General features: G+C 38.8%; 1 protein-coding gene across 1 annotated transcript; it reads left to right on the plus strand.

Moving 5' to 3' along the window:
* Positions 1–6400: 6400 nt before the first annotated feature.
* OLA1 (Obg like ATPase 1) lies at positions 6401–100659 on the plus strand. Its single transcript, XM_063400493.1, has 11 exons — positions 6401–6498; positions 6718–6818; positions 8511–8654; positions 17533–17660; positions 50397–50572; positions 62639–62719; positions 62982–63079; positions 93153–93293; positions 93985–94081; positions 96148–96270; positions 100137–100659. The coding sequence occupies exons 2-11, from the start codon at positions 6718–6720 to the stop codon at positions 100236–100238; spliced, it is 1191 nt and encodes a 396-aa protein (XP_063256563.1). The 5' UTR covers positions 6401–6498; the 3' UTR covers positions 100239–100659.
* Positions 100660–130724: the final 30065 nt, after the last annotated feature.

Raw genomic sequence — 130724 nt, forward strand, 5'->3', positions numbered from 1 at the left:
ATGATGTAGATTAGGTTTGGCAGAAAAACAGTTATTTGTGTTAGGCCATACTCTTGTGTTTCTTCATTGGGGCAGAAATAACATAGTGGCAGCCAGTAGTTCAACTCTGGGTGAAAATCCCTCTGCAGAATTTAATTGGGTTCTGAAATCCCTAGTGAAATCTCTGTCCAAGCAGTCATGCTGTTAAGTCAAACTTTGCACCCACAAAAATATTACAATTGTGAGGCAACAGAATTTCTATCATCACATGTTATTTCTTAACATGGTGATAGTAATCTTTACCACTTGAAAAATAATTTCTTAGTGTTTGGTAATAGGGTTTCATTGTCTTTCCAGAACTCCTCTGCAGAGGTGTTCTCAAGCTTTGGCTGCTCAGCAAGCACTTCTGGCATGCCCAGGCCTGTCCTGCTGTGTGAATGCTCCAGACCAGCAACTGGCAGGGCAGGACAGTGATTTCATCCTGATACAGACGTGAATGCAACTCCCCTTTAGGACAACAGGACTTGGGGTACGCTGGGAAGCTGATGGCTGAACAGGTTTGTACCAGGTGCACTGGCACCTGGACAGTTATTGCAGGATGATGGTGAATGCAAGGCAACTGTGACAAGGCACCTTTAGAGATGAGGACTGCCAGGCTCTCTGCAATTGCTGTGGACTCTGGGTTTATGCTGGCACCCCCAACAGTGAGCACATACAGGTTGTTTCCTCAGTTAAAATATGGCAAATCCCACATTTACAGATGAGAGTACTGCACAGTTGAGAACAGAAAGTTAGGAACAACTTTGTAAGTAAATTATGGGGAAAACATTGGTGTTGAGTGAAGCTTTGCTGAGCTTCTAAGCTTTTCCAAATAGAGAATTACAAAATTACAAAGTAGCTAAGAGATCCTCTCCTGAACGCACAAGTGAGGCATAATTGCATTGTGACTTTTTCTTATAAATAAGAACACTACCATGAAATTAAAGAAAAATTATATATATGTGATCTGAGTTTAAAATTGATTTTATTGGATTTTTGTAGTATAGTAGCTGTGTTATGAGGAAGAAATGATTGGATTCTTATTCTAACCACAAGAATGCAGTATCAGCAGTATGTTATTAGTATTTACATGTAAACTGAAGCATTGTATAGAATAAATCTCCATTGTGTTTACAGAGGTCACTGCAATGCTAATGCAGAACAGAAACTGTCACCTCACTTTCTCTAGGGGTCCAGTGCTGCCTATGACAGTGTTTCTGAATTGGACTGAGGTATACACTCCTCTGTTTATGCTAAACAATATAGCTTCATGAGGCAAACCTAGCTGACTGCAGCTGTAAACTCCTGAAATGTTCCTCTGCAATCCTGTCTTGAAGGTGCAGTCTGTCTCCCTGTTACCATCTCTCTAGGGCTGATGCACTCTGGGGTTTAATGAATAAGCCAGAGGAACAGGTCCCACCCCCTTTTTGTGCACCAGGCTCCATATCCAGCCATACATGCAATTTTTGTGAGCACTCTGGATGACCTGGTAAAGGTTGCAGATTTTCCAGAGCCTAAAGAATTCTTTGCTACTTTGCAAACATTTCCCACAAGTAACTCCTTTTCTAGGCCTCTAGAAAGGTAGATGACTATTATTAATCCCTTTTATCTGAACTTTGCAGGTTATAAAATACCATCTGAAGTTAAGAGGTAAAATAAATATAATATGGAAAAAACTTAAAAGACTTCGAGAATTGCTGCATGATGCCCTTCAATAATTTGTTTGGTTTTCATTTTACAGTCATTTTGCAAATATGTAGTGCATAAAATGTATCATTATCACCTAACTAACATACTTTATTAGGTATCTCATTTTGTTCTTCCATCAAAATAGAATGTATCTTATCAGGCTAGAATATAACTGCTCAGTCTGCATTAGATCCAGAATGAGGTTTGTGCCTTTTTTCCTGAGATCATGTTTTGAAGTTCAGCTATCAAGATCTCTATACCTTTTTTCTGCTGTGTTCAATAAATGAAGTCCTTCTATCTATCCTAAGAAGTTACATCACAAACATTTTTGTGCCCTAGAAGAGAAATGTCTTTGAAAGCTAGCAAGAGTCTATTATTCTTGTATAAACATTTAATTGCACACAGTTAAAAATCTACATTAAATGCCAAAACTTACATTATTTTAGTTTTTGATGTTGTGACTTTAAACTTGTACCTCACACAAAATGTGGAGTTTAGAGACATTTATAGAAAAGTAATTTTATTTTCCCTAAGGTTTCTTTCTTGCTGGTGTTTCCCAGACTGCTGAATATTGCTCAAAGACTGCAAACAACTGATTCAAGAATAAGAATCAATTCAAGAATCAACTGAGTCCTTCTGTGGGTTTACTCCTAGTCAGCATTCTTGCAGGGTGGGCTGGTTTTGAAGATTTGTTTGCTTTCTTTTTTTGAAGTACAGATGTATAGTCCAAATTCAGAGACAGAAGTCTCCCTACTTATAAATTAGAGGAGCTTCTTTCATGTTCAATAATACCCTTCGAGGCATGAGAAATATTTAATACTTATGGTCCTTTTTCATACTTTGTTGTTCAACTATCAAGCAACTTGATTAATACATGATTTAGTGCTACCATCTACAACACTAAATAAAGTGAACTCTACCTCTTTTCATTAGCCCATTACCATTCATTTTCTTGTAACAGTTCTTTCATGTCATATGGTTTATTTGTTAAAAAAAAAAGGTCATGCTAGAATGGTCCTAGCCTCTTGGAGGCCTAGAAAAACCCTAGTATTGCTCACCTCATGATCAGTCCCAATTTAATTTTTTTGTCTGTTTTTATTAGTATAATTCATAAAAATATTTTTATTTTATAATGGTACACTCATTTGGCTAAGGTACTGAAATGTTTAAAGTAGACCTGACATTCTTGAACTGACATTTTATTAATTCACTGGTAATTTGTCCTACTATGAAACCTCTCTCTTCTTGGCTTTCTCTCTTCTTATGAGCAGATCTCTTTCACTATTCTCACTATGAACATCTCAGTATGCATTATGCCTGTTAGTGACATTGTCCATGTTAAAGTTATGAAATTCAGCTGATATTTCCAGAGTTATGATCTAGAAATATTAATATATGTGGCAGATCAGACTGCTCTGCACTAGCAGTAGATGCTTCTGCACTGATGAAGTCTGGGATGCCACAGAAAGGGGTGAGGGATGCTTTATGCCACCATAGCAGTCCTGACCATCTTTGGAGCTGCACTAACACCATTAGCAATCTGTTACCATTAAAACAAGGACAGTTATCACATACAAAAGAATGAAAATGCGTAAATATAAAATGCAAAGGATAGTATGAATGTAAGTGTATAAAGAATGGAGTAAGTTTGGATTCTCTATGAAATCAGCCGAATCCACAGCTAGAACAAACACTAGTGAACCCTACCAAATACAACGTTTAAAAATATTGCATTCAAGCACAGTTCAGCTGTGTGATGACTACCTTTAAACTTCCCAGAACTCAATGAACACCATTTAGTTTAGACCATGCCCTTGAGTAGTGTTTCCTTTGGGTACTGAGTGTATTTATTACTGGGGGTCATCTGGCTCCCTTCAAGTGGCAGGGACCTGGGTAATTCCAAGCTGGGGTGTACAAAAGCAGCTGTGTTCTTCTCACCCCCTGGGCTGCACTGAATATTACCTGGTCACAGCAAGGATCAGGGGCTCTGTCTTTATTTTTTCAGTTCTACACAACCGCTTATTTTTGCAGTTAACGGTGACTTTGCTGTAAATATATGTTCTGGGCAGCGGAAGGCAAGGACTGTTGGTGGCAGAAACAACAAACGGTTTTATTACTGTCCCTTAAACATTGCTTTTAATCAGGTAGGGTTGCTCCAGGGCTGTTTGGTTTTTGCACATGATCCAGCTGTACAATAAGCTGTATTTGTGCAGTACTTCAGTGTTAGAGAGTTGACATTGAGATGATTGCTTTCTAAATGTTTGTGGGTTTTTTTCGTTTAACTTATAAAACACATTTTGTATGTAATATGGTCAAGATTATTATGGTTTAAACTATGTATGCCAGTTTAAAATGAGGTTTTCAGCATTATGACAGATTTGGATAGAAAATTCAGCCAAATAAGGCAAAGCTTGACTTTAAAAGCAACTTGAAATCAAAAGCATGTAAGATGAAGTGTTACATGGCCATGAGTCAATTTCTAGCTGAAGGAATCAAATGCTTTGAAGTCCTTTACCTGCATTTAGTGAAGTGGCCATGCTTACAGTAAGTTAGATCTAGGAACTATGGAGGGGGAGAGGGGGAGGGAAGGGGACACCATTCTCCCATTATTACAGTATGCTAAGTGAAGAGCATAAATTAAAACCTTATATTCAAACTTGCACATTCTTGTACACACATCACTTACTTTACCATATGTAGTCACATTGAAGTACAACAAAAAAAGTAGGCAGGATTTTAATTTCATTTTCTCTTCCAGTTCAGCTGTTTTCCCCAACAGCTAAAATCAAAATTATACACATAGTAGGCTTTATTATTTGTATATGTATTTACACACACACACACACTCCTTTACTTCATGTATCAAACTGCTTATGCCTTATGCCTGTTTTGTGCTTGCAAACTGGTAAGTTAAATATTTTTATTTTAAGAAGACAAAATGTTCATCTACTGAGAACTATTGTGCCTAGATTGGAGAACAAAATTGTCTGACAAAATGTTTGGATTGTGGGAAAATTTAATAAGCAGAAAAGCTCTCCAAAAGTAGTCTCTCAGAAAGTTTGTGGCCTTATTAATAGAGCTAGGCAAATCCATCCTGTACTATTGCTGTGAGATAGTCTTTCAAAACACTACTTTCAGGACAAGTAAAATATCTTGAACTTTAGAAGGGAGGAAAACTATGACCTTTTTATTTTGTTCCTGAAAAGGAAACTAAATTTGGTTACTGAAGATTGTAGTTTATGAATGTGAAGGATGCAGGGGCTGTGCTGAATTTATTAATAAATAATTTCTGTTAATTTCAATTTTACTGAATGGTGTAGTAATACATTAGCTTTAGTCAACAACTAAGTAACTGTATCTGAAAATGAACTAGATATGCTTTTTTCCCTCTTAAGTATATAGTGATAGATTTTAAGACAGTAGGAAGACCACATAAATATATTACCAGCAAGAACTGTTATATCACTATAAGAATAAAAAAACTCTGAATAGATACAGTATTCTTTTCCTCAATATTATTGTTGCAAAAATCTCGTGTCACTGAAACATAAAGGTTATAACATTCTTATGTATAATTTCAAATTAGGCTTAGTAAAAGTGTCCTTTCTTAAAAAAATAAAATATGTTCAATGTTATTTTCCTTTTACTGTGATTGAGATGATATATATCTGATGATATTCTCACCTTGACTCCTTCACTCTGGTGTTTTTCAACTTTTGAGAATTTTATCTTATGGACTTAAAATAGGGCATGCTATAAGAATAGTTTTTACTGCCTTCTCTCCTTCAATTTTCTTAGCAGGCAACACTTGATGGTGCCTGCCTTTAATGGTTCAGAGAAGCAGAGCCTAAGTTAAAGAAAATGTCTGTTTTTTTGAAGAGTCCTGATCTGAGTTCTGTAACATTTTCTGCAATTAATTTTTCATAGATTCTAAATGTTTCATCCACTCTTCATAATCTATTTTATTCCCAGATGATTTTATTAATTTGCTATGTAAATTGTTATAAATCATTGTGATCAATGTATTTACAAGGATCTCCTCCTGACCATACACCTTTTTATCTAGATAAGCATGCACAAAAATCTAGTGGTGTGCCTAAGCACCAGCGCTGCTTTGAACCCAAAGAGCCCATGGCACTTCTCTGGGCGTTGGGTATTTCACCTTTAAGTGCCCCCTGCCCTGGTGCAGGGTTGATGAGCTGGCAAACAGAAGAACGGGCCTTAGCCTGGAGGAGGCTCAGGGGCGACCCTGGCACTCTCTACAGCTCCTGGAAGGAGGCCAGAGGGGAGTCAGCCTCTTCTCCCAGACACCCAGGGACAGGATTACAGGGCATGGTCTTCTTCAGATGTGCCAGGGGAGGTTTAGGCTGGACACTGGGAGGAATTTCTTCACAGAAAGGATGATTAGATATTGGAATGGGCTGCCCAGGGAGGTGGTGGAGTCACTGTCCCTGGAGGTGTTTAAGGAAAGGCTGGATGTGGCACTCAATGCCGTGGTCTAGGTGACAAGGTGGTGTTCACTGACAGGTTGGACTCGAAGACCTCAGAGGCCTTTGCCAACCTCATCGATTCAGTGATTTTCGGCGGCCTTTGCGAGCGGCGTTCGGCGGTGGCCGCTGCCGTCACCCGGTGCCGGTGCGGGGCCCGGGCCGTGCTGTCACTGCCGGGGCGGGGCCCTCGCCCCTCCCGCCCGCGCGACCTTTCCCCCGCGCCCCCGCGCCGCCCCTTCCGCCGGCGCGTCCGCGTGCGAGGCCCGCTGGCGCTGCTGCTCCGGGCCGGCTCCGCGCCGAGGTGAGCCGGCACCTCGGCACCTCGGCACCTCGGCACCTCGGCCCGCCCGGCCCGGGGGGCCCCTCACGGCCCCGGCCGCCGCCGCGCGGGTGCCTCTCCGCGGCTTCCGGGGGGCGGAGGCCCCGGCTGGGCCGCTGCGCCGTGCCGGGAGGGGACGGGGTGTGGAGGGTGCGCGGGGTCGTCGCGGGGAGCTCAGTGTGCCTTGCTCTGTGCTTGCAGATGCCCCCGAAGAAGGGAGGCGACGGGGTTAAGGCGCACCCGATTATCGGAAGGTTCGGGACGTCCCTGAAGATCGGGATCGTCGGGCTGCCGAACGTGGGGTAGGTGCTGGGGGCGGGCGGGAGGCTCCCCGCTCTCCCCGCGGGTGCCCCTGCGGCGGGCAGGACCTGAGGCTCTGTGTGGGTCGGAGCGGGGCGGATAGAGCTGAGGGACACGAGTCTTACTGCTCGGTGACGGACTTCCATCTTTAGATGGAAATGCTTGCAGGTGGAGCGACAGAAACCTGGCAGCGATAGGCAGGTGTGTACGAGTCTGGACAAGATCATAGTGAAGGGTTCAAAAGAAGGAAAGGTCTTACCTGTTGCTGAGTTTTATAAAACACTGTGTCCTTCGCACTTCCTTACTTCCACTGTTGTGTATGTGTAATGCATGTTTTCATGCAAATACTTCGGCATACTTGTATACAGCAAGTTCCTTTTATATTTTGGGATGATGTGCACGGGAAGGGGTTAATTATTCCGTGGCATTAGCAGTGAAGAGGACTTTCTTTCTTGAAACTTTTTCAGAGTTTGTAGTGAGACAAGCCTAAGTGACAGTGTGGAAGAGATGATGGAATGTTAATGATTGACTTCTGTCATGCTTCTCCTCCGTAGTTGTTACTGCTCCTCTCAGGAGCTGTACCTGAAAAGGAGGATGAATTGATTACCTGGAGGATATACATGTGAAACTTCTTGGTATCAGTTTGTGTATCCTGTTTACTAAAAGAAGGTCTCAGCATTCTCAATCTTTTAATACCTAACAAATTAGAGGACAAACTTTTGTGCATGTCTTAAAGCTGGAAGCATTGGTTTGTTATGTTTTCATTATAATTTACTTTATTTTTCGAGGTGTAGCTAAGATGTACTCAAAGGAAATAATTAGCTGTAGCATTCTTCTGCATGTCAGTGGGGATAAACAGCATTTTCAGTTATGTTATGATGTAACTTTCAAAGAGAATTGTTAATTACTTTTGAGCATGTTGACTGTATGCAGAGCAGCTCTGAAAAACACAACCACCTGAATATTTATTGTAGAACATTTGGGAGTTAATAAATCAAAAATTGCTCTTTTGGTTTAATAAATGCCAGCTAACAAAGTAATCTGTTACTTTGTTTAAGGGAAAGTGTTCTCTTTTTTTCTCCCTGGTAGAATACTTTTAGGCTTGTTTCCACTGCTATTTAACAAGGATGAAACTAGTTTGAAAGGTATAACTGTATCTTTGTATGCACGAAAGATTATTTGTAATTGATTAACTGATGTGGTTTGCTTTCTGTGCCACTTTTTTCTCTTTTCATTGTTGACTTTTATTGCTTAGATACTGAAATTGTGTTACAGTGTAAATAAATCCGAAGGAACAGTATACTTATGGAAAGGGTGAGTCATGGCAAAACTAGCTAAAACAAAAGTTTCAAGGATCCTTACAGGTGTCTCACTGTACTTGAATAAAATGAGAAATAGCCAGTAGGATTGTACATTGCTTTTGATTTAATTTTTTTTTTTTGCTAATGTGTGTACAGTATACTTACATAGGGGAATTTTATAGAGTGGGGAAGAGAGGTAAACATCACTGGGGTATTTCAGTGGGGCATTCCAGAAGCATGTGTCTTCCGCTAGAATCAGGGGAATGGTCACTGCTGTTGAAGTAAATGGAAAGCTCAGTATTGCTTTGGGTTAGAATAAGATGTGGTTTAATCCAGTACTTTTAAATGCTTCTAAATTGAACTGCTTTAAGAATGTTTGTGTGTCATTTATAGGAAATCAACGTTTTTCAATGTGTTAACAAAGAGCCAGGCGGCAGCGGAAAACTTTCCTTTCTGCACTATTGATCCAAACGAGAGTCGAGTACCTGTGCCAGATGACAGATTTGACTTTCTATGCCAGTATCACAAACCTCCAAGGTAATTCTTAATATTTTGCTTCAGTTAGCAGCTGAAGTAGTCCTACTGAACCAAAACTTTCATAAGAGTTTAATGCAACTGTAATGTCTAGAAGTTTGTTACTGACATCTCTTTTAGAATGTGAAATTATGTGTGTATCTGGATTATACCTTTCCCATGCCCCCGATGTGACCTTTACTGCATGAGAATGATAAAGGTGGGAGCTCTCAGTCATTGCTCAGCACCATTTGGTGCTTAGTGTTCCTGACTGTGAAGGTGGTTGCTCCCAGGTGACGGAGGATCTTCTGAAGAGATTTGGAAAATGAACAGTACTGGACATACTTAACTTATCGTAAGGTCGCTTGTTTGAAAGATTTCCACCCTATACTTTGAAATATTCGGAATATTGTATGTGCTATAGGCAGCTAACAAATATCTGTCCTTATCCCTGCATCCCCAGTTGTTTGGCAATAAGTTTTATGGGCAGTCTTTTTTGTCCCCTATTTTCTCTCTTTAATAGGCTCTACTTCTTGTTCTGTGGTGTATCCAAGGATATTGCTACACTACATCTCTTCTGATTCTTTCATTATTCTAGGAGTGTATTCATTTTGTCACATCATTTTTTTTGCTATTGACTGTAACCTGCTGTGTATGTTCAATGTGGGAACTTTCTTTTTACTTGAACAGCAAAATTTAAGGTGCTTTTAGAAAACAGAAGCTTAACAGGGACTTGTGACTCATTTTTCGTTTGCAGTTACTTGCAGGGGTATCTGGAATCAAGTGAGTGTACATAAATCATAGGGCAAGCTAGCATGCACGAGTGTGCTTTTTTTCCAACTCTCAGGCCTCAGTTTTAGAGCCAGATCTCACCCACAGTTAAAAAAGATTGATTAGTTGCTAATCAAAAATCCATTTTTCTACATAATTTGCAGGTCTAAGCAAGCTGTTTCCTTCTGTAACTATTGTGCAGTTTTAAAATAACTGCATTAATATGAAGCTGTTTGTTTAGGTGGGTTGTTATAATATGTTATCTTGTTTTTCCTGCTCAAGTCAATGTTTAGCATGATGGTTACTGCATGGATCTTAGAAACAAAAGTGCTGAATTAGACAGAGCTTTCAGGCTGTTTGTGCAGAGATAATGGTGTGGCTTTTAAGTTTTGTTGACAGTTTTCTTCTAACTTGTACTATTAGTGCTGCTTTGGCCATGTCAGTAATCCCTTTTTCTTCTCATTTAGCTATGAACAGCTACTCCCAAATTAATAGTTGAAGTGACAAAGAGATAATTACCTCTCTCCTCACCCTGCCTTTGACCATCTATCATTACAGGGAGTGCTAATATTGTAAATATTTGTATGTGTGTCTTCTGACTAGCAGATTCTCCTTCCCTCCCTCCCCATCACTCTAAAATATTAGTGAAAATAGTATATTTTTGAATCTGTATTCAGTAAATATACTGAGTTTGATAATAAGCTGGATAATCAGCTTTTATTTGAATGGTCTTTTGACTTTCTACAGACATTTGTTACTTAAAGTTAATGGATGTGGGCATTAGTGGATAGTTACAGCTCCGAGTTCACTTATGCTGCATATATGATTTCTGTATTTCACCAGAACAGTAATAAAGCAGAGATAATTAGTGATAGTCCAGTAGGACACTTGACTGAGGTAACTTTAAATATAAACTGGGCTGTGTATGCTTGTCTGCCTGAGACTAACTCAGGAAAAGAAGGCTGTAGTCACAAAGACAGGCTACTGAATTGTAATTTAAATGTCTTAATTTCTCTGTATAGTCTTGATTTTGTTCTTCATCTTTATGTAATAGGTTCTGTGGTAATTTTCTACTTGTTTGGATTAGTAGATGTAATCCATCTGTGCATACAGCATGTTTATAAACAGTGAATTCTCTTTAAATTGGACTCTTGTCTAGCCTCAAGATTTTGTCTTTCAAAATCGAAAGCATTCGGATTTTTATTTCCCATATGTTACACTTAGTTTTCACAGAACTGCAGTCATTGTTGGGAGATGGGGAAAAAAGGGGTGACTTTGTCTTAGCTGAAACAATGTGTGACAGGACAAGGTGGTCTTGCCTTGGTGCCTGCTGTGAGCCAGGCGAGGGGACAGGGACAGGCCTGGGCTGTCAGGGGCTGTCTCCCCACTGAGCCGGGATTGCACCGCTGCAGCGAGACTGACTCTGCTGCCAGGGGCATTGCTGGGATCAGTTAGTGCCTGTTCTGCCTTTGGAGGAAGAGTTGGGATCTTCAAGTGCTGTTTGTTGCTTGGAGAACCATTTCTCTGTCCAAAACAGGAGAGCCTCAGCTTGGTTGGAACTGGTGTGCTGTTACTTGTCAGCCCATGGCAAAAGCTGATTGGTATTAATTGGAAATGTAAATGTTTGTAAATGAAATCACATAGGCAAAATTTAGAGACTATTATCTTCAGGTAAATCTGTACTGAATAGAATAAGCTACAGTGGCAGAACTTGTAACCTGTGCTTTTTTTTCTTTCTGCAGCAGTGGGATGTATGTGACTGTTGACAGTAAATAAGTTGAATGATATAGACTGTACACAGAAGGTGGGCTCTAAGAACTTACAGTAAAAGCTGCAGTGTTGTTGCCAAATGATATAGATGATTTCTTTGTGCTTTAGTGTCACTACTGCTTGCTTGGTGTGAATGAAACTGTGGATACTAAAAACCAAAGAAATCTTAATATATTAAACACAATTCTGAATGCTTGTTATCTTAAGTTACTTGTTTATATTATGTTACTAACTTGATTATGTATTTAAATTACTTATTTGTTTGTTATAAATTTCATACAATATTCAGTGAAAACTCATTTGTTATGTTGTGCCCACGTGTAGCTTTCTCAGAAAGGAGAGGGCTGATTTTGTCTTTTGTTGGCCTCCTACCCCTGTCACCGCAGTACACGTACTTTCAAGCAAGGTTTTACAGACTAATGATTGGATTAGTTCCAGTTTAGTAACTGGAAAGAGAGTATTTTCTGTAGACTGATTCACTTCAGCAGGAACTAAAGCAGAAAGGTGTATTTCCCCCCACCTGTCTATGAATACTAAGTAGGTAGCAGAGGATGAGGTCTGTAATGGAAATTCTGTAATGGAAAAGATATGTTTTTCATCTCAACAAGTAGCTCCTGACATGAAAATGGTGGTGTGGAAGCCAGAAGGAGTTGCTCTGTTAACTGCAATTAATATTTTTATGGGACACCTTGTGTCTAGGAGTGCTGGGTGTCTCACACAAAAAAATAAGACCTGTGTATATAGTGCATCGGAATTTTTAGTAACTTAATAAAAGCTTTAATGAAACTATTTTCTTGCATATTTTTTGTTCTAAATGTAATTAAAATGCTGCTTAATCCCTTTAAAATTAGAACTGTTTTTTTAGTGTAAGTATGTCAAACTCATGTAATTTGAACGGTGATTTGTGTCTTAGCTCACAAATAGCCTGAAAGCCTCTGGGTGTGTGTACCCACCACTCTTAGCCCATAGGTCCCCCAGCTTGTTGCCACTGTTGTAAATGTGCTGTGCCTGACCAGGAGATGTGCCTCAGGTGACACTGGAGTCCTGCCTCAAAATGATTTTCACTAAGGTGGTAGAGGAAACTGCTGTTTCCTCTTTATTTCATTTGTTTTGTGCCCCAGTAGTCTCCTCACTGCAATTATTTGCATTTTTTTCTGCTTTAAGCTACATGACTAAAAGAAGTACTCAGGAAGAAGCACTGTAAGCCTAAGGTAATTAAGCTACAGCCTAACTGTAAGTAACTACACCCAATGGCTGCATTGGCCGATAGGAATCAGCCTGTCTGAAAATATTAATAAAAATGTGATTTTAAAGTCTTATGTTTCTGCTTCTTCCCTTGCTTAAAATCAAACGAGATTATAAGCAGGAGTGTGTCAAGAGAAGGGATGAATCAAACTACTTAAGAAGTTGTGTTGGTTTCATTCCTTGTTTGCACCTGTGAGTTGCCTTGCACACAAGTTCACAAACACAAAGCTCATTGCAACCACAAACGTTTCCGTTCCACCTACACTGTTTTTAATCTATCTTGGATGTCCTTTTCAAACTTAAAGTTATTTTGGTTATCTCAAAGGAGGATAATATCTAAATTGCAACTACCCCTCTTCAACTCTAGCACTGTCCATTATACTTCAGGATCTCTGTCTTTTTTGTCAGCAGATTGCTTTGATTTATTTTGTTGCATTGCAGATTGGTAAAATTCATTCATTTAGATCTTTAGTGCTGAAGTGATGGTTACTGAACTGAGTCTGAGTAAATCCTATTGCTGTATAGATCATGAAAGTCCTCTGCAATATTAAATTGAAGTTCCCTTAAACTCATTGTAGGGATAGCATACTCAGATAGATGATAAAGTTCTAAAGTCAGAATTATGTAATTGGTTGCTGGAAAGCATTTTGTAGAAACCAGATCAGCAGTGGGGCTTTCTGAGGGACATCATGTGGGGCTTAGTCTGTGTTTAAGAAGAGTGGTTATGTAAATGGAAACCACCTGTAGTTTCAAAGTGAGAGATCAATAACTTAGCAGGCAGGAACTCTTAAAATATCAGCATCTGTAAAAGAATCCCATTTTTTTACAGAAAATTACTGGAAATTGGTAACTATATCCTGTTGTAATGTTCTTTTTGCTTAGGTGTTACTGAGTTTGCCTGCTCTTCAGTTTGTTCTGAGCCTGTGTAAATCACCTGGGCTATGATGTGCGTTCTAGCATTGCTTATTTGCCAGCAGTGAATTAAAAATCTTAAGTAATGGTGACTTGAGCCATCTTTTCTGCCTGATGGGAGAAGGCAAAAGTTATTAGTTGTATTTTGTTGGTGTGATAACTTACTGAATAGTTTGAGGATGCTGGTGTTTGGTATGTAAAGGACACAGAGTATGTGTTGTAATCCACATCGAATCTCTTGTTATAACTCATATAAGCACAATTTAATTAGCAGATTTTTCACTTCTGGGTCATGTGCCGTTAGGTTCAAGTCTTGTTTGTCAGTACCATGGCTAAAATGCTATTAATGAAACCACTCTTGCATAAAAATGACCATGGTTCATCTGCAGGACCTAGTTCTTTGGAAGCAGATTCCTTTGGCTGCCCAGTGAGGGATTTTGCTTACATTGGTCAAAACTGCTTGCAAGGTTGATTGTGGGAGCTGTAATGCGGAGTACAGTCTCCTGTAAGAGGGAGTCCCAAACTGTTCTCTTTGGAAATGAGCCAAAAATAACAGTGAGGACAGACTGAGAGTTAAATGACTCTCAAAGGGATTGTCACAATATACACGTTCTCTTTCTGTGTTGCTGCTTTTACTTCAGGTCATTTGTGAATGGTTACAGATGACTGTTACTTAAGTTGTGTGAATTTTCAGAAAGGAAGAAGAATTCATCTTTTCTGCAAAATATGTAACCCTATGGATGCATAAGTCTTTTATTCCTGAAAATGCCCTAATTACTGGACTGCAAAACTGTACTTTGTCTGGCCCAGTAAGTCTTGTGCTCTTTACTGCATGGTTGCTCTTACAGTGAAGGTGGTACACTAACACAAACTCAGGGCTACTGTTTTTCAAAGTGAGGTTAAAAATCCCTGCTCAAGCATTATACCTGTGGTTAAAATACAGAGATACTTCTGGATGTGGTGTTCTGTTTCATATTATAAATCCTTGTGACATGTTTTATGGTAGATTGGTGTTGCACTGATTTGTACAAATGATCAGTTGATGCCACCTGTTCCTGATGATCATTTGAGGCTCAGTGACATTATGCTAATGCTGACTAACGAATCTTAAGAAATGGAAATTAATTTGTTTAGAGGAGGAGAAAAAAAAGCAAAATGCAATTAAATCTTCAATAAACCATATTCAAGATATACGGTACTTTCCCCCCATTCTGTGCAGTGTTCTCTGTTTATTTAGTTTCATTATGTTTACTCTTTGTCCTTCAGAGTACAGGCAAGTGTGACTAGCTTGTGCTTTTCTGTGTATTCACCTTTCTACCATGAAAGAGAGATTTAGACCCGGGAAGGTGTCTGCCAGTGGAGATAGTTTTAATTTGCTTGGAGTGTGAGTTTTGTGGTACCCGAAGTGAAGGTGAGAAAGTGCCCTGGAAACCCACACACTTCAAAGGTCTCCTGCTTGCATTACTTAACTGTGAAAGAAATGTACGGGGTTTTCTTTCCATTGTGTAGCAAATGAGGTTGATTCTGGTGATAGAGTGGCCATCTGCATATGAAGGTATCTGTCTTGCTCTAATGTGGCATCTTTGTAGTGAAAGTGTGAATTGTTCTGATGGCTGGCCGGGAGGCTAATCCTACCAGAAAGGTGAGAGGGGAGCATAGACCATTTCTTACACCACCTTTGTTTTCCTTAAAATACAGTTTAAAATGACAATTGAGAAGTGTTTAAAGAGTGGCTTTTTTCTGTCTTGCTAATGAGTAGTTAAGCATCAAAAAGCAAGAACTAGGAAGTTGCCCAAAGTTTCTTCTGAAGTATTTTAGTTCTGTTTGTATCAGGCAAAAGGAGTTACTGGGTTAATGCATTAATATTTACTGGCTTCTATTTTCAGAATATGAGTTACTCTTGGTAGTGTCTTAAATAAGGATTTGTTGAGTTTGTATACTGGTAGTTCAAAAAATATAGTGGGACAAAAATGTGAAATTTGCAAAATTGGTTTACGTCACAGTGTACTTCCATTCATGTTCTTTTGACTGCATTCCACAGCCTTAACTTGCAGCACACAATATCTGTCCTTCCCAGGGATGGGCCCTTCTTTTCACGGGCCTAGTGAAGTTTAAAGTCACTATTGTATTACCTGCATTTAAGTTAACATACTCTATTGTGTTACATAATTGCTTCTAAGTATATCCCAAATATATTAATTACATAAAACATGTTATTGTGTTCCTAATTTTTTATACCTGATAGGTTTAGTGACACTTTGATCTTTACCTTGGTAAACAAAAAGGTTTTGTCCAGATCTTGCATTGTGAAATTATTTTACTTGAAAGAAATAATTTTTCTTTGAAAGTGTTAGAGCAAGATTGAAAACAACACGTTTAGGTCACCACTCTTCCAGAAATAATTGATGTTCCTTACTCAAACAGATTTTAGTGAATCATCTCTCCCCAAATTAGAGAGTTAGTTTGAAGTAAGAAAGCACACCTGCTGATTTATTTGCAGTCAAACGGTAGTGGGGTAGCACCAAAGAAAAAAAGTTGGAATTGTGTTTTGTTCTACCTAAGTCAGTAGCTCAGAGCAGACACAATGATCCAAAGATTTCTGTAACTACATTTTTTATAGCTGCCATGCCAGGCACTGCGATGAGAAGGGTGATTTTCCTGCTGGTGGAGTTTCTTGCTGTTACAGATTTTGACAGCACTCGTGTTGTCAAATATTTCAGTATTTGAAAAAATGTATTTATCATGGAGTTGTTACACTAATAAAAGTAAAGCTTAGTTTGAGCTGTGGATAATAAAGATTTCAGAAGTGTAGTACTGCCTAGAAGATGACTGACTAGGTCGTCCCTAGCCCTCATTCCCACCTTAGTGATTGTTTCTGTCTGTGGGCAGCACTACAAAGGTTGGTCTTTGGAAAAGGCATCTGGAGGTAGACCACAGAATTTTTATCTTTGGATTCGAATCTGTGTTGAAGAACACTCACCACAAAACGGAACACTTGCTTTCCAAATCAGCTCTTTTCACTCGTGCTAGCTTCAGGGCAGTCACACCCCTCTCCTTGGGGGTGTGAAAGCTGTGGGTTTGGGTGTTTGCTGCTGTGCTTACTGCCACTGAAATAGTGAGCTGCTTTATTAGTCTGAGCATAGTGCTAATGAGATATGATGGTGGTGGAGTGTTTGATGGGAATGAACTACTCTTCCAGCTATTTATTTTGGAGCCATCAAGCTGGAGATCTTGAGACTGTGGTGTGCAGTTTCTGGTCCTTTGCAAGTGAGGGATTTGGAGCATTTCATTGTGCTTCTGTCTCTGCCACTGTTCATGAGGATGATGTTATTTGCATAGAACATATGAAGGTGCTTTTAGTCCACACCTTATCACAAAATTCTAGTGGTTTCTTGGGGTTTTTTCCTGACTCAGCTGAATTTTGAGAAGTAATTTGTTTAGAGTGTACCTGAAGAGTTTAATGCTCATTAAGTTATTTGTTCATTTTTTAACAAGTTGAGAGTTTGTGGAGGATAGAGAGTTTGCAGTTTATAAATTTCCCATAACTTTAAAAGCTTTTTTCTGTCAGCTAATTTACTCTTAATGACTATTCTGTGGTTGCTGTATAAAATGTCATGTGAATATGTCTGCTTAACCCTTTGCTGCTCACTATGGTGGAAAACATCAGCTGTTTATATTATAGTATCATCTTATCTGCTTTTTCTCCAAATTGTTTGCATAACCCTGAGCACTGCTAATTTTGATCAGCACTGTATTAAGAAAAGTGCCCTTTTGAGAAAGTTGCATAACCTACTGAACTCAATGATGACCTTAGAGGTGTGCAATAGCAGAGTTCAATGGCCTTTTTTGTCTTATCTATTTGGTTCTGTGAAAATTTGTCTTATCTATTTGGTTCTGTGAAAACTGCATTACACATGGCATATTTATGCCTCAGTCTTCCAGGCCTGCTTGATTATTGTGTAGTTGTCTGTATGATTCCACACTTCAAAACTAGTTTACTTATTTTTACATAAAAATTTACAGAGAGCTTAGAGAATGGATGTTTTATGTGGGATTGGGGGAATTTTGTCTTATGCATTCCTACTGTGGTGTTTAACTTGTTCCAGTAAAGAAGTGTTGGATTTTCATGTTCTGAGTTTATTTCTGTGCCCAAAATTTTGGCCAATATATTTTAGTAATGAAACTTCTAACTTTTATATTTCAGCAAAATTCCAGCATTTCTGAATGTGGTGGATATTGCTGGTCTTGTGAAAGGAGCCCACACTGGACAAGGCTTAGGAAATTCCTTCTTGTCTCACATTAACGCCTGCGATGGGATCTTTCACCTGATGCGTATGTAAACTTACCTGTTTTCTTTGGCTTAAGGACAGCATTGTTGTACTGTAATTAATAACTGTGGAGCAAATACCCATTACAATTAACTTCTACCATTCTATTCAAAGTCATCAGGTCCTGGGTTTTTCCAGCCTCTGCTATCTAACAGGTGCTTTATCTAACAGGCCTTTCTTCATTAGCCTTGTACTGAAGACTTAAAAAGAAACTGGGTTTTTGGAAATCTTTGGTAATGATGTGTAATTTTCTTTTGCCAGCAGTGCATGGCAGTGTATTAGTTTAATTTCATGAAGAAGGAGGAATGGAATGTGTCAATAAAAGACAGAAATGAAAGTAGAAATCTGGTGCTTTTGTAAATCTTTAAACTTTGCAGGTCCTGAGAGGATGAAGTTTCTTTGTTGCCTTTTACCAGCCTTTGGTCCAAGTTCCTGATGAGCTGTGTATCTTTGGGAGGCAGAGCCCTGAAACCAGCCTGGTGGGTGGACACTGAACACTGAATCTCTGCAGTCACAGCAGAAAGTGGCTGAAGAACTCGGGCAGGCTGCCTCTGTTCAAGGGCAATAGGCAGGGGACTGGAGGGTGAGACTTTAGCAAGCTGCAAAAAGGAGGTGTTGTTGAAGATGAGACCATAAGAATGATAAAGTGTTGGTAAGAAGAGCTGTAACAGGAAGTGATCAGGGGATTCTGTGTTTTCAATGCATCAAAAATTTAGCATTTGTTTTCATTTTGATTTGATCTGGAACACATTTTCACCTTTGAACACCGAAAGTGTTGCTCCCTGTCTTTCTGCTGTTGTGATATGCACCACTACTGCCTGTGGTAATGCCAGCATGGGAAGCAGAGTCCTTCAGAGAATTGGTCTTTTTGTTTTTTTATGGATGCCAGGCAGGAAGTCAGAAGCAGGTCATTGTGGATTTGTGCTGTAGACTTCAAGCTCTGCATGCTCAGTATATTGAAGAAAGGCTTGTTAGGTTTGACTTAGCTTGGTTCAGTTGGTAATTTTGCTGAAAGCAGTTTGAAAATTAAACAAGTTGTATTAAGGTAACAATAGGTAAAGAAAGTGGCTTGATAAGAATAGAGTATGATAAGATAAACTTTGGGTAGCTCACCAAATGTATTTTGTAGTTCTAGGCTAAAGGGTTTGAGCCTGTTTTCTTTATTTATCGAGGATGTGTTAAACTGCATTTTCTTTAGGACAGAAGGTTTATTTGTGGGTTTTTTTAGCTGCCATAACAGAATACACTGTTGTTACCTCTTTGTGCTCTGAGAGGTTTTTTGGAGAAGGCTGTGGCCTATCAGTGGATGCACCACAACATACACAGGTGAGCTCTTACATGGCATAAAGCTGAGGACAAATGCTCTGTTTCCACCTGGCTGATTCTCTACTTTCTTTACTTCATTTAGAAAGAGAGAATACCCCCATCTTGAAATGGCTGTGGATTTTCCACTTTCAAATTTACAAATCCTTGTTAGACTGTTACTTTTCCTGAGATATATGGTTTTCATTAAATCAATAAAAACATTGTTTAAGTGTCTAAGGTATATTTTAATATATGCAAAGAAACAAGCAACATATGGTAACCACACATGGTAGGATAACAGGACAAGTAAAAGAAGAGGTAAGTTTGTGTTGAGCACCACTGTATTTTTATACATGACTAGTGACAGTATGAAGAAGATTCTCTTAGCTCAGCAAACAAGGCAATTAAGTTTTCCCCTGAAGAACAGAGCAATCCATTCTTGGGTTTTGATACTTTCTGTAGATTTTTTTTTTCTGTAAAAGTGCACAAACTGAGAATGATTTACTGATACTTATACTAAACCAGTTGGTCTCCATACACTTAAAAAGAAAGCTTTCAGATGTTACCCTGGTTTCTTAGAGCTAGGAGTATAATTTACTTTTGGTCACAGCCAGTTTTGAAAACCTCAGACAGATATACTCGCTTGCTTACTGGCTGAGTGAATGGGGGATTTAATTTTGAAATGGTTGTCTGTCCTGGATAATGGTGTTTGCAGTCCCTTGGTAACCTGACACGTGCTTTGAGGTATTTACAGCTTTGTTCATCTTCCAAGTTTCACAGTTTAATTTGAAACATTGCTGATGGTTCTGTTCTCCATGTTTCAGGTGTACTGCAGTTTTAACTGAGGCAGCAGTGTGTTTTGTGGTGACAGAGGGCAGGCTGTTTGAAGGTTATCATGGTGTTTCTTCCCCAGTTTAATGGCTTTAACCACCTTTCAACTTTTATGGCAGATCGGTCACAAGTACTTGTAGAAAATTACTTTCTTTATATGGTGAACTATAAATGGCAACTTTGTTATAAATGTAAATTTACAAATTACACTTAAACAATGCTTCACTGAGGAAAATGGTAGGTATCAGTATGTAGTCCTTGCTGTATCTCTATGAAGTGTTTGAACATACTGGATGTTAAACAGCCAGAGCTCTTCATGTTTTTGAATTTCTCTTCCCACTGATATTTTGCAGTCCTAGTTTTCTAGCAAATATGTTCCACATTTTTCTCTTATTTTTAGTTTCTTTAATGAAATCCAGTCTCTTCAAAGGTACAGAAATTGGGAGGAAGCTTGTCTGTAAGAGTACTTTGCTATAAAGTGCTCCTTTTCAATTAATAAAAGAACATGTGGGTTGGATGCCCAATATTTTGAGTAGGGCAGGTAACATTGGGTTTTGACCTGTGCCATGCCCCGGTGTGCCAGCCCCGGGAGGATCGTGTGAGCTGCCTGCGGTCACTTGGTGCTGAGGGAGGGCAGACAGGGCTGGGAAACTCCTGCTTTGCTCCTCTGGAACGGCTCTGACTTCACAGCAGAGGAACTCCAGCTGCCTGTTAGCAGCAGGATGGGGAGTTTGGTAACTGATAATCCGTGAAATCTTGTTCTTTGTGATAAGAGTGAAAGAACTACGAAGCTAGGTAAACATCCCCTGCGGTCTTACGGAAGTGACTGGTGTGACCAGTGAGAATGGGTTCCTAGAAAGCTTTAATTGCTTTTACTCCAGTTTTATGTTTGTTAAAACTGGAAATGTTTACTCCACCCCCTGGTTCTGCCTCCTTCAGGGTTTTAGCTAATTTCTAAAGCTATTTGTCATTAGTTAAAGCTTCAATAGCTATGAATCACGTCAATTGAGTGTAGTTTATTATTACTTGAAAAAAGCGCTAATCAAAACTGAGTTTGACAATATTTTTGCTGATTTTTGCTCAGCATTTAAAATCAAGTTGACTTAATTTTTTTACCATCATGAAGGTTAATGGTAACTTTTAGTAATACTGCCAGTGTTTTGATTTGCCCACAAAAATCAGTGTGATAATAAAGTGTGAAAATAAGATACATCCTCTTTTTTCACTTATTTTTTTTTACTTCCTATAAAAACATTCTAATCCTCTGTAGCCTTTATATACATGAGGTGTGATGTGTTTTCTCCCCATATTCTCTAACAAGAAACCATTCCTGCTGATTGCTGCTCCTGGAATCCAAGGAGGCATGTGAGGATATCATTTAGCCACACTCCACTGCACTAACATTTTGGTGAACAAAGTATGACTTACATCTCACCCTTTCAGCATGTGTGTTCTGTGCTTTGGGAATCACAGTGCCTCAGTTTATGCAGCTGTAGCTTGGCTCTGTCACTTCTAATATCTGAAGCTGGTTTTTTCATCTTTATAATGTGTCAAAATTCACCTTGAAATGATATCTGATGTTTTAAGACTTACCTGTCTTAAAAAAAATTGTATTGTCTTTGACATGTTTTGGTTCAATTTTTTTAAGATTTGGTTTTGGTTTATGTTAAGTGTAATTGACACCTGTTAAAAAAGGGTTGCCTTACAAAGGGTTTACAAATACAAACCTTTCACTGCTTAGCTACCAAAGTTTTAAAATTTCTGCACCCATCAAACGTGTTAGTGTTACACGATCAAGATGTCTTGATGTATGCTGTTGAGTAGATGATAGCTTCTACTGATATTTTCTCCTATTTACTGTTAGAGCAACTGAATTAAAGTTTAATAAAGTATTTGCAATGGCTCATAGTTCAGCTAAACTTTCAGTTGGCTTTCAGTAATTTCTCCATTTAAATCCAGAAATTGTGAAGGCTTTCAAAATTAACTGGCAGTTGTGTCTGTGTATTAATCTAATGCTTTTGGGGTTTTTGTTTGTAGATTTGTTTGTTTGGATATTTTTCGGTTAAATATTGTACAGTGTTTTGATTTTGAGAAAAGGCTTTGCATAGGAGATTTTTCTGATCAGAGTTATCAAAATAGCATTCCTCTACTCCTTTTAGCAAAATCATCACCAAAAGTGAAATAATTTGTATTTGCAAGACTGTTTTTGCATTACATGTTGCAATTTCAGAATGCCAGGTCACAGAAAAAAACAAGCTAGGGATCATTGTCTTAGGCCATGTGTTACCTGTCTCTGAATTCTGTCTCCATGTTCTGATACTGTGCCCACTGCCTTGGAAGGGAAGGCTATTAATACTTACAGAGATACATACAAATTTGCTTATCATTAGTTTTTCCTCATTTAAAAAAATGCTTTGGTTGCAGCAGAGGAGGATTTTTCAGAGGTTGCTCAGCTGTGTTTTACTTGGGAGCTTTTATTCATGTGGATCTCCTCCTACAGCAGCAGTTTTGTACCTGCAGGCAGAAACAGAGTGCACATGTAGTGAATGGTCCCTGGCTGCATCTCATCAGGTGTTTGCAAGCCCCTTGGTGCTGTACTGCATTCTGTGGTAATGAGCAAGACTGGGGACAGTCCCTGCTCAAAGCAGGTGAAGTTAAGCTCTGAGGCAAACAGTGTTCTTCTAGAGAGGAATTCTATATGCATACAAATCTTCATTCCCTTTTGGTAGTGTGGAGTAAAAGGAAGCATGTTTGAATAAACTTTTTTTTTCCTCCATTTGAATGCAGTATTCAGTTTGAGGCAAAAAGACCCCACAAAAATACCTGATGAAAAAGGGACTTGAAGAGACAATGAGCCGTGGAAGACTCATTCCTAGGAAGCACTGCCTTGACACAAGATTTCTTGCAGGGAAACACACAGAGTTATCATTAGTGTCATGTACTAGCTTCAAGCCACCTTGGAGACCTAGTGCTGGCTGACTGTTGGGTTTTTCTCACTGGATCCAAGGATGGAAGCACAGCAGACTTTTTGCTCAGAAATAATCTTGGTAGAGAGGAGAAATGTTTGTACAGATATCTGCTCAAAGAAGCCTCTTGAGAAATAACCATGTAGGATTGGAGTGTTTGTGCAGCACCCAGCAGCACAGGCAGTGGATGTAAATGAGCCAGAGAAGGCATCACAGTGGCTGTTGTCTTTTGTATGTGCCTATTCTTCAATATAAGGACATGGAAAGAGATTTGGGATGAAGGCTGATGCTTAAAAGCAGTTGCTTGTACAAGGATATGAAAAGCAGAAAAGAGCCCCGTGTGTGCTTTGGACACTAGTGTATTATTGTCCAAAATGTTGATAGTAGAATTAAAGGACCAGGATGGAATTCTTGTGAACCTTCTCTCATGCAGTTTTACTACTTTGAAACCTACACCTGCAAGAGGGAGGGAGGCATTTTGTACACCAGCATCCTGTTTGATAGATTAGTGCCAGTGCAGGATCAACGAGCTTAATTTGGCCAGCTGTGGAAAACTTTTAACTAACTAGATTTTTCACTTAGGCAGGAAGATAATTACAGGAAGGGCAATACCCTCTTATGCTGCAAAATTGCAGAAGAACGTTGCAAGATCTATCATTGTCCTTGAACATAATGTTAGTGTTTGAGATGCAGGAAATCACATTATAAAATCACTCTAATCTTCTGTTTTATTGCTGGTGTTTCTTTTCTTTTGGTGTGTGTACATGAACAAAATTTGTGGGTTTGGACCTCAAAGCTGTTTGCAGTATTCTGTTTGCAGCTTTGTCTCCAGCAGAGGAGTGAATTTGTTTTCCTGGGCATGTGGGTGCAGCTTGTGGAACAGGTGCTGGAAAATTGTCATCACTGTAGTGAGTTAGCTCTTGTCTTTATTGAACAGTAAATTACATTGCCAGATGCAGTAAAACTGATACCTGAGCTTTAGTCCGTGTTCCTCTAAGGCCAGGTAGTTACAGTTTAAAGCACAAATAAACTCAGATAAGTGTTAAAGTAGGTTTCGTTCTCAAATTTCTCACAAATAGTTGTTCTGAGAGCTGAATAAGCCTCCCCAAATATATGGATATTAGGAGCAAAAATTTATATGTATCACATTAATCCATGAATTAAATAAATGTCTCTCAAGGATATACTTTACTTCTCCAGATAGAGAGTGCTATGAATGCTCAAACGTAATGTTATTAATCAAACAATCCAAAATTTGTTTTATGTTGAGGTTGCCTCTTGATGTCTCAAGTTGAATTTTGATTGTATAGTACCTAGGAGATTTCAGTCTCAAATATTGTAAAGTCTATAATTTTATTTAATTACTTATTCTCATTGAGAAGGAAAATTACTGTTCTTGCATTCTTGTCTAGCCTTTATCATAGTTTGATAATGCTAGATTTGTTAGTATCATGCTAATTGAAGTGACAGTGCATTTTGGAACCCACTTTGTCATTCATTTCTAGCATAATATCCTCTTTATGTCCACTTCCTTTTTTGTATCAGAACAGATGAAAACATAAAATTTCCTGTCTAAAGGCCACCACCCTTGCTAGAGTAGCAGCATCTAATGCTGTTCTATTTATAGATGGAACTTGTTAAGTTTCCTCAGCAGGGACTTAAAGCTATGACCTCGTAGGCCAGAAACAGGAGAGCTACCTACTGAGCTACAAGGGCAATCTCTCAATTCTAAAGAATACATAGAAAATTTCTAATATACTGTACTGTGAGTCATAAAGTACTTGACCAGTAAACCCTCCCTCCCCTGAGAATAAAGACCAGGCAGGCTATCTTTACTGAGTCATTGCTATTATTTGACCTACAACTACTTTTATTATAGTTCTGTGTGTGTGATTTGGCAGTGTGTAATTGCTATTTAGGCAATGTAGATGAGTTTTTCCTCTGTAGTACTTGAAAGAAATCATCCATGTGTGATAGAGTTGGGGTGTTCAGGTGACTGTTTCTGAAATACATGTTTACCTGTTTGAGTGGGTGCCTTTGATGATGTAGAGTATCCTGACTTTTTAAAAACAGTGATAGTTTAATAATTTATTAATAATTTTTATTTGTTGTTTCATGGACTTTCTTGAAAGCTTGAAGGGAAACATACTGCAGATGGGTTTGGTTTGTTATTCTAATACGAAATGTGAAAGCCTGCTTTCTTTCCTTTGGTTAGAGGAAGGTTACCTCAGAAAAGGGAAAGTCAGTTCTTTGCAAAAAGATAAGTACCTGAGTGTTTTCACTTTAATTAGCTGCATGATTATATCAGAAAGGTAAGTAGTCTGTAAACTGAGAATATTATAGCATCCCTTTCAGAAAGCTGTGGAAGTTTTTTGGGGTTTTTTTAATGCAGAGTTTTAAGGAAAACTTTAAACTAGAGAGGTTCCTTGAAGCCCTTCTGTTTCTCGGTTGAATCAGAGATGGCAATGCTCTAGCACAGCCGAGGCCATGGGCTGCCCGGGGTTTGTGAACGGCAGCAGGAGTTCACTGGTGCTGCTCAGGGGCTCTTTGTCACTGTCCCTCATTGCTTTGGAGCTTAGTATGCAGGTGAGTCAATACCAAACGAGCTGAGGTGACAATTCCCAAGGCTTGTGTGACTTCAGTATTAAAACAGACAAGGAGCAGTTTACATATCTGATTGCTGTGTACTGAACAGTGGAGTTACTACTGCAAATGAAGACCAGGAGGAACCTGGCTTTGGGTTTCTTATTCTGGCTGTGAGTTACTTATCTTAGACAAATGAAATAGGCTTCTGGGTTAGTGAAGATATGCTGTTGTAAGACTTAATTAATATATACCTCCTTTTTGTTCTGTATCAAGCAGATTTGTCTGAGATGCTTGGGTTGTCAGTTTAGAGTTCCTTTGTCTTTGCCTATGAGAGTTTATGAGACTTTAATAAACCAACAGAAAAACCTCAGGTTCAGTTTCCTTTCAGGATTGCTATTTATCAGAGCAGCCTGGTTTCTACAACAGCCAGAATGCCACTTTTAGAAAAATAGGTGTCTGTCCTTTCCAAGTCATACATTGTGCCAGACTTGTACACGGGATGGGAAGGTCTTCTGTGAGCTGAAGTGCCACCATACTCCTTTTCTCATGGATATGCTGCCATTTTCTTCTGTGCTATTGGAACTGATTGTGAAACCATGTAGTAAAAGGGGTTTTGAATCTTAAAAATAACCATATTCTTCTTGCTGAGTTACCTTAAAAATAGGTAATTTCTCTAATCAGATTTAATATGTAATACAGCAAACAGTCATGCTGTTCTATCTGAGAGAGCATTAGGCTGAGATTGGTAAGATGAAAGATGTTTGTAAAAAGGTAGCCATAGGAAATACGCCAGTTGCATCCTTTTTTTTTTCCCTCCCTTTTTTCCTCTAAGTTTACAAGACTTAGGGATGTTTTCTTTCAAACCTTGCACATTGTCCACTGGAGTCTGAAGAAATCTGACTGTTATTTATGCTGAGATGTTACTGAGATGCAGGGTTTGATTGCAGATGTGCCTTTGTGTTGTTGTAATGCTGCAGTATTGATGTGGAAATCTTCTGACTTCTTTTGGTGAGCCTTCAGCAAAGATAGTTGGTATGTTTTCAATATGCTTTCCAGACTTTCTCTTCTGTCCTGATGAAGTCCAGCTTCACTTTGGCTGAAGATGAAGTTTTGCTCTTTTACTTGGGTTTACAGGGAGTTATGTATTAGTCAGTTATCAATGGCATCTCAGCAGAAATTCTTATGGCCTGCTTTTTTTTATTGGAACTAGTTTGGAACTTGTCACTCTTGTATTTGCTCCACTCAGCTTCTCCCAGCTATTTTTTAGCGTATTTCAAGATGATTTTTTATCCTGGGATCTTCTGTCGAGAACAGAACTAGCAATGGCTAGATTTAAATTCTGGATGTTTATCAGCAGTAGTTGCAAGAGCTGCTTTGGAAACTGTTGCTTTAGTTTTGATGCCGGGGGTCTCCAGCCTCAAACAACACCCTGGAGCCACTGTGCCTGGAAACAATTAACAAAATATCAAGCCAAACTTTCTTTTTTTTTTTCAATACCTCAGAAGTGCTACTTTTGGTTCTTATTTTACATTTTGTAGTTAAAGTGAAGCTTCATCTGTTGTTGATAAAATAGCAAGAGGATTCTTCAGAACCTCAGTGTTTATCTTTAGATACATAATTAAATTTCCGCGTATTCAAGTAATACATGATTAATTTGTTTTGTTTTAAAGTTAATTTAAAAGACTTACTTTACAAAATCAAACAACATTCTTTCTTCTTTCTCTCTACTACCTTCATCTCCCCACTCCATCATACAGGTTTTTCTCCTGATAGGGATGATGGCAGAAGTTTCTGTACCTCAGACTCACTTTACTAGTTAAACTTTTAAAATAAGTTTGAGCATAGGTTTGTATTTCAGTACTAGCCTAGATAGCTGTTACTGAGATAACAGTTCCTTGACACTTACTGCATATTTTTATGCACCCAGCTTTGGTAATTTGATGTGAAAATTAATGTGTCAAAGCTAAATAGCAGTAGGAATGGGAAGTTGAGTGTGTGAAAGTTTAAGACTCTGGGTTGGGTTCTCTCAAGTGTCAAAAAGCAGAAAAATTAATCCGGTGAATGTCACCATAGAAATTGTGTGTGTGTAGTGTACAAGATAAGAAATATTGATGTCACATTTTTAAATTGTTAGGAATGTCATAGTGAAACTGCCATGCAGAGGAGAAAGTTTAATATGTTGTATGTGAGTTTAATCTATCCAAACCAGCAAACTCTAAAATGTTTTAATCATAAGCAGATGATTATTTCGTAGTTTAATTACAAGGCAGAATATAACGATTATTTTGGTATTTTTATTGCATTTTTGTCTTCTCAACTTACCTTCTAGTTTTTAAAAAATGTAACAAAATCAGTGAATACTGCTCTAGCTCTACTGCTCTATTTTATTTTAGTTTTAGTTTTTCAATCTGAATTATCTCTGTGTTTATGGTGTCTTTTATTTTGAAGTCCTTTGCACTGAAATGCAAAGTAAATGAAGTATGTTCCTCCATTCTGTGCAGCATAGCTGCTTTACTTATTTTTTTAATAACTCTCTGTGTGCGTAAAGAAAAGAAAACTGTTCATTGGACTGTGCAGTGTTTGGAAAAAACCATGCTGTTTTGTAATGCCACTCTTGGCCCAAAACTACTTTAAGCAACAACTGAAATGCTTCACTTTCAGTTGGTCTTGAGACTTAAAAATACACTCACAGAAATTTCCTTCCAATGGTACCACAGTATTCAGTTATTGTTTGAGATGGATATAGAAGAGACAGTCAGCAAGAAAATAAAATTTTTTTTTGTCTTAAACCGATTTTAATTTATATATCACAAGGTTTAAATATTGAGTGCTTTGTGCAGTTACAAAATGTTGTGAGTGTAGGCAGAGCTCAAGTCAGCGGGATCCAGAACCTTACTTCAGTTTCTGCTTTTGAGAAAATAATGGATAATTTCCCCTAAGCCATAGTTCATCTTTGTAGTTAGTATGTTGAGCTTTTATTTGTAGAGATTGTTTAGTTATTATGATGAAACATACTATAAAAATTTTGATTGTGAAGAGTTAAAAAGCTCTTAGTGTTTTCTTTTTATAAGCCACCTGTTGCCTTAGATGCATAAGTGTATGGATTCGAACAAAGTGCTCATCACTTGTCAGCCATCAGTGGCAGCATAAAAATTACTTGTGGTGCTTGCTTTGCAAGAAGTTCTTTTGTGTTTGTGACATCAGCTTTGTTTTATACAATTAAAGTATTACACGCTAGAATAATCTAAATTGCAACCACTAAATGGTGGTGTAGTTCTTTTTTCACAGAGCTGAATTTGTTTACTGGTTGTATACAGCTATTGACTACTGTTTAACATGACATGTCCCTTTTGCCTAGAACAGTCTTTGGAAAAGGTGTTTTTTTGTGTCCTGTTCTTGTCTCCCACCCTCTCCATTCCTCCTCCCCTCTCCATTATGGAAAGCTTTTCCCATACTTTTTTTAACAAGTAGATAAAAATACGTTAGGCTTCAGGGTTTTTTTTTTCCAACTAGCAAATTAGTGGCACATGATGATACTGCAACAGAGAAGAAAGCCTTGCAATGAAGTGATCTGGACTGCAGGAGATGTTTTGTTCCATATGAACACGTTTTGATGTGAACAGAGTAGTTTTTGTTTGCACGGTTTAAAATAAGACCCACAAGCAAACCATGTTTTTCTGATTCTGACCTTACTGTACCAATGACTGTACAGGTAGCTACTGAATGGCTTTCTCTGTTGGAAATACCTAATCTGTGGTGTTCTGTTCCTCTGTTATTGCTGCATTTTTCTTTTATTTTCATGTCTTCCCATTTCAAAGTGAACGGGAAGAATTTGCATGTAACTTGGCTATGATTTTTTAAAGTTGTTCTCCTTGTATTAAAACAGATATTCATTGCTATAGAAATTAGTGCAGAGTCGACTGTCCCCTTCTCAAATGATATTGTATTGAATAAAATGTGATTTTTGTGGAAAATTCAACCAAGTGGTGAAATTAGTATAGTTTTTTGTATGTTGGCTGAGTATGCAGTAGACCTGTCTTGCTCCCTGTAACCTTAGGAAAGGCATAACATCTCTTCAAAATTTCCATATGCTTGAAGTCAGGTGAGGCATCGTTTCCATTTGAAGAAATGAGGCTATAACTAAGCTACCTTATTGCTGATTTTTGTATTCAATTGCTCTGGTTTTGGAAGGAATACATGACTACTGTGTAATTCCATATTAATTTGTGTGCAGGACTTACTGGGTCTACTGAATCTGTGATAAAATCTCTGTGGCTGTATAGTAGTCCTGGAGCATTAAAGGCTCTCTCCTCCTTGGGCCTAAAGCCCTGAGACAGGAGCATATAAATTCAACTTTCCTATTCTTTCACACTGGTCTATTAACTTGCCCTTCTGAGGAGTAATCCAAGTTAGAGATTCAGATAGAAATTAGGTTAAAAGTAACTTAGAGTCAGACAGTGATTACAACACTGTTCCAACAATAATCACGTGAGCATGTGGTATGAAAAGAACATAAATGGAAAGTAAAGACCATGCAAAACAGTATTAAAAAATACAGTTCTCATATAGTCTCTTCCCATACAGTGGCTTTGATAAGAATATGATTATTTTTAAACTGATAAGCCATTAACAACATTCACTTTATTAAGATACTTCAATTTTATTATTCCAGCATAATTCTAAGGTGCTAACTGGCTAATTATTAATTCATGCTCTCATCCTTTCACAGTTTCCTGTTTTCTTTTTTCCTAGAATGAGTATGTAAGCAAGTAGGGGAGAGAGAACAAAAGTGACCTTTTCAAGTACTTCTATATTTTTTCCAAGGGTGCAGTTCTTCTATTTAGTCATACTGTGTGATTCAAATTCCATGAATTGCAGTCAAGTTCTGCTCAGTATGAATAAAGATGGCTTGGTCTGAACCTTCACTAATCAGTATATATTTATAGAAAACAAAAATAAACATCTTCCTCTCTTCTGTATTGATTACTTTTGCAGACTCACGTTAAGGTGACTGTGCCATTTAGAGTGAATAATTTAGCGTATGAGTTAATTGATCATTTACAAATTCACATTCTTCTTGTGAGGAGATAGACTGTTTCCTTCTAGTTGATTTGTCACACACTGAAATAAAATAACAACACTCATATGCTTGTTTAAATTTTATTTTTCCCCCCTCTCTGTGTGGTTTACTATGAATGGGTTTGAGTATTAATGGATGCAGTTGCACTCTTAAATAAATAATTGGGAGAGGTGTAACTGTGTGTAGATATTTTCCTTATGGAGAAGTATTCCAGTGTCCAGTTGACTTGCTTTAGCCATTGTTGGAGCTGGGAAGTGCACTGTGAACAGGCCTAGCAGAGCAAAGGTACTGCCAGCCCAGTTGGCTGCTCAGCTTTTCAGTTGTCTTGCTCACTTAACCTCAGCAGGGTTGCAGTTACTGAGAGAAGATAAAACCATTCAGAATTAAATTTGCTTTTAATGAAGCCCCTTATTTTTTTAAAAAGGTGTTAGATATTATTAAATTTTCATTTTCCTCCTGTATGGTTGGTGTAATGTTTCCATGCTAAGGTATTTTGACTTCCTAGTCTTTTGCTAGTCTTGCTGTAGATAGAGACGTGCAGGTTGCTGGTCAGTGGATGAAGGGAACCAGTTGAGTCCAGGGGAGCAGTGTATCCGAGTGGTGTCTGGGTGTGTGCTGCAGTCATACAAGGAATCCCTTCATCTGGTTCCCATAAGCAACATCCAAATTCCCTCCCTGCTGGAGAGAAATGCTGCTTTTGTCAGCTAAAAACATCAAGTTAGGCTTTTCTCTCATCTCCTTCTGTTTATGGACTTTTTTTTTCCAGAATGCCTCTGCACATTGTTTGCTGATTTGAGGGGATTTTTTCGCTTCCCATTTTGTTTTCTTGCTGTGTAACAGCAGGGTGATGTTGGTTAACAGGATTTTGTGCATCAGTGGTGCTATTTGCTAGAATGTTGTTAATTTACTGTATTAGAGCAGTGAAAATATGAGAATTGATAATTTGTTCACAGTCTCAGAGAACTAAAAGCGTTTTGACTGGAAAGATATCTCTGAGACCACTGCAGCTGTAGGAAAATTATTTTAAGTTGAAATGTTGAATTTGCTGAAATTTGATAAGTTAGTACAAAGCATTTTCAAATCTCACCCATAAAATCACTGTGAAGTTACTTTTTTTTTTCCTGTTTTAAGCTTTGCCTTGGAGAACAAATAGCGTTCTTTGTTTCAGAACATGTGTAGTTATGTGGAAGTGCATTCTGTTTTATACAAGCACCGCCTAGAAATACTTCCACATAACTGGGCTGAAATATTCAGCATTTTTGAGAAGAAAGAACCTTTTGGAAATCTTTGGTAAGGGAAAATACTACTTGCATTTAAATGCAGTTTGAATTCATGAATCAGTATCATATGCCGCCAGTTTTGATGTCTTGATGGTGTGAGTAGACGGGTGAGCTGGGCTTTGGGCTGGCAGTGGGGGAGAAGGGCAGATGGAGCTGCATTTGAGAGCAAGGCTGTGTTCCTGTGGAATGCAGACAGGGTCCAACTGCCTCTCTTACGAGGAAGGGATATTGTAATATTATCAGCAATGTTGTATTGAAAATTGAAGAAAAGTAACTGAAAGCACATTGTAAAGAAACAGATGATTTAAATGATTCAGAGAGCATTTCCAATGTTAGTAATCAGCAAACCACAGAGAAATTTGCTTGTGATCAGAGTTCTGATTTTTCACCAAAACAGAATGTCTAGTCAAGGGTAATCCATCTTCTGTTCACCTAACATGTTTTTTCTTAGCTATACTGCCTACCAATTTATTTAAAGAAAAAGATTTTATATGTGTATGTACTATTAAATAAATGTCAGAATGGAAATTTAACAGCTTTATAGCTTTTTGGAAGTTTCCTTCTTCTATAGTAACATCTCAAAAAATTTAGAAAATTTTTATAGGCACAAATTGTTTGAAAAGTAAGCATTCAGTTAATGTTGGCTAGCTGAAAAACAAAATGCATCCTGTTCTCGCAGCACTGGAGCAGATATGTTTTCTTCAAACTTTTTTCTTTGGTACCAGAAAAGTCTCTTGTTGATTTGTTGTGTGTTTCTTCTAAACTTTTTGAAGTTTAAGCATGATATTTTCAAAAGATCTGAAATATCAAAAGGCAATAGGGATGCTTTCATTCTGTGTTACGTGATATAGTTGGGTTTTTATTTTAATCCCTGATCTAATTTAGGTTAGAACATTACATTACCTAAAAAAGTACGTACAGTGTCCTGTATCAAGGTTGTTACAAAATGAGAAAAATTAAACAGTGAACTGTATTTTTATAATTAACTCCTTTGGAATCGTAAGGTTACTTTAAAATGGGATGTAACTCTTACGGAATCTTCTTTTCTGTCAGATTCTCCTCTTGAGCTAGCAGGGTGTGAGGTCTGCTGGAGCAGTTCTGGCCTTTGCCTTGCTCCTGTCGGCTCTGTGGGCAGAGGGTGGGCAGGCTGTGAGCTGGGTGAAGCTGCATGAGGGGATGGTGCTTCTTGACTTGCTGGGCTGGGGGGCATCTGTAGCAGCACTGTTAGAGGCATCAGTGTAAATGTTTGAATAATGCATTTGCCTTTCACATAGCCTTAGAAATTTGGGGAGTTTTGTCATCTTTCATGTATTGTGAAAAGGTTTAAATATTGTGGCTCAGCATCTTCTGAGAATCTACTAGTTTTAGGAACCCTAAAATAATTCTATCTTTTTTTTATAACAGTGATTGCCTCTTCAGGATAGATGTGGTCCAAGACAAATGCTACATGATAGCTTTTGGGGAAAAATTGCAAGGAACCTTCCTACAGTAATTGGATGAAAGTTTTTTTATAGATTTAAGGGCATCTGATGGACAAGGACGTGCTTCAGAGACTTCAGAAATTGGCAGAAGCATAATGGCCCATATGATCCTTTTCTTTTGAAGAGTTTTGAGATGGAAAGAATCTTCATTCTGTCTAAGAATGATTTTTAGGTTTATTTTATGAGGAAAATAATACTAAGGTAAAACTAAACCTTGAACAAATGATGTTTTGTTCTGGAATTGGTCAGCATTGTCTATTTCAGAGTTTTCTGAAAGTGTCTCACTGTCCATGAGTTTGACAGTATGTATCACAGCCTATTGAAGAAGTTGTGGTAGCAGTGGTATTTTAAAAGGCAAGGGTCAAGTGAACGATAAAAACATTAGTATTTATTTTTCTTTCTGGAATGTTTGAATTTAAAATACTCTTTTTTATCAGAGAGGAAATGTTTCAAGATACATGTTTCCTCATGCAATTTGAAGTGGCCTGCTTGATACAGGCTTTCTTTGCTGTGTGATACAAATGTTCATACTGACATTCACGTGTAGAGAATTTTGAGAATTTGAGTGTACCTTTATTTAAGCACATCTGTTGGATTTCAGAATTTAAAGAAGGGTGTGCATAGAATTGCCAGCTTACGGTGACTAGGGAGCTGAGGCAATACTGCTGAGAAAGGCAGTCTGCCATCACTTTGGTGTTGGGCACGTTTTTGTCTATGCACTGCCCTGTGCCCGTATGTGAGCACAAAATTAGCTGTGGTTGTGTGCCAGAATTTATGGAAGGTCTGAGCTTGTTTTTACTACTAACCAACTACTGCTTTGTAGCTGTAATCCTGGTGTTTGCTCGTCTAGTCATCATGAAACTTGCAGAAAGATGATAAAGCTGTGTTTGGAAAGCTTAGAAAACATGGCAGGTGACACAAAATAATCCCTGACATTGAAAAATTCTGTTGAGTGATAAAAATATATCAGAACAAATAAGAATATATGGAAACTGGTAAATAATGGTGTGATTCAAGTAATGGGAAAAAATATCAGAGTATATTTTCGTGTCAAAGTCTTGGTCTCCACAGAGAATATTTGCTAGAGCTGAGTGTGCACTCAGTTTTACATCATAAGAATTTTCAGATGTTACTCTTAATACAGACAGATATAAAATATAAAATATGATGTAAGAAGTAGAAGGTGGGTTTAGAAGCAGGTAGAGGTAAAATATTGTCACTGTTTTAAAGTGGTAATTTAATAGCAAAGCAGCAAATAACTATCTAACAAAGTCTGCTGCTGTACTGGCATTGCAAACCAGTGTGTTCAGAAGAACTCAGAGCTGTCTGGCAGCCATCCTCTGCCTCCAGCCCAGGGTGCCTGTCACTGTCACAGCCTGAGTTAACCTTTGCTGCTTGTCCCTAGCTGCAGTTTAGGTGCTGTGGTAATGCCAAAATACTTCCTATGGCCATGAAAATAGTGAGACTATTATTTCTTTGACTCTGCATGAATAAGGATAATGTAGAGGTTGGGCATGGTTGTGGATGGTGGGCTGTTCTGAGGGATGCAGGGGTTTATTTGGATGGTCCTTGCCCTACATGAACCGTGTGGTGCAAGGGTAGTCCCTAAATGGCTTACCTACCCATGCAGAACCTGCACTGACATTTTTAATTCATGCAGTAAATGCAGTTTAACTCCAAATGCCTACATAGAAGTTTTCAATGTTTTAGACAAAAAGGTTCATAACTAACTCTTCCTCATGCTACGGTATTTTGTATAATCTTTGTCTTTTTCTAGCATTAAGGAAAGTGTTTCTGTAATGTTAATTAGCTAGTAACTGCTGTTTTCAGTGTGCTTTAATTACTGAATGTTGCTTGATTATATGTTATGAAATAAACTTAAGGTTATTCTAGATTGTTAAACAGTGAGCTAATATGTAACTACTGTGCTTAAGATGAGGTTTTTCAGATATGGTGGTGGGAATATTGGGAAGAGGGAAAACTGGAAGTGCAGCTCTCTTTCTTAGATACATAGGAAGACAACTTTAAGAATTGCCTCCTAGATTTTAAGATTGTTATTTATGAGAAATATCTGGTAAAATACCGTGAAAATACTTTAAAACATATTCATAATCATAGAATAGATTGTAACACTCTAACTCTAAGATGATTTGCATATGTGTTACTAATAAGCATCCTTTGCTGACAGTCTAATTGTACAATGCAAGAATCTTCTAATTTACTGTCACAAAAGAATTTTTTAAAAATGCTCCTGTTCAAATCACATTTAGCAATAGATACATTACAAAATTACATGTATGTAGTTCTGTCTACACATGTAGGTTTTGTTGGAGTGACAGTTGTGCCTTTTAATTAGCAAGACATTTAATTAAGTTGGTGGTCATGGGCAGTTTTATTTTCAATTTCAGCTGCACCAAATGCTAAGTGAAAGGTTGTACATGGTGGTTATATTACATTTGGTAAATAGACAAAAATAAGTAAGCGAAGTGTTATAGGTGACTTAAAACATCTAATAACAAAGGTGTTTGATTGCCTTCCATATTGAAATAAAAAAGTCGAAAACTTTCTTGAGCAAAAATTGTGAGTATTGTAAAACATCCTGTAACTGCTTTGTCTCTTTAAAAAGATATTTGCAGTAGTAACTGATCTAGCTTCAGAAACCACTAAGGGGTTTTTAATATTGTTCATAGATAATTGCTGTAATCTTTGGTCTTTGCAGGAGATGGTACTTAACATACTCAAGGTTTTTTCCCATGGTGTTTCTTTCTCAGATTGCGAGAATAAGGCTGTGTTTATCTCAGTCAATTGTACATAGAAATCAACAGTTTACATTTTTAGTTGATGCATAACATTTTTATTTGCTTTACTCTATCTTAAATTCTAGCTTCATCCTTAGTTAAATTTTCTGGTTGTGTTCACAAATGAACACAACCCTCCCTTGAGGGTCTTCCCCTCACATCTTCAAGTAGTACAGTGTTAACAGCTGTATAGCTCTGATCACGGGCTACTTTGCAAACAGTGAAAAATATATGAAGATAAATCCTGTGTTGTGCCAATTTATTCCCCCAAAGATTTTCATCATCATTTCTTTTACAATAATTTTTTAAAATTACTTCACCAGTATGTTAACTCTCAGTAAGCTACCACTCAATAAATCATATATTCAAGATATTTTAGTTTTATGGGTTATTTTAATAAGTTTCTAAGTTTTAAAGAGGTTTTTTTTTTGAAGTAGTGTGAGAGTATGGCTCAGCAGTGCAAGTACCTAGGAGAATAGGTCAGCAAAGGGGGAAGAGGCTTTTCTTTAGTCTGTAGGCTAATAAAAGGTGGCATTTTAAGTGCTGTAGAGAGGGTCTCAATTGTGGCCACTCTCTCAGTTCAGAAACTACTTAGGGATGCTGAATATGCATTTTTTTCATTCAAAGAAAGTAAAACAATTAAGTGTTCCTTCCTCTACGAATGTTATAAAATATAACCTATATGTTAATTTCCCTTATTTCACTATTCTTAGTGGGTACTGGGGCTTGGGTGCAGGTGGGAGCCTTCTTTTGTCCCTTTTAAGTTTGATGCATTTTACAGCAGTTGTTAAGTATCAGCATCTTACTGCCAAGTCACTAAATGGTGATTCTTTAATTTTTTTTTAATGTAAACTTACTGCTCATTCTGTAAAAATCTATTAGTGGCATTTTGACATACGGGAAGTTAGAAGTCTTCTGGATTCTTTGGTCACCAGATAATGATATTAATAGCATAGTAGTGTATAGTAGTGTATAGGTGAGATTTTAAAACATTTGAATTTAGCTTGTATTTAAGGTTGATAAATAGGAATGAAGAAGCTTTGGGTTTTAGGTGAACATATTTTCAAATTTAAAGCTCTTGTGCCACGATGGGATTATTTCAGTGGTTGACTGAAACATTCAGGAGAAGGGAAACGTTTCTTTAACTCTAAACAGAGGGAATTGAGCTGGGAATCGGGAACAGAAAAAGGAAAAAATCCCCAACTTTAAACATCCCTCTGATTATGATTATCATTAAACTGAGCTTTGCTTCAAGATTTTAGCCTGTGCTGTGTTTTTAGAATTTAATGGGTATTTATTTCCTGAGTAGTAAGTGATTTGTATTTCTTAGAAGATGCCTATAATGAACTGGATCTATCAATAAGTAACTAATTTGCAGCATTATTGTACTCAATCATGAGAAGTTTAATTGCAGTTTGCTTCTATCATTTTTCTTGACAGCTGTTGAAAAAAAATAATGTGGTAGATTTGGATTTATACTGACTTTCAAGGAGGAGATATTTGTTCAAAAGCAGTCAGGGAGTGCAAAGATCCATGCCAATATTCAGAATTCGTATTTCCCTTGAATGGAAGGTTGTGATAAAATGGTACATGGTGTGTTTTCATTGCCTGTTGAAAGACTTTCATGCAGTTAAAATAAGCATTTTGATGGTGGTTGAATTAAGAGTTTTTGTCAGTCTCTTCTCATCATGGATGATTAGACTAAAACGTCTGCTTGTCTTGACTTGAGATCACCACAGCTTCAGATAACATGCTTTGTGATTGAAGGTCGAAATATTTTGAATTCTAATAGGCTGCCAGATGAATTGCTTGAAATAGACTGTAAAATTTCAAGGCTTCCTTTTCCATCTGCTGTGAAAAGAACCATTGGGAATGGTTGAGCTTGATGATCATAGAATTACGGGATGGTGATTCTAAAACCCTCAAAGGGAAGTTGCTATGGAGATCTAGTTCCAAACTGTGAAATGATTCACCTCTGAAAGGCTTCAGGGTCTGAGAAGCTGAACACATCATTGTTCAGGTGGTCATTGGTTAGGAAATTGCTGGTGCCTGTGTAATCAGCACTCCTGTGGTAGTTAACGATCTAAAAAGGTTTGTTCTGAATGATGTGGGACAACAGCAATGTGCATAAGATGGCTTCTCTCAATCATAGTTTGCTCAGCCTGGTGCTTGTAAAAATATAGTGAGCTAAATGGCGGGGAGACAAACTGCTTCATTGAGGAGGTCTTTTAAAAACAAAAATCTTTCCTGTGATGGATTTGACATCTAAAGTAAAAGAAGAACAACTGTTTCAGCTTAAAAAGCTGTGGTTAGATGTTGCAAAAGTATCATATTTATATATTTATTTTGCAAGGAGCAGAACAGCACGGCTGCATATTTGAATTTGCTTGCAGACTAAAGGAGTTATACCGCTGGAAATAAAGATTTCTACCCAGTCACACCTCGGGAAAGTAATGAAGTAGCCTTGATATATTCATATTACCCCTCTTCTATTCCCTCTCCCCAATATTAGGGCCTACAAGGCACTCTGCTCTAGCAGTTGTGGAAAAAACACCCTGTATATCCAGGATTCAGGTTAATCAAAGTGTATGTTTTCTTTCTTAGTTTCTAGTTTATTTGTGTGTTTTGAGGATAGGAAAATGGAATAACTGGCCAGTGTTTGCATACATGCATAAAACAATGCATTTGGTCAACTGTTGTTAAAATGTGCCAGCAGTTTCTTAGTGTACTTGAAGACTCCAGCATACACACAAGTATTTAATGTACTTTTTCAAGGAAGTCAGAAGTCATTTGCACAGTACACAAGTAGTTAGTGGCTGTACCTGTCTAATTCAACGTTTTCTTGACTGTATGATGTTCAAGAAGTCTGAGTTACTATTCCTTGCATACTTTGTATCACCCTTTCACAATCTCTTAACACAGTCTTTTAATGGTGAAGAAGATGCCAGTGGCTACTAGATGGTGCCAGATACTTACAGAACACGATTGATATGTTCCACAGTATAGTTGCCATTTAAGTAAAAGGTTGCTAGGAAAAAAAGTGAATGTCCAAGGGCTAGGGATTACTTTACTGAAATAATGTACAAAATGAGTTCTTTACTTCCCATATGTTGGGCCAGCCAATCTAAAGCAAGCAATTTTTTAATTTTTGGGGGGATTTTTTTTGATCATTATAAAGGAAGAGACTTAACATCCAAAATAAAACTGTAGTATTGAGTTTTACATAGTCAGCTGTTACATGAACATTTGAACATTGAACATTGTTGCAAACTCTCTTTATCAAGTTTAGCATCTCAGACAAGATAGAAATTATATATTACCATGTGTTTTCAGTGTTTCAAATTCTGTTCTAAAAAGATCGTTTGATATTTCTTGTAATTGCAAGCCTGTACTGTGAGGTCCTATGTGACATCTCTTAATTTGTAGAAAAGTAAACATGTGAAAAGTACTATGTGAAAAAGAATAAGCTCTTAACCTAATGATGCAGCTAAAATTAATGGTATATTTAAAAACGATTGTTACTAATTTTTATTACTAGAAACCCATAGGCAGCATTTTTATAAAATATGAATTGACTTGCGAAGGATAAATCTGGATTAATATTATTGCTTCTTTTGCATTACATTTGTTTTATGCTATGAACGTGGGTCAGAATGTTCAGAGGGAAGGCGTTATGATGAAGCACATTTTTATATAGTAAATTGACTGAGAGGCATTTTGCTTTCGTTTTTAAAGCTATTTTATTCACTTAGCAACACTGCACTTCATTACAAACTTACATAGGCATATGCATACCTAGTGGTACTGCTAAAACAATATTTGCTGATCTAAGTCTTTATCAACTCTCATTTTTGTTACGCATCATCTGCTCTTCCCTTAAGTATGTTTACTCCTCCACACCTCTGTTGTGCAACGAAATAGATCCTCAAAGGGGAAACATTGATGTAATGGAGAATAAAGTTCTTTGTTAACTTGTGATGGACTGAGTTTACAACTCCATATAAGTACTCTTGTTCTAAAATTCTCTTATTCTTCTGGTAAACAATGACTGCTCTGTAAACATAGCTTTTTTTTCCCTCCTCAGTCAAATTCTATAATCCATTTTATAGCATTTTTGTAAGGCGCTGCAAGGAGTTTTGACAGTTTTATAGGGCTGTTGTTTTATCGTAACAAAAATGTCATTTAAACTTTTGGAATATTTGCAATCTTGGATAACTAATTTCTTATAGCTGAATACTTCTTACTGAGTTTTTTTTCTTGTTATTTATATATCTTAAGTTATTGCTGTAATGCTTTTGAAGAGAAGTTGCTGTACTGAAACAATTCTGTACTCTTCGTTGTGGGTTTCAGGAGGTAGTTTTGCATTCTGCACTGACCTGAACTGCTCATTCTATGTTCATTATTTTGCAAAGACCAATAACCTTCCACATTGATGAGGAATGTGGAACCAGGAGCTGAGCTATCTCTGCATTGGAGTCAGAGTGGACTCAGCAGAGTTTGGTGCTTTGGACTTTCTTGTAGCATGAGGAATTCAGAGGTTTTTCAGTAAGAATACAGTCATGGTAACCGCTAAGTAGTCTATTCCAGACTCAATAAAAAGTTCAGAGCTCAAGTGGGTTTTTTATATTACTGCATCTTTCACATAATCAATCTGTGACCCAGATAAATAGTCCCTGAATAATTAGGATGTTTACTATATATCTGGTCATTCAAGGCCAGGTAGAACTGCCCTGTGGGTTTCTGTTAATGGCTGCTAGTTGCTATTCATGATCTCTTTGGATATATTGTCTTAAAAATATAGTTATTACTGGCAATTATATTTTGTTAATGGTGACCCCCAGAGATTCCAGATAAGAGCTTGACTCTGAGTATTCCTAAAGAGAAGACCAGGATAACTGACCTCCAGAAAAAAAAGGGATAAAACGCAGCACGGAGATAGGGTGTTTCTGGAAGTAGTACAAATGCAGTTATACATGTAACCATATTTCTACTTTCCAAATGGTTTCTGCTTGGGAACTCTAAGCAGAAATGCTTCAGATTGCAAATATATGAATTTCAGTCTACTTTTGAGTAGGAAAATTGTCTGGATATATGGTACACAGAGACATGTTAGAAGTTATCCACTGATGTTTGTGGCCAGACCTTCCTGTGTGCCGTGTGCTTTATGCAGGCAGTGCTGCTGCAGAGCACTCACCAGGGAGGGGAGTTCTGTGGAGAATCCCCCTTGTTCCTGTTTGCTTCTCTTTTCCTGACTTAAACTCACAAAGGAAGGTTTTTGGTCATTAGAACAGAAAGTAATATAAAATGGAACGGGACTGAGCTCAGGGTGACAAGAGCACTTGTCTTTGAAGCAAGCACATGCCTTCTCCAGGTATTTAGGCTTTTGTCCAGGCTGAGTTCCTAATTTGTCCCTTCTTCCAGTTAACACAGCTGTGGTTTGTAAAAATCTGAACAAAGAGACTAGTTGTCCTTAGGGAATTTTAAACAATTTACGTGGCATGCCAGCCATCTCAAAAAGTTTTGCATCAAGTGCTGCCCTTCCCAAGGTGTCTTCTGATAGTGCATCTGTGAATTTCCCAGCTAATGTGTGTTGCAAGAAAGGAAATTAAGAAGTGTGTCCCACTTGTATCCCAAATATTGTGTGGGCAGTGCACTGATATTATTTAAAATACATAATCAAGGGCAGTCAGAGCAAGCCCTTGGCAAACGGAGAGACAAAGGGCTCAATGATTTGTTACTTCAGCTCTCACGTAATATCCTTTACTCGGTATGAGCAACTTGATAGCAAATCTCAGCAGGTAGAAGGTTTTGCCTGTGGGGTGATGACTGCAGCCCAGTGGTGCCAGTATGAAAGAGCAGTGGCAAGTAAACACATGTTACATCTGAAATAAATCACTAATATTTGTCAGACACACTCAGGAATAGGAGCTCTGGAGCAGGATTTTACAGATAAGCTCATTGGATGACTGTCTTGGTAACAACTTTTCTCTGATAAAGCTGCTTCCATCAGGAACTGGATGGTGCTTTCTTCTGCCAGCTCTCATGTCCTGAAGTGAATTGCTTTGCCTCAGTGTTTCTCGGGGAGATTATAATTTTTATCCCTGACCTTGTGCAGTACTCGCTTGATGAGTACTTTAATGCAAATGTAAATTCTTTGTATGCTTAGGAAGTTGATACTACAGTAGTTTAGAATCCTGTATTGCTTCTCCATGCTCTCATTGTGTGTCTGCTGGTGCAGAAACAGACGTGCCCTTTTTTGTCAAATACTCCCAGTAGATTTGATATTGAAAGGGCTGCCATTCATCTGCAGTTTCAGACTTTTGGGGAGCGGTTTGCTCTCTCCTGACTGGTGGGGTGTTAGGGCTCAGCAGGGTAAATGTAGCTGCTTGTCTTTTATATAGGTAAGTAATGAATTAAGTCCTAATACTGCACTAGTCAAGAAAGCCCAAAGCAGCTGCTTTTAGCATCCTGTGTCTGTATAGCCATATGGTGCACATAAACTGTAATGTTGTGTTCAAAGTCATTTGTGCTGCACCTAATATTCTGAACTGGTTTTTTGTTGCTAAAAATCAGCTAAACTTGAGAATAAAAACAAGTGCTTTTAATGGAAATTAAAACCTTTTCTTATATTTTTACGATGCAGGTAAAACAAAATAATTATTGCCAGAGTGACTGCTTGCATTTAAAATAAATTTATACACATTATTTTAAAAAAATCTAGTTAACTTTAAAATATGTAAGTTTTCTTGTCATTTAGGGTTCTGTGAAGCTGATCATCAAGAGGGTTGCAAATCATTGGCGGTTTCTATTTTCAGAGTTCCACATCCCAGAGTAATTTGCTTTAATTTCATCCAATTTAACCTATACTTCACACCATCACCATTCAGCTTTAATAGCTATGTTCTATGCATAAGAAAAGCAGATAAATGTCCACAATTAGACTGCAAGTGATTACAACTAGTTAGGGCTTTATGAAGACAAAACTTAAGGGGCTGTAGCACAAAACAAAGCCACAAAAGATGTCTGAAAAAATTCTTTTTTCAGAAGTCAAGGTTTACTACAGCGTTTTATTTAATGTTTTTTGTACTTGATTTTGCTTATGTTGAAGATGTAGGCAGGTGCACCTTCTTCAACTGAAAATTACTCTGCTTAAAGAATATTAGGTTTGTGTTACAGGTGATTAATTTCACTTGAAATTAGCTTGCAAGGGAAAACATGCTAAACCTACTTTATTTTTGGTTCTTTGTTAACATGTGCTTTAAGAAGCTGTAAAATCTTGATTCTGATGGTATTATTTTGTCCTTCTATTCATAAATATGCATAGTAAAATTTACTGTCATCAAAGTTTAGTACATTCTGTAATGGTAAAAATACCTGTACCTCAGTCAGAAATAGCAGTATCTTTTACTATTTAAATCTTTGGAATACTGATGATAGCATGTCAAGCCAGACTAAGTATAGATATTATTTATAATTTAAATTTTTTTTGACATTTCTAGTATTGTTTTTTCATAGCTCAAAGAAATACCCTACTTCTAGCCCCCCACTCAAGTTACTGTGTTTCAGTTTGTTTTGTTCTCTCCCCCATTCCCAGCAGTAAGTGGCCAGAGAGATCTCATTGCTCATTTATTTCAAATTTATTTATTTATTGTAGCAGGGCCTGTGTGTGGATCGTGGTGTGGGCGCTCGCCTGCGCCGAGCAGCTCTTTTTGATAGCAGTCATTGAACGTGTGGGAGAGGAAGTGCAAGTACCAATTATTCTCTAGGTCTGGTTTGTGGTGGTGTTATTAAACATTCCCTTATCGTTTATTGACAAAAAATGCTGATTGTTACTGTAAATACCAATGGGAGTTTCAGTGATGCAGTTCAGATTCTGATCAAATTGTAAATATCTCCCTTAATTACAGCATAACGTGTACCAGTACACTGCTTACCTTTTGTAAATGAGTGCAAGATGCCAGAATGCCATTATGTGAAGCTTAGTGTTAGCCAAATATTTGGTTACGTTTTACTTTAAGGGTAAGGATAATTAGAGAAATGAAGCAACTGGTCTATAAAAGGTAAATTAATCTTGAAGATAATAATTAATTTCCATAATTGCAATTAGGAGCAGAATAATATAAGTTTAGAAGTAGTATTTTGATTTGGATTTTAGCATCTCAGTGGCAGCTTGGAGCAGCTAGAAACAATAAGGTTTAGGCTATAGGCAGCTTCTTCATTTTTATGTCGAACTAGTTTTATATGCTATATCATAAAACTTTCAGTCCAATCAGCAACTACATTTAAATACTGCAAATTGTGGCAGCAAAACAATAATTCTGCTGATTAGCCCCTTTCCATTTCTTGTAAGTGAACTGTTTATGCTGTTGAGTACCTTTTGAAAAAAGAAAAAGCCAAAACAGCCTTGATTAGTCAAGGAGTAATTGGATGACTTGATTTTAGCAAGAGAATGAATTGGTTGATGATAGCCTGTAACTAAGTGTAGTGGTTCTGTTCAGATGAATACATAACATACAGTCATCAGATCTTGACAGGTATAACATAAGCAATGCAAAAATTTCTGGAGGCTGAGAGGTAAATTTTGTCAAAGGAATTTTGAAGCTGATTTTTGAAAGAAATGGGAAGAAATGTGCATGCCATTAGATGATACTGTTTAAAAGTGACATTCGTTATGGCTGTCCTGTATACATATTTATGTGCTCTTATTTTTACTTGTCGAGAACAAGTCTAGGCTGTATGTCCTGGCTGCCATCAAGACCTTACAAATTGACAGTTCCTGCACTTCCACAGGAAAAAAACAAGTTGCACGTCTTCTCCATCCATTTCTTCTGTTTTCCGCATTTTTTAAGCCAATACTTTGAAAGAAATGTGCAGAACCAGCTATTGCTGCATTGTATCTTTAATGCCACTTTAAAAATTATTTTTGGCCCACCACACTTGGACCCAAACTGCCCTGATAAAGTGCTCAGCTGAAGAGAAACCCTTCCCCAAAACTGAAGAGTATTTCAAGCTCAAACCTAAGGGCAACAGAAGAGGGAGCTGGGTGTGGCAGTGATAATTTTCAAGCTCCTTACGTCTAGTAATTTCATCGTATATCATTATTCTGGGACTGTTAGCTGGCTAAAATGAATCCTGCTCCTGTATTATGCTTTACCATTTTCCTGTCTAAATACTTGTCTTGTTTTAATAGCAGTATCTGGATACTGATAAAATGTTATGGGAATTTACCACAGCAGATGTTTACTTGCAGTGAGCCTGATGTACCAAAGATAACTCTGTAATCTTTGTTCTTGCACACTGAAGGAAGTGACAGGGTTTTTTAAAGGTAGAGTGCAAATCCATCAGGATGTTATGGGAGATAATTTGAGAAAAGGCATATATATATAGGGTACTTTAAAAACATCGTTTCTGTTCAACTTGCTTTTGGAAAAACTTTTGATAAAATTATAGTTCACCGCTGCTAGAATATGCAAGAGATATGCCAGAGAAGTTACAATGATACTTTTAAATAATGAAATTACTGATTAGAGTTTCCCAGTAGACCTTCCTGTTACTGCTGTGTGATTAGTTTAGCTCTTGACATGCTTCCTTGGGGAGATTCTTGTGTAAGTCTACTTTATGTATCTATTTTTTTTCCCATGTGGCAGATTGATTCCTTTTTCCTCTTACAATAGTATGCCATAGTTTCCTGTAGTAGAAAGAGGGCAGTTCTGGAGCACAGGTGGTATAACTCAAGGAAGTAGTTAAAAGGAAGATGGTGTGGTTTGGGGTAATGTTTGAGAAATGCTCAGGCCTTATGTTTTAAAAGCAGATGCATTGGTGAAGACGTGGGAAGTACAGTGGATTTTCATGATATTCTTTGAGGAATATCATTGTCCATAGGTCATACTATCTTGAGAACACGGCGTGCCTAGTTTTGGAGATGTTGATTGTAAATATACTTTTTAATTAGTATTATTTTAAAATAAAGTGGTTAGACCAATTAGTTGTTTGTTGATATTCTGAAATATCACAACAGCTTTTTTTAAAGATGAATTTTTTAGCACAACTTTGAAAAAATTGATTTCTTAATGATGGCTTTGGATGCTAGACCACAGAGCTCAGCTGCCAGTAGCCTGGCAGGTGTGAGTGGGCCACAGAGGATATTGTGTGAAGAAGTTGCTAACCTTGTAAACATCCCTCCTGTTTTTTACAGAAATTGAGGCCTCATTATGTCAATAAGAAGACGTGGCTTGTTTGAGGTTCACCAAATTTAAACACACCTCACTGTAAATATGGGCTTTACCTCTGACACATGGGTAAATTTGCCATCTCTACTGTTTCACAACTATCCCCTTTGCTTCCTTACCCGGATGCCCTGTTAGTATAATTTTGGGGAACCTTTGCTCCCTCATTTTTCTATCAAGCTCTCCCAAGCTATAATCAGCTTGAGATCAAAACCAGACTACCAAATGTTTTTCCTTCTCCTCATTATTTTTCTCATCGACTTTGTTGTAATGAGAGAGCAGTATCAGACAAGCCAATCTGACGATTCTAAGTGTTTGTTTTTCATTTTTCTTCTTCAGTGTCCATAAACTAACTGGTATTGGGGTTTTTTGCCTGATACCCATGACAGTCTTACCTGTTCCTCCAGAAGAACAAAATTCTTGTTTGTTTGCTGTCATCTTGTATCTCAAGACCCACCTCCCATTTTCCCTCCTTCTTCCAATTCAGCAGGTTTTAGTTTCATCAGGCTGCTTTTCTACACAGTGCACTATGTCAGCTACGAGTCTAGTGCTACTCAGCGTTCATAGCCTGTGTCCACCTTGTGTGTCGTGTTCATTGTACAGCTGTTGCATTATCTTTATCTTTAATTGGACAGTGATGGGATTCTTAGTACCCCATTTGCTGGACTTTATTTTAAAGCCTTTAGGTTTTCTGTTTTGCTGCTATGTATGCTGCAGGGAGGGTGGGGCTATTGTATCATCTCCCCTAACAAAAGAGGGGTAAAGGCCTTGCTTGACAGAGGGATTTCACACAGAGGCAGAAAGGCAAAGTAGAAATACCAATATGCTGCTAACAATCTATTTCAGGTAAGATTTGTAGGTTAAGATTATAATACTTATTTTTGTCATTGAAAGCTGTAAATAATATGCACATTTTCTTGTATGTCTTATTAATAAATTCAGTTTTACAACTTCGTTTTTCTTACTACTTTGCATTTTTATATAGGCAGTCTTTTAAATCAGGTACCGGGTAAAACATTTTTCTAGTAGTTTACCTGCTAGTTTCTCACAGCTGTACTTTTTCCAAGAGATCTTCTTGCCCAAAGCCTAATTCCTAAGGTTACCACCAGTTCTGGCTTGCAATGTCTGCATGCAGCTCTGCAGACTGGAATTGAATTCCCTACAGTATTCAGTGTGTTCTGTACCAAACCATCACTACAAAGCGGGCTGGAGGGTAGCATGATAGTTTGTTCAAGATACATCCCACATGGCTACTGAGACAAAGTCAAAACTAGGGCAGTTTCATCACAGTGGTGTCACTCTGCCTTTCCCTTCCCTTCTTGAGTATCGCCCTGTTGTGTCTCTAGCTAGGCTGTTGGTCAGAGCATGGTCTGGTTTAGGTTGATGACTGAAGTCTGAACAGGAGAGTCACAAAAAATGCTCAATGCCTGTCGGCCTTGAAGAATCTCTCATTTGTATCAAGATGTGGACATTACTGCCAGTTTGGTCTTTTGTTTATAAAAATGTTAAAGCTACTACTTTCTTGTGGACTCTGTCTGTCTAAATGGGAATTCCTCTAAATGTAGAATTGGAAATTTAAACTCAAAATCCATGGCTTTAATGGAATATACAACTAGTGTTCATTCATTCCATGAGAAGAGTCAAGCAACCCCGTAAGGAGGGAAGAAGGCTAAATTGTTGCCATGAGTGGGAAATCATCTGCTCAGTAAGAGGGGCTTTTTGCCCAAGCAAGCAACTGTTTGTGCAAGACACAGATCTCTTGTCTTGTGTTGCCTGAATGAACTGCAGCATCGCTGCTGACACAGGAAGGACGGAAGGAGGAGACTTGAAGAAAACTGGCAGAACATTGAAGAGTCTATGGGTTAATAAAGCCTTCAGTGGGCTGAGATGGGACCAAAGGTGAAGTTATAAATTTTATAGGAGTGGAAGTACACTTACTTAATTGGGTTTGGATGAATAAAGAACATGTTTTTTTGCGAAAAGGAGTGGGAAAATGTGAAGAAATGAAGCTGTTGTTGAAGAAAACATAAAAGTATAACTAATATGTAAGCTGTTCTTTGTTGTTACTAATTTACCTTACACTTGCTTTTTCAGGAAAGCTTCATTCTTCCTTAAGACAAAAACAAACTGTTTACCTTTTTTTTTTTTTTCCCCTAAATGCAAGATCTTCATAGTCATGCAGTTTTTCTCCTGACTTAACAGTATGGGGATTTTTGTTGCTTTTAAACCCATGGACACCAAATGCAGAAGGATGTGAGAATATATTATGTACATGGTAATGGAGGGTTTTTTCCTTAATACAAGGAAGAAAGTTAAACATCTGGTTGAATAAATGCTACGTATCTGTTGAGAGGGCTGAGGCAAGTAGACTTTTTTGTTTATCTATGTGGTGACATCTTCTACTGCTACCCTTTTTATTCTATATTTTCCTTGTAAATTAGAACAGAGCTCTTAAACTCTCTTCTAGTATTTGCTCATCTGAACAGCCTGTATCTCATTCAGTCAGGTGTGCAAGTAAGGATTTATAGAGACAAGGTACGATATCTCTTCCTTGATTGCTTGGCATTGGTATAGATTAGTGTGGAGTGTTTCCGTTTAACAGAGCAGCCTCTTCTCCCATCATGGCCAGCATCAGATTTGGATCTGTTGCTGAGGTAATTTTGCTTGTACCCAGGGAGTTCATTGATCAGCTTTGGAGAGAAACAGTTAATGGGAAAGGAGGGAACTTCTGGTGACCACTATTTGAAAGACTATTCATAAGTTTATGTAAAAATGATTTTAATATTTGATTATGAACAAAATTTTAAACCTGTGTTCCATGTGCGTTGATGTAAGAGCTTTGTTGCTAAAACCTTGGGTTTCAGTAAGTTAAAAGAAAATGAGAAGTTTAAGATGTTCATGAAGTCAAAGAACCCCCACAACTTTCTGTATATCAGCTAAGGAATTGTGTGTTGTTTACCCTGTTTCCCATCTTTTTCAGTACAAGAAATGTCTTGAATTTTTTTTCCTGTGTAAGAAATCAGTTGATTTTAATTTTGGTAATGTTCAGGTAGCATTCGTTTCATGGTTGATTTCTCATGCATATCTTTAATATTACAGGTTAGGCATGCGAATACTCTGAAAATTGATCCAGGAAGAAGTAATAAACTCTTTTTAACTGTTAATATTTTTATTTTTAAAACATGTGTTGATTTTTTTGGGGGGAGCGGGATTTATTTTAAATGATGCTGCTTATCTGATAATTTCAATCCTAGTTGAATTATGTTGCCAGATTGTCATCAGAAGGGCATGAAGTCAGCACACATGCGTCAGTAATATCTGGTTGTTTTAACCTTATGTTTCCAGTTGGCAATTTGAAATTATGGCTTCAACTGCACTTTAAATATGTGATAATAGCATGTGTTTCTAATAAGGGCCAGCACCATTTTGTTCAGATCCTGTGAATGGTTGTCACTCATATATGACAAATGCACCTTCATCTGCTTCTTTGATGGCCCCCTAAAAACCATACCCTCAAATCAGGCCGATGAAATTAGCTGCTGTGTAAATTGTGTGTCTGAGTGGTTCATTATCTAATCACCGTCAGAACCACAGTGATAAAGTAGATTGAAACAGGGACGAGGTCTGCCAGATGATTTCAGGCCTTTTTTTCTAAGCCCTGTTTCCCTTGGAAACACTAAGAGTCATTCAGAACTTCAGAATTCTTTGTCTAGAACTTCTTCATTTCTTAAAGCGTAAAATTGGGCAGCCAGTGAGGTCTGCCAAGGTGATTTGTAAGGTTTTCTCTCTATGATTCTTGTAATCATTACCGTGTGTATTAAACTGTTGTGCAATGTTCAGTTTAGCTGCCGTGTTTGCTACTTCTAGGGTAGATACTATTAAACACACCAGCTATTTTCAGGAAACAGCTCTAGCCGATTCCATTTGTAGGAGAAAGTCTTGAACGTTCTAAGTCCTGTCCTGAAATGACAAAGTGCTGTGCTTTGTGTGTATGGCTTCTGGAGCTGAAGTGTAAATTAACATACTAAACCAGTATGATATAAAACATTGCACAGGACACTTGTACATGGGTGGGATGACCATGTGGCTTTTCAATTTCAAACTTTTTTGCTCATTATAGTATGCTCTAAATACATGTTTTGTGTCTTTTTAGCTTAATAGGTAATTTAAGCGCTCTTTTGTTTTAGGAGCATTTGAAGATGATGATATCACTCATGTGGAAGGAAGCGTAGATCCTGTTCGTGACATCGAAATAATACATGAAGAACTTAGACTTAAGGATGAGGAGCTAATCATGCAGAGCATAGATAAGCTTGAAAAAGTAGCTGTAAGAGGAGGAGACAAGAAATTAAAACCTGAATATGTAAGTACATGACCTATAAAGGTAAATCATTAAGTCCTCTTGGCATTGAATTGAAATATTTGTATTCTTGGGTTGTCTTATTGATCCCACATATGTAATACAAAATGCTTCTACTATTTTTATATGCATTTTAAAGTTATTATTATTATGAGTTGAAAAAATACTAGAATAACTGTCTGTGCTCTCAGTGTAAGATTTCATAGTTGTAGCTAAATGTAACTTTTGAAATTTTTCTGTTTTCTTCCTGGCACAGCTTTGTATGAGAATGGCCAATCCTTTGTCAAACTTACATCAGTGCCTAGTTCTAATTTAAAGTGACTTCTCACTTATTCTTGCTGTTAAGTTCTACTATGAGGCTGATATTAGTATTCCTGTAGCCAGCAAGTGAAAATATTTCTTGTGATTTTAGCTCATGTTAAATAAAGACTGCTAGTTGAAATGAATTTTAGAATGTTGTTGGGGAAAGCTACTTAAATGAGCTCAGTTATCACAGGATAATAGTAGTGTTTCTTTGTAAATGATTAATGTATAATGATTATCAACTTCAAAGTATATTTTTTTGTAAACTGTTATTTTACTGCCACTTGTCTTTTGAGTCTCCTACACTTTGCCAGTAGTCTAGTTATTAATTTTTCTTTGTTATTCTGTAAATATTTCAGGTGGTATATAAAATGCATTCATAAATTATTACAGCAGTTTATCAGTGCGGAAATAGATTATTTATGTCTAGCAAGTAAGCATTAAAAAAATACTGTTTTCTCAGATGGATTTTTCAATAGCAAGTAGTAAGAAAAACATGGTTATATTGATGCTGCTAGGTTAATTTATCAGTATTGAAATGCAGTGAAATTTCTTGGCCCTACCTCGTGTTTGGAAACAGATACGATCTGAAAGTGAACATCCCTCCCCAAAATATTCAGCTCCATGATGCAGTGTTAAAAAGCACTTCTTTGGTAGCCTCTGTTGGTGAAGAACTTGTCTTCATGTGGCATGAAAAGTATTTTATTTCTTGATTCATCTAGGCCAGAAAAAATAGCTATTGTTGCATGATTTAAAGGCTTTCATGTAAGCCCAGAGAGAAAGAGAGAACCTTCATTTAAGAACCTTCATTTAAGGTCTTATCTGTCAAGCAAACCCAGCCCTGGGTACATGTGGGCAGTGATTTTTATCTTTTACAAAAGGTTTCACATGCTTAGAGGAACAGTGCAGTTTACGCCTACAGTTTCAAATAGCATCCACACAGTATTTCACCTTTTAATTCATGTTAAAGAAAGGCGGAAGCAAAAATCCTGTCCATAGCAAATTCAAAGTTCATCCTAAAGCTAAATTTGACATTGGTATGACATGATGAAAATGAGGAGTGCTGTGATGCTGTTCTGCCCCAGCCTTGAGCTCTTCTCACTTTGTTGTGTGGCTGTCTTTGCAAACAGCTTTGCTCAGCTCCTTGTGGTGGAACGTTCCTATCTAGTTTTTAAGTGTACCTCTCTGGATGCTTTGAGGATTTTATATCACAAGCTATATTCTTCCTGTGCGAAGGAAGAAGTTGGCACTTTTGTGATTACAAAGAATCATAACTAAAGTGTGTTTTAAATAGAATTTGTAGTAGTGATCATATAACTTAATGGGTGGTAGGTACAGTTATGATTGTATGACAAGAGCTGCACTTAGTAATTTTTAAACTACAGGAAGTTGGTATGTGTTTGAAAAGAGAAAATGTCAGATTATTCTCAAATTAAGGGAGACACTAAAAAAAATGAAATGCCATTTAAAGTAATTAAAGAAAAATTTCAAATCTTTATTATTAATCTGTCTTTACCTGGCTTCAGTTTCTTATCCATTTCTTTGCCTCTTCGTTCAGTCTCCTTACTATTACTTCACCTGTAGTTCACCTGTCAAAATTACTTTGTGCCCTTGTATTTGTAATGTAGACTTCCTGTCATTTGTTGTGCTTTTTTAATCCTGTTTTTATGAACACATGCACAGAAAACATCAGGTTCTTGAAGTCACGTTGCTCTGCCAGTTCTGTTTCCAATAATAGCTGTTACACATGACCAGTCTCAGCTGAGTTTGTCAACAACAATAGAGGTCTCAAAGGCGTGAAATCCCTTTGTTTCCAGGGAAGGGGTAGCTGAACAGAGTGGGGAGGCACAAATTAATGCTTCTCTTGAAACAAAGGCTGCACATAGTCACTAGGAAATCCCTTCAAGGAAGTGTTGTTGGGCATAATGCCTGTGGATCTCACTATCTTGGACCTTCTTGCTTGTCTTCCCTGTGACCTGTATGCTCGAATTGTAATGTCTATACACTAGACTTCCTAAAATGGGCTTTTTTAATGGTGAAGGCCTGTGAAAGCTCTTTTCATCTCTTGGTAAATCAATCCTTAGGTCCAGTTATGCAGCTTCTAGAAACAGGTTTGTGTAGATGTAAGACTGTAACAGCAGCTCCTGGGCATTTCCAGCCACTGCTGAGCTTTGGATGTTCATCCACTGGGTTGTGAGGTGCTCCTGTACCGTTTGCCTTGCCTCTTTTCCTTTCATGTTTTATGTTGCAGAGAAGGCCTGTGGCTGCATTTGATATACTGTAGTACAGTATAGCGGGATTGACCATGCAGTAAATGACTTACAGGTCTAGCAGGGAAACCGTGTGGGAATGGTGGAAAAAGCAGTTAAAGATTATGACTCCCTCCTAAAGGGTAGCCAAATGTTAGGAGTGCGTTTTGGCTCTTTCATCACTCTGCACTTCCCAATTCCATTGCATTCTGCATTTAGCTTGTCTGTCACAGAGAGAGTTCCCTGTCTGGCATAACTATGCTAGACAGTAATGTTTCCATGCAGCTTGCAGCTACTGTGCAAGGCTTGCTCTTTCCAGGAGAAAAAAAAAAATATGAAGAGACAGTATGGCCTGAAATTAATACTTTTTTCCAAACAGGTTATCTTCAAAAAAAGATAGGATGGGACAGGACTGGGAGAGAACTTCTCAGGACTTGCCTTTTAAAATTATTTGCCAGTATAATACACAGCCATTGCTAATATTCTGTTCTTAGCAATATTCTTCTTCTGTAGCAGAGATGTGGAACAAACAGCTCTTGTCTGTGCACCAGGTGCTCCCAGTCATTCTTCCTTTCAGGAAAACCAGGAGGTTATGGTGGCAAAAACGTAGTGTTCATAGATTGTTTTGGTTTTGTTTTTGAGCATGATGTTAAAATTTTAGTATCTCTCTTTTTTGTTGTTTTCTTTCCCCCATTCCTTTTGGAATTTAGCTTGTCTGTCACAAACTAAATTGTTTTCTTTCCCCTATTCCTTTTGGAGCAATTCAAGGTGAAGATGCTTGAGATCTTGATTCTCAAGAATTTCAACTGGTTGAGAGTTATAGAAGTAATTTGTCTTGTTTTATAAGTATGAATTGTCTGCTTTGGAAGATTCACTTTATCAGTTAGCCACCACAATTTTAATTTGGTAGTCTGAAATCTCAAAAAGGTTTAGGAGGAGAAAAATTATAAAATTGAGTATGTACCAGTTGATAGTACTTAAATCTGAGATTTGTACTTGATTGCCTGCCTTCTGGCATGGTATTCTAACTTGTTAATTATAATTTTTCCTCTGTCTAAGCCCACATTGCCTACAGGTGGTAAATTCACCTTTGTGCAGTAACCTGGCTTGGCAGCTGAATAGTGTTAACTGTTTGTCCTGTCTCTCAGAGAATTGATTTCTCAATCCCCTGTCTGCAGAAATAAAATAGCTGACTGTTGTTAAGGAGCTGTCAATGAAATAATTGTCAAGTTCTACTTAAAAATCAATGGCACAATATGGTCCAAGATCACCAACATGTAATGTTGACATAAGCTTGGAGTAGCTTCCTTTACAGATGTATTTTCTGTTTTGCAAGTATTCCCAATGCCTTCTCAGAAATGACTGCTATTACTAAGGGCACTAGACTTTCAGACTTGATATACCTCTAAATATTGTTTTGGCTATAGCCTTCTAAAGAGATATTATAGAATAAAAATACTCCTGTTATTTGCATGTATTAAAACAGTGCAAATATAATTTTAGAAAGCAATCAGAGTACTTTTGATTTTATATTTTAAATCTGTCTGGTGCTGGTATATGCAGAGACATGAAATAGATAGTGAGTTAAACTTTATTATTAGCTTGTTATTCATCTGTCATTTTGGATAGCAGGGGATTTCAAAGTAAAATTCAAATATGTATGACTTTATAAATCAGAATGTACAAATGATAAAATTAATTTAAATTTTTTTTAATTGGTGGGATTTTTCCTGGTGACAGAAGGGTTTAAGTTAATAGTATTTAATACAGTTAACTGAACATTATTGCAGGATTCTCTTCCAACATCCTTCCAGCCTGATTCAGTTCTAGTCCTTAGAAATTGATAGCTCTGCAACAGATAGCTGTTTCTTCAGCCATTTGTTGGTGCCCGAAGTCTTGAATTCCAGCACACGAGAATTCTTACAGTAACAGTATTGAGATCTGTGTCTGACTGCAAGGGTATCGTTTGTAGTTGAATTGATGCAGACTATTGATGTTAGTGATATGGAGACACAACCTTTAGGTCAGAATCAATGTGCACAGTGCTTAAACTTCCAATTTTCAATTGAAAGGTGACTTCTACAGTAGGTCAGGATCAGCGTTCACTGGATTTGAACTTCCAGTGTTGAATGGGAATTTTTCACAAGTCTCCATTTTAAAGTCTGTCATTTTAAAAATAAGATTAGTTTATCAAATCAGGCACATTTTGTAGCAGGAAAAGCAGTAGTTATGAAAAGAGCAGTTGGAGACTCCTTTTAGTGTCATGGTACCAGAACCATCTAGTGCATATTCCACTTAAAAGAAAGGCATCAAGCTTTGTTTTGTTACTCTGGTGGGCAATGGCCTAATAATGAATACTTACACTCTGCCTATGGTCATTGTATTTGTCAGCATATATGTACTATGAAGAGTAAAGCAAAACCTTCCTAATGGTGGTTTAAGTAGCTTAAATCCCTTCCGTTCTCCTCCCTTACATTTAATTGTCTTTGTCCTGTCTTGAGAATATAGTAACTGTTTGAAAAATGTTCTTTTGTTCATCATTTGTTGTTAAAATCACCAATATGGTATGGGAAATACTTCACATACATCAAAGAGCTGGTAGATTCAGTTTCTTCTTATTACCAATATATACTGGGTGAAAATCTTTCCTTCCTGCAGTATTCTGATGAATGGGATGGTGCCAAGCAGAATTCGCTGACCTCTTGCTGCAAGCGCTTGCCAGAGTTCTCACGGATGGATGAACTCTTATTTCCTCTAACTGATGATGTCAGTTGGGAATGTTCACCTTTCTTTCATTCCAAGTTGAAGATAAATACAGTGATGAATTGTATAAATTATTTTTGCCAGTTTCTTTGGTGTCTCTGTGTGAGGAGAGTTTGAGACGCCACTTTATTCCATAGGAGATGGAAAGAAAGGAGCAGTGTACACTACACTGTTGACATACTCTCTGCTGATGGCTTTTACAATTGCTAACTTAAATCATAGGGAATCAAGAAAATATTTATATTCTTAATGCATATAATTATGCCTAAAATCTTGAGTGGACCATTTACTGTGCTTAATGTGGTATTTAGAGGAAATTAAAGTTCATTCTGGAGAACATTTTGACTGTGGCATGGCAGATGTTTGCGAATTGATTGGTAGTAAAGCCTGACTTAAACGTACATAATGTGTAAACATACGTTTGGATTTTTTTGATATTATCGCTAGACAAAGAGAAGTCAGGCCTTAAATACTTTCTGTCAAGGCTGATCTTTCCTGTGTAGATTTGACAAGTAGCTTAAAGTAATTAATTTTGTAAATCATGCCTCTCTGGGTATGTCTAGATCCAGACCATTTTAAATTGTATGTGCATATGCCAAAATAACACTATGTAAAAATAGCTGTATTCTGAAAAAGCCACCTTTTTAATTTGGCTCAATTCACACAAATCTGCTACAAATCCATTCACACATGGATTTATTTGGAAATTTTTGTGGATTGGTTAATGCAATAAGAAAAGTTTAGTGAAACTCTGCGAAAGATATTTCATTTTATTTTTCAGTGCAATTTTCCTGTTCTGAATTTCTGAACTGCTGGAAATAATCATTTGTAGATAGAACGCTTTCTGTATTCTTGCTTGCTTTTCTCTTTGAGAAGTGACAAATGACCGAGTTGTTTCATGCATAATGCTGTAGAGCCCACAAGGATGACCCACACAGGAGAATTTGGGGATTATTGACATGAATTACATTGAAATGCCTGTAGAATGTTTTTGGTTGAAAGTTCTTGTTGTGGTTCATAAACATTATTGGCATCTAGTTCTAGGTAAATCTTATATCATGTACAGCTTGTACTGGCTCTGTGAGAAGGTATTAAATGGAAGAAAGGATAATACACTTGTCCTAAATCCATTACTTGTCCCATTGTATTTTTATTGAAGTCAGTGAGCAAGGGAATTGTAAGAGATTATTCATTGTTTTGTACCACAGAGCTCATTGTCACTCCAGTTGATGCACTACCTGGCTTGTTCTCTTTCCTGCTACAGCTTATGTAAGCACTTACTACAATGAAAACAAACGATCTAGCCTTCTCTTTAAACTGCAGAATTTGTCTTAATTGTCCTTTAAAATACCATTGTTTTTAAACAGTGTTTTTAGAACAAACTCTTACTATGCCACTTCAGCTTCCATCTTTTAAATCGCCAGAAAACCTCCAGAAAGAACAGAGAGCTGAGGCTATACTCAATAGAAGTGAAAAGATTTCCAAGGAAAGCTGTGAATAGGAGGACTGTGGGCTCGGTGCACTCCAGACACCTCGTGTTAACAAGGAAAATTGTGTGTACTCAATAAATTCCTCTTGGTGCAGCACAGTTAAACTAGCTATGAGTACCTCAAATAGCATTGTTCGCTGTCTGTATCTGAAAAGCCATTTTGAAATTTTGAAGGCCAGATGGAATAATAATTATCTGTTTTGATCCCTTTGCATATCCCAACTTAATTCTTACAACTGTGGTTAAAATAGAATGTATGTCTTATGGGAAAAATTAACCTTTATTGAAATATTTTCTGGCTGGGGTTAAATTACTTTAACTTGTATAGGCTATGCCAGTAATTACGTATCTTTACTGTTTAGAAATAAGACACGGCTTTAGTCTGTATTTATCAAGCTTTAGCAGTCATTTGATTTCTCGATGCTAGTGTGAAAACCCCTGTATACGTGAGGTTTCTGTTATATATATATATATTTAATGCAGTAAGAATAGAAGCATAGCATTTAAGAACACCAAGTCTTGATGTATAAGCACTTTCTCAAAACCTCTGTTTTTTCTCCAGTTTTTTTTATTTCAGCAGAGATAAGTGTAGAATTATTCCCATTGGACATTACACTATTTATATACTCTTACAAACTATTAAGTATAGTCTTCTAGTTACAGTACAGGTGATTTACTTGTGACCCTCCAGGCTTCTCAGTCACTGGCAAAGGGAAGTCCTCTATTGGTAAATACTGTAGCCACCCTCCCTTTGTCCCCTGCCCAGCAGTGTATGAACTTCAGTGTTTCCTTTAGTGAAAGCATCATTTGGGGCCAGTTCTGCTCCCTGCATAGGTTTCTGTTGTTAGTAACTTACCATTCTCAGAATGTGTGTGTCATTAACATGGCCTTTTTTGGCTGTTGAAAGATGGTAACCAGTGACAGCCAAAGAGTTTGTTTGGAGTGCCATCAGAAACACACACATTGTGGTTTATATTTGCAGTTGTAGTCTGAGACCTACTGGATAGGTGATGTTGAGTCCATTTAGGATATGCAGTGATTTATTAGAGAAATACCTTCTGCCACTGAGCCAGATTCTTTAGGGAAGTCAGAATATGTTATTTATACACTACCACGTTCCTTACTGATATGCAATTGGACTTAGGAGTGAAATGAGCAGAGCTACAGATAATGTTTTAGGTACTCCTTGTAGCTTTTCCAAGAAGCAGAGCAGTGTAAATGATGGAATTTTAGACAATTGAAAAAAAAAAAAAAAGTATTGAAAAAAGTATGTAAGTGCTTTTTGAAGCTTTTACAGGGAGATGTTAAGTTTTTACATCTTGGAAGTTTTGAAGGGAATGAATAAGGTGCTGAAAAACATTCCATACTTCCATGGAGTAGGGAAGGGGGGGAAAGACCCTACTGTACTCATAGTTCCTCTGTAGTAGTGGAGACTTTTGCACTGCCTGCAGGATCACAGGGAATTCGCTTGCACTTTGAAGTGTGAAGTGATAATCCTCACAACTGCTTATTTCTTTATTAAATTTGCGGAAGTTAATTACATGCCCTGGTAATTTACAACAAAAAAATCACAATTCTCTGATGCCAAGGAGGCAAGTGAGTTTTCCAAGCTTCGGTTTAGTCCCTCATGCTGTAAGAAGAATTTGGCATTGGCACACATTATTACTATCATTCATCCAGAAAGTCTATTAATGTATGCACATTTTTCTACACAGTAGTGTCTCATGAGTAGGTCTTGATACATCTGCTATATGCAATTTACATGTATTTCATTATTTTATACTGCTGGACTTATTGTGAATGTTCTGCTTAGCATTTGTGGGTTGACTCTACTTGTGGTCTTTGGAAAATGAGAGCAGGATGTAGTTAAAATCACTGTATTTCATATGGCTAAATACACTGAGTATTCATATGAGCTAAATATATTGCCATGCATATAGTCACAAATTAACTGATTTTTAAAACAGTAATATTTGATATTCACTATATTTGCTGTATTTCATATGCCTTGACAACTGTAAGCAAATTGAAATTTGGAGGGATTTTTGGTGGCTTTCTGAATGGCTCTTGTTAAGGTGTTGCTGGAAAACAGGAGTACCCCTCTCATCAAAGAAGGCAAAATGGATCATTCTGCTGGTGACAGATTGATCTCAAAGTGTACAGTTGGGGAGGCCAGATATAATAAAACAAAACTGGTATTCTGTTATTAAGCATCTCAAAGTTAACTTGAGTAGTGATTAAATGTGTTTAAATGACTGGTACAGTGATAGAGAAGATAAAAAGATCAGGTTATACTCTTTCACCAGTCCTAAATAGAAGCAAATAATTTCAAATAGTGATGCATGAGAAATGACCCAAAAGATGTGCTATTTGTATGTTTGCTTAGAGTATTGGGTCAGCTGAGTTAAATATGTGGAAGCGTGTGCCTTTCTTCATATTGTCATTTGTGTTTAACAATTTCCTATTAAGAAGTCCCATTTCAGTAGAACACCACCACTGCTGCAGGAGAATCTAAGTTCAGCTGGCCCATTTTTAAGTTTCTGGATTGTCTACCCTACATTCTGCATGGTGTGACTGCTGCCCATGTAGTCCATCAGAGAACTTCTCTGTGTCTCACTGCTTCATCAGCTTCGTACAAAAATGCTGCATTTGCTCACAAGTTTCCATCCTTTTCTCTAAAGAAAGTTTTCCGATACTTCGCTAACTTCCCTATAAAACCAAAATAAAATTGTGAGTATACAGCTGTCAGTTCTCCCCAGCACATAAAGCTGTAGGTCAGCCTTACCTGTGGAAATTGTCCATGTAACCACTCCTTTAGAACAACAGTTGCAAACAGCACCAAGTCAGATACGTAAATGAGAACTTACTAAAATTAGGTCAGTGCCAAAATGGATTTAGACTGTGTGTCACTATAAGAATGTGGAAAAGAGGTTTTGATTGGCAGCTCTGTGCTTAGATAGGATTTAGAAAGGCCACATTTTATTTCCTGTGTTGATGCTTGAAATTTTCTGAAGGTTCCGTGTTATGTAGCTCCCCTTACAGTGTGATTACAAAACATTTCATTTCTGCTAAAGCAGAAACTTAAAAGTTTGGTTCTGGTGAGTTCTGCTATAGTGGGGTTTTTTTCTGCCAATTTTTTATTGATACCAGTTTATATGTAGAAATGTGTTGCTATTGTGGGAGAAAGTGTAATGCTGAAAACTGTGTGGTAGGTGCCTATAGAACTAATTCAAAACCCAAAATAGTGTGTAATCAGAATTCCTTCACTGCTGAACAGGAATCTTGATGATTGTGTTGATTTTTAAATATATCTGTGTAAAGAGGAGCTGAGGATAAAGATCTTAAGTGAAAATTAGTTACTAGTAGAATTGCTTTCTTTATCGTGTTTATACTGATTAATTAAAAAATAGAAAGCACATAGGGTTAAAGATAAGATGGTACCACTGTTTTCCTCTTTATGTGTAATCTTGTTGCATGTCTCTACATAAGCTGTTCTGGCCACTCATCATAGTAACCAGCTGGGCCATTTCACCTGCTGGAGCCATTAAAGAGGACTCTCTCCCCCTAGATTAATCCCCTCCGACATTAGTTTTTTGCTCTGACAACTGGAGCAGGCATTCAGAATTTGCAGGTGGCCAGTGTGACGCACATAATTGCCTACAATTTTAGGCAATGAATAAAAATGGTCTACATTACTTGTCAAAGGTTGTATATGCAGTGCCAAGTGAGATCTATGGGAAGCCTTTTAGGGTTTAAAGAACAGTTAATAGCAAAGCTGCACAGTGCTTTTTTAATCATAATGCATTTGTAATATAGCATTTTGATCTTCTCCTTGTAGGAAATGGTGTTATATTAGCCACTTTTAAACATTTATGAGTGAAATTCAGTTATAGGAGAGTAAAAGTGATTATTCTTAGGCAGAACATGTTAGATTTCATTAAAAGTTTTAGCTTGCCCCTTCCTTGTTAAAATCTGTGGGGAGTCCTGTTCCTGGAGTGTTTCAAATCAGGATCTGAAGATTTAGAAGAGCTTTTTCTTTTATTTTTTTTCCCTCCACTAGAGCTACTGCAAGACTAGAAAAGACAGTAGTAAATACTGATGTTATTTGTGGTTGTTTATAAATGTACTTCAACTGCATAGCATTAAGTGCAAAAAATGTTGTGTGCTAAACAGTTCATGGAACGTTTCTTTGTATTTTAAAGATCTTAATGCTCAGTTGCATCAATTACAACTTAAAAAAATGCATTATTTAAAGCATGATCATAAATTATCTACAACAAAAAATAGGCGACTCTAAAATGTACTACTCCTAGAAGAGCAGAGTTTGACCTTTCAGACCCAAGAGCCTTTTATTAACACCTGCCTGTAAGGAAAACCGTGCCACACGCAGCTTTCGGATTCACGACCACAAAACTGATGAGGAAAGGCTTGAAGGGTTCAGTTTGTGTCACTTGCTGTTTGCCGTTTCCATTTCACAGATGATTAATCTTTCTGTGAAGAAAGGCCAGAGAAACAAAGCACATTGGGCTCTTCCTGCAGTTACTCCTTCTGAATGCACACTAGCTTGCTAACTAAAAGGCCTTTAGATTTCCTGCCGAGAGAGATGTTCTGAAAGTGAATGCAGCTGGTTGGAGGTCACCAGTGCAAGGCTCTTGCCATTGTGTAATGGAGGCTTTGGCAGGTTTCATTTTGGGGGGGGAGGGAGAAGGTGTTGGCGAAAAATTAATGCGGAATAAAAAGGGCTTTGGCCGTTTGAATTAATTTCTTGAGGGTGGATCATCAATAATAGGCTCCATTTCTTTTGCTCACAATTTAAAAAAAATAAATATATTTGCTGTGTTTTGTCCCACCCATTCCCTTTTCTTAATGGCATGTTTATATTGTACGTGGTCTCTCCCTCTGGATGCTGAAATGTTGCGTCTTACTGAGTTCGGAAGGCAATCTAAAATGCACTGATTTTTACATATATTTTATGATCTCTGCTGATGCCCTTGGTGACAAGAGATGATACTTGAGTATCGTGTATGTAACTTTCTAAATGTGAGATTTGGATTACTTCAATAATCCATATTGTTCTTTAGTGACTTTTAAAGCAGCAATTTTTGTTTTTGAGAGAGTAAAAATTTGTTTCTAAAAGGTATTATTTAATTTTTAGTTTGTGTGTATGTTTTGAATCTTAATTGATACATGCCTTGTTTATGGAAGAGAATAGTCTTGATATCCAGCTGAGTTTTTGACTTGGTTTTTTTTTTTTATCTTGCATAGGACGTAATGTGCAAAATCAAGACATGGGTAATAGATGAAAAGAAAGCTATCCGCTTCTATCATGATTGGAATGACAAAGAGGTAGGCTATAAATATTGCTCCATGAATTGACTTCTAATTTTGCTACCTGTTACTGGTTCTTTTTAAAGTTGTTGGGGTTTTTTTTATATTTCATCTTCATGGTGTATTGAATGTTTAATTTATTAGCTGAAATTATGCATATCTGTGATTCGTTTATTACACTGTAGCCTTCTCAGACATGCCATGAGGAAAATGATCATAAAATTAATTCAAGTTCATATAAACCGTTTTTAAAATTCTCCCCCTCTATTCTCACTTCCAGATTGACGTTTTGAACAAACATTTGTTTTTTACTTCAAAACCTATGATCTACTTGGTTAATCTCTCTGAGAAAGACTACATTAGAAAGAAAAACAAGTGGTGAGTGTGCACAGGTTAAATGTCTAAATTTATATTTCTGTTTCACATTTTTCAATGGTCAGTAATTCCTTGCACATTTAGATCACCAAGGCTATTAATTAAAATAGCTATATGAACTAATCTTGCACTTCTGTTACTTGTTATGCTCCCATTGGCATGCTGCTTGAGTACAATGCGTATGGTGAAACCTTGACTGAAACTGCAGAAAAGAATATGCTTTCCATCCTTACATTTTAACGTGAATCCATTAACTTTGAAAAAAATAGATTTGATTTAGAAGTACTAATGTAAATAAGCATATGGTTTTATCGTGTTCTATAATGCTGGTTGTCTGAACAACATCTTTTACGTTCCAAAAGAATGAATTGAATGCCAGAAGACGAAAGCTATGTGAGTCGCACTGAAGTCTTTCAAACAAAATTGCACATTTTAGCGTTACTCTTCCATTTGCAGTTAGGTGCCTGACTTTCTTGCCACTTCTTATGGTTTGCTTGTGGTTTACAGGCCTCTTTTGATGGGCTTTAATGCCATGAATAGCTCGGGTTTTAGTCAGGTGTTTCTGGCATCAATATTGTGACTCAGGTATGTGATGGTTACAAAATCAATCTCTCAGACATTCAATGAACTGGATGAAGATCCAGTCCTAACATGGCAGACATGTGGTGGGAATCCACTCATGAGAAGTACAGCATTTGGCATATCACTGGAAACTCTACGGGGCATAAATACTGCTCTGTGGAGGAGGGAACAGATTGGGTAGTTAGTATATGATGAAGGAAAATCTATAGCAGTGTGTTTAGTTTAAAAAAACCCAACCAAACAGCAAATCTTTTCTTACAATTCAGAATTTTAAACACTGTACTTGTGAGATACTTTGAAGATGTATAAATGTATGTTCTTGAACAGATATATGCATGTAACTCATCCAAACAAGTGAAAAGTATCTAAAGCGGAATATCTGAATTCTCCTAAAGTACACCCTCTGTTTCTCCCTGTACTTCATTAAGTACTTAGATGCACATGGTTTCAATTTTCCATTAAAAATTCTCATTTCCATATGATATCAAAGAGTGAGAAGGCTTTAAACTGAAAAATAAACATTCATAGACTGGAAGCCAAAACAATAATTAATGTCAGATGGTTAACTCCAATAAATCATTAGAATAAATTCTGTGAAATTACTGCAACTAAAACTGTCCTTTTGATACTCCAAGACATTTTGTGTTGGTACGAAAGAACAAAATTTTACGTATTTTAATAGTAAACCCTCTCAGTCCAAACAGAGACTTCAGAGTAGACTTGACAAGCAATATAATAATGTAAGCTCTTCATATTTGGCCAAAATTTATAATTTTAAATTAATTTTTTCCTCTAAATATTTTTGGGTATGACAGCTTGAATATAAGAAGTGGTTCTACCCAAGGAATTATTTAAAATCCGGGTAGTTGTATTTGCTCTGTTATTGTAAGATGATACTTTTTTGAAAGTAAAAATGTTGTGGTTTCTTGAGGTTTACTGTAACAGTACAGTTGTGAAAGTTTATGTGAAAATGGATGAGTTGGTTTCCCTGTCCAAAAAAGGACCCTCACACCTGTATTTGGATGATTACAGGTAGAGCTCACTGGCTCTAATTGTACAGTAAATACCATTTCCCAGACCCTAATGGTAGCCAGACTACTTAGGCGACGCCAGTCTGTGATTTAGCTGTCGCCAGTCACCCCATGTTTTTTGTGAGACTGTGATGATGACATAGTTAAACCCCACTGAAAGCAAATCTTTGGATAAATTGCAATTTTTAATTTGTAAAAAATCAGATGTTTGAGTTGAGGAGTCATATAATGTAGCCGTTTAACTGTTTCTATTACAATTAATGATTTAGTTTTTAAAAAGTATACCCAGATCTCATGGATGTGAGTGTAATTGTAGCTGAAAGATCAAAGCCTGGGTATCTGAGTGATGTTCCAGAAGAGAATTTACCACATAGCCATTTTCAGTACAGTTTCTGCCTCCTGCTGTTCCTATTTTCCCTCAAGCTAGCCATTGACTACCCCCTGTGCATCCCTGCTCGTAAAAAATGATTGAGGAAGTATTTGTCATGTATTTATGAGTGGGAAACATCGTGTGATAGGGAAAGGCATCTGCTAGAACCAGAAAGATTGCCATTTCCTTTCCTTCAGCCACTCTGCCACAGTTTTAAATCCTCTGTTTATGCAACATAGCTTTTATATTTAAGAGCAGAATAAATGTTTTCTATGAAGAATGCTAACGGTAGGCTTCTGTCATTTATGTGGTGCAAGCAGATGTAAATGATTAGAATACATTTTACTGTTAGATACCACTTTGTGATTTTTGTTATTATTTTGAGGGGTAGGTATTCATATTTGAAATACAAGCCACATTTAGTTGTAGTCATTCTTCTCGAAAAAGCTTATTTCTTAGCTTAATTCAAAATATTACTATAACAAAGGTGAGGTTAATGCAGGAAATGCTCAGCCATAAAATGTTTTCATCTGACTTTTGCAACTATAAAAGTGTTTAAAAACAGCAAAGCAGAGGAGAGTCTTTTTGATTTTGGGTGTAGAGGAAAACTAAAATTGTCTTTGTTTTACTGGGTCACTCTTTCAGAATTAATGAACATTATAATTGTTAGTTAAAACACACTTATATTTAAGTGCCAATGTGTTATTTTTCAATCCAAGAAAAGAAGAAAACACTGTGAAAGATAGGACTATTGTGTGTTTGAGTAGGTGTATTGACCTTTTGAAAGATGTAAAAACTGGAATGGCTCCAAGCAGTTACTTGCTGGTTTTAACAATGTTGAATTAGTCATTCAGTTGATTTATGATTAAGACCTAGCCCCTGAAGAGAAGCTGACATGGCAGCTGTGTTAGTTGCACTTGTGTTATGATCAGATGACAGTAATCTTGATGTTTATGGGGGAATCCACTGAAACCATTCTTAATACATACTGCTGTGCTCTAAATGAGTATTTAAACTCTTGTTTTAGTGATTCCTAATTTTTTTTCATCTGGATCTAGTACCTTAAGCATGGTATACTGTATTTGAGTTTTACTATGAAAATATTCAAAATAGGGATAATAATAATCATAATGATCAGTTAAAACTGTATTCTGAGTCCCAGGATGTGACATAAATCCAGGATATCAGATTTATCAGCCCTTCATCTAATTTAAGCTTTACATTTTAGTCTTGCTAAAGAATGTTCTTCTTGTGGCTCATAGGATGGATTCCAAATATGAAATATATTGAGCTAATTAATGGGTGAATGTAGTGGACCATGCTTAGCATTGTGTTTGGTTTGGTGTTTTAGACTTACTTGCAGCAAGCACTGGAAATACTGTATATGTTAAAGCCACATAACTGATCTTTTGACTCAACTTCTCAGGTCTAATAAAGTGAATTTCATCCTATGCTAGTGTGTAATTCAAAAAGCCAGTTATGTTGCTAAAGATTTTCTAGTATCTCTAGCATTGTAACTAAATTGTCTGAGACTTAATTTTGGATTTCTGAACATTGTTTTCTCTAATATAATCCAGACTTGTTGAATATCCAAATGTAAAATTATTTTAAGGATATTTTTCTCAAAATGTTACAGTAGGCATTCTGTTAAAAATGTTGATCAGTGTTGATAGGATAGGGGATTTAGTTTTTTGCTCTTGTGTATTTAGAAAAGTGACATATATGTCATAATAAATAAAATTTTGCCCATTAATTTTCATAGCATTTTTAGTGTTCTCAAGCTGGAAGAGGTATAATTAGGTCAGATGAAAGGTCCATCTTTTCTGGCATCCTGTTTCTGACAGGCCACTAACAGATGTCCAGGGCAGATTATAGGAACAGATTAAGCAAACGGGGTACATGCATTCAGCTTCTTGCAATCTGTTATTGTAGAACGGACTAAGCCAGATATGATATACTTGTGGTTAATACTTTTAGACTGATTTTTATTCTATAAATTTACTCATTCACCTTTTGAACCCAAGTATATTTTTTGGTTCCCAATATCCTGGTATCCAATATTGGTATCCCAATATCCTGGAGCAGGGACTTCCACAGCTTAACTATGTGCTATATGTAAAAGTACTTCCTTATGCTTGTTTTGGATCTGCCACATCATAATTTCATTTGATGCTCCTTAGATCTTGTATTATGAGAGTGAATAATCCTTTTCTATTCATCTTTTTCATACTGCTTCAGATGTTCCAGATATTAAAAAAAAAAAATCGAGGGGGTAGGGAAATCTGACATGAAGGAAGAAATTTCAAGGGTCAAGTAAAAGGAACACTCCATAGGTTAGAGCATGAATTAATCTGTTTCACTTGGTCTTTCACTTTTAAACTAGTTAGGAAACAAAGTTATAAATGGAGTTATTATATACCGTTTATGGTAATAAATGGAGACTTGGAGTTCTTGGTTGTATTACTGCGGGTATGGATGTTTAGGCAGCTACATTTTTTTCCAGTAAACGTATTTGAGAAATTATTTGAAGGAATTTTAAAATCATAAGTTGTAATGCCAAGGTGGTGTTGAGATGTTTTCTTGACATAGATGCTAAATGATTTTAAGGTTATCTTCTATGCTGACAAATGCGTAAAATAATATTTAAAAAAATATATTACAGTTCTTGTTCCTGCCTTGCAACTGAAATGATTTAAAAGATTATTAGGAGATAATTTATGGTATTTGGGTATAAGTAAAGTTTTGCACACGCAAGTTGAGAAGTCAGATATTCAAAGCTAACTATATCCACAACTAAGACATCCTGCTACATCTTTACTGCCTGACTGAGAGAATCTTACAGCTCAGGCTGTCGAAACTAGAGAATTGCTTATGTTTTTCATAGTGCACTTACCTAGTATAGTAGGGGATAGTGCATGTTGTTTGCTTAATAATTGCTTATTCTTCATTGTTTCTTATACAATTAAAATAATGAATTCAAGTTAATTAGTCACCCATCAGCCAAATGGCAGTCTGGTTTCTCTCCAGCACCATCTTGACATTGCCAATTGACTTCTTGTAGTTGTCTGTTTTACCGATTCTGGTGACTTCATTTAGTTATTCTGTTTATCCCATACTTTTTGCCCCACCATTTTCCTAGCTGATGTGTTCTCCATGGGTCTTTGCCAGATTCCCTCTCCTTTGATTTCATCCCATTCTTGCTGGCTTAGTTCCAGTGCAGTCCTTTGGTCTGGATGATATCTTTCACCAGACTTCCTGCTTTGCTTCGCTCTCTTTTTCTGCCCCTCTGGAGTCCCCTGTCTGTTTGAATGTGAATGCATGTTATTTGGGTACCAGCAGGTATTGGGACATGTCTTTAAGCATAGAAAGATGGGTCCCATTCTCAGCTTCAGTGTGTAACCTCACTCCAGACACAAAAGCACCTTCTGGAGTCTAACTTGACTCCAGTGTTCACCTTTTGCCCAGGTGGGATGGTTTATCTCTGATAGCAAGTTTGCTCTGTGCCAAGTTTCTTGGTTACTATGTATTAGGACAGTAAAATTTTTCAAAGAAGTTGTTTCTGTATGTTTTAAAAATGGGCAAGGTTGTATGGTGATGCTTTTTTCACAAATTCTGGTCCACCTGATTACAGTATGGCACTACTAAATAGCTAAAGTGTAGGTTGCAAAGTCAGGAGATAAAACCTCAGTAATTTATTTCGAATGTTGACTCTTGAACTAGTCATAGTTCAAGACTGACTCTGGATGCATAATGAGGTACAAAATCCTTTTTGAGCTTAAGTCTTGTTTAAAACCAGAGAATGCTTAAACTGCTCAGAAGCAAACCTGAGATGCAGAGATGTCTCTTGAGTATAAATTTTGTTACTGTGTAGTGGGTAACTGTTCTTTCTTCTTCCCAATATGTTGTGTAAAGAGCTTCAGTTTCTGCTGCTTACTTTCCACTGTGGAGAAACTTGTGCTTCATGCCTTAGTTTTCTTCACTATTTCCCTAAAAGTCTTGGTGCTGGTGAAATAGTAGATGATATTTTTTGGAAAATGTTGTCTACTTTAAAATCAAGTTACTCAATGAAAATATCCATATTGTCTAATAATTGCAATTTTTTTCTGGAATGTTATCAGTGATTTATCTCCTGAATGACGTCTGCAAAGACACTGTGTTCTGTCAGTCCTCTTTTTTGAAGATTGTCCAAATGTGCTCAATCATTTAAGTGTTTGCTGTATGTAGCTGTGGTCCCTCACTGAGCAATGCTGTCTTATCTGGCTAAGCAGTGCTTCCCTCATATTTAAGATAGGTTAAAGCATAGTTTTACCTATGTATAGTTTAATATGGGTTTACTATATTAGTTTTACTAACAACTAATGAGTTTGGGGATTTTCAGTAGCTTGATACCTTTTTAAACACTCTTTAAGTGGGATTTTTAGCTTCAGAGTTTCTCAGCTTGCTTTTTATGTCATAAGTTTTTGGATTCAGACTAGTTTATATTTAGGAGAGTAGGCCTTTCGTCATACTCCAGAACAGTGATGTCCTAAACACCAAAATGGGAAAAGTGAAGGAGAAACTGTGCTTTACTCACTTGTCTTTGTTGAAGAATGGAAGAAAGCAGGAAAGTAAGCAGCTTAAGAGACCAGCTTTCATATTGAGGACCAGATTCTGAAATTTACAGTATGTTCCAGTCCAGGGTTGTTAGTCCTGAGCATCATCAGCACAGCCTCATCAACAGGTCCTCAGAAATGTTTGGAGGAGAATAGGGTACTAATCACAGTATCAGTGCTGTCATCTCACTATTGGATCATTATCTCAGATATCATTATCGCAGATTTCAAATCCTGCTTTTAGTGGTAAATAGTTCAGTAGTGAGTGTCACTCTTACTTGTTTTAGAGTAAAGCAGTTTGGCTGTGCGTGTAAGCCTGCAGATACTCCTGTTAAAATCTCTTTCTCATTTGAAGATCCTGATGAGAAACGTCATTAGTAATGGAGAAGTAGAACAGACTTTGTTTCTTTTGGGTTGTTTTGAGTATTAGAAGCACAGTCACTTTCACTGTACTGATTCTTGCCTATAACAGCGATGAAGGAATGAGAATCAAGTAAGGTGAAATAGTTTCCTCAATTAAATTTCCCTGGGATTAGGATTATTCTTTGATTGCAAATGAGTGTCTAAATTTTCTTGGAGACTGAGCTTTGTTCTGCTGTATTTTAATGTTTATTGTTGATTTAAAAAATACTTCGTGATGCAAATTGCAAAGGTCTGGTTACACTTCTCTCCTTGTAGTTAAAATGCTATCTCCTAATATGCTCTAGTTTATCAAGTTACCTTTTTCTGCATGTGAGGGGAATTTTGGCAGAGAAAGAAGTGTAAAGACTGATCTGCATATGCCATGGTTTTTGTTATAAGCTCGTTAATGAGAAGGTCTTATCCTAGAAAGTAGGATTTGGGGTTTTTTAATAGAGAGAGGTTTGGCCCTGTTTTGCTTTACAAATAAACTGGCAAAGATCTTTGCAAGAGATTGTTATTCTTGTTAACTGTCATTTATCCTTAAGTTACTGAATATTAAGTTACTTATTTCTTCTTTGTATTAATTTATTAATTGTGCCTTTTGGAATGGATGAACATTATTAGCCTGTCTTAGTCAACTAGACAACATAGAAGTTGTGCATAGCCCTTAAAGCAAATAAATTTCTCTTTCAAGTCAAGGGGAAAATAGATACTATGAGGTTGTGTCCTGATCTTTTGGATCGCTGTTCCTGTATCTGACATGGCATTTAAAAACCAGCAGTTGTTTTTGTGAGGGTCTGTTGAGAATCTGAAGGTGGAGAGGGAGCTCTTGAATGACTTTGGAGGTGAGTGGCTGTGGTCTCACCTGGTGTGATGGGAGTAGCTCCTGCTCTGTGGGAGGATCTGATACCTCCTTGCTGCCTATAACTGATGGGTTTTGAGAGGAAAACTCTCGTATTAAGCACATCAACAGTTGAAATAACTGGTGGATGAGCTTTGATTTTAGACATTTTTAAAAGCAAAAAGCTCTTAGATAATATTGTCTTTTGTTAAGAAATAGCAAGAAAATACGCTCATATTGCTTTGGTATTTTGGATTGGGAACTGCAATCAGTATTACTCTAACACCACCTCTTGAACAACATCCCAATTGATAGGTATCTTTCTTTTCATGATGTGTTACTCAGTATTGCAGTGTTTGATTTGCAGAGAAGTACCTGTATGTCTGTCTAAAATTCTGCTCATTGAATTCCTTTTTTGAAACATTTCATACTATCACTTCCTACAGAATTGTGTTAATATCTTTGAGTTCTCTTGGTTGAAGTTAATTTTATTTCACCTACCATTATTTCTCTCATGCATGGTATTTGAGATACCTGTAGGGTCTGGGAAAAATACTCATCTTGAAATTGTTCTTTTGAATGGTCTGCAACGTCTCCTTCTCTGGGGGAATACATTCTGTAACATTGTTCTATTTTCTATAAATAGAGGGACTACATGGAAACATCGGGCAGTGAAATGTTTATTATAAATGGAAAAAAATATTTGAGGAGGATGATTCTTTTATACAATTGGTAATGTAGGTTCCTATGGCTTTGGTACCCTTTTTTTTAAGTTTCCTTTTTCTAAGTGACTTCTTTGTTTTGCAGTTGATGATGACATTTTTCATTGATGATTATTTTGAAAATCAGATGCATTTTTTAAAAAATACTTTAAATTTTATGGTTATTTACAGCTCATTATTTTGTATTAAGTATTTGAAAACATGTTTTCATTTAACTGCTTGTTTTTCCCAAGAAACATATCTTACCTTCTAAAGTTTTGGCATAGTATTTTATTTTCACAGCTAGAGTTTCTTCTAATGACTAATATGGATGACTAATGTTCAGATGTTGGTAGTCACTAGTCTTACAGTGGATGGAACAGTGTATCCTTGTCTGGAAACCAGGAATAGATGCATGTTCTTGTTTAAATTGTAGAGGAAACTTTGTACATTATCTGTGTTTAATTGAAGAACTGTCAGATGAGGCATTGAGTGTGAGTATCTTATTATCCTTTATTACCAAGGCTTGAGCTTAATTATTGTTAATTTGGTGAGAAATTAAATAGACTAAAAATCCAAATAATTTTTGGGACTTACTGTGCTCTGGTGTTAGTTTCTGAAGCCTGAAGAGATGTTTAGAAGATAATTATGTGAAAGAGACTTAAATGTATGTGCTGGTTTTGTACTTCATTGGGTTTAACCAGGTTCATTGTATATTGAGTCGTCTTCTTGTTCTCATGCATTGGCACAGTAGTACATTCCTGAAGCAAAAATGTTTTTAAATCCAAATGGCTTTTATTAAAGAAAAAAAAAGAAAAAAAAAATCTTACACCCAATATGTTGAAAACCTGCACAATGTTGCCGATCTAAAACATGTGATGGTACTTCCAGCTTATGTTTTATTTCAGAGGCTCATTAAATGCATACCTGTTTTTTATTTAATAAAGTCTTTATGTCCCAGGATATTCAGATTAATGAAGTGTGCATGCATGTGCATGTGTGTCCAGTTTCCCATAGGATTTCCAAAATTTATTATTAGTAGTATTATTTAAAATTAACTCTATGGAGGGTAAATGTTTGTCTTTGGCTCCCTCTATCTGCCTGTCTCTACTTGTCTTTGTGAAGTAACATTTTTTCACAACTTGATCCATCATATAGATTAGAATCAGCAGATAAGATGTCTACAGGTATTTCATATAGGCATTTGGTAAAATAAATAAATAAGTAGAAGTATGGTAAAGAGACATGGAGGACTAGTAAGAAATTTAGTCTTCAAGCTTAAAAGCAAGGTTAATGTCTTTGTGCTCAGACAGTGACTTGTTGAAGTACATTTCCATTCCATTCAGAGTCTAATTTTTGTACTAGGCTTTACATAAAGACACCGCTATATGATCAAAGTACAGTAAATAGAAACATGGATTTAGCTGCCTGTCTTGCAGTAATGTGTGGCATCTGATACCCTTTTGTTTCTGGTCTCTAGTTATGTTAGTACCCTATTGACATAGAAAGAAACTAGAATGTTCTATTACTGATTTCTGACAAACAGAAATTGTTTGATATGCTAAAGCTATTTTTGACAGAAGATAGAAAGTTTTGACAAACATGCATGGCGCAGCAAGTGTCCAATTCTAAAGAGCAAAATAAATGCAAACCACCATTATGGGGAACACAAACAGCCTGAAAGCAAGTTATCAGTAAGCAAATAATTGTTGAACTGTTATGAATGGAATAGGATGTTGAAATAGGGCATGATTGGCTGATGTTACATATGTCCTTGATTACCTTCCTTGTGCTTTTATCCTAATAAGTGACATTCTTTGTATTCCCTTGGATGGCTAGACAGTCTGACACTGAAGAAGAATAAATATTGCATGTGGTACACATTAAGCTGTCATCTAGGACAGCATTTATAAAAAGTAACTAGAAAAATTCATAAGAAATTCTGCAGTGCTACAGTTTCCTGGCTCCAGTCATAATTGTCAAAGTTCTTGACACATTCAGGTCTTCTGAAATGATTTGGGTTTACAGCTACTTGGTGTATGAATAATTATTAAGGATTCATTTTTTCTGATAATGCAGACTGTTAATGTTCTCAAAATGATGCATTTTCATCGAAGACCATGGAGTGATTTTAAAAAAAAAGTGTTGTGTATATAGCTAGTTCTTTTGCAGCGGTCAGAACTAGAAGATGTATATGTTTAAAATAAAACTGAATGATAAAATTAAAGAGCTCATTTTCAAATGCTGTCTTTGAATCTTGGTTGAAATTCTATTATGAGCTCATGTATTGTTACGATTATTGTAATTTGGAAATGGATCTTTTTTATGTAAAATATCAGCCTTCTGTTTTTCTTCACTGACTTGAAATTAAGACTCAAAAGCAACATAGCAGGATATCATCATCTCTGCAAGGACAATGGAGAAAACCCCTTTTGAACTATCTAAGCTGATGAGTTCATGTTTGAATGGTAATTGTTTTACTGTAATTTCAGGAAAAGGGAATTGTAGGAATTATATTCTTCATACTCTTAAATCCCTGAATTCCTTGTGATGGCTTGTACAGTGACCAAGAAATATTTAATGACTCATTTGTATTTCTGTGTGTTTATCTGTGTTTATCTGAACATCATACCGTGATACTCACTATGGTTTGACACAAAAATTCATGATAAATATTTTAAGGGCTTCTGACAATTCTGTCACTGACCATGTCGTTACAACTGTACACTGTATTTGTGGTATAACCTGGTTTTGCTTCATAGGAAAATGCAGTCTTCTTTCATTATTGTTCAGTTCATGTGATTGGGGTTTTTTTTTATTATTACTATTTTTTTACTGAGTTAAGCATATCCCACAAGGAAGAAGGGGAAAAAGCCTGTTACTACCTCATCAAGTTACTTGAAGATTAACATAATTTTATAGGTGGCATTGTGCTTATTCTTATTCCTCTTCCAAGCAGCCTATAACTAACAAGATCTCACTGTGAGTAGCTTGGGAAGATGGACCCATTGGCTCTTTCATAGAATTTGCATTTAACACTAAATGAAAATCTTAAAAGAGTTCTTAGAAAAAGGTTGGGAAAAAATCTGTATTCATGTGAAGGGATAAAGCTGAAACACCTGTTTAGGTTGAAAAAAGTTTTCTCCAAGTATAACACTACTCAAATGTTACAGGTAACTGTTAACTCTGTGGACCACTACAGAGCACAAAATATTTGCCCAACTGGTAAATTGAACTGTAAGCCCCACTGTGGGAAATTGCTTTGCTGTGCTCCAAACAGCAGTTATCTTAGTAATTGTACCTGAATTCTTTTGTGGCTAATAGACAGTTGATGTCCTTCTTACCATGACAGAATTAGTTTATTGCAATATTGTAATGGTAAGAATTTCAGGTAAGATGTGTTCATGTAGTTTGAGAGGGGCTAAGCATGATTTCTAATTGGTGCTGTGAGAGCACTGGCGTTTGAGTTGGGAATGTGCATAACCCCGCATTTCACATTCTAAACCGGCACTCGCAACAAGGAGCTTATCAGAGCAAATTGTCTAGTCCATCCCCTTCCTCACTCAAAACCTAATGACCCTTTATCATCATGGTTTAGATTGCTGGACACAGATGTGAGAAAATACAAGTAATCTACAGGTAACTACAGTAGCTGCACTGATGTTCTCAGAGAACTGACTGCTGGGAAGATAAAAAGCTTCCCACAGAGCCTGTGACTTTCCAGCAGCAAAGCACATCATGAGCTCATACATGAAGTTTTATTTGCTGAAGATTCACAATAAGATGCATTAGGACATTCAGCAGGGTCTCTTCTTAGATGAGCACAAGAATTCAGTGGGGTTGTTAGTTGATGCACTAGTGCATGGCTTCATGCTAAAACTAGAAAGTGCAACAATACCAATAACATCTATTTTTGAGAACACCACAAGCTACAGCTGTAATGTATTGATGTTAATGTAGTTTGTTCCTTGATAGTAAGTCATCTAATGTCATTGGACTTTTTGTCTTGTTATGGAGGTATTCAGGTGTGAAGCAAATGATTTTTAGGAAAAAAAGCTGCTGGCTGTTGAAATACAGTTAGCAGTACACGTGAGATACGAAGAAGTAAAGTAGAAGTAAAGTTTTATATAAAAAGACTGGTATATCATTAACTACCATCTTTTTTACTTTTTTTTGATGTAATCATAAAGTAGATCTAATAATCTCTGTGTTCAGATACTTTGCCAAGGAGTGGGAAGGAAATAAAATATTCTTCAGATAAATTTCACATGCCCTAAGGTTAATAAGGTAATGATTTTATTTACTATTTTTAATTTTTTTAAGATTTTTTTTTGTAATTCAAGAAGCAGTTTTTAGTGATTCAGTAAGGTTGAAATGTATCTATTAAACCATATGGGAATGATCAATGTGAATCAGTCCATCCGCACTTTCTTTCTCTTCTAAAGTAACTTAAGTATAAGCAAGTTACTTACCTAGAAAAAAATGAATATGAATGCTGAAATGCTTCCCCCCCGCCCTTTTTAATCATCTGTAAATTTAGAGGTTGTGAGGAAAGAGATAACATGGCATGAGGGGTACAGGTCATCTGGAAATGATGATTCACAGAGGGTGGTATTAATTATTAAGCAGGCAGTAAGCATTACAGTGGTCATCTTTGCAAAAAATGGTAATCCCTCAAAAAACCAAAAATGCAAGCCTAAGAAAACCTGTGAACAGCCTCCTCCCACCCAGAAAGAAACAAAATACAAATCCCACAAACAACATATCCCTTCCTCTGGTAGTATGAACAAGACAAAGTTCTGTTTGTTTTTTAAGTGAAGTCCTTCTGCCCTGTGCAATCATCCTCAAAGCTTCTGTGGGCTTAGGGAGTTGCTCTGGTGGCAGTTGCTGCTGTCGGTGCCAAACCTTTGAGCAGGAGGGCTGGCTGTAAGGCTGTGCCGCTCGAGCTGAGCCCGTGACCAGAACAGCAGTCTCCTTCATTTTCTGTCCTATTCTTGATCCTCCATGCGAGTGAACTACAAGACACTCTGAAAACTATATAATCTTTGCTCCTCATTCTGTTCTACTTTATGCCCATTTTCCAGCTTATGCCAGCCTAAGTGGTGATAAGCAAAACTCCCTATTGCAGAGCCTAACAGTCACACTCTAAGAAATTGTTTTCTGTGATTACACGTACCTTTAGGTTCACAGTAAAGACATGCAGAAATGTTTTCTCTTGTTCAATAGGACCTATGGGAAAAGAAATACATATTCTCTTGTTCTGTTTTGTCTTTTGATTGAGGAAGACAAAAGAAATAAAGAGTATACATTCTTTAAGAATGATTCCCTCCTTTCTAAAATTTAAATTAATTATGATGAAATCCATGTACAAATGGCAGCAAACATTTGATATATCCTTTTATGATATGTGCTGTGTTTCATATTCAGTAGTGGCTTTAATTCTCAGCTACAGTAGACATACAGAAAAACAGAAAAAACGTTGGCTGTTACAAAGTTTTGTTTGAGCTTTTTAAACTGAGTGATTAGCAGAAATAATGACCCTGTCAGCCTTAATCACATTAAAATGTGGTTAACATCATTTAATTTTTTCCACTTAATATGCGAAAATTTCCAGTAGATTTGCACTGAAGGCCATTGAAATTCCATTAGAACAAGAATAAAAATTTCAGGCATCATTTATTCAGAGAGGGAATAAAGGTCTCGTCTGAAAACTGCTGAATCTTCCTATTAGAGAAACTATGAATCATTGCATTGAGCAGTACCTTCAGCTTCTATGGTACTGCATCTGGCTTGCTTCTGAATGAGTGGAATGCATTTTTACTGTGGTGCTTTTCTGAAAATTGCAACATATAAGATTTTTTCAAATTCAGTAAGAGCTTTCTCTGTAAAGGATTATTACGTAATCTATTTTAACTGCTGTAGAGCTAGGAAAATGCTTCTGGCTTAGACATCTCATCACTGTGAAGTTCCATACTTTGTGTTATTTATAATAAAACATAAAAAAGATGTCCTCTTTCTGATTGATTCATAATGTATAGTTGGGCTTGCTTTGTGGTGAAAAGGAAAATTGAGGACATGCACAGCTTTGTCTAGAATATATGAAGTCTTTTGCACTCATGGCATTTCTTGTTGCAGACTCCACAGGTTTGTACCAGAAAAACAGATGCAATAGCTATGAATGTGCTAGAGAAACTATCAACTGCATCTTTTTCCAAGAAAAGTTTTTGTTTCAAGGAAAGATATAGTATTGGTTAGTGTTATCATGTTTCAGATTGCTGTATTTAGATTCCCATTTTTTTGTCCTTTTTCTGTGTAAAGAAAAGATTTCATCTGGTAAGGGTTTAGCACTAACAGTACAACTATGTGCTTTCCTAGACTTTACTGAAGGGTTTGTATCTAATATTTCTTTATAATCTTACTTTATCTATCTGGTATATCTTTATTGTCTCTGGTACTTAAACTGTACAGTGGATTGTTAGTTTGTTTTGTTTATTAATTGGTATTTTAGACTTGAGCCTTGTTTATTTCAGCCTATTATGTAACTACTGCCCCCTCTTTTTAGTGGGAAAAATGATCAGTATGCATCGGATTTGTGCAGAACAAATTTTAAAATATCAGTATTTGTACAATTTATTTTTAAGCAAAATTATAAGACAGTACAGTGGTAGATAAATAATGTAATGCTAAATACTTTGAGATACACAGTGGTTAAGGAATTTTTCTCTGAAATAGCTGTTGCTAAATTTAAGAATGGAGCAGACCTAACAGGAATTTTGAAGTGTCTCAGGTGTACCTCTGTATGCTGAAGCATGAAGGAAGCTGAGCAGGAAGTGGGTCTGTGAGCAGGACCAGAGCTGGAAACCCTGCAAATGAGAAAAAAGGCAGTAGGAGCATGGGAGTGACCGAAGCAAGAGTAGGAGGGAGGTGTGAATTCAGTGGTGTCAGTTCTGTGGGTCACATTTGGAAGCATCTTGCTGAAGAGCTGTTGGACCAGGGTGGAAGGCTTTGAAGATTGGAGAGTAACACTGGGAGAAGAAAGCAGAGTGTGCAACAGACTATGAAAAACTGTTGGATGGGAAAGTGGCCATATTTTAGGAAAAAGAATCAGAAGAGGCTCTACTTCTTAGATTTTTCTCCTTGGAACCCATGGCATGAAATTGAGAGGTACTGTGTCTTTTTGCTTCTGTGCTCTTAGCAAGTACCTGTGACACCTTGCAGAACAACAGCTTCTAGTCTGTTGGGGGGCAAATGCTCACTCTAGTTCCATTAGCTCAAAGACAAGTTTGTGTAATGGGTATTTAATTAGCACATTCAGTTTAGAATTCAGCATGTTTATTGGTTGTTTTTTTATAAAATGGAAATCATGTGCTGCTATATTAAGTGTCTTAATGCTGTAATGGGGCACATTTCAAAGTCAGAAAATGTCACGATGAAGGTTGTCAGTGCATTTCAGAATCAGTGTCCTGCCCCAAAGGCTTGGCTGCTTAGGGGTGTACCTTTTCTTTATGGCCAACCTTACTCCATGAAGAGGACAAGCTTGCTCTTGAGGATGCAATAGGGTGGGGTAGGTAGGAGACTCCTGATGGAATTCCCTGTTTCTGGAGCAAAACTCCATACTAATGTGGGGCTGTAGAAGGAAGGCCTTATGTTAAAGACTGTTAAACATGCCTGGAGATTTGGTGATGAGGGACTGGATTTTACCTTTGTCTCTTTTAGATATCTGTGATACCAAGTAGGAAAACCTGATTTAAAATTTTTGCACACTTTAAAATTATAATGCTCTTAATTTTCTTTCTTTGACTGGTTAGTCTGATGAAGCCCAGTGCTATTATAAGTGCTATTTTAAAAATTGTGCCTTGTCTAAATTTTGAGATGAATTACTGCCAAGCTATGATACAAGTACTGCAGCCACCTCTTCTGCTTTACCGATGCTGCGAGTGGTACTGGTAACTCTGTGTGATATAATGGGCTACTTCTGACTTTATGTACATTTTATTTTGGAAGAGAGGAACTCATGAAGTCTGGTTGTCCAGGAGTTTTGAGTCTTGTTTTCTTAGGACCCTGATTCCAAATTGTTACTCCTCCTTTAAAAAGCAGTGACATGAGGCACTGAACAGAGTCTGGCAGTCCTACTGCTGCTGGTCAGCTGGCCAGCACTAGCCAAGTCCACTATGTGGGGGTTGAGTTCTTTCTGCCTTCTTCCCAGTGAAGGCATTGGTTCTTACAGAAGATGTAGGAACTTGATTTGTATGAAATTGAGACCTCTTTGTCCTCCTGTGCATTTCTGCATAGCATTTAAGTACTTTTGAATTCACAAAGTGTAGTGCTTCCTTGTAACTATATGGTAATCCCTAAATTACTGTAATCCCTCCTCTGCATTCAGTACAGAACCAGTTATTGTTGGTAGCAACACAGTGTAATGACTTCCATAAATTAATTAAGGTGGTGATTTGTTGTGGATTTTTTTGTTTTGTTTTGTTTTTGTTTTTTTAACAGCAGCTGATTGTTCTGCACTTAGTATTGGGAGGCAGTTCACAGAACCTTGCTGCTGCCCTGGGTTGAAATAGTTCTGCTAATTTCCAGCCTATTTTTTTCCATGGCTGGCTTATTTCATTGGTGGTTCAGGCAGCTTTGTCCTGTAGACTAAATAGTATCTTACCTAATTGGTGTTTATCTCGTGTACTTATTTAAAGCAGGCAGTATCAATTTTCTCTCTCTCTCTGTCATTTACATGAGGTTCCCATCTCTCTGATAATCTTAGACATGTTCTGAATTTAGCTGACAACAGCTGCTCGTAGTGCTCCATGTGCTGTCAGGAGTACCTTGTATGCAGATGTAAAGCATCCTGTTAAGGAAAGGGAAGCATTTGCAGTAGCATCTGTAGATGGCATTTGCCTTTTCCCTGTTGCATTGTCCTGGTGGCTTAGAATTGCTTCAAAGAACACTAACCTAGTATGATCTCCCTTCTATGTCACTCTCAGTTGACAATGATGATGACTTTCCTTGAGGAAAATGTCTCCTGCTCCTGTATTGAACATAAAATTTGCATGCAACTAATATTTGTGTCAAGGTCATTAATGCATTTAACATGGTCAGCCCTAAGTTTGATCCTGGTGAAGCTTGATTTAGTACCCTAAAAGATTAATTTGTTCTCCTGTTATCATACCCAGTGCATTGCTCAGTCCTCAGTCTCTACAAATCCACTTTCCCTTCTTCTCCACTGAATGCACAGTTTTACACACAGCACACTATCAAATACTTTATAGATGTATTTCTCCTGCACGGAAAATCATATGTCATATCAATGAGAGAATAAATTTATGAGGACATGCTTTATTTTTTCCTTTAAACCAAATTACTTGTGTTTACCCAAGGTTATTTTCTGTCATCATTTCTTCTTTGATGGTGTCATTACTCAACCAAACTAAGACTAAAATTGCATTGTTTATGTTGATTAAGTGACTCTTTGGTGGAGAAATGCATAGACTATCGTGTCCCAGAATAACTGCCCAATATGATTTTTTAATATTTTTCCTTTGACTAGGTCTACTTTTAACCATCTGTTACTCACTAGGGCTCTTCCCTGTTGAGTGGGTCTTTTCCAAATTTAAATTCTATGCTGCTTCTAAGAGAGAAGAAAACAGGAGAAGATTAAAATAGGAACAATGCTTTTCATTGAAAATGTCATTGAAGTGTTCATTGTTACTGGAACGTTTCTCAAACCCTATGTGCTAGAAGAGTGTAGGTGATTGCTTGAAGCAAATAAACAACATTTCTAATGATAAGAAAGCATCTGGATGCAAGTTAAATAATTCACAATGTCAGTAGTGCTTTGGATGTATGTATTATTATAGTCATTTCTTGCATAATCGGATGAAGTGTTTTCAACTGCTGTTTTGGATGGCAGGAATGAATTTACAGAAAGTAGAAATCATTTTATTGAGGCTGTTGGAAATCTAGATTTTTTTTCCTTTTACTTGGGAGATGATTAATGTTTTACATTTTTGACTGCATATTTATGTCATAGTTTTTCTTTTCAATGTAACTGTAGATCAGATCACATTCCTTATATATCCCATGCATGTTTGAGCTACTTGGAAAAAGTGAAATGATGTGATGTTTAGCTACAGAGAAACGTCAAAAACAATGCATTTATATGATATGAAAGATTTGCAAGCGCAAGCTAGCAATTGATAGTAATATTATAATTAGCTCTTTATAACAGCCTGTTTTTTATTCATGAACATTTTCATTTATGTTGACAACTATCATGTTTGCCACCACACATGGAGCCTTTTCTTTACTTGGAAGAGACTGAACATGAATTAGTATGTTTTTGGGCTTATGTTCTGACTTTCTATTGGAAAATGGGGTTTGGGCCAAGTCACAAAAATAAAAGTAGCGTTCTTTTTAGATTTGACTTTTTGATTCCCTTGTTAGTGCTAGTGTTCGTAAGGGTAAAGGATACCACAGAGCACTGGTGATGGTGCTTCTTTTCAGTCAATTTGGTTTTTTATTCTTCAAACTGCTGAGGGTGTTGAATGCTTCCTAATCCCATAACTGATACAAAAATGAAAATAGGTAAACTACAGTTTTATAATAAATCAAATTTTAGTTTTTTACGTGCAAATAAAAATGCCCATAGAATGAGATTATTTACTTCTGACAGAAATTTACTCATTCCATTTTCAGCCTTAAAAATCTCTGTGTCTAGCAGATCCTTCAGTCTGTCAGATAAAGGAAGCATGACACTTATCCAGATACTTATTCTGGCCTCTGAAAAAAAATCAAAGTTACTGCTCCCCTAGGACAAGTATGTTTTAGTAGATGATTCAGACATGGGTAATTTTTTTTTTTCATTTCACTATAGTTTAGACAGATAAACAGACTGTGTCTGTGGAATTCAACATTTTTGTGACAGCTTTTCAAATTAGTGAAGTACATTTCATACAAGGCATCTCTGCAGGCTGTGAAAATCCTGAACTCATTTAGTGTCTTACGCAGACATGAACATGTTCATATGATAGTCCAGTATATGCTGTTGTATTTATTAGACACTTTCTGGGGGGAAGTTTATCAGGAGGAGGCAAGACCAAGGCACATCACATAATTTTATTTATGGCATATAAGGTGTGGGTTAGTTTCTAAAGCAAGCTATAAAAAGAGGAGAGGGGAGAAGAAAGAAGAAGAAGCTTTAAGAAGAAAATGAGGAAGAGAGCCCCAGTTTTAGTACTCTGAATTGCCCTCAGAAGAGCCTCCTACTTCATTAACTATATAGGGAGAAGGGTTGAGATTAAGTATCTAAATCAGGGGTCTGAAATAAAGCCTTGTATTCTTTGAGTTGTTCTAGGTTGAGTATTAACCATTCAAATAAACACTTTTGTTGTTATACTGAGGGGATGTTCTTTCTCTGGATAAATGCCAAAGTTAATTTCTTTTTTATTGAGTAGCATATTCCAGCCGAATAGCAAATTTGATCTTTTCTCATCAGAAAACCCACAACTTAGCCCAGTGTCACCAGTTTCTGGTGATTCTGTGATTCTTTTCACTCATCTCATTAAAATTTTTTCTTAAAACTTGTAACTGTAGTATTGTGTAGTCACAAAATATGCATAAGTAGTTGTTAATGGCCCAAGTTGCAGGGGGAGTACGCAGGGTTTATTATTTTAAATCAGATATTCTTATTGTAGTTATATTTGACTCTCGCAATTTTAATACTTAGGGTAATTTTTAGCAACTGATAGGGGAAGGAACATTCATGTGAGTTCTTTGGTCTGGAGAGGCTCTGCAAATAAGATCACACAGGCTAATTCTGAAGAAGTGAGGAAGGTATTTCCCTCTATCTTTTGTGAGAAGCAGAGAATATTTCAGTAAGAGAACTAGGGGGGAATATGCTGACCCAGTTTATTTAGGTTTCATTAAATTGTTGTGTGACTTCAGTGAAAACCAAAACTAACAATGTCATAGTCTGCATTTGTGTTACCCATTGCAGGATTTAAAATTAACAATAGAGAAATAAATAGCCAATTAGTCTTTTTATTGTCTTATTTCAAGTATCATTAGTATATATTTCTTTCCTTACATGGGTTCTCTATGTAGAGCTTATTTGTTTCTGGGAGTATGGCTTGGTGTTTGCTTGCGTGCATATAGTATAGAAAAGAACTAAAGAATAAACGAAATTTTAAAATAATAAAATAACGAATGAATTTAAAATTATGTTGTCCATTGTGTATTTCATGTAAACTTTCTCTTGTTAAGGCATCACATCTTTGGGGTTTGTAAATTCATTCAAGTTATGAACTTTTTATGAGTTTATGTTTTTGAGATTTTACTATAATAACATTGATAAGAATTGTCTTACGTTGTACAGGTTTCTCAAGAATAGTTTTCCATGTGACATAAAGAAGTCCTGTCAAGAGACAAAACTTAAAATTATCATGCTGTAGCATAAGCCTGACTATAGAATAGGAACTCTTTCTACTAATCTGTAGTAGCATCTCAGTCATCATCAATTTGCATGGAAGTCTTGTGATTGATCTTTGCTCCTTCTGCTGTAATTTATGAATGAGTAACTGTTAAATTATTTTGTTATAGTCTTCAAGATAACCATTCTAAACTATACATTTTATGAATGATAGCAGAAAGAATGATAAGATGTGACTTTAAAAGCTCTTTCTAGTCCAGAGTATATGTGTTTAAGCAGGGCTTGTTGTGCCCATAACTAGGAAATGTAACATGCACAGTTTGTTGCAGTCTCTGTTAGGTGGGTTCATCAGTAATTAGTCTTGACTCGATCCCTGCTGGAGGCATCTCTTTTTTGTCTTTTTAGTTAAGACAGAATTAGTGTTCACAACTGGCAGACCCAGGAGAGCTAGAGACTGTAAGCCTTTCACGTGCCAGCAGGTGCTACAGTGACAGTGTAGTACCACTTTTCTTGTTGTTTAAGTCATAATTGATTTTGGTTTGATACCAATTTATAATCAGTTTCAATTGCCTTAGTGGGGACCATAATTTGGGTAGAGCTATTACTACAGTCTTGAAACTTAGATCAGAAATGAATGTTATAAAAATGAATTTTAAGATCTTTATTCTTCATGAATGATGCTTCTAACAGATGTTTAAAATAGGGTTACCTTGACTGACCTTTTGTTAGGTTACATAAGCTGTATAATGTACGGAAAAATCTTTTCTTACTGGGAACTCTATGTCAGCAGAAAAATAATCCTGAATTATTTTATTTGTTTTTCTACCATCTTGATAATTTCAAATTCAAAGTGGTTGTAGGCCGTGAACTTTATTTTTCTGTAATGCATTCTTTATTTCTCCTAGATACAGAAATACTTTGTCCATTGACCACTGTCTGTACTTGATCTATAGGTTCGGGTTCTCTGGTATTACTTCTTTCAGAGCTCCCACATCTTGCAAACCAAAAAAGTTTCATGTCAGTTAAGCCAAGTCTTTATGTGAAATACGTTCAAAAAGTGGTTGATCATACCTATGAAATTGTCAGTGAAGTGTTGTGTCCTTACGTGTTCTTAGCCTATCATTAAACAGCCAATGTCTCTGGGTAGCTCTCTAGACCAGGTAAGCTGAGAACCCTCTGCTACTACCATATTTATTATGTTAGTTTGTTAACAGAACCATATCTTGAGGGCATAAAGTGCTTTGATAGGGATTTTCAGAATATTACCTTGATTTTTTGAATTCCCTTGTTAACCGGTGTTTTCTGCCTGGAAGAATCCATTTGTAAGTGATCTCATATGGGATAATTTTTACTCAGGAGTCCTGCCATTTATAAGCATTCTTCATTAATAAGTAACAAAATTCCTGACTGAACCTAGCTCCATGGTATTGGTGGTTTTTGGGTGATAGGCTAACTTAAGACACGCAGTCCTTAGTAGTCTTCATCTGTTCCTGCAGCACCTTTCAGTTATATTGGCACAGCCAGTTCCAAGGATTTGTGGGAAAGTGAACTGGTGCATCTTAAAAGGTAGTGGCTGGAGAGGGAGGCTATGAAAGAACTAAATTCTCCCTCCAAAAGCTGCTTTTTTACTGGGTTATTTTTGCTGGTGAACAGCTTGAGTATGCCTGCAGGGAGTGCTGGTAGGGGCCCTGCTTCATGTGCTGAGCTGATAGCAGAAAAGCAAGTGTAACATCTGGACAGGTAAGGAATGGGATCAGAAGCTCATGTCCAGGTTATGAAAATGTTTCTTTAAAGTCTGGGATGTAGCTTGAATAAAATAGTAGGTGCAATACTAGTCACCCCATCTAACAAATGATTTTGCAGAATTATTGGAGATTTAAGATAATGGCCGTGATAGAGATCAAGGCTTTGGAAGAACTTGATTTGACACACGAGGCAGAGAACCTGGGATTACTTACATTTCAAAGGATAACGTTAAGGAGCTAGAAACCCGTCTATAATAAATGTCAAATGACAGTGTTGGTCAGGAACCTCTATGATTCTTTTTTTGATACAGTTGAAATTATGGTGAAGTTTAAAAATATGAAATCTGGATCTGGTAGAACGAGATACTTTATGTACCCATTCTGTCTTAAGAGTCCTGTGATCATGGGATGTGTGGAAAGTCTCTAAAAGGTAAAGAATTTTAAGGGCTCTTCCTCTTTTGAGGCCCAACAGTCTGTGTTAGGAGATGGGAGTGAGACCTAGTATGTGAGATGGGTTCTCCACGTTGGCCTCTGGGAGGGTTCAGGTGGATGCAGTGACTAAACACTGGGGGTGATATGAACTTCAGACAATGGGAAGGTATTGAGGAGCTTAAAGCATTCAGGATGTTCAGGATAAATGCAATGCTGAGTTCCTCAAGCTCTTGGTTGAGAGCAGCCCCATGTGTGGAGGCAGTGCTTTTGTTCAGAAATGTCACTGGGAAGCATTTGCAGGTGAGGGCTGGGAAAGGACTTCTTGAAATTGAAGGATTGCTGTGTTTCATCTGGCCAGCTGGGAACAGGGAATAAAAAATAATAAACTTATAAGCACCGCTGATGATTTAAGATGTGGTTGCCGAGGTCTCTAACAGGTACTCCCAAACCTTCTGTAGATTTGTCATCTTTATAAAAAACTTACCATGGTGAGAAAGAAGGTATCTTTTTATTCCTTAATGTTTTCCTGTTTAGTCATCCTTTTCCCTTATGTAATGCAAGAAGAAAGGGATGCTCAGAAAGGCAGGAAGCAATAATGAGTGAGAGCATGGTGCTCCAACACATCGGAGTGACAACCACCTGTGCTTTCCTCTTCCCCTTCTTCACTTCTGCCACAGACCATTTCTGTGATACAGAGTCATTGTACACATTTGTTCTGTTATTTTTACCATCCCGTCCTTCCTTAATTGTAGAAATTTGGAATGAAAGCTTTCTCAAGCTGTGACTGTTTCTGATCTCTGTAAGAATACATATACATATTATCCTGTGCACAGCACTGAACTGTGGGACCTGATCTCCGTGGAGTCTGTGCACGCTACCAGAACAGAAGGGAAGGACATCACCTAGGCACTGTCTCATGCAGTACTGGTGCTTCAGCAGAATAGGTCTTCCTCTCCCATCCTACCAAATCAACTAAACCTAGTGGTTGTCATGGTCTTGGGACGTGCCTAACTCATCATTTCAAATACTTTGTGGTTTCATTTGAAACCTCATAGTGGATGAGGTTTCAAATGACAAAAGAAATCCACAGAGAGGAGAGAAGAAACAAGATACTTTTAAGTCAATGATTTTTCCTTTAATTTGAAGAAAAATGTTGGAACAATTCAACGATTTTAATCCCCCAAAAGCAACCCAGTTGTCTTCACAAATTCATACTGACAGTTCATTACTTGTCTAGATTGTCAGATGAGTCTAATATTTTGTTTTTGGATAAATTTAATGGTCTTGCATATAACGAAAAGATATACTGCGTATTGGGATTTTTATTAAGCGTTTAAAGGTTTCAGTGCCTTACAACATTCTCATAAACAAGATAGGAAATATTGGCTAAATGGAAACTACTGGAAGTTGAATGTGCAAGACTGGTTGGAAGATAATACACAGAGCATGGTTATCAGTTGTTCACTTTCCAAACAAAGAATATCTCATTATGAGAACTGCAGAAGCAGCTACTGTTGAATACTGTTATGTATTTCCATTAATGAGCTGGATGGTGAGCACTCTGGTTAAATCTCTGGATGACCTCCAATCTAGGAGATGTCCATGTATGTGTAGAAGAAAATTAGGACCTGGGAGCATCTCAAGAAATAGAATAAATCATTAGGAAAAAATAGCCACGGTGCAACTCCTGAGAAGGATTTTATACAGGAATAATTAACTATGCAAACATAGTATTTAGAATAGCTAGTCAAATGGGGTCACGCAATAAGTTATAACCCGAGCATGAGATAATGTTGCAGTGCTGTCACAAAAAAGCAAATGCTAGACTGGGTTTAATAAACAGGAAAATCACCTGGAAAATGAGTTAATCCTCTAGTTATTTTTAATGTTTATAAGATATTATTATTGAAAGCTCTGAGAAGTGTATCGGGTACTGTGTGCTTTCAGAAACTTTCAGACCAATTGAAGAGAGTCCAAACAAAAAGGTTCAAAGTTAGAAGTAATATGTGGCTTACAAGGAAAGCTCAAAATAAAAACTACCTAAAAATTTTAAGATATAAGTAGGGAGCCTATAGGCTCAGTTTAACTAAAATAAAGGTGGCTGAGGCTCCACCTATGGAAAACGTTAATAATAGGGAGCAAGCACTAAACAGATTGAGTTCAGAAGCCTTTAAAAATCAGTATTGTTCAGAACTGCCAACAGGAAGAGCCCGTTGGAATTTCTAAGTCCTCTTGTTCTCATTCCTGTCCGGATCTTTTTTCAATCTTTTGTAAATTTTGATCATTTAGTTTGACCTTACCTACATTTGTTTCTTTCCTTCTTGTGCTGCCTGGTATTTTCTTTTTCCCTGCTGTGCTCTTTTGTTTCTGCCATTTTCCACTCATAGTTCAGGTGTAGAACAGAGATACAATTGTTTCTCTTCCATTAGTTAGATGGTTTTTTGGTCTTGCCTGTACAAAAGCATACTTTCACAAATCACCTTTCTTCTCAGGGGTCAGTTTTTCAGATCATCGTGTCTTGCAGGTGTCCACTAAGCTTAAGCTTTCTCTGCAGCTTCTCTCTTCCATCACTACTTTAGATTTCCATCTGAACTGTCTCTGTTCCCAGCTGGATTTCTCATGTGAAACTCTCTCAAATATTGATCTGTAGGTAGTGTACATTCTGCAACTTCCATACCTTTTTATTTTGGTTGGCTGCAGGTTTTGGTTTTTTCTGCCTCAGTAAGCATCACCATTTTAAAGTGAAGGCACCCCCTTCTGTATAACTCCCATTTCTGGTGCTCTTTGCTTATTGGCCTTCTCAGTGGAGTGCCCTCATTTTTAAACCTTTCTCCACGGTCTTCTGCATCCTGATTTAGGATCGGGAGTTAACTCTGGTAGTTGTTCTGATCCATCTGCACTTGAAGTCACTGGCACCTGTGGTTTACTAGACAGGCTGATAGTGCTGGTGATATTCCTTATGTCTTTATCAAACGACAGTCACAGTGCTAGGTAGAAATGAGCATCTGAATTCCACTTCAGTGCTTTCGCTGATCAGAATTTTGGGTGCTGCCTTCACTCATCAGTTGATGAAGTTTCGGTTTGCACTTGCCTTGGTTTTGTTCTTGTGTCAGGCTTTTATACAATCGTAATAGGCTTTTCTGCTTGCCATTACAGAATGAATGGATGTCTTGCTGTCTCTTGAGTCTGTATTTTTTTTCCAGAAAAGATATTTTGTCTGTTTTCTGGCATCAATCAGACTTCAGCTGAGGAACCCTCTGTAGTTGCTGTTGGCACACTCCTCTCCACAGGGGAGGGAGGAACCAAGCTGCCCCAGTCGGGAAAGTATGTTGAATGTCACAGAAATCCCATGCTGTTAGACTGTTTTCACTTAGGTTTTGGTTTACTTTGTTAGGAGGGGTTTTCATCTCAAGCAGTTCCTTGTTTCTTAAAGTAGTTTCAGCTGTTAATCACACTCATTGGTGCTGCCAGTTCTACTTTTTGGATTTTTACTTTCCATTTTGTTACATTTTAGTGTGCAGTGACGGTTTTTAAGTGTCAAAAGTCTTTAAGCATAAAATCCAATACTCTTCATTATTCATTTTCAAGTATAGCATGAAATAATGGAGAGATACTCCAGGATTAGCTTATCTTAAAAAAGGCCCAAAATGAGTGTACTATTGCTCTCCTTTTACAGAAATATGTAATTTTCCTTGGAAAAATTATGTGCTCAAATAAAACACACTTTGACATTAATTGTTACCATTTGTTAAGACCATTTTGTTCTCTTTAGCACACTTGGTTATCCCTAACAGGAAGGAAAATGTGCACTATTATTTTATTGATTATTAGTTAAACATTCTACTTTGCGGAAAATGTGAATTTGAAATATATTAATATTTATATTTGAGTGTTTACGTTTTTGTTTATTTTCTTTATTTTGATCACATTTAGGGGAATTCCTCGGTACTTTTTAGTAATTCCTGTGACATTGAAAGTCGCAAAAGTAAAACACTCGGGCAGAGAACCTGACTGTCTGTACAGAGTGGGATGCAGTACCTTATTCTTTTAGTGAGGCTGTAGCAGGTCTGATGTCAGTCACTTCAGAGACCTTTAGACCTCAGTGCTCATTTATTGCTAAAATGTACCAGCTCTGCTCCTGCATTATGAAGATCGTCTGTCAACACTTTGAGATATTCTCCTTTGTTATTAAGCTTGTGATGCTCTACACTGTCAGGTTTTTTGCCAATTATAGTTAAGGTACAATGGTGTATTCACTGGATCAAAGTCTCACACTGGCGGTAGAGGAATGATTTGTAAGTCTTTATTCATCTGAATCGTACAATAGAATACCTGAGGAATGCAAATAATCCCTCTAAGGACTCAATAGAAAAGCTGTTAAAATGACAGTCTAAGACTATTATTATTCTGAATTGGTGTTTTAGCCAAAGTAATTATTTCTTATCTTGTTGTTCCACAATAGTTCTTAGTTTATTAGTTATGATGACCATATTTACCAAACAGAACTTGAATCCAATTTTTGACATTACTTTCATGCTCGTTTCACTTTTTCAAGTTTACACGTTTCATTCCATCTTTCTTTACTTGGCACATTATTTAATGAGTCTAGAGACCAATGTTAGATAATTCCTTAAAAAACATCTATAAAGGATGTATGCACATATGTTGAAGTATACTTATGAATTGTAGATTCTTTTTGAGATATGTTTTTTGTAAAACATTGGCATTTATAAGCTCTGAACTTCGATACCAAATTTGTTAGCCAAAATAAATTAGTTAACTACAAATGTTAGTTTTAGAAACGCTGTTAAATGTCAGAAACCACATTGAGAAGCACCTTAATTGTGGTTTTCAGTTCAGATGTTTCTGAAGGCAGTGTTTCAGCATCAGGCCTGGATACCAGACCATGTTTTCACTGGATAACTGGAAGCAAGAAAAGATTAGTATAATGAGGATTGAAAAACATTGACGGGGTATTTACATAAGTAAATGATAGAAGACCAGCCTTATATAACAAACGTGTGAAAACTGTTGAGTGAACTTCTATATTCTTTGTCCCATCTAAAACCCTACTCAGTCGGCCATGCACTTAATCTCATAATAGCTCTGATCCCCTGCTATTTTCTTTGACAAATGTGTGTTGATGAACTTGTGGTTCAGTTCATTTTTTTCTGAAGTGACATTTGCATTGATTATTTAAAGGTTTGCAGGCCACAGTTTCAAAGCACTTTAGTATAATAGCAGCTAAAACCTTAGTCTAAATCTTGCAGATTAGCAGGACTAAGAAAAAGAACTCAGCAAGCATAAAGCCCTGTGCTGTATGGTGGGTGCTTCAGGTCTGAAACATCGCTGGCACCCAAAGTGCTGTGGTTTGTAATTTGATTATTCGTGTACAGGAAGTATTCCCATGGCTTCTGTGTTTGCTTGCTGAGCACAGAGCTCTCATTCTTACCATTCATCCCTGTTTAGTAGTAGTGTCCTATTAACAGTAGTGAACTCCTCCTCCCAGGTGATTAATAAATGTCTCCCTTAAACTTACAGTAAATACTTGCAGTCATGAATATGATGCTAATGTTTAAAGATATTTTAAACACCACCTACTGCTCTAAAGTTTTCACAAAATCACAGAATATTCTTAGTTGGAAGGGACCTACAAGGATCATTGAGTCCAGCTCCTGACCCTGCACAGAACATCCCCAAGAGTCACACCTTGTGTCTGAGGGTATTGTCCATCTGGGTGAAGAAACTTCTTGAACACCCGACCTAAACCTCTGCTGACACAACTTCAGGCCATTCCCTTGGGTTCTGTCACAGGTCACCACAGAGAAGAGATCAGCGCTGCCCCTCTGCTTCCCCTCATGAGGAAACTGTAACTGCACTGAGGTCTCAGTCTCCTCCAGGCTGAACAGACCCAGTGCCTTCAGCTGTTCCTCATGTGGCTTCCCCTCAAGGCCCTTCACCATCACTGTTACCCTCCTTTGGACACTCTCTAAGAGCTTTATAACCTCCTTACATTGTGGCACCCAAAACTGCCCCCAGCACTCAAGGTGAGGCTTCCCCAGAGCAGAGCGGGACAATCACATCCCCTGCCTGGCTGGTGATGCTGTGCCTGATGTACCCCAGGACAGGGTTGGCCCTCCTGGCTGCCAGGAGGCTTTTTGCCAGTTTTGTTAACTTTAGTAGGGTAATAAACATTCAAAAACCAACACCATGAGTTTGGAGCTCTGAATTCGTTGTTTTATTCAACTAAAAAAATTGATGAACAGCAAACTGTTGTAAATGCTGCCAGTTATTGAAGATGAATAGGAATTTTTTCTTTATTTTAAAATCATAGTATAGTAGCCAGAGGGTTTGTCCTGGGACAACAGTGGAAAGGTGGGAAAAAAGAGTAGAAACATGGTCCTGTATTGATCAGCTGTGGCATACTCCAAGATCAATATGCAGAAAAAGCAGGTGCCGCTTGCTATATAGGAGTGTAGTGTTCTTTTCTATCTGCTGATATCAGCAGTCTTAGCTACTGAGATACTTTTTTTTTTATTATTAAAAAAAAAAAAAAAAAAAAAAGAAAAAAAAGAAAAAAAAAACCTGAAGGCCTAAATTTTACCACATTTGATAAATATAATTCTTGGAAGTACATTTTTCTCTCAGAAAGTTTTATTCACTTTTTAGATTGCAAGTATTTAACCTCTACCAAACACCGAGTTATTGCCCCAAATTATGCCTATTTCTGATAGATGAAATGCCAAACAGAAACCAAGAAACAGTGAAATGTTAATGGAGTACACCTGAAGCAATTGCTGCCTGTTAATGCCTTGACCTTGGAAAGCAATACACAAAAAGATGGCATCATAAATCCGTGCAATTCTTATGAATATGTATGTGCTACTTGATAATAATGAATGTGGTACAGCCATGCATGCACTACAAGATAATGTTGTGCCCTTTGTTGTCTACAGGTTGATAAAAATTAAAGAGTGGGTGGACAAGCACGACCCGGGTGCTTTGGTCATTCCTTTTAGTGGGGCCTTGGAACTCAAGTTGCAAGATATGAGTGCTGAGGAGAAACAGAAGTATCTGGAAGAGAACACGACACAAAGGTTAATTAGCATTCATTTTCCCTACACTTTATTATCAACTATTTCCTTGCAGTAATTTAATTGCTTGCGCTGATAGAATAATAAATGACAGAGTAATTACCATTATAAAGAGAGAATCTTCTCCTTTCTTTACCATGAGACAGAGTGAAAAGATTTATTTTAAATTAAGTTTTTAACTGTCATCTGTCATCTCTGTACAGTGTTTTAATTATAACATAGGTATTAGTTATGTATATTTTTGAGAAAGAACAATCACCAAAACTGTTTCGTCATCCATGGGGAATAAGGACAGTGGAGAAAATTTTGCCATAATTTTCTGAAGAACTATAATAAATTGTTTCAATATTGAATTTCAGTCAAACAGATACGCTTTCATGACCTGGAGTCCTGAAAATTGCATGAGACAAGAGTGCTGCCTGATAGGGTGATTTATATTTATCCCATGTTTCTGTAGCTTGCCAAATAAACAAATCAAAATACTATCTTTGTGATTTTGCAGTAAAGAAGTAGTTCTTCTGAAGAGAGTGAAAAAAAGTGAAAGGCTACTGCAATTATTGCTGTGTTTAAAAGTAGATGTGGTATCTTCAAAATATGTGATGTCTTTCCACATAAATTGATTACTTGGTGCATTTAGCTGTTTTATGTGTATATGCTGAATGAATTGGATTCCTTCCCCCTTTTTTTTTTTCAGTGCTTTAGCAAAGATCATTAAGGCTGGATATGCAGCACTCCAACTAGAATACTTTTTCACTGCAGGCCCAGATGAAGTGCGTGCATGGACCATCAGGGTAAGATTCATACTTATTCATCAGCTATATCCAGTTCCACACTATTGAATTCAGATTGATATCACTGACTTTGAAGTTTGTCATGGTGGCGGTTAGCTAGTCATTACAGATGAGGTTTTTGTCCAGGATAACTTTAATTATTTGTGAGCTGCTGAACAGTGAAAGTGGAGCTGCATTGATTGAGGCAGGTAACAATTGATTCTGCCTATTACATAGTCTGAATTTCTTCATCCTGTAGAATCTGTCTACCCTCCTCCTGTGGTCAGAGATAAGACGTACCAGTATTGTGCTTGCTTAATCTGTGTGACTGGGTTTGTCTGCAGTGAAATTGATGTTGCTTTTCATTTTGTATTCTCTAAGTTTGTTTGGGTTGCGGATGGTTCATTCCTCCTGTGCTTTGCTGGGATTACATTTTCAGCAATAAAAGCAATATAACGTCATTATATTCCTCGTGGATACACAGTTGGGCTTCAAATCCTAAAACCAGTGTGCAGTAATTCGGGTCTTTTACTGACTTTAGTATTTAGACCTAGTTTATTTTGGTAGTTTTATATGTTTATTTGGGAACCTATGTAATGCCTAAAATGATATTATGTATTTTAAATACTGATGTAGGATGGTTATAACCATAGACATCAACTAATTTATTCCCAGAGGACAGTAAGGGCTGAGCTGTAGTGGTTTGCCTTTGAATGTAAATATGTTGTAATATAAAGATCAATATTGAAAAACATTTTGGAATGTGTACAGTTGCAAACTCTTATCTTAAAAATCACAACAATGTCAACTTTTGGAGTGCAGTTCAGTCTTTGAGCTTCTATTTTTTGCATCAGTGTATTTAGGGCTGTGCAATGAGTTTCAGTGCTGTATTTAATTTCATTCACTGGAATTAATTTGTTTTCATTAATCAACATAATTTCCTGTGAATTTATATTTTTAATAGTACTTCTACAGATGTTTGTGTATGTGTTTTATCACATTAAACTTATTTTCTTGTAAGCATGTGTGGGGTTTTTTAGCTTTTTCTTCTCACCTCTGTTTACATGATAACTGCTTGCTAAAGTCCCTGAAATAGCGACCAAAATGATATAAAAGCAGGAGTTTTGTTGTTCTTGCCATAATTTTTAAAAGCACATTGTGAAATTCCACTGTTTTCAGTAGGAGAAGTGCTTGCTCTTTATTAGAGAATTTGAAAGCTGGTTTATCTTAAGACTGATTGTGAGTATCTTTGATTTAATGTGCAAAGATATTTAGTCAGGTAAGCATCAGTGAGTAGCCATATTAACCCAATACATCTTTTATTGTAAAAACTGTGCTTTACAGTGTCAGACTCCTTAGCACTTTAACATGCTTTATTAAGCAGCCTTTAGGTCACCATTATTGCTCAAATTTCTCTCCATGGTTGTATGTGCACAGAATGTATGTCCTTGTAATTTAAAGCATGCAGCTATAATGCATTCTCCTCTATTGCATAAACTTAAATTATCATAAAGTCTTCTGTGATTTTTTTATTTTTTAGTGATTCAGTCGTTGATGTTTTGGCAAGAATATTCAGTTTGTTCTATATCAAACTTACTAAAATTATTGTGAAATAAAAATAAGCTAATGTGTATGGCTTGACATCCATATGTCATTTCTCATAGCGAATGTTGTTTGCCATGACTGTTATCTTTAATTGAAATTATTTGGATGGAAGTGAAAGTCTTGAGTAATTCAGATTTTAAAGTTATTTAAAAATCTTTATCTTACTCACTTTCTGTGTAGAAAGCTGGGGTCGAAGCGAATCTCACAACAAAACAACAGTCATAGCCTCTAAAATCGATACTGCTGTTGATACCTATTAGGGAAAACAAAGCTGCTGCTCTTTAATGTCGCTTGGTTTATCTGTGACGAAGGCACTGCCTGTGTCCCAGTATTGAGGATCACCCAGCTGCATGTGTGACATTTTAGCTGATAGGAAACAAAGTTTCAGCAGAACCTAAAAGCATATAATAAAGAAGAAATCTCTTTCCTGCAATCAATCTTCTTAAATGCAATTAATTTTCTTCTGGTCTTTCCTTTGACAGAAAGGGACGAAGGCTCCTCAGGCAGCAGGGAAGATTCACACAGATTTTGAAAAGGGATTCATTATGGCTGAAGTAATGAAATATGAAGATTTTAAAGAAGGAGGTTCAGAGGCTGCTGTCAAGGTGAGCTCCCCATCTTTTTCTTCTCCTTACAGATGTGCCATTTTTCCATTTCAGATCTGATTTTTCACTGGAAAAAAGTTCTTAATGCTAAGTGAATCTTCAGTCACCTCTAGCAATAGACCAAAATCCATTTTCATCTTTTACTTAGGAAAGTGTTCAAATGCACCAACTCACTGGACAGAAATGCCACTATTTCAGTACCCAAGATATAAAAGTGCATGAACTACATGTCAGCACTAAGACCAAATATTGTGCTAATGTGTTGGGGTGTTTTTCTCTCTCTTTACATATTTGTCTTCAGAATTTAATAAGCTTTAAAACTGACTTGTTTTTTAAAAGTCAGATTTTTAAGAAGAGAGATTTTTTTTTTACCAGTTCTAAAAAGAAACATGAAACAGAAAAATCTGTTTCTTCTAAAAATGCGTCATCTTGTTTTGAATAAAAGGTATTAAAAATGTCAGATCAAATGGTTAAGAAAATATTACATTATAAAATTGTACCCCTTCTGCAGAATTAGTGGGTTCCATTTCTAGGCTCTGATAAGCATAATGAGGATCTTGAAATTTACCATTTCTGTATTTTATTCAATTGCCCTTTGATGTCTTAATCAAAAAATGCCATGCCTTACTTTGATCATTCAGGGTGGCTACTGTGTGCTGAATAGACAGTAAAGATATTTAATGGAAAACTTTTTTCCTTCAGCCTATGCTTCTTTGTGGTGACACTTGTATTGAGAAGAGTTTCATCTGCTTTCTCAACGCTAGAGGGCAGAGACTGCTCGGGTGCCCAAAGTTGTGCCCTTTTAGAGCTGACAAATTATATCTGATTTGACATTATTAAATATGAAATGAATTTGTGCATGGCAAAAATTGTTTTAAGGAAAGCTGTTGTCTGTGTTGCTAATGCATTATTTCCTCCTCCTTTAAGCAGAAAAACTTACCTTCACTTCATACACATTTGATTTCTCATTTGGCATTTTTGACGTTTTCTTAAGATTTGTATTTTATGAAATTGCAATTACAAAGCACATTAGTTTGATTTACTCAATCTCAGTGTTTGAAGGTTCCTACACACGATAAGATGTTAAAGAATTTAAAAGGTTCAGCTTTATTGTTTGCTATTTGATAGCTTGAAAGGTATGCAAAACTATGATTTCAAATTCAGCCTATTCTCAGTGGTATCACTAAGGAAGATCATACTGAGCAGCGGGACTTTAATAGGTTTGTTTGAACCCCAGGAAGTGAAGGAAAAAAATCCCATATAATTGGTTCGTTGCAGCATGTGAACTGCTTTATGAAAGGGAAGTGCAGTTGTAGTTGTAAAGGGAAACCACAGCTATAAATAAATCTAATATTCTGCAGTCAGAAACCACTTTACGTAACAGATTCAAATTTTGCCACCATCAGTTTCTGATGCTCAAATATGAATGTTTCCCTTCAGAGGCTGCTTCAGTTAACGCCTATTAAATTAATCAGTGTATTGCTTGTATATTTTTATTTGCTTTTCACAATGTGAGATTCCAAAAATCAAACTTGCATGCTCAAATCATATTTAATGTTTAAATTTTTTGTTGTTATGACGTAGCTGTAAAACAAGCAGATTTGCACTTTTAAAATCAAGGTTAGGAAAAACCTTGTTCTTAGAAATAGTGTCATATTCCTCTGGTCTTTTCTAATTTGCATTTAATACAATGTTTCATGCCGTAGACATTACTAATTACTTTTATATTGCTGGTAAATTTCAAAATTGAATTTAGGCGCTTTTAGGAGTCATCTTAAATAACAGTGGTAATGGGAGTTGCTTGCTTTGTATGTTATCAAGTTGATCGATTTTTAAGTTTGATTTTGTGTGTGTTTAACACCAATACAGCATAACTAATTTAATGCCAGTGCTGTGAACTATACACTGAATAGCTCTGTGTGGGCTTTGTAGTCTACAGGGATATCACATTATTAGCAATCATATCTGCTTAGGCAAAGCTGGCTTCTACAGATGGCTGCTTTCAAGTGCAAATGAACTGGTTAGACGTGTCTTGTTTAATACATACTCAAGATTCACAAATGGATATTGATTTTTTCAACCAGTGTTTCTGATAGCAATGGAAATGGATTAAATGGTCTCTAGAGAATTTAAAGGAACACTGTCACTTTTAATTAACTGTAAACTGGTAACAAAAATACATAAACTTATATTAGTATATCAAAATATATTTAATTAAAGAAGTCCATGCCGCATTGATAGTTTGCACTACTGTGCTAAAAAAATCTGTTGTATTACTTTATGGAGGACAGCTTTTTCTACAAATATTTGTGAGTAATAAATGTATTCAACTGTAGAACGTTTTTGTACCTGTGCCTGCAGCTTATGTTTTCTGATGATTTTTACAGCACTTTTTTATTAGTATTTATGCCATCAATTTGTCTAATTACTCTTGACTTTAAGCGTTATTAGGATCTTCAAAGGAAAGAACTTGAAAGGAAACCTTTTACAGTCTAAACAGATTTTCAGGGGAAAGAAATAGGAAAACTTTTGCAAAGTACTATTTCTTGTGTATTGATAATATCATGTAGGGTAAGGGCAATTTCAGTATATATTTACTGTCTATATATATTCAGTGTATATTTATTTATTGGGGCTATCTTAGCTGCAGTTTTTCATAGGCTAGCATCACCAGGAGCCCCATTTAAATAAGGAATGGCGGCAGCAACAAGGTTATTGAGCCTCTAAATTTCTAGGCAGCAATATGGGGAAATGGGTTGCTTTACAGAGCAGGTTTTGTGAAAGAAAGGTGTCTAAGTTAACTGTGTACCATTAATCTGATCTGTTCTACAGCAACTAAGGTCATTAGTTAACAGCTTTCCTGTAATGGGATCTTAGCATGCCACCACTGTGATAGTGTCATCGAGAATAATGGCACAGTGAGGTCTTGTATGGAAGCACTTTCTCCTGCAAGAGGAAACTTCAAAACAGGAATGGTTATTGAACTAAAGCAGAAGCTCTCAACTTTTCCATATTGTAGACACTTTTCAAGATAAATGCTTCTGCAGACCACCTCCCGCCCAGCCTGTCAGGCCTAATGCCACAGCCTCTGTAATACTGGGTTTAATTACGATGAGATAACAGTAGAAAAATACAATAATAAATTCTAATGCATAAAGTACTGATATTTAATAGATTCCTTGCCTATTTTCTGCTCTCCTCAAGTACAGCATTTTAATAACGAATTTTCTTTTCATGTCTTTGGTCCATGTGCCTTTTCCTGTATCCTGGTTTCACAGCCTATCTGCTCTTCTATCTGTCCTTCTGAAGCAAATGCCTTCTAAAGGGAATTTCTGACAGAAGAGCTGAGCCTGCATTTTGTGCTCCCCAGCCCTTCATTACTGGGTGCAGGCAGACAGGAGGGCCGCAGTGGCAGCCCGAGCCCGGCGCAGCCGTGGCCCTCGCGGTGTCCCCACGGTCACTGTGGCAGGACGGTGCTGGCCGCCCTCCCCAGCAACGCTGCTCACACTCTGCTGCAGTGTTTGCCGTCTGCAGGGCTTTCAGACGAGGGAAAAGAAAGCCAAATTGAAAAAAAAGAAAAAAAAACGGAACTGTTTTAGTGTCCTTTATCTTGCCAGGCTCTACCACTATATAATGCAGGTGCATTTTAAGCACTACAGATCCAATGGAGGTTAAATTGCTTTTTATATATTTTATATGTATGTCAAACCAAGTGATGCCAGACTGAGGAATATTGTGACTGTCAAACTCTGAAGCTGAAGTATTACCATCTCTTTACCAAAATGTATTTAAATAATTGCCATTTAAATAAACTGTAAAATGTCTAATGAAATAACTGATTTTCCTTTTGTCTGTTCCATTTACAGGCTGCTGGGAAATACAGACAACAAGGCAGAAATTACGTGGTGGAGGATGGAGATATTATCTTCTTTAAATTTAATACACCTCAACAACCCAAGAAGAAATGAATATCAGATGTTGTTCGCTCAGAAATGAACTGTGCTGCTTCAAAAAGCATATGAATTTTTATTTGGAATTGGAATATCTGGAAACAAAAAGCATACAGTTTCTACCTAGGGAACCTCCCTTCCCCCCAGTGAAATTATTCTTGTTTGTTTTGAATTAAAATATGGCACCTCCAGCAAACATGCAAGTTCACTAAATGTGAACAGCTTTGCATTTCAAACGATTAAGACCCTACTCCAAATTGTGGAAGCTTTTCGGGAACCATATTACTCTCATGATACTTCATTAATCTCCATCATGTATGCCAAGCCTGACACGTTTGACAGTGAGGACAATGTGGCTTGCTCCTTTTTGAATCTACAGATAATGCATGTTTTACAGTACTCCAGATGTCTACACTCAATAAAACATTTGACAAAACCAGCCTTGGTGTGTTTGGGGATGTCTGTATTGACTGACTGTGGTGTGCTGAATGCGATACGGCACCTGGTGGATGCTGATTACAGAATTTTAAGACGTGTATGATACAGTAACTGGCAGTGTGGGGCAGCTGCAATTGTATCTTGAAAGTGAGTCTTTCATGGGAATCAGAAGATTAGGATGCCAATGATTTGTCACAAAAAAGTTAATGAATTTGTAGATGGACGTTCACTGAAAGATGATACTAAGGATAATGATGGCAGCATAAATGATTTTTACTGGAAAGAGGAAATAGGCGTAGAAAAATCATGTTATCTATGAGACTGAAGCTTTTTCATTCAAATATTTTTGAGGGAGTATTTCACTCTTGCCTTAAAATTAATAAATCAGGCTGGAGCAGTAGTACCTGATGTTGTATGTTGTCCTCTAGGTCTGGTTTGAGGCCAGCAGGGAGTGACACAGGTAGTGCTGTGAAGGAAGAGGTCACAGTGTGCTGGGTGGGTAAGTCATTCTGTTGAAATGAGGTTGCAGCTGGGAGTACTTTTTTGCCTCTTTATTTTTTAACCATGAAGGAGAGCTGGTCACTCTGTGTAACAGAAAAATAAGGTGTTGGCAAAAATAAGCCCAAGTTTGTTCTTTTAATGTGAGGTGTAGGACTGCCCTTTCTCACAATATGTTTAGTGTGTTTAAAACAGCCTGGCTTTGTCCGAGTGTCCGTGTGCCGGGGGTTCTGGCTACGGGTTCAGTGGGGTCAAGGCTGGGAGAGATGCTGTTGTTCCCTGTGTCCTGTTGGTGTGCCAGGCCTCTCGTGTCACGGTGACAAATTCCCGAGCTGTGAACCCTGAAAAGGCAGCTGGCCACCGGCTCATCCCCCGCTGAGCATGGGGCACTGGGAGTGCTGGTCACATCCTGCTGCGAGACATTCCCTCGAGATGCCACTGTGAGCGTCACTGCTCATTTCTGGGAGAGTGGGACACGCTTCAGCCACAGCCACAAGCCTCATTGTGGAAAAGTTGGCATCATGCCTTTAATTGCACCAGAGAGAAAGGGGGGGGGCAGGTGACCTCAACACATAATTGTTGATTTTGTTTTAAAGAGCATCTCCTTTTTTCATGGTGGCAGGAGCGGGACAGTATTGTAGAGCAGAGAAATTAGGGTTTCAGATGTTTTTGAATCCTTGAAATTCTCTTTTGTATCATCTCCCTGGTGTGGCTAGTATTTGTTCCTGGCGTTATTTTGATGTTACATAATTGAGAAAAGATTACGACCATCAAATCTTGTGTTAAAAGTCAAATCCAAAAGAAAACAGAGCCTACCTGTTTCTCTTGGAAGTCAGCAAGGTGCTAGTACCAGAGAAGGGCTCATGCTGGGTTTTAGACACAATGAAAGGTGAGTGAGAAGTGGAGTATGTGTGCTGCTGAAAGAGAAGTAACCTCTTTACTGCACTAATACCCACTGAAATGTGTTCTCTTGTCCTGCCTGAAATTTGTTCTGGTTTCCGAAATACTCCCATGGCCCTGAATTGTTTCTATTTCACTGTGTGTACTTCATGATACCTCCCTGTTCTAAAAATAAAAATAATTAAAAAACAAACCAGGTTTTTCATGGTAGACAGGATTCTTTGAAGTTACTACAATATCCTGAATATAGAAAATGAACTTAAAGGGTTACCATATCTTAAAACAAATATATTCTATAATGTTTTGTTTCAGTTTATTAATTTGCCTGAATAATTATATCTTCAGCTGTTAAAGAACTAGGTTCTTTTAACTACTGAAGCTAATAAATTATTCCGGAATAATCACAAATTTTGTTAAAAGAAAGGATAGTCTGATCTGTTATTTCTATCACCAGTGACTTGTGACAACTGCCGTGTTAAATATGTGCAGCCCATGTTTCTCCTTAGTGGGTTTATGCATTCAAGATGTACAACTCCTTAAAACTTGTAGATATATGTAGCAAATGTAAAGTACTCTTGTACTTAAATAGAATTGTGCTTTAACTTAAGCTAGGCACACATTATTTATGCATTTCCACCTGCACAGGGTACTCCAGGTGCAACATACCCATCCTACTCACATTTGCTGTTTAAGAAAAAAAAACATTAAATCTGCACACTTTTTGCTTCCACTGGTGTGGTGGCAGCGGCTGGGAGACATGTTGTTCCTCCAGGTGGAGGATGAAAAAACCTGGTAGGCACTGCCCTTCAGAAATACAGAAAGCAGGGAATTTTGCACGGGAGGAGGAGTACTGACCCTTGCTCTTCACTTGGCGTTGCTCAGTGCCTAACAGCCGTGACACTGATGGCACGTGTCTGGGGTTAAACAAACACTGGTGGAACAGGGAAAAGGCTGCTGTCAGCCTCCGAGCTACCAAAAGAGAGTGCCCCAAAGGGATGAGGAGATGGCAGTGAGAGTGGCTGTGCCTGCACTGCCCCTTGGGTTTGCTCTGTACATCTGGAGAGTGATGCTCCCATGGCATGTGTCTGAGGGGCTGCTTGGGCTGGTGGCAGGCTGGTCCTGTGAGGAGTTAGGAGGGCAGTTTCCTCTTCAGTTGCCAGTTTGCTCTAAGATACCCAAGGAGTAGCCAGTTTGCCTGCTGTGGGAGTCCTGTGCAGTGCAGAGCAGGCAGGGAGAGTGTGTGTGAAGAGGTGTGATAAGGAGGTTCCTGGTCAAATAAAAGCAGTGCTGTAGACAAGGGCTTACTGCTGTTGGTTTTTGGCAGAATCAATAGCAATGTCAACGGATTGTGCTTGGGGACCCCAGGATGTGACATTTCAAACCATTAAGAAGCATAAAAAGCACAGAAATTTAACTTTTGAGACTATTTGTAGCCATAGATACTTTGTGTATAAGATACAGTTTTCTGTCCTAACAGGCATTTCCTAATAACACACGGGAAGCAGGTTTGGCCCTTCTGGGTGGATTAATGTATCAGATAAAATACAGAAGTACTGTCTTAACTTCATGTCCATTTGTGCTTTCGTTTGCTATGTCCAGCCCTGTAGAGATTGGTGGAGTTGCCTCAGTTGTTTTAAAGGATTTACTTTTCCTGAAGGATCCTTTCTTACCTGCTGCAGTTTTCCATCTGCCTTTTCTCTTTCATCACCCAAGTTCACCCTGGTCTCTTTCCAGCCCACAGGGCATGTGAAGGACTCTGTATGGCAGAGTGCCTGCTTTGGAAACCCCATGCTGTAAGCTGTGTTCTCCTTCCCTCCTTTCCCACAGAACAGGCCTGCAGCTGGGGTGGCAGCACTGCAGCTGGGGTGGCAGCGCTGCAGCTGGGGTGGCAGCTCTGGAGCTGGGGTGGCAGCATTGCAGCCGGGGTGGCTTTGCTGAACACCTCCTGGCACTTTGTTGATGCTGCTGCCCCGTGTTACCTGCTGTGGGCAGGGACAGCCCTGCTCTGGCCACGTGTCCCCAGGCTTCCAGCCCAGTGACTGTTCCCCGCTCCCTGCCCTGCTCCAGCAAGCTGGCAAATCACCCTTGTAGCTTCACAAACATCAGGGAGGTGCGTTCCTGGTGCAGTGTTTCATGTTCAAACTGCCCTTGCACACCTCTGTTGGCCCTTACTGAGACTGGGATGCTGCATGCCCCATTCCAGTGGATGGTTCAACACCACTTATTCTACCAGCTGCAGGACAGGACATTGCTTTTTGAAGGATCAGTGTGTCTGGTGAAGTTTTCTGTTTGAACAATATTAGCTAAATTTTACCATTTCTCTCCGCTCAACAAACTCAGCTCACAGAGGATGAAGCAGGGAAAGTCATTAGGAATTTGTAATTGTTTAAAAGTAATAATCACTTCTTTTAGCTTCTACTCCCTCCATACTAATTCCAAATGTTTGATTACACTATTCCACAATATCACTTCAATTAAAACAGGAACTCCCCTAGAGGCTTCAAAAAAAATCAAACTAATAGTATTCATCACAGTATCCCTGTGGATTGAAATAGCGGTGTGCTGGTTGACCTCAGAAAGTTTAAATGTAAATTTTGCATTTCAGGGCTGTCTTTGGAGCAGTTATTTCTTGGCTTCTCTGCACAGGTGGTGCCCACTCCAGTCCATTTGAATGACACGTGTGGCGGTGTGCTGTGTGCTGAGGAATGTTTCATGTGTGTGCTTGCTGTGGAGCGGGGCTGGGCCACTGCTGCATCAGAGCTCTGCAGTTATTGCCTGCAGCGTTTCATTTTCTGCATGCAAAACGTGTGTGCTCAGCACGGAAACTGATAAACCACACAGCAAATCCAGTCTGCAGCTGTTGCAAGAGGGTGTGGGGCGTGTAAGTTAACAGAATACCTGCACCTGAGTCTGGGGAAGGCAGTGCCTGGCAGCCTGGGCTGGCCGAGCACCAGCGCAGGGGTTTCCGCCCTTGGCAGCTCTGCTGCTGTGGGAGGGGCAGGAGCTCTGCACAACAGGGAACTGAAAAGGCTTAGGTTGGGTATGGGGAGTTCTCCAAACACACAGAGGTAACATACCAAGGGCTATTTTGGTAGGAGTGGGGATGGAAGAAGTACTGCTCTGTGTTGACCTTGTTTTCATCCCCAGTGACCCAGCGCAGCAGTGGCTGCAGAGCCCCACCACAGCCACAGGCAGAGACCCTCCACCCCTCCCAGGCAGCATCACCATGCCTCAGGGGACCTCAGTCTGGAATCAACAGAGCTGAGGTAAATTATTTTTTAGAAGGGCATGTAGGGACAGAACAAGGGACAATGGCTTTAAACTGGAAGAGGTTGGTGTTAGATATTGGAGAAAAATATTCCGCTGTGAGGAGGGTGGTGAGGCACGGGAAGCTGTGGGTGCCTCATCCCTGGCAGTGTTCGAGGCTAGGCTGGGTGTGGCTTTGAGCAGCCTGCTCTAATGGAAGGTGTCCCTGCCCAAGGCTGCGGGTTCAAGTTCAACCTTTGAGGTCTCTGCCAACCCAGCCCATTCTGTGACTGTGTGAAATCCCTGCACTGCTCACACCTCTGATACCGAGTTCACCTCCTGTATGTTGGTGTAATGATCACAGCAGCCTGCAAGGGGCAGGGAGGAGGGTTTATGAAGGCGATTTGGGAAACCCTTTTGTGAGGACCTTCACCCCCATGGCCATGGCCTCAGAGGAGCTGCCTGCCCCCAAAGCTCAGCTTGAGGTGAACACGACCAGCCCCAGGTTTGGTACCTGCACCTGACAACAGATGGAGTTATATTGTGCAAAGTGGTTCACAGGGCTTCATTTATAGCAAACATGTCATAGTTTAAAGGCTAATGAAGCTCTTGCTCAGTAACGAGGAAGGCTGTTGCCCATATAAAAGGGTTCCCAGGAGCAGTCCAGGTCAGTACAGCTCCAAGGGAAAACCTTGCAGACTGGCATGTGAACACTGGGGGGTCTGACCTCACCAGGGCTCTGCAGATGGTCCCAAGCATGGGGCAGGGGGCACGGAGCTGCTGCTGCTCTGGGCCAGGACTCACTCCCTTCTCTTGTCCTGTGCTAGGAACACTCACCCTCGCTGTGTGAGGACAGAACTAGCTCTAACCAGGGGCTCTCATGCTGCTGAAGGGTCACCTTGTCAAATCTGTCAGCAAAAGATTCTTTGAAAAGTGCATGCAAAACCCTCTGGTTGCTGAAGAGTTAAACTTCCCTCTAATATGAATCATGTGCGAAGTATCCAAATTTGGTTATAAATCCTGTTTAAGTTTCAAAGCACAAGCGTTATTGGAGGTAGCAATACTAACATCAAACAGCTTTGATAAGATCAACAAATTACTAAGTATAATTGTTTGTGCTGGGGTGTGTGCAAGGAGATAAATAACTCATAAATTAAACACCAGTGCCTGAGGGTGAGTCATTCATGGATTCAGAGCTGTCCTGACACTCACAAGCAAAAGTAATTTTCTCTTAGTTCAGTAATTATGCATTTCAAGATATAAGATCAGCAATCAATGCTAGGTGTGCTTGCAAAGGTGGAAGAACACTTCAGCTATTGGAGTTTCCCATACACTGATTAACAAGAAAAGTCTGCTGCTTTTCTCTGTAGTGGGCAGTATTCAGACTGAGGTACACTTCTTCAAAAAGATAATGACTAATAAAAGGATTAAGAATAGATTAAGGGTCAGATTTTGCTGTTATAAATTGACAGCATTCTCCTGGCTTGAACAGAGCAGTGCTAGTTTATATTAGCAGAAAATCTATCCCAAATTATTAAAGAAAATCAACAACCCCCCTGTGATAAGTGCTGTTAGTCATCCAGGCTAGTGCCTGCCTCTGAAAGGCACCTGGCCCCTCGCTGGCTGCGCCGCAGCTCATGCGCTCTCACGCGGGGTCATTAGAGCCCCTTCCTGACTTATTCATAAGACCCCATGAGGATCTGGGTCTAATCAGGGCTTTCCTAAGGACAGGGAATTGTAATGTAATCTGTTATTGTAACAACATCATCTTGATCTGCTTTTATTTACTAATGTTTTGCCAGCCATTAAATATTTTTCTGCTGAATTCAGACAGAGATCACACTGAGAAATCACATTTTTGGAGATGTGGTGTAAATCTCACAGCGGCTCAACAGTAGTTGCTGCTGGGATAAACTCCCAGCCTGCAGGAGACAATTGATGTGAAACCTACACCCTCCTGACCAATCAGATCTCAAATAGCCTAGACCTTGTCAGTCTGTGGAGTTTTGTCATGGGGGAAGAGTGGTGGGAATCCTCCTGGAGAAGGCCAGGAAGCCTGTGACAGTCTCTGATGGGTTCTCTCAGTCCCCAGGAGTACTAACAGTGCACCAGTTTTCATGCACAGATGTACAGGAGAGACGGGAACACGGCTGGTTACAGTTCATGTGTGACACACGTCATCTCCATTAAGCGATGCCATCCTCTCGTGGCACCTCCATCCCTTGCACACAGCCTGGCCTCTGAGGGCTGCCTGAGCTCTTGGGGATTCCACCAAGCCAGCAGCACTGTCACCTGGTGCTCAGGAACCTGTCACCAGGTAACAAGGACACCCCTGACATTGCAAGCCACCTCTCACGTGCTGTGTTGGAACACCTCACCTGGAGGAGGTTTGTGTCTAACACCCAGTGCTGGTTTAGGATGCGCCTGTGGGAAGTGTTAGAGGTCATCGCTGGCTTTGCTGGCAGATGCCATTCCGGGAAAGAAAGAGAAATGTTTAATTTATATTTACTATTTGGGGAAAAAGCTGTAAGCATATCCTTTTATCCCAAAATAAAAATGAGTTAATGACTGGAGTGTTTAGCCCATTGGGGTTGTCATTGTTTTCAATTACGTGCCATTCTGATGGGAGAGCACAGATTCTTAGGCTGAATGGAGATTTGTGCTCCAGCTATTTGTGCCTTTTAAAACATTTTCTTTACTACTTTAAGAGAAAACTGTAAAATGACAATAATGACATATTATTACAAGTAAATTACACTGTAAAATAGCATTAATATTGCAGTTGAAACCTAGAATTTGAAATAAGATGGAAATATTCATTTGTACACAGCTTTTGTTCTTATCAAAAGCAATTTGGATTAGGAATGGGATTTACTTAGCGCCTGCTCTCGCAGGCGAGCTAATGCTCAGTCACCTGGACTGGGCAGGCTGTCAGGCTCATCTGTCACAGGCGCCGCGGGAGCCTCAGGCAGAGCCCGGCTCCCAGCGAGCCCCGTGAGCCCCGGACAGGGCGCGGGCACAGCGAGGCTCCGGGCCGGGCACCGGGCACCGCCTGGGCAGCCCCGGTTTGCTTCCGCAGCAGAGGAGGGTCTGCACCACAGAACGTGGAACCTGCTCTTCTCCCACCTAATGGAGAACGAGTAATAGGAATTAGACATTAATGAACCCAAAGTGGGTGGGGTAGGAATCGTGGACCTTGTGCTTAGGGAGAACGCTGAGCAATTTAGCACTCCATTTCAGGAAAATTGTCCCTTGAATTTGACAGCGCTATTCTTTAGAGGTCAAGGGGGTTTGGCCATGTTTTTCCTCTCCTCCATTCACAAACAGGAAACCATCAGACCCTGAAAGAGCCACTTCTGTACAGAGCAATTTTGCACTGGTAAGGACTGCAGGAGAGCCCCTTTATAGGGATATGTAGAAGGGCTGGGGTATCAAACTGCATTTAATTGCTCTTTTTGGGCTGTGTTGGCATTAAAGTTGATTGGCCTTTCAAGTAGGACATGCTATTGTACATTTAATTAGGACCACCAGCAAGGCCCCATGAACACCCCATGGCAGTGGGTCTTACATCCTCCCCTGTCTCAACACTTCATCCCCAAACAGAATGGACCTCCCCTTCGTGACACCCAGGCTGGGGCAGCTGGCTCTCCAGGAGATCAGCCCACTGTTTGATGGCCACAGGATGAACAGGGGACTGTAGGAATCCAATCACTTCTTTCGTCATAGCTTTCATTAGTTTGTATTTGCATCAACACAGAAAAGAGAGTAATAAATGTAGAACTGATCTTTCAGGCAGCTTCTGCTTGACGTTACCCTTTCAGCCCTTGTTCTCTCTGCCCATCTAAATAACACAAGGCAGACACAAAATTTCCACAGGGGGAAATAAGTGGAGACCCTCCTATATTTCTATAATCCTTTGCAGCAGTGATAAATCTCTATTATGTGTCTTTGCAGTAATTTTGCTGTGGAACAGAGGAAATGAACTGGCAGGCTCTGAATCCTGTCGAGTGCTGCTCATGACCCCACACAGGGGATGTCTCTTGGAAACAGAAGATGTCAAAGAAGGCCAGAAAGAGCTTCTGGGATGCTGCTCCCATCCTGGCTGTGTAAGGTAAGCCCCAGGCAACTTTCCCTCTCTGCTGGATAAATGGGGTTGCAGGGAGGTGCAGGCTGCTCCTGGTCCTGTAAACAGCTAATTTACTCCTGGCCTGCTGACACACTCAGGGCAAGCTGGGAATAAACCAGTGTATCCTTGCTGTTGGAAACATTCTTGTTCAGTAATTCCCAGACTGTATGAAAGTGCATTTGGAAAGGATGGAGAAGAAACCCGACCAGCAACCTCTTGTGGCTGTGTGCCAGTCAGTCCCCAGCGCAGTGCCTGGGAGAGGAGCAGTGAGTACAGCAGGGCTGTGCTCCATCCCCTTCCATTTCTGCAGGGAGAAGGGTGCTCTTGTGAAAGGCAGGCATTGCCAACCTGTAACATTAGTTTTAGGACACATGAGCACTTTGAAACTATGTCTGAGCCATTAAAAACAAAAATACAAGAAGCTAGGAGGGTGATGGCAATCAGAGGGTGCCATGCCAAGGCTTCTAACAGCTCCCAGGGCAGCCCTGCCAGAGCTCAGGCAGCTTGCAGGGTGCTTCTGCTGTGGTGGCTCTGCCTCCCTCCCCTGCTTCTGGCATCAGCTTTTATGGGGTCCTGTGTGCTCCTGGTGGCTGGTCCCAGTGACAGGGAATTGGCAGAGCTGAGTCGTGCTCAGCACTGCAGGGACGCTGCTGCTGTGCTGCTGCTCCTGCAGCACGGGGAGTGCTTCTGATGGGAAGAACACTCTGGCAAACTGCACTTCTGGAACATTCTTCAGTTCTTCCATGAGGAACAGCGTGAAGTGTCATATAAGACAGGCTAGAAAAATGTGTTTCTATCTCCTAAGTAAGCTCCTGGAATGGTTTGGAAGGGCATTGGCATTGCAGCAGGTCTGAGATGAGCATGTTCACTCTGAAATCAGTGGTTCTATTTTCAAAGGCAGTGGAGATCTATTTGCAGGACTTGTATTTTAATACTATGTCAGATCATATCTTAGAAGTACTCATGGATTATTTCTAGCAATCAGTAAGAATACATATGTTATTTGTATTCCACTAGATGTTTTTATGTGGGACAAAATATCTTCAAATGCATTATAAATCAAGTCATACAGTATCCCTGACAGTCACAGTGGGCACCTTCAAATAAGAGAGCTGTTTTCTTTTTGGGACTCAAAGACCAGCCCAGGAGAACAAAGGCATTTTAGTGCTTGAGCCTTGCTGGGGGCCTGGCTGAGGACTCCAGTGCCTGGCATGCAAATGGGGTGTAGGAACAACTGTTCTTCATCTGATGGTATTAAAAACCCCAAACCTCAACTAGTTAATCCATTTTTTGGAAAGTATCCCTAATAAGACAGATATTCAAAAGCACTTTGGCAAAGCTACTTCATTATAACAATGAGAAGATAAAATAAGCAGGAGAGGTCCTGAGATAGGAGAGAGCAAATGCTTTCTAGGTGTCCCATGTTAACAGAAGAGCTTTTATGCTTCATATCTGAAATAACCTAAAAGGAAGACTGCATCTAGTGCCAGTTCTGTTTTGGTTTTCAGGCAGATGCAATTTTAGTCATAATGATCCCACTGTATCCAGTGAAACTACTCTGAGCTTGGAATTACTGATGTCCCTATCTTTGCCTAAAGACAAATACATTTTTATAAGCAAATTAAGGGTAATCATGCCTTAAATCTTTGTTATCCCAGTTAGCTAAATTGGGATCCAAGGAAACCTTTCTGGCCAGAATCAGAATAGACTTCTGTAGCTTAATTATCTAAATATTTTTATCAAATTCGTTATTTACCAGTGCTCCAGTGTTGAGTGGATATGTGGGAAACACAATGAAATATTAAAATGTTTGTGACATATTCTTGCATATTTAAAGATCTGAGGATTTTGTTCAGCAGATGAGTTTATGAGCCTACAATACCAACATTTATGCTTTTGCTTCTTCATAAACCCATGGAAACTTTTCAGAAAAGTTTTAACTACAGCACATCAATGAACCATAAAGGAAAGGCTTATTTTGTGTACACTCTCTTTACCTGAGGTCCATAGTTAGACTCTGCATTACAGCTTCTGGATGTCATGTGCTCAGTTTGTGCTTTTGATCATGCCACTATTTGAACAAAGCTGAGAGAATTTCTACTTCATAAAGAGGAAAATACAGACACGTTTTGATGTCTATAGAAATGCATGTTTGCTCTTGTTTTTGAGGCAGGGGAACTTAGAGTTTAACATCTCTACAGTTCTTCTTAGGTTTCTGTGCCATCAAAGTCTCCAAGAAGGACTTAATGGGGAATAGAAATCATTTGGTTGTGGTGGTGATGGTGTCCTTGATACATTTTCCTTTAAAGGTTGTACACTGATAAAAATAGTAAGTAACCCAGTCTACTCATAACCACTTCATCTTTAAGTTCATGCAAGTTTAGGGAGGTGTAAGTGACTAAAAGGATCAGTGGCTTAAGATTCACTGAGTGATACTGCAAATACAAGGACTGAAATACCAAAGGAGTAAAGGATATATAGACCTTTGCCCATTACATCAAGAAAATGAAAAAGTTAGGAAGGGGGAGGGGGGGGTTCCTGTGCTGTATTTTTCAAGTCCTACTCCAAAAGGGGTAACCAGCCCATTAGTATAGGTGCCAGGAAGCTGCTTTTGTGACATCTCACCAAACACACCTACTTTCACTGGACCATAGAAAGATCAATCCTGTCTGAAAACCACCCATTACCTAAGACATCTAATTTATATTAGAAGCTCACTAAAAGGCACTGTCTGGCCCCCAACCTTCACTGCCAGTGATAAAGAGGATGTTTTACACCATGTGTGACACTTAATCAAAACCGATATTCTTTAACAAACCCTTAACCTCTAGCACACAGGAGTCATATGAGGCCAAGGGACAAGACACAGATCCAGCTCAGGGTGGCACATCCTTTGATTAAGATGATACAGATTTCCCATTTTTATCAGGGTTACAAATTCTGGATATATCCCTTTTTGATTTGTCAGCATTAAATTTCTGTAGAGGTTCAAGCCAAAGAGAGACCAAGACTAGTTCTGTCTTCAACTGTGTATTAGGAGATAATTTCTCTGAATCCTCTGCAGTAATGATCCTCTGATCTTCTCATCTTTCTGTAAGCAAGTTTTCCTGGGAACCTGGATTTAAACTATGGCACAAACCTTGCTTGCCTCTGGGTCCTTTCTTAAGGAGGAGTATCTAAATACTCTTATTCTGTGAGCCCTGAAATGGACCTTTTTTCTTTCCTTAGGTCTTTTTCAAAGAGGCAAACCTTCAAGTGAGTTCTTTCACCCTCCCTTGGATTTCTGGGGCAGGAGGTTTTACTTATGGAGTATGCAGTACTTTAGATGAGGATTGCAAACTTCAGGGGGTTAGGCAGTTTTCACTACCTGCAGTACATTGGAATCTCAGTTATAGCTGACTTTACTCCTGGGTGACTTCCCTTTCCCCCCAGTTTTTTAGGTAGGCCCTTATTCAGTATTTGCATGTGGCTGGTTTAGGCTGGAGAAGTGTCTCAAACTCCTCATCACAGGGGTAAGTTTGGTTGGTTTACCCCTTTGTAGTCAAAATTTTCAGCTGGAGGTTAAGATTTTGTTAGGAACATGGTTCTGCAGAAATGATTTCTAGTCACTATTTCTTGAAAATAACATGCTGCTTTATTATTAATGTGTAAAGTAGATCTTGGAAAGGGTTTTGCTTTTCAGTTGTATGTTTTTAAACACTGAACCAGCACATCTGTTCTGAGAGGCTCTGTGGCTGGCTGGAGGATATGGGCTTGTTGCTGCCAAGTGCACAATATCCTTGCTCAGCACACAGAAATGTTTCTTATTTGGACTGTTCTCATTGTTATGGTTGTTACTAGTACATTTATAAGCAAAGCTCTCTCTGTGACGAACTGTCTTCCTCCTACTTTGCCATAGGAGCAAGGAAGCCCCCTCTACCCTCACAGAGAAGCCAAAATAATCTACAAATTTCTCTAGCAAAAAAGGTTTTGCATGAATTTGAGGTTCCAGGAAAAAGAGGCAAGTAGGAAGCAATGGCTCTTAAACCTTTCAGACATTCTTTTTTCTACACAAGGAAGAGGGGCAATATATGTAGGCTACTCCTTTTAAGAGAGAACTTCAGTCGTAGAATGACCTGTAATCATGTTAAACTATATTCAAAGGCAGCTTCTGTTTCACAAATGCAAAGCTGGCAAACAGAAATGTGGAGGACTGGTTCTAGTTTATGGCATATCACATACATCAAAGGTCAGCCTTTTATTCTCCTGTACCTTGGTTTTTAAAGCTTCTTTAGTGTACAGAAGCACAATCAAGGAAGAAAGACTTGCAACTCAGCTGCCACTCCCAATTCCTTACCCATCTTGATTCCTTAATCAGAAAATTAATTGGGCCTAGGAATCTTAATTTTTCTTAAATCTCTTCAGATTTAATCAGTGTGTTCTGCTGGAAGCAATCTTTCACTTAAGATTTCATAGCAGTGTAGCTAGAGAAACCATGTCATTTCCTGCATCAAATACATCAAAGTTATGCGTGTTGGGGTTTTTTAACTGTCCCATGCTTCAGTTTTGGTCTCTTTGCTCTAAGAAAAGAGTGTGTTTTATTTCTAGTTTCTGCTGGGGGGTGAATCTGCTCTACTGCAATGCAGTCTAAAATTAATAAATTCCCAGGGAAAGAGGAGCAGATGCCTCCTGTGCAGTGTGCTGCTACGGGAGCTGACAGCAGGGGCAGGGATGCTTTTCACAACCAATGCCTTCTCTGTTCCACGTAGTATGGAAGCACAGCCTCTTGGTATCATTATTTAATTAGAAGGCAGAAGGCAGGCTATGCTGTGACCAAGTGCTGCCACCATTATTTAATGACACCTCCCAAACATGAGTGCTGTCACAGCAGTGAGAGATGCAGCCTCCCTCATCCCTAACTTGGGCATTCAATTTACTCTTTGCAGTGTCCCAGTGAATACTTTGATTCCCTAATGAGATGGGAGGGTAGCTTGTTTCCAGATTTAAAGCTTGCTGTTGCAGGGATCTGGCTCTGGCATTCGCAGGAGGAAGTTGCCTTGGGGGCCAGAGGGCTGCATTACAGCATTTCACAGCCTGCTCAGGTTGCCATTACAGATGGGGTCAGCTAAAAGCAGTGCAGTCCCATGGCAAGGTGCCTGGTTTGTGGTTTGTCTTAAATGGAACCTTTCTAAAGAGGCTTATGAATGTTTGGAGAGAGTTTTCCTTTTTGGCTGTGTTTAAAACCCAAGATCTGGCCCCAGCATTGAAGTCATTGCCACATGCAGAGAGGAGTCTTGCTTGGCATTGCTGCACAGGTGCAAACCCCACTTTTCACTCCTGTGCATGCTGCAACTTTGAGCTCCCTCTGCTTCCTCAGCTTGGGGAGCTCCTCAAGGGTGGGAGTTCCTCTGAGGCTTTGTTAAACCTGAATTCAGCCCAGCTGAGGACACAGGGGTGTGCCAAGGGTGCTGGAGTGTGGCTCACCCCCACCCCGCTGAGTCTCCTGCAATTGTCCTCTCACCCTTTTACCCCGGGCTGACCTTCCCAAGGGCTGGTGAATCTGAGATGTGGGACACTGCTGTGTTGGAGGCTCCTGTTTCATCCCGACCATGCCTGAAAGCACGGGCTGGGGATCGAGTGGCTGGAAGTTACCTCACGCTCTGTGCATGGGAGCTGCTGTGAGATGGGCTGTTGGACTCCAGTTGCCTTTTCCCTCTCTGGTCCCAACAGGAGCCAGCAGCAGCTCCCTGCCCCTTCCCTGCATTCCTCTCCTTGTCAGCTCTGTGCACTGCTCAGTGATGGGTATACACAAATGCCTGTACCTGCCCTCTGCTTTGCAGGATTAGGAAGTAAGCAAAACACCAGCCATCTGTGTGTTCCAGCAATCACAAGAGCATTCACAGAGCATGGACTTTGGTTCACAAATATTAATTTAAAAAAACCTCTTTCATATTTGCCTGGAAAGCAAACTGGAGCTTGTTATAGCTGCATGCTTGATGGAAGTTTTGTAACTGGTGAGTACAAGATACCTGGTAAACCTTTAACAACATGTAATGACATCCAAATTGTCTCTTTTCTGGAAAACTTATTGAAATTGCCAGTTTTGGCCCTGGGATTAGGCTGTAATACAGGACACTTATAGTTTTGAGAAAAATTCAGGAATAAAAATACAAAACAGCTTGACACAGACTAATAGAAGAAGGGGGGGGAAAGGCTATCCTAAATGCTGGTGGCAGGCCAACGCGAGTATTTAGAAATTAAATCCTCAATCTGATTTGTGGGCCAGCAGCAGCAGCCTGTGCTGGGTGCTGGGGCAGCTCGAGGCCCGTGTGTGTCCCGGCTCTCGGAGGTGGCGGGTGCCGAGCTCTGCTGGCACCGCGGGCGGCAGCGCCCGGGACCGCCCTGCCCTCCTCCAGAGCCTCCCCACGGACAGACTGGGCCAGCAGCAGGGAAAATAAAAAAGTGATGGCTGGGGAAGGATTAAGATATCTGTTGATGTTTGGCCATGCAGCTAAGCCAAGCTTTCGAAGAAGCTGAGGCCCTGTACTCTGGCTCTACCTCCCCGAGGGCTCGCAGGCCTCTTGCGTTTGAGGAGGATGGGGATTTTAGGTGTTGCAAAACCAGCCAGGAAGAGAACTTAGAGCACACCCAAAATGTACCATGACCCCATCTACAGCTGGTGGTTGGATGCAAGAACAGAGAAGGAGCCTAACTCATTCCATGGGAGACACAAGCTGTAGCAGACACAAGGATACAAAGGCATGTCACTGCTGTCCCGGAGCAGGGACGGTGTCCCTGAGGGCCTGGCACACCTGTGCCGTCAGGTCTTGGCTGCGAGCTAGGTTCCCTTGTTCCCCACTACGTGCTTTCCTTCACTTTCTCTGCTAATTGGCACTTTTTAGCCATTTTTGCATGTGGAGTGTGTTAACACAGGATAGGGTTATTATCAAATTAATTAGGAGCTCCCTCCAATTATTCCTGCTGTGCCTGCCGGGCTGATTGGCTCCCACGGACCCTCGGAGGCCGCGGGCTCGTTGTCGCTGCTCCCGGGCCGCCGCCGCCGGGCCCGGCACGCAGCGAGCCCCGGAGCCCGGCTGGGCCGAGGCGCCGCTCCCAGAGCGGAGGGCGCTGCCCCGGCCGGGCCCGGCCAGCTCGGGGACGGCTGCAGCCGGACGGGGACCCTTCTCCTCGCACAGGTAGGCACGGCCTGGCGGGGCTGGCAGCAGGGCTCTGGGCGGGGTGCGAGAGGGCACGGCAGGGCTGCAGTGCAGCGCTATCCCGGCACCAGCCAGCCAGGGTGAAGCGGCGGTACCTGGTGTCGGAAACAGCTGAGGCTCCCCGGCAGGGACAGGGATTTATGTACTGAAACTTGCAACATACAAAACCACAAAAGCAGCTGAAGCCAACCAGCATGTGGACATTTGCTTAATTGAGAAATAAGCACATAGTTGTGGGTCGGTGACTATACAGCTGATTGGCTGAGGCTATTTTATTTTGGAATAATTTACAGTTGTTAAATGGATTTGGAAAAGCCTTAATAGTGGTTATTAAACTATTGACTTAGCCTGACGTGTTCAGTGTAGCAATCCGCGCTGGTGTCTGCGCTGTGCCGAGGCTGCCGGCGCTGCAAAGGTGCTGGAGCGCTGTCAGCCCAGCTGGCGGGCGGCACGGCCGCCCCGGCGCGGACAGCGCGCAGCGCTGCGCATCGGATCTGGGTCAGGAGCAGCGCTCTGCCTCCCCACGGGGACAAATTCATTATGTGCATCTCCATCATCATCTATTGAAACTAATTTAATGGCAAAAAACCCTCCTGTACAAAGACTGACTTTTTTGTACCTGTGCGGAATCAGACTCGTTTTAAACTGCTTGTGCAATGAATAACTTCAAGTGCAGCACTTGTCGAGTTTGCCCTTCTGGCCAGCAGTTCAAACTGTTCACATTCATTTGTACCACGGTGCAGGATACATTTGCTAAGGACTACAGAGCACATATTTTACGATGCGTGGAAGAAATCCCTCCAAATGAACTAAATATCTCTCCTGCTCATCATGTCTCCTGTCCACAGAGCAATTCTTATTTTCTTTTTATTGTTTTCTTTTGTATGATGGTTAAAAAGGCAGTGGACAGATACTTAAAAGACAAACTCCCCTATTTTTGCTCTGTTTAACCCCTAAAATGTGCACAGTACTGAATGCTGGTTTTGCCTGAAACACAATTCTCTGGGCTGGCAGCTGTGTGTTAGTGTGAAGGCTTTGCTAGAAGGAATGGAGCTCTTGCACATTTTACAAAAAGATTTTTTTTTTCTCCAAATTGTCAGTTGATGATTAAACTTTGGTAGACATCAGCCAGGAAGAAGGAATGCTAAGCAGTCAGATTAAAAACAGAAAAAACCCCAAAACAACACCAAAAAACAATCCAAAAACCCCAAACCCTTTCCCCTGCAGATTTTGGCTCCCCTGTCTCAAATAATATTATTGTTTCATTAGTTGCCCAGTTAACCAGAATCCCTTCTGGGAGAGACAGGCCCTACACTTCAAAAGGAAAACAAATAAACCATCCCGTAAAACCTCTCATCCCTGTTAGTTTTCAAAGAAAAATATAATTCAAGTCTCTTTTAAAATATGATACGGGGTGGAGAAGGTCAGAGACTCTGAGGGCACCTTTGGAGGTCATGTCAGAGGGCTGCTGTCTGCAGCTGATGGCTGCAATGGTTTTATTTACTCCCCATCCTCTTTTTAAATCTTCGCTTTGGAAACACACCTTTGGTGTGAACAACTCGCTAGACTGCAAGGGGAATTTGAGGCTGCAGGGGAGAAGAAAAGCCCCACCTATTCAGCTGCAATTACAGAGATGGTGTGAGGCCTGTTGGAAGGCTCCTGGTGTGAAGTGTGACCATCTCCCCCGTTTGGGCAAACCCTGACCTGCAGTGGGAAATTCCCTGCTGAGGCCCTTTGCCGGCCGGGACTCCGACACCAGCCCGGTTGCCTGGCATACTTGTTGATGTGCCAGAGATCACGTTAGTGCTTTTCCAACCATTTCACAGGACTAAGGTCGGATGAAAAGGCTCCTCTTCTGGCAGCATTCCCAAGTTTTTTGTGTGCCTAGCATTGCAAACCCAGGTCACAACAGTGACAAAACTCCTCACATCCCTGTCTGGCCACTGCACTCAAGCAGTTGCATCTCGATATGTCCTGGTGATGCAGGACTTCACTTGCAATGTACAGCCAGGTGAGAGCTGTTTTGTTTTACTAATTATGATAAAATTTTAATTACTAATTGTTTTTTAAACCTATGTGGACATATTTTCTTCCTCTTGCGTTTTAACAATGGTCACTAGTATTTCCACTTTAGAAAGACCACGCTCTCATTTCAATTATTCTACAATTGTTTTCTAGTCTTAGAGTTGGGAGGTATTCCTGTATTAAATGTATAATACATGAGTACACTCAATGGATATTCATGCAGTATTTCAAATGAGAGTTGCTACTTTCCCCACATACTTAGTTATCCAAGAGGAAAAAACAACATGAGATCTTTCTATCATGGAATGAAAAGCATACAAAAACTTGGGGGCTCCACATATTTCAGATCTGTGTAATGTCACTGTATTTACCTCCAAATGCTCCATGAAATATCCCGTGTGAGGGCACTAACCTAGATAGTTTACGTAAGACTGCAGAAATTCAATTCCAGAAATGAACCTTCGTGTATCTCTAGGAACAGCTGGAGAGGCTCAGGTCTACTCATCCTGCTCAGTATGGCCACGAGGAATTTGGATTAGATGCAGATGGAGTGGGGATTTTGTTAATGACAGAAAGAGAGGCAAACATGTTGAGGCCTAACTGCCTGAACACAATCACAGAATATCTGTGTGTGTATTTCTGACTTTAAACAATGAACACCATAAATAGGCTATCATGCAAGAGGCAAAGCATATGTAAACGTAACAATATGCCATTACCTCTCCAGCCAAGAAGAATTTTCATCACTCATTCATATCCCATTCAATCAGCACAAAGATTCACTGCTGGCTGTTAATTATCCTCTACAAAGACCTGGTTATTGTGTTCAATTTTAGTAAAGACACAGTTGTTATTGTAATGTATGTACATAGAGAGAATGGTACCTCAGGGAGCAGGGAGGAAAGAAATATGCTTGTGTAGAATTTTAACTAGGAGAGTTCTGTTGCACTGAAGGGATTCATAGGGCAGGATTTTGATATGTGCTTCAGGAAATTAAGCTTTTTCAAGACAAAAAACCTTGCTGTGACTCTCTGAATATGTGATACCACTCAGTATTTGAAAGACATCAGCCACTTAAAAATAGCTTGCTGTTGCTTAAAAGAATTTCTAAGACTACTTTGACTGAAGGGTAGACAGGAGGAACTGGCCTGTTTTTCTCTGAAGTCTGTGACCCTCCAATCACATCAAGGAAGGTGTATGCAAGAGTTCACAAGGCCCATTCATCTCCCTGGGGTTTTTGAGGGGCACTTGGAGGCCACCAGGCAAAGGCAGCAATCCACTTCCTCTAACCAGCACGTTGGAGGAACTGGGACCTTACACAGGAGCTTTCTTGGCAGAACCCAGTGTCACAGCAGGAGAGTGCCAGCTGAAACCGAGCTTGGGCTGGGTGTGATGCTGGGGTCACAGGATTGGTTGGAATTTAGGAAAAGAAGAGCTGGGAACAATGGCGAGTTATGCCAGGGAGCCACATATTCCGTGCACTGAACTGTTGCAAACACTGCAGTTGCTGGGCACTTTAGAGGGTTCAGGAAAGAGCTGCTGAAGGGGTTATTTTAGAGGGTGAGTTCTTTCCCAAGCCTTCCACCATCTGAATGTCAGGCAGGAGGAGGCAAAGCCTTGAGACACTTGGGCTGCTGAAGTCACTGCTGTTGGTATGAAGCAGGTAGGTGGCTCTCGGCTCATGTGGGAGGATCAGCCTTGCTCAGAGGCAGCAGAGCAGCTGCAATGAAGTCAGCCTCATTCCCTATTTCTCATTTCTGCTCAATGTCTCTCTTCTCCTTGGTTGTGCAGGGATAAATACAGAGTTCAGAGAGTGGCTGTTTGTTCCAAGTGTGCAAGTTGAAAGGAAAGGAGAAAGCATGTAACTTTGGGTGGAAATACTGAGAAAAATAAGAAAGCAAAGTAAACAAAGCTGAAGGAAGATATTTGAAGCTTCTGTGAATACCAAGAATAGCTACGTATGAAGGGAATACAAAGAAGATAGTGGGTCAGGAAAATGAAGCAAGAACTTTGGGGTGGGATATAAGAAATCACAAGACATGAGAGGTTGATCACCATTGGTCACTGAGACACCAGCCATAGGGCAGCCCCGTTGAGGTGCCTGTCTCTGCCACGCCTCCTGGATATGTAGTCCTGCTGCCATCTGCTTGACTAGACTCCAGCAGAATGGGACAATTTCTTTTGCAGTCCCTTGTTATAGCAGCTAAGAAACCGGCACCAAAAAGCTCAGTTCACTCAGGAGGTAGTTGGATCCTTGCCTTGCATTGCAAAGGAAAGACCTGTGTAGGCTACCCCCAGAATCCCACACTTGGGCTGATTCTAACAATGAAATAGATTGATTCTACCTTCTGCCCATCTGTCAGCACTGTGATCAGCATTAAATTCTGTCCAGCTTGGAGCAGCTACTTTTCTTTGCACCACTGTAAGGGGAAGATTAATACAGGTTTATGCTCAGAATCTTCCCACTCAGAGCAGCTAGAAACAGTTCATTAATGAAATGTGGTATGTTGTTTCCTTTGCTTGAGTTCTTTGAGAGAGAGGTGGGAGATGCCCACTGCCATATGGCCAACAAGAGCTGTGGAGTGTCTCTCCTATGATGAGACCTGATATTTAAAACTGATGTTTGCTGCTCAAGTGGCATCTGTGAACAAGCAGGATTCCAAATGCATTTCTACTATTCACAGCTTGGAAAGTGTTGTAAGACCATTTTTGTCTTCAATGTCTTCTTATTACCAGAATTTGGCATACCCTTGGGTTAGAAGGGAAGACTGTAAATATTTTGGGGGTTTTTAATAGTGTTACTACAAACTGAGTAGTGTTCTAATAGTTGATTGTAAAGTTCCTGTTTATTTAGGAGAGACTTGTATCACATCTGTATAATTTTTAATGTTTAATATTAAAACATCTTGAGAGGATTTTTTCCTACTGCTTTTTAGTGATGAGTCAGAAAATAGTTTTGATGTCCCTTCTGCCTCTGATTTTCTTGGTCTCCAGCTGTTGTCTTGCAGCTGGAACAGACCCAGCTGTACCTCCCAACATCTTACTGGCAGCATGAGGGGAAAACATTCCTCAGCAAAATTCTGTGGGAGACATGCCGTGTTCCATGTGTAAAGCTGGTGAATCAAAGCTATAAACTAGGAGTATGTGGGGTTCTCTTTCAGTTCCTTGCCTTAAATAGATTTGCCTTCTAGGTATGGAAAATCAGTGTGGAAGAGCACTGGGACTTCTGGTTTCCTCAGTGTTTGGACTTTTTTTATCAGCCTTATAATAAAAGGATACCAAAATTAATGTGCAAAATGTTGAAAGAGAAACGATCAGCTGGCCAGCATCTAAAGGTGTATTTGTACTCCTGTCTCAGAAGTTCACGTGTGATCAAGTTCAGGTGCTCAGGTGGAGCAATAGTGGGCAGATTTCTTTGAGCTCTGACCTGAAGAGTGGGGCCAGTTTGCTTTCCCTCCTCCCCTCCATGTTTTTCCCTTCATTCAGCCAAGCAGCCTGACCAGCCAGTGCTGCAGCATTTCAGTGCTATGTTGCATCAGATGCACACAACCCAAAGCATGGGCTTTTTTAGTATATAAATTGCATCTTCTTATTATCACCACCCTAATCTATTTCTAAAAGTCCTAATTCCAGTAAATGGCTATCATTTTCTTATGGCTCAATTCATACCATGGTTAAACACTCCACGACAAAGCAAGGGGACATTTGCTTGTGTAGCTTTCAGTTTTGGCCTGAATGCTGTCTTATACAGGGTTAGTCTTTACGCACAAGGCAAAGAAACACCAAGGCAAATGTTAACTGCAAGTCTGAAAGCTGTTGGAGATGAGCTGGGCTCTCTGAATGTTCAAGAAAATGCATAACAAAATCCAGAATTATTAGAGTGATATTTGTGATCTTGCTTTTCACACATTGTGTTGCAGCAACAGAGGCTGCAACTAAGTCATTGTTTCCTGGTGGATGCTGTTCTTTAATGGCATTCAGAGCAGCACTGTTGGGAAGGAGCAAATTAGCTGAGCTTGGACCATCAGCTTTGAGGGGTTTGGGCCCCCATAGCAAGGCCTGGCTCAGCCCAAAACACCTGTCAAGGACACACGGGAAGAGAGAGAAGTCTAAGCAGTGCTGGGCCACAAGATGGGTGGCTGCAACTTTGGGTTGGTTTGTGCTACATAACAGAGTTCATTTGGGACTTCAGCATAGAAGCAAATGTGTGTCAACTGCACAGGTGATGGATGGAGTGAGTAACCTCACAAGATGTGTGAGAAAAACACAGAGATGAGATCAGCCTCAGGGGAAGTAGACCAGAGGTTGGGTAAAAGTGAAAAAGAAAGAAGGGGGGAGGGGGGAGTTATTCCACCTTCTTTAGAATCATAGAATTATTTAGGCTGAAAAAATTCTTTAAGATCATCAAGTCCAGCCATTGACCCAGCACTGCCAAGTACACCACTAAACCATGTCCCTAAGCATCCCATCTCTCTGGGCAGCCTATTTCAATGCTTGATAACCCTTTCAGTGAAGAGATTTTCCCTAATATTAATTTTAAACCTCCACTGGCACAACTTGAGGCTGTTTCCTCCTGTTCTATTGCTTGTTACTTGGGAGAAGAGGCTGAGTTCCAACTGGCTACACTCCCAGGTGGTGCAGAGTCATGAGGTGCCCCTTGAGCCTCCTTTCTTCCAGGCCAAACACCCCCAGCTGCCTCAGCTGCTCCTCATAGGACTTATTCTCTAGACCCTTCAGCCTCTTCATTACATTTTTCTGGACATGATCCAGCACCTCAATGTCTTTCTTGTCGTGAGGGGCCCAAGACTGAACACAGATTTTGGGATGTGGCCTCACTAGTGCAAAGTACAGGAGAATGAATCACTACCCTGGTCCTGCTGGGTGCAGTTTTTGGGACTAAAACAACTACGCAGCGTAAGCACTGGATCAGAAATATTTTCTTTGTGTGAAGGAATCTAGAATGTTTTTTAGAGCAAAAACTGTCCCTAAAACAGTCTGCTTCCTGGGATGGAAAAAGGAAGCATATTCACTATGAAACGGGTTAAAAAGTAGCAGGAGAGGATCCTTCTCCTACTCATCCTTTACCTTTTCCTAGGAACTACATTTCCTGATTAAAGGATATGTTAGGTAAACCACGCAAAATAGTTTTTTTAATATCATGATTACACTTCAAATGTAAAAACATGTGTGTTGCACTGGGCTCGTTCTGGGCTTTTCCTTGAGTGAGTGTGCGTGCCTAAGCCATGTGCTGCTGCCTTCCCCATGGCTCTGCAGGGCTGGCATTGCAGGAGCAGCCAGAGAGCAACAGGGCAGAATGGCCAGGGGAGCACTGGGTGCCTGGGACTGGAGCCCTGGTGGGAGAGGAGCTGGCAATTTTCTATTTGACAGAGAGCAAATGTTGAGGCAAATCACCTTTGTAATGCCAGATAAGATGGCAGCAGGAGCAGCAACTGTGAAACAGCCGGTGCCTCTGGACAAGAGAATGTTACATCTTTGTTTTGGTTACTTTTGATATCTTCCTGTTATTAGCAAGGATGCTGCTGAATGCCCCTTCCCAGATGCAGGCAGGCTGCTGGAGCCAGGTGTGCCTGTGTGATCTGTCACACAGCTGGCAGAGTGGGAATGCCTTGGCACCCCTGGGAGCCTGGCTGTATCTCAAATGCCAACCAGGGCAAGTGAAGGGAAGGTCTGTGTGGCCACCAGGTCAGCCTGTGGGGGCATTTTGATTTAATCACATCTCGTATATGGCCGGGGTATCATTGTATTTTTTAAGCTTTGCTTTTTCCAACAGTTTTAGATACCCCATGTGGGGAAAGTAGTATCTTTTAAAGAATACATTCTATATTTGGTAGTGAGTGATTCGAGGCATGAATGCGTCTGAAGGAGAAAGGCTTTTCAAGCAGCATGCTGCTGGCTCAAAGGACCCCACAAATTCTGCTGGGCCCTGCCTGTGAATCGTGCTGGTCTCTCACTAGCTCGAGCCTTGAGGAATCAATTCAGGAACTGCTTGAGACTCTGCATGATATTCTTCAATGGTCTCTTTCTACTCCAAAAGGAAAATACAGGGAAATGTCAGAGAGAATTAACAACTTAGATGGGTGAGTGGCAAGGCTTGAAAACCATGCAGAGGTGATTGAGAGAGGAGCACTGTCCCAGAAGGAAACAGTGACTAATATTGCACAGGTGGTGGGCTTGGGAAAATTAGTTCTGGGGTTTTATTAAGTACAGCACAACTTTCAATAAAAAGGCGAAAAACCAGATCTAATTTGTATTCAGCCAGTAAACTGACAGTAGAATTAATTGACAAAATGTTGGGAATAGCCTGTATTAGCATCTATGCTGAAAATCTCATTGGCTCTAACACCATGGGGCTGTAGAGAGATGCTTCTTACACACAAGCCTGTGTGAAATGGTCCAAAGCAGAGAGCAGCAGCAGGATCTGTGGGAGCTTTGCAGGATTTCAGGCTCAGGCTTTGAGGCACTCAGAAGGACACTGAGATGCTGCTAAATTCAGAGCCTCTCTCACCATTAATGCCTTAAGTTGTTCTCCTGCATAACTACAGGTGCATGGTACAGGCAGAACCCGGGCTGGTTGAACTTGGGAGCCGTGTCTGCAGCTGCTCTGCTGCTTCCAGGAACGCCAACTGATGCTGTGTGGCAGCACTTGGAAAATTGTGAAGGTATGTGGAAAATCTACAAGGGGAAGGAAAAATGTTTTCCAAAGAACAGAATGGAGCACCAGTCAAATTAGATTCTTAGTCAGAAGAGAGGACAAGGAAGAATGTTGATCCATTTTTCTTCTTTAAGATAGAAAGATCGTGAAATGGAGGATGGGCTGGCATTATAAAATGGGATTTCTTGGTTCTGCCATGAGACTTTACATGTGACCTTTGGCAAGGCTCTTGATGCTCTTGCACATCTTACTCATGTCTCTGAAATGGGGATAATCTCTTCTATTATCAAAAAAGATCTTATGAGGAGAACATCCTCAGTGGTTTGAGTCCTCAAATGGGGAGGTAGAGCCTCCCCGCTTTGATTTCCTTCTATTATGGGCACCGCTGAGTCAAACAAGAAATAAACCAGAATTTCAGAGTTTTGGAGTTGAACAGTGTTGGTATCCAACAAAGAGCAAATGGTTTTTTATTGAGAGATAAGGATATTTTGTTTCTCGTGGTGTAAACACAAAAATATTGGTCTTTGTAGATTAGCTGCAGCAATGAAAATACTTTGCATAGTCACTAGCTGGGAGTTCTCAGACTTGGTTAATACATCCTAAATAGTCTGGTACAGGCTGGAATGGGGAGTTGAATTAAACACAAGATACTGGGCAATGAGGCTTTTTCACTTAGGATAAAGCCAATTCTGTTCTCTGTGAAGGCTCTGCTTATAACCCTCATACTGATGACAACATAGCAAATGTGGACAAGCCAATGAGGGAATGGGAGAAAGGACCATCAGCTCTCACGTTGGTTGCCACTGACTTTTTGATGAGAGAGTGGCTGCCTCTCTGCCCCCATGGGGAACCCTTAACGTACTTTAATTCCTGTTGCTTTCTATTTGACAAAAGTGATATCTAACTCACAGTCTACAGAAGCCAAAATTTCAGGTCCTTTATTCTGACTTTGACCAGTAAATTTCTTCTCCCCATGGAAAGCCTGGGAGGCAGATCACAAAGTTTCACAGATAATTCATAAACACATAAACTTGTTGTGGGTTTTTGGCTTAGTTTTGTTTTCCTATGACCTTTAGAAATCTGCTTCCCAGCCTGCTTCCTCCATTGCCTGAAGATCATGGGAATAAGGAAATGTTTGCTGACCTCCAAATGTGAATTACAACAGAACTATGAGGGTCTGGGTCCCAGATCTCAGAAATCAAGTGTGTGTTTAGCTTTAAGCTTCTGCAGGGTCCTGCTGGTCTGGGCCCTTGAATCTTTAGGGAAGAGTAAATAAGAAAAAGGCAACTCTCTCTCTCTGGACTAGAAATAAATTGCAGATTTAATAGACTTCTTTTATTATAGATGTTTATGCTGAATTTTCCTACTACATGAATCGTATAATTCATCCAGGAAATAAAATGGCTCCAATGGGTAACTTGAGTTTTACATTAAAAAAATCAGTGAGTACTGCCAACTTTCTAAGGTTTTGTAGAACTGTTCCCTTAGACTGTTAAAATTGGAGTCAACTTGTTAAATATTTACTTATTTAACATACATGCTGTTTTAACTTCCTCCCTATGCCATTAAGTAATGAATGACAAAGCACAAAAAGAAGGCTACTCACCCAGTTTATTTTAGATTTGGAAAAACAGGGACTGGCAGGTATAACATACTTAATAGAATGGGTATTTACATTCCTATAAAATTGCAAAATGTAGTTAGTTTAGATGACTGTAAGAGTTTAGAGTAGTTAAGAGTTTAGAAGATTTTATTGCTCCAAGACTCGGAGATTCTTATTGCCTTGCTAAGTCATTATTACTCTTAGGAACAAAAGATTTAAAAGAAAAAGTTCATTAAAAAGTCTCAGGATAAGATCACAAACATGTAGCAGCAAGAGTAACAATGGTACACACATCCCCTTGTCACCCGGTGACAGGAATGGGCACCCCTGTTTCACTGGAGTTAATCTTTTTGGGAAGAAGAGAGGAATAGCAGGATTTGGCTGTTGAATCCCTTCATTACCTTTCCTTCATGTGGGGTATGAATGACCATGAATCAGAGCAGTGCTAGATATGGCCACGGGCATCCAAGGCAGCCGAGGTGCATTGATTGCTTCAGCACCTACAAGCAAGATTGCTGAGCTTGAGATAAGTTTCCATGTTACACTATATGAAGAATAAAAAGTTCCTGGATTGTATTTTTAGAAGATGGAAGCATGCTTAGCAAAGGAGTGTCTGATGCATACAGTGTAGAAGAGAGGGACAGACGAAAGCTGAGTTACTGTGACTGGAACATAAAAAGTCAGGCAGCCATGCAGAAGGGACTGTGAATGTTGGAGTGCCAGAGTTTGTCTCTGGATGTGTTACTGACAGGTGATGAACACACAACCCTGGGGTGAAGTAAACAAACCCTGTCAAACACTCCCAAGCTATGAAGAGGGAGAAATGTGGCTGAGACCAGCACTATAGTGGGTAGTGGTTTCTGGAAGATTGCGTGTCCATTGATACACGGTGCAGCCCTGGGCTGGGACCCTCACTATCAGTTTCCTTTAGCATCCAGTGAGGTGCCAGGGGTGTGACACTGGCAGGGGTGTCTCTGGCAGACCAGCAGAGCTGGGGGCCCTGAGAAGAGTGAGCAGTGCCAAGAATCTTAACTTCTCCTCAGCTGTGTCTTTTGCATGGATACCACATCTGTACTGTGGAAAAAACAGGAACATTTAGAGACCCAAGATGTGTGCCCCTCACCAAACTTTTAAGAATGGTTAGACCCATGGACATCAGTGATGTGACAGATCAGAAAGTGGGATGAGAGCCTGTTTAGCAGCACTGGTTCCTGCTACCTTAAAATCAAGCTCCAGGCTGCCAGGCACAAAGTTTATCTCTAGTGTGCTGTGAACTGGAAGGTGCTGTTTTCCCTTTGTCTAGTGTGCTGCACATGTAGATTCTTGTGAGAGTATCCCACAGGATCTTTAAGAACAAAATCTGATCCTTCCTTTCATGTTGGGTTTCAGCTCAGCAGGTTTGAGAAATCTGCATGAAAAAATCTTTTTTTCCCCAAAAGTCAAAAGGCAAAAAATGGAGTATGTCATCATCAAAGCCGGATAGAGATGGATTAGAAATCCAGCACAGACCAGTAGCTCTGTGAGCTGCAGATCTGATGGGGCTTGGTTTCCCTTGGGCAAATCTTGTTTGGATTCTCCTAGGTCTGTATAGCTGGAGGCAGCTTTTCCTGTGGGTGGGTATTCATAACATCTTTTATCTTCGTAGCTTTCTTGGTGTTTAATAAGGGTTTAACTGAAACTTCAGTGGGTCTCCTTTTACTTAGCAGCTTGTTCTTATGAAACAGACAGGAATGTAGCATTTTCAGCCTTTTCTTGCTCTGTCAGATGTGGTTAAAATTGGCTACTGTTTGTTCTTGTTCCTTCTCTCTTGCACAACATGCAAGTATGTACATGCACGTCTGTGTGCACACATGCGCACGCACACACAGAGATTTATTATACATATGAAGAGATAATGATCTCAACCCCATTTTAATTTCTGTAGGAATCCAGGCTAGGAAAAAAGGTATTGCAATGCTACGTCTTTGGGAGAGGAAAAGGAGAATGAACTATTTTTTTTCTATGCAGTAGACAGATTATCTAATTACCACTTTGCTTAAACATAATATGCATTGCTAAAATCTGGCATTATGATTAAAAAGTAAAAGATGCAGTGGGCTCTGTGGCCTGGAACTGCATAGTTGGGCTTGTGCACGGCGTACACGCTTTGCCTCCAGTGCCAGAGTGGTCCTGCTGAGACTGGAGGAATGCATGGGGAACGGAGGCTTGCCACAACATCCCGTCTCCATTACGTCTTTTGGACCTCTGCCACAGAAAAGAAGGAATTTTATCCTTCATTTGTAAGTAATTAAGATGATAGTGGAGTTTAAATTTTCCAACTTTGTGAAAACAAACTAATAGCAATGATCCACTTCAATAACTCAGATACTAATTGACACAAGAGAGAGAAACAATACATTAAAAAATAATTAACTTTTGTTAATTAATTTTTAGGAATAGGAAGGACACCTGCAGCATGTGCAGATGTTGGCAAGTGTTATTAGACTGGGAAGGTTGTGCAGTAATTTGGAAATTGAAACAGGTCAAAAGGACCAGGAATGATCTGCAGCATCGTTTGAGATGTAAAGTATGTGACTGCTAGTGAGCTGAAATAAAGGTGATGAAGATGTGCATTTTTAAAGGATATTTATAGAAGCCAGAGGTTAATTAGCAGTTAAAAAGCATCCACTGGTGTTTTATGTGAGCACCATGAGTGTGTTAATCATCATTTTCAGCCTCAAATATGCCTCTTTCAGGCTTAAGCTGAAACAGATTGATGATTCCTTTACTGAGGTATTTCTTAGGTAAATTTTAAGTAGTAACTTCCTCCCTCCCCCCAAACAGTTTTCTTCTATGACCAGAACTGGAATTTCATCTCACTCGGCTTTCTCTTCCTTGGTATTTGTGATGCAGTTCGAGTAATACCTGTGGTAAAGCAGGAAGGTAAGAGATAAGGGAAGTCTTATGTAAATCACAGATTTGGGCTTTGCAGAAATGTAGACACAGAAAAATGTGAAATAAACCCTAGAACTTTCCACCTCCTTTTTCAAAGTTAGTGAGTAGAAAGGCACAAACCTAATTTGTTCAGTTCCTCTTGATGCTTTTGTCTGCTCTAATAAAATGAAGCTTCTAGAAAAGACCTGCTTTATACGCTGCTGTAAACATGCCAGAGCCCTCTTCCAAATGTGGGGTTCCTCACAGGGAGAGTGGACCAGGCACCTTGGGGGCATTTAAGCCCCCAAACTGAGATGACATGGGCTGTGTGTAATACTCTAGCACCAATTAAAACAAAATGCTGAGAACCTCTATGAGGTCAGGTTGTTCTTTGCATCAGACACCTCTCAGAGAAGGTTCTCATATCAGTCTTCTGTCCAGCCCTCTTCTGTAGGTTGCTACCCACAACTCGTGTTTCAAAGATCCTGTCAGAATTTTTTTCCTCCTGAGAAACAAAAAACTTACCTCACCTGAAGGTATCTAAGAATTCAGAACTTCTATACAGGTTTCCAAATGACCTTACAGGGACATTCATCTCATCTCTCACTGTTCAGCCCACACTGTGGCCTTTTGGCTACTGGAAGTGAGACTTGCCAGAGAAAGCACGGGATGTAGTTTGGACTACAGCCCCAGACTTCCTTCTCCTAGAGGGAGCCACGGAGTCTTGCTTGCTCTTGTTTTGGGATGCATGAAAGTCAAGTCACTTCATCCCTCCAGAAGTACTTCCTTCCAGAATTTGTAACTCCTGCAATTACGTTTTCAATTTTTCAGCAAACATATGTGCACACATATAATTTGCTAATTTCACTTTCATTTCACTGGCCTA

This window comes from Prinia subflava, chromosome 6 (genome assembly GCF_021018805.1).
Source record: "Prinia subflava isolate CZ2003 ecotype Zambia chromosome 6, Cam_Psub_1.2, whole genome shotgun sequence".
In the NCBI taxonomy this organism is placed as follows: Eukaryota; Metazoa; Chordata; class Aves; order Passeriformes; family Cisticolidae; genus Prinia; species Prinia subflava.

What these genes read in the sequence shown, in the direction of transcription:
- OLA1 (XM_063400493.1), top strand. Translation starts at nt 6,718, where the DNA reads ATGCCCCCGAAGAAGGGAGGCGACGGGGTTAAGGCGCACCCGATTATC. An exon ending in GTCGGGCTGCCGAACGTGGG is followed by an intron (nt 6,819 to 8,510) that starts GTAGGTGCTGGG and finishes TGTCATTTATAG; the next exon opens with GAAATCAACGTTTTTCAATG. An exon ending in GAAGAGAACACGACACAAAG is followed by an intron (nt 93,294 to 93,984) that starts GTTAATTAGCAT and finishes TTTTTTTTTCAG; the next exon opens with TGCTTTAGCAAAGATCATTA.